Here is a 144179-nt window from a genome sequence, read left to right on the forward strand (position 1 = left end):
TTAATATAAAAGATGTCATTTTGTGATTGTATTTTAATTTTTGAATAAGATGGTTCTATTCTCTTTTGCTCTTTGCTTTGTGTATGCAGCTCACTAATTAGTAAGTGAAATTTGTTGCTCAACATGATCCTGTAGGTCACCCGGCCTAATCTGATAGTACAGAGAGAGGGGTAGCCAGTTCTCAATTTTGTATTTTCCCTTTAGTGTGTCTCCCGTTCCGAGAGACTGGCCCCCCAATAACAAAAAATTGTGGGAGATTACCTCTGTAGATATAACTTTCTTCAACTTCGACAAAGAAGTGCCATGGGTTGTGTTTATCCTTACGTTTCTTGTGTGTGTCAGTGTCGCCGGGGTGTACATCCCCATAAATTGGGCGCAAGCCGAACTTGTCGGGGCCGGGGACAGACGCGGAGCGGGAGCGCTCCCTAGAGAAGTCTACAACCTCTGATACGGAGGTAGTGTTATCACTGTCCTCGTCACATTCGCCGGCGGCGGCGGGTGAGGAATCAGCTCTAGATATAGTGTAGGCTGCCCATCTCTTGACCCTGCAGTCCTTTAAAGTCTTTGGGCGAAGAAGTTTACAGGCCGCACAGCCGTCCTCTTTGTGGTCGAGGGGTAAGCAGCGGTTACACCACTTATGCTGATCTTTCCATGTGAATTTGCCCTTACAGTGCGGGCAAAATCTAAAAGGGAGTCCTCTCCATAGCTGAGGATACAGTTAAAAGTGATAATGACCCCAAAGGAAAGGGGGGGGGGGTGAAAGAGAAAGTCATTCTTAGAAAGAAACAGAATTGTCCCACGACCCCCACTCTCCCTACTGTATAGGCCGGCGTGGCCAGGCCACGTGTTCGGCAGTGCCGAGGGTCACCTCCGTCGAAATCACCGCCGTCGAAGATCTTATTCGGTGGTGAAACAGCTTAGCCATTGAAGGTGGGATTAGGATTTAAAGTAATTATGAAATAAAAACGACCAAGGGTCGGATAAATGTTATTTAGCAATTTGTCTCTAATGAGCTCTGCATTAGTGCGACCAGATTCTGGGTGGAAAAAAACAATCTGAGGGACCTTGACGTGTGAGGAATTGTGGTTACACTGCACGTCACTATAGGGATAGTATTACAGACACGCCTATGTCGACGTCCCCTTTTCGACTACGAAAAACAAAATGCAATACTCTGCAGTGACCACTGGATGTCGGACTATGCACCACATGTGATTTTAAGCAGATTAACAAACATCAGAAATGTTAATACTGCCTGTCCCACCTGTGAGTATGCTTTAGAGTGTGTGTCAATGCAGTAATGCTGAGTGAATATATGTATGGAGCTCCAAGTAGCTGCCTTGCAAATTGGTATAAGTTAACATTTGCAATAAATGCCAGAGTATCTCCTGTACCCCTGGTAGAGTGGGCTTGTGGTGTAAAAGGTAGTCTTTTTTTCATAGAGAGAAGCATAGCTGTATGCACTTGACTATCCATATGGAGATGGTGTTTTCTGAAACGTGATCTCCTTCTCTGCCTGGTGCTATGGAAACAAAGTCGGTCTGCTTTCCTTACAGGTTTAGTTTGGTTTATGTTGTACAAGACCAACCTCTATACATCTAAAGTATGGAGGCTTCTTTCAGCAACAGAGCTAGATGGCTTTTGGAAAAAAGTAGGTAGTTCAATGGATTGAATAATATGGAATTTAGATATGAATTTAGGTGAGAATTTAGGGTGTGTTCTAAGAATCATCTTGTCTTTGTGGATGAAAATGAAAGGGTCTTGTACAGATAGTGCCTGTAGCTCACTGACTCATCTTATCAAGGTGATAACTGACAAGACTGCCTCTCTAGTAGTTAAGTGTTTTAGGCTGGCCTTGTGCAATGGCTCAAAAGGCGAATCTATGAGCTTTGCGAGTACAACGTTAAGGTCCCAACCTGGTGGAGGGTTTGAAATGGGAGGTTAAAGTCTCTTTAACCCTTCAATGAATGCTTTGATAAACAGGTACCTACCACCAAGACAACTTGTTTTGAGAAGTAGTGTCAGCGGACAGGGTGCTAGATGTACTTTGATGGAATTAAATACTAAACCAGAGTCTAGTAGGTAAAGCATAGAGTGGAGAATGTAAGATGGTGAACATTAAATTGGATTTAAGTTTTGTGATCTGCGCCCGATGACAAACCTTTTCCAATTTTTAAAGTAACCATGTCTGGTGTTGGGTTTCTGTGCTTCTTTGAGGATATCCATACACCTTTGAGGGAGGTTTAGGTGCCCAAACTATGATTTCAGGAGCCAAGGTGTCCCCTCATGTTTGGACAGCATGTTGCAAGGGCACAGAAGTTTGATTGGTTTGCACATTGCTAGTTTGAGTAGGTGTGGAAACCATGGTTGTCGTGCCCACATTGGGGCGATCAGGATCAGAGTGACTTGTTCCTGGTTCATCATGTGCACTATCCCGCTGAGGAGTGGTGTCAGTGGAAAAACGTAAAACAATTTCCCTGACCAACTCGTCCACAGGGAGTTCCTCTTGGACACTGGTTGGGGACACCTGGATGCGAAGTCCGGGCATTGTGGGTTTAGGTTTGTTGCGAACAAATCTAGAGGTGGATGACCCCACAGGGAGAAGACTTTGTTTACAATGTCTTTGTAGATTTGCTACTAGTGTTTCTCGGGTAGAAGACGTCTGTTCAAGAGCGTCTGCTCAAGAGCGTCTGCTAGAGCCCTGAGTTCGCCTGGAAAGTGGTGAGAGACTAGAAACCTGTTCCACTTGAGCGCCCAATTCCACATTTTTTGGGATAGTCTGGACAAACTAAGAGAACTACTCCAAACCAACCACTGGATTAAGAATATGTGAAACATGTCAATCAAAAACAGATCCACATGCTGAAAAATAGCCGGAAGATTATAAAACCAACATTAGTATCAAGAAAGAACAAATCTGGCTGGAGGCAAGAGTGAGAACAGCAACTGGGGTCAAGCCAGTGGTAGCCAGCTATCTAAACTACAGTCATGCACTTTGTTTCCCAACAACCCAATGGATGTAGACGTTTTGGTTACAGAGGAGACAGGACACAGCCATATTCAGGGCCACAGGTGCAGAATATCAAAGCAGTAGAGAAAACGCATTTAAAAGGAAAAACAAATCATTTTATAAATATGGCGACCACATTGTGGCCTCTGTCCCTTTAATCAGCTTTCACCTTTTTTCTTTTTTTAGCAGCAACAGAACAGGAAAAGAGTCTTGAGGTATTTTTTTTAAGAGTTTAAAAAAAATATAAAGTTATAAAAAGCAGTGAACTCTGCATCCGAATTTCTCTGTAATGGCACCTGGAGGCCCAGAACTGGCAAACACGGCCTCAAGTAGATCAGCGACACTGCGTGGATTGGCCAAAACTCAGATGGCATCAGTAACCCTGCACATATAGGCTTGGCCATGCCTCTGATGATATCAGTAAGGCTGCATTGATTGGCCAACACTCAGGTGACATCAGTAATAAGCTTGTCCAAGCCTTCGATGGTTTGCATGGATCGTGCTGGACTCAGACACGCATCAGATTCCCCCAATAATGGTGTGGCGTGGCCAGGACTCCGACATGGCGTCAATGACATCAGTAATGCTGCAGGATTGGACTTGGGCTCAGACTCGCCTCCAATTTCCTCAGTACTTTGTGGATTGTCCATGATCCCAAAGACATTGCCAAAATCAGACTGGCCTGGATTCAGACACGCAGCCACAAAAGGCATAACAGGGCATAGCTAACCCTGGAGCCACCAACATGCCATCTGTAGCAGTGCATGACCTGTCCCACACTCACGGTCACCCGTAACAACACCTTTACAGTCCATGACCAGCGAACACCTTCATTAGTACATGACACATCGACGATGATGCCGTCTTGCTGCATAGAAGGCTCGTATCTGATGGACACTGTCATGGTGTGTGGAAGACCCAGGGCTCACGGACACCTGCGACAGTCGCTGTCATGTCCAGGACTCTCCAAACCACTTCTGACATTGTCAGCCATGTCATCCAGGAGGCCCAATGCTTGGGCACCCTTGCAATACTTATCCTAGTGCCATGAAGCCCAGGACTAGAACACTCCCAATAAGGTCAGCAGGCACTTTCTTGCTAATGCGCTTTTGACTAAGAGGAAAAGAGAACAAAAAAAAGAATTAGTCCATACCATTTGCATTTGCTAAAGTGTTTTAACAGTTTCTCAATTGAAATGTCACTGAAGGATTAGAAGCATTCGGTAAACTGTAATCTGTAATTAACGGTGCTAGTTATTCAAGATGTGGGGGAGCAATAGGATGCGTGGGTAGGAACAGTCAAAGCTGAGTTAAGAGGTCTGGCTGGTCTCTAATAGCCCCAATACAATCAGATGCAGCAAAAGATAGATATCTGGCAGCAATCTGCACTCATGCCACAGCACAAAACCCATACCAAACATCCTGCTTACCTACCCACTAATATCTGATGCACTGCCACTCCAAAATCACAAGCCCCATTTGTGACATCCTGTTTCCCCCAACTACCCAGTCACAACATAACACAAGCCTGTCCTAAGCTATGTTATGCACTTGTGGATTTTGTATATATCCTCACTGTATAAATGTTGTATAGTTTTATATCTACTATTGTACATATGATTGTTTCACTCAATGTAACCTGTACAATTTCTGCAACTATGTTGTACCTTAAGAAATGCGCCCAAATACCCTTCAGTTTGGTGCACTATACAAGCAAATAAAACAAACAAAACAAACCCATCACCAGGCACTCTGCCGCCTAACCCCTCAACACAAAACCAATATCTGTCCGCCCACCTTTCCAACAACACCCATATGTCGGGTCCTGCCACCCTCTCCATCCACACCAACACCGAACCCATAAGGGTCTTCCTGCCCCCCAACATGTTGGGGGACAGCACAGAACCACTACCTGGCATCTCAATTTTGGCAGACGCCAAACAATGTGATAAGATGAGATGCCCAAGTTCAAACAGCTATGAGGTGAAACCAGGACACAGCACAATCTGCACTCCAAGTGCTTGAACACATATCCTCTCAGATTGAAATGATACAGGTGTGTTAATGTATGGTTTTCAAGAGCTAAAATAAAGCGCAGTTATGGCAAGGACTTGAAAGGTACATAATTTAAACTATAAAGCAAGTTAAGACATATCCTTATGTTAAGTAAAATGTATAACTATCTTTATTTTCCCACCTTTATGTTGCATTCTAGTATTTGTGGTGTGGCATTAATGGCAGCTGGGGAGGGTCAGACGAAGGAGACAGACTAGACTATCATCTTCACCACAGTTTTGGTTTAAATGCTAAAAACAAATGCCTCACTTTCTCTAAGCTATGGGTTTCCCTATAACATAATTAAGTAGGAAGCTCGTCGTCAGTTGTGAAGTCCAAAGTAAAGTCTGTCATCTGTCCAAAACTGACCTACGCTGACCCTACCACTAGTACAAAACAACTAAAGTGCAGGCGAATGGCTCCCTTCTGCTGGGACAGCTTTCTCAGCCATTTATGTTGGTATAGAATCTTCAGGTTCTTGGCTATCAATCGTATTGATCAATTCCGTTCACTTGGGGGACTTTTCCAGCCTCCTGGCTTCTGCCTTTCTTGATCTTGTAAGATCATTGAAGGTCTCTCTTTCTCCGATGCCCAACTTATCTCTTGAGGTTTATAAACAAACACTCTTTATTGTCAGAGTCCTCAATTTGTTTATCACTTTGCTTTTCACTGGGAGGAGTATGATGAGCCCAGCAATGATTCTCACTCTTATGATCACCTGGTCTCTCACTGGGACGAGTATGATGAGGCCAGTAATGATTCTCACTCTTATGATCACCTGGTCTCTCACTGGGAGGAGTATGATGAGCCCAGCAACGATTCTCACTGGGATGAGTATGATGAACCCTGCAACGAGTCTCACTGGGAAGAGTATGATGAACCCGGCAAGGATTCTCACTGGGAGGAGTATGATGAACCCTGCAAGGATTCTCACTGGGAAGAGTATGATGAACCCTGCAAGGATTCTCACTGGGAAGAGTATGATGAACCCTGCAAGGATTCTTACTGGGAAGAGTATGATGAACCCTGCAAGGATTCTCACTAGGACGAGCATGATGAACCCAGCAAGGATTCTCACTGGGACGAGCATGATGAACCCAGCAAGGATTCTCACTGGGACGAGCATGATGAACCCAGCAAGGGTTCACACTCCGATGATCACCTGGTCTCTCACTGGGATGAATAGGATTAGCTCAGCAATGATTCTCACTCTTATGATCACCTGGTCTCTCACTGGGATGAGCAGGATGAACCCAGCAATGATTCTCATTCTTATGATCACCTGGTCTCTCACCAGGAGAAGTATGAAGAGCCCAGCAATGATTCTCACTCGAATTATCACCTGGTCTCTCAGTGGGATGAATAGGATTAGCTCAGTAATGATTCTCACTCTTATGATCACCTGGTCTCTCACTGGGACGAGTATGATGAACCCAGCAATGATTCTCACTCTTATGATCATCTGGTTTCTCACTGGGATGAGTATAGTACTGCAAATCATTATATTAGTGCAGATTATTTATACGCATGTGAGTATGTCACTCGTTAATTTTGTCTTTTCACTTTGATGAGGAAGAATACACTAGTCTTTATATTCGTTGCTTTTCATTGTACAAATCTGACTGTGCCATGAATTACATGCGCCTTTCTCCCTGGGTCTCTCGCTCCCCAGAATAGAGTATCAAAGAACATACATCACCACAATGCTCACACCACTGGCAAAACAATATTGCCCATCACACCGCGTCAGTGGCCCTGAATCCACTACAATCTACACAGGATCCTCCTCATTCCAGTTAACCAAGCCTTGGAACTCCCTGCCCAGACAGCTCTACATAGAGGAAGATCAGGCAGACCTCATATTCATCATGGGATTCCAAGATGGCCGTCGGGGCAGAGAGTCGTGGTTAAGCCTCGCTCCTGCCTGGCCGCACCGAAGCACATTTAGCACCAGATCTGAGAATTAAAAGCACCTTCGACGGCTGCCATCTCCCCCCTCCCCTTCCCTCCCCCCAAGGACCCATTGCTGCAACGAGAAGGGGGAATCGTTGCGGGGGAGAGAGCGAGCAGAGGCAGCGCCGCTGGCAGAGCCACCCCTCCCCCGCCCCCTCCAAGAGCACAGCGCGCCATACGCGACCGGTGAGAAGGAGAAGCCGGGACGGGGCCCGTCTGTGGACGACAAGGCAGGGCACACTTGCACACCGGCATACATCCACCACGCGGTGGGGACTCTACAGCGCAGTAAACGCCCGGAACGAAGGCACAGGAGGCCGTGGGTGTACATCAAGAGGCCCGCCCCTCCCCCTCCAAGCAACCGCGCTCCGCGCCGGGGTCCCGGACACCAACAGACGCGGAGGAACCGGAGGCCGTGCCCCGGCCGCGTTGCGTATCAGCAACTGGGGGCAACTTCTCTGGGAAGAGGAGTCCCCGCTTGGGCTCAGGAGCCGTGGCTGGGCTCTGGTACGTGTGGGGAAACTCGAGCGGAGAAGGAACGCACTGCACTGCCTTTGGACCTGTGGAGTTGCAGCGACGAACGAACTGTACAGGTGAGAGGAGCTCCCCTCCATCCCCCCTCGCATGGAGATCTCTGGAGGCCACATTCTAGGCGGGAGCCAACCCCCTCCTCGTTGAGCATCCCCCGCAAGGACAAGCAAGATACTCTGCACCAAGGGGGCAAAGTCCCCACACACCATTGCTGGCATACTCTGAGCTTGCGGAGACAGGGAGGTTATAAAGGGAAGACGGGAAGAGACCAGCAGAGAACCAAGGACTCAACCCCCAGATTTAACATCAGCACTAGGGGTAACTGAGCAAGCAGTCTCCGGTGGCTGGAGGGCTAATAAGCTCCCCTAAAGAGATAAGGCAGTAGGACCTGGGGGCTCACCTCCTAGCAAGCTCACCCCGCCAATTCTAGAACGCTACGCAGAGGCACCAGAGGCACAGCACAGTTCACAAGGAGTAAATACACCCTGAGAGTACTGCACAAAGCAAGGGCAATGTCCAAGGCAAAGGGTAAAAGGGCCGCGACGCAACCGAATCTGCAATCGGCTATGCAAGACGCAAGCATACTCCAAATGTGGGCGTCCGATATCCCTATAACCACCAAGGGTAGGTCGCAGGATGACCCACTAATGGACTCCATCCCCCCCCCCCCCCCCCAAGGCATGCAACCAACCCCCGTCAAGAGATGACATGCACATCTGGTTCGTGGAGCCCCAAGACAAATTCATGTCAACGGTTCAAGACCAATTTGCCACAATGAGAAACGATATGAAACAGGTAGTTCAGGACTTCAAGCACGATGTAGCCAAACTGGAAGAAAGGACTGACACCTTAGAGAAAATTGTGCAAAACGCGGAAGAAGAAGCACAACAAAACAACAAAACCCAGGAACACTTGGTGCGATTAACCCACAATTTAGAAATCCAATGCGAGGACCTAGAAAATAGGTCCCGCAGATCTAATATCCGCATTAAAAACATGCCTGAGACAGTGCTGGATAAGGATCTCAAAAAAGTGGTACAGGAAGTGTTCAGGGACTGAATTGAAATACAAGATGCGGACGTCATAGGGATGGTCATAATACACAAAGTGGGCCCAAAAAGAACAGGCGCCCCAGGGGAAAGAGCTAGAGATGTTCTGGCAGCCCTCACATCATATCCACAGAAAGAACATATACTGAGGAGAGCGAGGCTGGTAGACCATATTAGGATGAATGGGGCAGACATACAGCTTTACCAAGATCTTGCATCAGTGACGTTACTAAAAAGGAGAGAAATGGCACCACTGATAAAAGAGCTGAACGCAAAAGAAATAAGGTACAAATGGACTTTCCCGTTCAGCCTACTATTCGAGTGGGAAGGCAAACAAAGGAGAGTGACAACTTGGGAAGAAGGGCTGCATATAATGGACATACAAACAGAGGAGGAAGGAAACAGGATCATCAAAGCAATAGGGGACAGGCAAAAAAGGCCGAGAGGTTGGGAAGTGGTTCGGCAGAAAAAGAAACCATCTGGTAAGGGGAACTCCTAACCGTCATCTGTGAAGGAGGGGAGCTCCCATGCAGGATGAAGACCGGGGGCGTCCCCAGCCTACGGAATCTGGAGAGGTAATCTATGAAGGAACTCAGAAAAAGTAATTTCCAGCGGCCCGGCTGGGGGATCAGGTACGGACACGTAGGAGGTCAGAGGAATATACAGGGTTTAGGACTCCCCGCACAATTTAACCCGAGTCAACAGAGGGCAGGGAGCGATAGGCGCAACCCCCTAGCATCCATAGGTACCCGGGCCCTCCTCGGGATCAAAGTTGGTTGTGTTGTTTATAATGGGGGGGGCGGAGTTGGGAAGTTGGGGGGAGAGGGAGGGAGGGTTACTCCGGAAGACAGCAAGGATCACAACACTCAGGCTCTTGTGACATCTAATCAGGGTCCTTTGGTGTGGGGAAAATCAGAATTTTAACATTAAACGTTAGGGGCCTGAACTCCCCAGTGAAGAGGAAGAAAATAGAGAATATGCTCAAGAGGGAGATGGCGGACATTCTGTTATTCCAGGAAACACATAAGAGCAAAAGATAAAAGTAAGGTTTATCTCAGGGGGTACACTGTGGTGGCACAATCAAACGCAACTGGAAAAAGAGCAGGTGTTCTAATAGCCACACGGAGGGGAAGAGATGCAACACTAATAGATAAGCAGACAAGACAGGGAGGGGCGGGTCGTGTTCGCCAATGTTTTTCTAGAGGGCTCTAGGCTCACCCTGGCATTAATAAACGCACCAAACACGGGCCAAGATGGATTCTTGCACGATACGATGGGGAAGTTGGAGGGGTTCGCGAAGGGAGAGATAATACTGGGGGGTGACTAACATGGCATGGCAGCCGCAATTCGATAAGAGTGCGGGGGGGGGGCACAAAACCAAGGGGCCCCCTCAAAGCATCTAAAGCATCAAATGGATCAGAGGGCGCTATGTGATGCATGGAGAGAACTGAAGGGTCTAAACAAAGGCTACACATATTGTTCGCATGTCCACAATACGATGTCGCAAATAGATTATTTCTGGGTGTCGGTGGGAGTGCTGGGCAATGTTCATGGGATGGAATTAGGCCTAATTGCACTCTCGGACCATGCCCCACTCTGGCTGGACGTACAGACCCCGGGGAAGGGTGGGGGGCTGTGGCGATGGGGACTCCCGCATGATCTGCTGTTAGACCCGGTGACAGGAGAAGCAATCAGGGACAAGATAGCAGAATACTTCGAACAAAGCGACACTGGGGAGGTCCCTTTGGGTACAGTTTGGGAAGCATTCAAAGCAGTTACCCGGGGACACATGATAGCTCTGAAGGCCACCAAGGACAAACAAAGGCACGGGTGGGAAAGAGAACTTTAAAAGAAACTCACTGATATACGTGAAGAGCTATTGACACGCCCTACCAGAAGCCTTAGGAAAGCACTGAGACACGCGCAGGGGCAACTGGAAATGCTTCGCAACAAAAAGGCAGAGACATCCCTCCTCTATCTCAAGCAGAGATACTTTATTAAAGCCAATAAGGCAGATCGGTTCTTAGCGAGACAACTCTCCGCTAAAGAAAAATCATTAACCATTCTAAACATCAAAGACGCACAGGGTGAGATGCATACACGCACTAAGGACATGGGGGAGGTTTTCAAATCATTCTATCAAAATGCATACGCAACAGAGCACCCAGAAGAGGGCGATCAAAACAAATTCCTCCAATCTCTCCCCATCCCAAAGATTTCGGAAGAATAGAAAATAGCTTTGGAAACCCAAATCACGGAGGAAGAGGTGAAGAAGGCAATAGCAGGACTCCCATATAACAAGGCTCTAGGTCCAGATGGTTTCACTGCCCCCTTCTATAAAAAAATATGCGGATATCCTTACCCCATTCCTAACAAAATTATTAAAGAACTTCAAAGAAAGCGGAAACGTAACCCCGTCCATGAATGAGGCCAAAGTTTTAGTATTCCACAAACCAGGCAAAGATCCCCCCTCCCTGGCTCCTACCGCCAGATAGCATTGATAAACTTAGACTCAAATATATATACAAAGATCTTAGCCGCCAGGCTGTCTCTGCTACTGTCCTCTTTAATAAGCCCAGATCAATCAGGCTTTATCCCTGGCAGGCAAACCCATGACAATATTAGAAGACTGACACACTTAATAGAAAAAGTAGGCATCACACACACACGCCAGCCATACTATTATCACTCGACGCCGAAAAGGCTTTTGACCGGGTGGAATGGTCCATGCTCTTCAAAACATTGGAGCGAATGGGGTTTGATGAGCAATATATAAAGATGGTCAAAGCCAACTATGTCTCCCCATCAATAAGAGTAGCGATCAACGGGATAGTCACAGACAGGGTAGAGATTACCAGGGGGACAAAACAAGGATGCTCATTATCTCCCCTCCTATATGCCATATTCCTGGAGCCGATGCTGATTAAGATTAGGGAAACTGGCAAAATAAAAGGGGTTGAGATGGCAGGCAGGCAGCACAAGATCATAGCATATTCAGATGATATGCTACTAGCCCTAGAGGACCCCGGGAAGTCATGATCACGTACGCTGCAGGAACTGGAGGTATTTGGGGAGATATCAGGCCTAAAAATCAATAGGAACAAATCCGAAATACTACCATTAGCGGGGGATAATGAGGCACAGGAGAGGGTGGCGGGATCACTAGGTCTAAAAATCGCGAAAGAAGGAATCAGGTACTTGGGAATAACACTCACGCACAGGGTGGACCTACTGTACAAAAGGAAATTACCCCTCACTACTGGCCAGAGTGAAAAAGAACTTGGAGCGATGGTGCCTGCTAAGGATTTCATGGTGGGGTAGAATCCAATCGATAAAAATGAACATTCTACCTAAGATGCTGTACCACTTCCACACCTTCCCGATCTCACTTCCAAACTCTTTCTTCAAAACTCTGTCAAAGACAATTTCATCATATATCTGGAATAAGAAACCACCAAGGGTTGCAAGATCGGTCCTCACGACATGTTAAAGAAGGGGGATTGTCATTGCCACACTTCAGGAAACTTTTATTTGCCATTTACTGCAGTTAATGTCAAATACATTGGACTGTGCATGGCTGGCCTTTGGGTAGCAGCATTGCACCAAATATGAAGTGGGCGTATGGCAACATACACCATTTTACAGAGAACACTGGTAACTATTTTGAAACCAGTCAGGAAGGGGAAAGTGCATTTCGCTTAAATTGAGTATGTAAACTAAGGAACTCGAATTGCAAGTCGAGTGGGAGTTTTAAGAATTTTCAAAGGCCAAAACACTTGAAACAAGGACACATATTTGGAGATCCAAACTCTCCATAATTAGACTTAACTCTCAAACAACACCCCATAAACATAATGGAATCGAATCAGGACCAATAGCATGACAGAACACCTGCTGCGCTTAAAGGAATCGGAATAAGGATTGGATTAGCAGGAGCTACAAGCAGCATAATCCAGTGAACAGGAACTACCTGTAAGGAATCAGGAGTCATTATATAGTGTGTTATATGACAATGCATTACTTACCGTAAAAGCATTTCTGATGGTTGTATCTGCTTAGATTCACATGCTGTGCATAGGTCCGACATCCAGTGGTCACTGCGGAGTATTGCATTTTGTTTTTCGTAGTCGAAAAGGGGACGTCGACAAGGCGTGTCTGTAACACTATCCCTATAGTGACGTGCGTTGTACCCACAATCCCTCACGCGTCGAGGTCCCTCTGTTTGTATTTTTCTGCCCTGAGGGAGCCTTCTAGACGTGAGTGAGTACAGAAAAGAGAGAAATATAGAAAGATGTCTATGTTCCTTCCATCCAAGCGGGGAGGAAGGGTGGGCGCATGTGAATCTAAGCAGATACAACCATCAGAAATGCTTTTACGGTAAGTAATGCATTGTCTTCTGATGTTTGTTAATCTGCTTAGAATCACATGCTGTGCATAGACTAGCGAGCAGTACCCGGAGTTGGCGGTGGGTTATGAGAAGGAAAAGTAGAGAAAAGATGTCTTAATACTGCCTGCCCAACCTGGGAATCAGATCTAGAGTGTGCATCTAGACAGTAGTGTTTTGTAAATGTGTGCACAGAACTCCAGGTTGCCGCTTTGCAGATGGACTCAAGGGGAACATTTGCAATGAATGCTATGGAAGCCCCCGTGCCTCGAGTGGAATGTGCTCTTGGCTTGGAGGGTAGTTCTCTCTTAGCAAGAGTGTAACAGAGAGTGATGCATTGTACAATCCATCTAGATATAGTGGACTTAGAGACTGCATCTCCTTCTCTTCCTGCTGCCACCGAGACAAAGAACTGATTAGTCTTTCTCAGTGATCTGGTTCTTTCCATGTAGAACATGACAGCTCTGCGTACATCTAGTGTATGCAGACCTTTTTCTCCCAAGCTGGAAGGGTTTTGAAAGAACGTTGGTAGTTCTATAGATTGGTTTACATGAAATTTTGAGATGAATTTTGGTGCAAACCTTGGGTGTGTGCGAAGAACCACCTTATCTTTGTGAACTGATACGAAGGGGTCTAGTACAGAAAGAGCCTGTAGTTCACTTACTCTCCTAATGGATGTGATAGCTATTAGGAAAGCAGTTTTAAGAGTGAGGTATTTAAGAGTTGCCTTGTGCATGGGTTCGAAAGGAGTGCCCATGAGTCTAGAAAGTACCACGTTTAAGTCCCATCCGGGAGCTGGGTTAGCTATCGGGGGGTGTATTCTTTTTACCCCTTCCATAAAGGCTTTGATAACTGGTATCTTCCACCACGACACTTTAAGTTGGGATGTGGTGTATGCAGAAAGTGCCGCTAGGTGGACTTTAATGGAATTAAACACTAGACCTGAATCCAGTAAATGGGTCAAGTACAGAATAATGTCAGTGGCAGAGCAGTCAACCGGGTTGATGTTCTTACTTCTACACCAGATGACAAATCTTTTCCACTTGCTAGAATAGCAGTGGCGAGTATTAGGTTTTCTGGCTTCCCTGAGGATGTCCATACATCTCTGTGGGAGTTGTAAATGTCCAAATTCTATGATCTCAGGAGCCAGGCTGCTAAGTTCATGGTCTGAGGGCATGGATGCAGTGTTCTGCCCTTGTCTTGTGACAGCATGTTGTACGGGCAGGGAAGTTTCACTGGGGGAGATAGGGACATCTCCATCAAGTGAGCGAACCATGGCTGCCGGGCCCACATTGGGGCCACTAGTATCATTGTAACCTGCTCCTGGTGCATCTTGTGCACCACTTTGTTGAGAAGGGGAGTCGGGGGAAAGGCGTAAACAAATTTCCCTGACCATTGAATCAACAGACCGTTCCCCTTGGACTGGTTCTGGGGGTACCTGGAGGCGTAACTTTGGCATTGTGAGTTCTCCAGGGTTGCGAACAGGTCTATTTCCGGGAATCCCCATTGCGTGAAGACGTCTAAGACGATGTCTTCGTGCAATTGCCATTCGTACTCTTCGGGCAGTGGGAAGTCTCTGCTGAGTTTGTCTGCTAGCAGATCGAGTTCCCCTGGTACATGTTGTGATAGTAGGAACATGTTGTGTTTGAGAGCCCACTTCCATATATTCTGGGACAGCTTGGACAGTCCTGGAGAGTGAGTGCCCCCTTGCTTGTTGAGGTAGTACATGGCTGTGGTGCTGTCTGTGAGGACCATCACTGTCTTTCCTTGTAAGTGCTCCTGAAAGGCTTTCAGTGCTTTGAACACCGCTAGTAGTTCCAGCAGGTTTATATGCTTGGATGATAAACTCTGAGTCCACACTCCGTGGGCCGTCTGATGGGATAGGTGAGCCCCCCATCCTGTAAGGGATGCGTCTGTGGTTAGAGTGGCTTCCACTGCGGGTGTGGCAAAAGTTTTCCCTAATAACAGGTTTTCTTTTGTCCACCACCGTAGCGAGAGAACCAAGGCCTGCGAGACCACCACTAGATCGTCCCATTGTCCGCTGGCCTGACACCACTGGCTGTAGAGCCACTCTTGCATTGGGCGCATGCGCAGGCGCGCGTGAGGTACCAAATAAATACATGACGCCATCATCCCTAGCAAGCGCATTGCTTTGCGTACCGTCACCTCTCGGCCTACTACATAATGGGGAATTTGAAACAGCATGTTTTGGACCCTCTCGTTGGAGGGGAATACGAGGCCGTCCTTTGTTCGAATTAGAGCCCCTAGGAATTGTTTGGTTTGGCTGGGGTCTAAGCTAGACTTCTTTTCGTTGATGGAGAAGCCCAGTTGGGACAAAAGGTCTACGGTCTTTTGGGTATTGGAGAAGCATGTTTCGTAAGAATCCCCTGTTATGAGCCAGTCGTCGAGGTAAGGGTATACCGGGATGGATAATCTGCGCAGGTGGGCCGCTGCCACTGCCAGTACTTTCGTGAATACCCTTGGTGCAGATGCTATCCCGAAGGGTAGTACTCTGAACTGGTAGTGTTTGTCCTCTATTTTGAACCTGAGGTATTTTCTGTGCGATGCCAACATTAAAATATGAAAGTATGCATCTTTCATGTCCAGTGTTGTCATGTAATCCCCTTGTGATAATAGTGGGATTACCTCCTGTAAGGTCACCATACAAAACTTTTGGGGTTTGACAAATATGTTCGCTGGGCGCCGATCTAATACAGGGCGCATGGTTAAGTCCTTTTTGGGTACAAGGAAGTACACTGAATAAATACCTTCTGTTACCTGTGATAGAGGGACGGGCTCTATAGCTTCCTTCTTCAGTAGTTCTTCCACCTCTTGAAGAAGAATGGAGAGGTGTTGCGGTGTCATGCGTCAGTTCCATGGGGGTTTGTACTTCGGGGAACCGTTGAACTCGATGCAGTATCCGTGGGCTATGGTGGATAATACCCAACGGTCTGACGTGATTCCCTCCCATGCTGAAAGGAACGATGTTAGCCGGCCCCCGACCGGTGATGCATGGGAGGGGACCCGAATTTTCGGGTCATTTGCTGGTATTGGGCGTGGAACCTCTGGGGCTGGAGCCACGACCTCTTCCTTTGCCACGGCGTTGGCCTCTTTGACTGAACTGGGTGTTACCCTGGTTAGTGGGCCAGTTGGAGGCAGAGTAATATTGTTGTTGTTGGTTCTGCTGCTGTCTTTGGCCACGAAAGGAGCGTTTATTACCATAGCCTCGCCTGTTAGGGGGCCTTGAAATTTGATCAAGAGTCTTGATGGTATCAAACTCTTTTTTAGCATGTTCTAGGGCCTCATCTACTGCTTTCCCAAACAGATGCGTCTGTTCAATGGGTTTATTTATGAGGGAGGCTTGGGTTTTGGGCTTAAAACCTGAATTGCGTAGCCAAACGTGGCGCTTGAGAAGTATTCCCTGCACTAGGGAGCGGCCAGCCGTCTCAGCGGCATCTAGGGAGTTCTTAACGATGCCCTGGTTTACCAGTGTGCCCTCTGATATTATAGCTAGCAGCCGAGAACGCAGAGGTTCAGGTGCTTCCTCTGCTTCGCTGCGCAGCTTGTTCCACTGTGCATCTGCGTAGCTAGCTAAAAGTGAGTTGTTATTAGCAATTCTAGTAGAGAAGGCGGCGGAGGTCGTGATTCTCTTCCCCAGTGCGTAGAGTTTTTTGCCTTCTTTGTCTGGAGGTGCTTCACTAGTGGATAGTGGCACCCCTGCTCTTTTTCTTGTGTTGGTAACCACAAGGGAGTCCGGAATAGAGTGTCCTCTGATGTATAAAGGGTCAGAGGATGAAGGGCTGAAGAGCTTTTCTATTCTAGGGTTGACCCCTCTTACTAAAGCTGGGTTTGTAAGGGAAGGAGAAATTCTTCTTTTAATAGAAGCCAGGAGTGGAATAGATTGGCTAACAGGGGCTTTTTCTTTGATGACTTTTTCTACAAAGTCAATGTCTGGAAGAGTTTCCCCTGTATCAATCTCAAAATGCGCTGCTGCCTTGCGCAATAGTGCATTGAGGGAAGGTTGGTCATCTATGGGAGAGGAGTTCCCATGTGAATCCTTGAGAGGAGAAGGTAGAAAGGCATCAGGGTCTGAATGTACTGATGGGGATTGCCAAGGCTGCACTGACGGTGAATGCCAGGGCTGCGAGGTAGCTGTATCCTCTTCAAACCCTGTAGCAGTGGTGTAAGGATCTTCTTCGAACCCCTCTTCCTCAAGTTCTACCTCTTCTTCTCCCCCCAAACACTCCTCATCTTCTTGGAGGTATTGCTCCTCCTCAGTGAGGTCAACCAGCCTAGGAATCTTGACTCTAGGGTCATCCTGTGCCCATTCTCTTTGTCTTTTGTGAGTGGGTGGGTCTTGGTTTCCTAGAAACCTTTCCATTTTCTCCATGCAAGAATGGAGTCTTTCAAGGGTCTCATGGGGTACCCCTGAATAGTCTAGAGGGGGGAAATTAGTGTTTTCGCCTTCGAATCGTTTCGAACGCTCCCACAACGTCGGCGAGAGGTTCCCGTCTCCTTCTGAAAAGCCTTCAGGTAGTTCGGAAGCGTCCTTTGGAGAAAGGGGTAGTTCCTGGCTACTTTTATGTTTTTTCGACGCGGTATTCGACGTTTGTTTCGTCGTCCGCGTACGCTTGTCTTCGGCGACAATTCTCGCTAGGCTCTCGACCATGATTTTGTCCGTCGAGGGCTCTGTTGTCGACGTTGTGTGCGTTGCGTGTTGTACCTCGACGGTCGCTCTATGGAGCGCTGCGTCGGATGTTTTTGGGGTAGCGCCCGTGTTAGATGGAAGCCCAATCGCTGGTCGCGGCTGCGTTTGCGGGTGGGGCTTGTGACCTTTACGGTCTGCGGTAGACGCCGGAGTGCCCTGCGTCCCCTTCGGCTCTGATGGATCCTTCGTTCTCGACGAAGAAGAGCCGTGGGTAGTGTGTTTAGCCTTATGGGGTTTGTGTGCGTCCTTGTCGCCGGGGTGTTCATCCCCATAAGCAGGGCATGAGCCGAGCCCGTCGGGGCCGGGGACGGACGACGAGGAGCGGGAGCGCTCCTTCTGGGGGTTCATGACTTCCGTAACGGACGTCGAGTTATCGCACTCCTCGTCACTTTCAGTAACAGCGGCAGCGGGTGAGGAAACTGACTTCGACATCGCGTAGTCCGCCCACCTCTTAACCCTACGTTCTTTAAGAGTCCTGGGTTTTAAGAGCTTGCAGGCTGCGCAGCTGTTCTCTATGTGATCGAGGGGTAAGCAACGATTACAGAGCTTGTGCTTATCTTTCCAAGTATATTTGCCCCTGCAGCGTGGGCAAAACTTAAATGGTGTCCTCTCCATAGCTGAGGCAATAATAGCTGGCGATAACAACCCCAAGTGAAAGAAAGGGGAGAAAGAAAGACATTCTCAAAGAGAAGAGACAAAGTTTTAACCCCCACTCTCCCTACTGTAAGTTGGCCGTCGAGGCCAGGCCACGTGTTCGGCAGCGCCGAAGGATCTCATCCGCTCTTCCTCTCCGTCGAAAATCAGTTCGGCGGAGAAGCAGCTTCACAGCTAACGTCGAGGGGGAGGGATCGTTATCAATATATTATCAGTATATTAAGTTATGACAAAAAGGACCGAGGTCCGTGGCAAGTATAGCAATGTCTCTCTAGGAGCTCCGCGAAAGGCGACCAGAAACTGGGCGGAAAAAAACAATCTGAGGGACCTCGACGCGTGAGGGATTGTGGGTACAACGCACGTCACTATAGGGATAGTGTTACAGACACGCCTTGTCGACGTCCCCTTTTCGACTACGAAAAACAAAATGCAATACTCCGCAGTGACCACTGGATGTCGGACCTATGCACAGCATGTGATTCTAAGCAGATTAACAAACATCAGAAATATATATATATATATATATATATATAGTGTGCTGCAGCTGTAACCCCCACAGGAGATGCAAACTAGAACTCTTTGTCAATTATATATGACCCAGTACGCTTTTAATGTCTCCTGGATGCGTCCTACTCCTCATTTATAACATTCCTGAATGCACATGGTTAATGTCATATGCATATATCTATATGACACCAGTTGGCCGGGGGAGCCAAATAAAGCCCCTGTTAGCTGTTAAGGTGTCCCCAAAAACACCACCTTCCCATTCCACACCTAACCACCTCACCTCACAGCTCCCTTACACTAAAAACACCAGGCAAACAAACATAATACAGCTTTATGCGTAATCGCACCACTGCCTTCATTAAACTCAGCAGAGCCACTAAAAAGCTCATTGAATGGCCCACCATAGCTTTACCTATTACATACACGACCTGACCCCCACCACAGCAAGGACTATCTCAATGTACCAGTGTGGTTACCTCATACATCTTCGGTTCTCTCCTCCAGATAAAGCACACAATTGTCACTTATGCAAATCACACAGAACTATACTGTTATCCAGGACATGTGTATGTCTTCCCTGCAGTCATCAACGTTCCAGGTTTTGCCTCCAACCCACTAATGCCTTTCACCCAACCCCCACCCTTTTTCTTGCAGCACCATGTGCAACAAGGCAAACCAAAAATATTGGTGTGCTATACAAGACCACATTCCATTACTACAAAGACAGCCTTCAATGCGCAAGTGCACAGCTGCCAGGGAATTATCACCTTTAAAGTGTTCCGCTTCTCCTCAAACCCCAGCGAAGTACCCGGCTTCTTCCGCCGGGCTGTGCAGCTATCATCCGAGGGAGAAGGATGCTTCGGCTTCACTGACCGGCAGTACGTTGCCAGGTTTTTGCGCTTTTTTGCCTCCTCTTCGGAAATGCAATTCGGTGGTAAAGTTTTTGAGCTGTTCAGGGGGGACCCCCGGTTTTCCAGCGGTAAACTTTTTACTTGCTGGTGAGGAGGTCCCCGAGGGTCCAAATGGGCCACCTTTTTCATCTTACTGCCAGGTGAGAGCGCTCCGTTGACAAGAGAATCAGAGGAAGGCTTAGTCTGTGAAGGGTAGGACGAGGGCGATGGAGCAGGTGAGAGCGACGACGAGGCTCGTATACTGGAAGGCTTAACCTTCCCAAGGTCAAGAATGCAGTTTCTTTTGTGGGACGACGGGCTATGGGTGGGGTCGGAAGACAGTTTGCGTTTTCGAGAGAGGGCCTCAGCATCCTGGCTACTCCCCTCCTTCACCTTTGGGGAGCGGCCAGACTTGTTGGATGGAAGTCTGCTGAAGGAAGGGGAGGGAGTGTTGGCCGGCAATGGAGAAGTGATTGAGTGGCTGCTGCCTCCAGTACAATCCGACTGGCTGCATGCTGCAGCAGCGTGAGGAGAGGCAGCTGCATAGCCGAGCGAAGGGTGAGGCCGGATCTCCTTTGTACAAGTGGCCGAAGTCACAGAGGAAGAGGCGGTCCTGGGAGGAATTCCATGGGAAGGTCCAAGTAGAACAGCGCTAGAGTTCGGAGAGGGACGCGCTGCTGACGATGTCTGAATGGGAGATGCCTCCGTTGCGGGTATCGGAAGGTCTGTTGCTGGAGGGATTTTCCTAGTTTTAATAGAAAATACAAAGCAGTTATAATTTACTCAAAAACAACTCAGTTGCCATCAAGATGAGAAACTATTGAAGGATGATAAAAGGAAATGTACATGCTCTTGTTTGCCAGCGTTCGATTCCTCTCATGCTGCTCTATTCACTAATTAAAAGACACCAGGTTTATCAGTTACATCAGCATGGGAATCTCTGCAACATTAAATTCTGAAAAAACAGATGCTCCCCATTTTCATCAATGAGACTGCCCGCTTAACTCCTATCCCACAGGCGGACGTCTGAATATTCAGAAGACAGGAAGTCACTTTGAGCCCACGAAGCACAATGGAGGCAGACAGGTGTGTGCAAGTTCATTTCAGAGTGTGTGACCATATCACATGCTGAGGACGAAGAGATGGGATCTCGGGTGCCTGGAGGGAGGCGTGGGTCACCGTTCTGTGATGCAGATGCCACAGGATATATAGGGTGCATCGCCCAGGCTCTCTGATCAAAGCCTAACCGTGTACGTTTACTCAGCTGGGTTCTCCTCTATCCTGATTTATAGCAAATGAATAAGTTGGGCAGAGGAGCCTATAGTCTGCACAGTCACTAAAGGATGTCCACAAATCCCAGAGTATAGAGGGGGAGCCCCCATCCCCTGAAAAGAAAAGGCTCACAAGCGCATTTCATCCAGCGGTCTGTGAACCTAATGAACTCCAGTAAACCTGGACACGCAAGAAATCTCAACCCTTCTGTCCCTCAGTAGCAACGCTAGCTATCATCAGCCAACTGGGAAACGGATCCCAGATAGGATCATGTTGGCAGGCGGACTGTTAAGCAATCACTAACACTTATGAAATGTGTATTCCAGCCAGGTACAATCCATCGCCAAGTACGTTCAACCGACAACCGCACCTGAGCGCACGTAGCCAAACGAGCACCCTGGGGCCAATCCCATGCAGGAATAAGAGGGCACCAGGGCTCTCGGGAGGTGTTGTAGTGACAGAGGGCGGTGGTGAAGACGAGAGGCATGTGGCGGGTCAGGTGAAGGCCGAGGACTCTTGCAAGACATTTCAAATGTGCAGTATTAAAGAAAAGGAAACAGGTCTACCTTTCCCTACTTCTATGGGGTGTTCCCTCCCTAGCAAGACTAGCTACGCTGCTCGTCATCTGCCCACCGTCCAAACCAACCCTAACTGACCCTAGCACTATTTTACCAACTAAAGACTCGCTTCTCCAGGGTTTTGCTTTTAGCAAACCATTGTTCAATAGCTGGAAGGAGAGGGTAGACCAGATTCCTAAGCGCTCTGGATTAGTAAATTAGGGGAAAAGGGTTTCTCCTAATTTATAATGAACAGTTAATCAATTTGAATACAACACGTTTCAAAAACCTGAGTGAGACACAAAATGGTCTACATTTATTTTGCAACCCACAAACGTAACCATAATCACAATTCATAATACATACAACTTAAATTATCTAAATAAAAAACAGAAACCCTAATCGCAAAACCATAATTTGAAACTGATCCAACAATAACTCATTGAACAGCACGTGCTAATGTTTCGCCGTACTTGGCTTCTTCCAGGTGATCAAAACTTGTATACATTCTCTCAAAATAGAGTCTCTGTTGATCCAAATATTTGTATTGCTATCATCAGAATCAATGTTCCTTCATTGGGTCTGTTTGATTCACAAAGGGTGTCCTCATAGGTTTAGCCAAGGAACTGTGGACTGGACACGTCCTTCCGTTTAATCTTTAGGCCTCTCGGTATGTGCCCCGTTTCAAAAGGGTGTCCTCATTGGGATCACTATTAGTCTATTGAGACCGTCTCAAAATATATGAGCAGATTCGTGGTTGGTGAAATATTTCAGTCTTGTCCTGATTAGGATCACTCTTATGTCAAGTTTCCTGCAGTCACAAAGGCTTGTGGTCTCAGCATCGTTATAAGGACCTCCGGTCCACCGTGGTTCCTTTGTGATCAAGCCACCACTTCTAACTGCTCTCCCTTCCCACTTTATCAGGCATGCTATGTTCAGATCTTCAGCTCCTGCTTGCCAGCTGGTTTCAAATTCACAGGCTTCCTGGATATCACTGTCTCCTCCCTCTTCAGTTCTGAGATAGCCTTGGGCCTTCACAGTGGTGGTCGGGGTCGGTCGCTCTCTCCCCCTCTCCCTCTCTCTCAAACGAGAGTCCCTCCAGTTGAGGTCCCACTTGACTGTACCCAAGGAAGGGTGTTGCAGAGCGGGTCTCCCCCTTGGGGAGAAGGGACTCATTCCCTATATTCGTCACTGAAAGCAAAGTGGAGGTGATGGTGGAAAAGAGAACTATAGAGGGGAGGAGGTGGTGAGAAGTGGCAGCTGAACCATGGAGCAGCAACAGATGAAGCAATTAACAGAGCAGCTGGTGGAGCGAGAGATGGGGCAGAGAGGTAGAAAAGAAAACATTGGGAGGAGGGAATGAGTGAAGAATTAAGGAAAAGCAGGACAATTAGAGACCTTAGCAAAGTCGAAAGGCAGAAACAGGAGAGTTGAGGAAGAAAAGAAGAATAGAGGGATGAAGAGGAATAGAACAAGTAGAGCAGGCAATGAAGAAAGACGAAGGAATGGGAACAGGGACAAGAAAAAGAATCCATAGACATTTCATCAGCACAAAATGGCAGTAGTGTAGAGGCCTTCCGTCACACTATAGGTCCTGGGAAATCTACACATTAAAAAGGTCCACCACTGTCAAGAGGGTAAATGGGGGAAGCCTTTCTACCCAGTGCGCAAGTCGGGAGCCTGACCCCTGTCAAGACACCAAAAAGCACCAGGGCTAGTGGTGCTAGCGATTCCAGAAGTCAGAGGGGACCTACATGGTATCCTAATGTGCCCAACAGAAGCCACAAAAGCAGCACAAGGCACTTTAAAGCCCAGACTGAGTGGCTGATGCCAATAAAGCAGAAATATTGGGGAGCGAGGGAAGGACTGAGAACCACAATCCTAAAAGAAACCAGAACATGGCGTCACTGCGGATACCTCTCAATCCACATGACTCAGATAATCCCCATCTCAGGTTTTCCGTTATACCAAACTAAGAGAAAAGACCTTTATATTTTGGCTTCAAGGGGCCACTTGATACCACTAACATGGCAATGGCGGTTCTTGGCTTCAACAGCCCACAAGTATGTCTAAAGTAATTGATTTTCCTTGATATCTTCTGAAGCCAAATCTGTCCTAAGAAACTGAATTCTGTGCCAAGGACAACGTAGGAACTTTGCACCACCAATTACTGCCGCCCTTCAGCTCATCCGACTCTGAATACTCAACCTGGAATCACCAAATCGTTACTCGCAAAGGTGTTGGACTCTCTCCCTGCACCAGTGTGCCATCACCTCTGAAACCTGCCATTCTCCTGCACCAGAACTGCCTTTTCTGGCATAGCGTATTGCTCTCCTGACTCGCTAGTGCTGCTGGCAGGCCTTTTCTTAGTTCATTTTTCTCATCCCTGGACCTACTCTTCTTTATCAAGGGTCTCCTGTAGCTTGCCCCCGACCCACCAGAACTACAGGAAGTGCAGAAGGGAATGATTTCCGACCCAGGACCGCCCTCTTTACACACTTCGTCTCTCTCCCTGGCCTCTATGTGCTGCCCTAGATAGGAATATTGATTAAATGTCCGTTACTGCATTCTCTCTTCTAGGAAAGACTACTAGACTAACACCTCTGAAGCGGCCTCTACTTACCGGATACAATGCGCCATCTTTTACTACCTTTACCTGCATGCACGTCGAGTGATTTTTCTGTTTTGCTTTTCCTTGCATAAAGAGTATATTTTGATACAAATAAAGTGTGTGGGAATTCTCTCATTTGGTATTAATGAACAGTGTGCACTGTATGTGGTAACCACCTGTGAGACGGGCATGGTAATAAGAGACGCCACCGACAAATGAAACAGTTTGAAAACCTTTATTTTCAATGCTCAGTGTGGTGCGACACCCAACTTGCCCTAACACTAAGATGGAAATGATCCCTAATGGAAAGAAAACGGAGGAAATACAAGTGTCAGTCCAAAACAAAATGCTGTCTGTGTCAAAACCTATACTTGTCCTCAATTCTTCAGAATAATAGCGTGAATGGGATTGGGCCAACTCAATAGCGTTCAAAGTAAAGTTAATGTCACAACGGAGCCTTTCTGCAGCTCCCTTCCCCAGGTTTAAGGCACTCAGGATTATAACGTTCCATAAGTCTCTCAGGCTCCACTTGGCAAAGATAAGTTCACTTGGCACAATGTTCACTTGGCAATTGGTAAAAAAGTTCACTGTACCTTTTCTTGGCAAGTTCTTTAGGCTTCTCCGGGTCTCCTTTCCATTAACCGAGAAGCCCTTTAGATCATGCAGCTTGTTGCTTTTAATTGGGCTCCCCTGGTCGTGGAGCAGTTGTCAGTCTGCACGGCTCACCCTTTACAGGTCACGCAACCAGGACCCTTATCCTTAATAGAGTTCTCTTTTCCTACCTTGTGGTCACCCCAATGCTTATTCTGGGTTCTCTACGGCCAGCCTGGATCAATCTCCCACCTTGTGGTCACCCCAATGCTTATTCTGGGTTCTCTACGGCCAGCCTGGGTCAATCTCCTGCCTGTTGGCCACCCCAGTGCTTTTCCAACACACTTTGTTTTCAACGCGTTTCAGTCAGTCTTGGGGATTTTGCTCTCACTTCATTTCTCGCATAGCTCCCCCTTACAGGATCTCTATTTCGCTCACTTTTCCTGTCCGCGACGGCTCCCCTCTTTGCAGACACTTCCTTTCTTTACACAGTCATTCGAGAATGTGTAATCATACGTGTGACCATTCTGCCACCATGCATATTCGTAATTACATTTGTCAATTTCACCCGATCAGTCTTACGCGTTCAGGCTGCAATGTTGTATCTTGCTTGCTTTTACCAATGTAACGAGGGATCAACACACCACACGACTCCCTTCTTTGGACTGCTCTTCTTTGCTGGAAACATGGGACGTTGGCCATGCTTCTCCCGGATGCTTCCTCACACAGACCCTCGGCGTCCCTGTTTCATCCAGCTCGCAACCACAGCTCCTCAGCTCTCCTCCCAACTTGCTCTCTTTGCGGATTGCTAGTGTTCCTTTTATACTTCTCTGAAGACTTGATAGGCTGCAGGTGGGAATGGTTGATTTCAATTAGTGACCCTGCGTGGTCTTTTTAGTGGGACATGGCCCATGAAGATGTTGATGTGCCTTTATCTGTATCTTCTTCGTCCCAGTGCCATAGTGGGGTTTCTCATAAGAAATCTGTACTCCTCTGGATTTCCTGATTTCCTCTTCTTCGTCACAGTACTTGAGAAATAGTCGCGAAAAAGAAGATTGTGTGTCTTAATAAATCCTATGAAGGTTGAAGGGGCGGGGGAGTTGGGGGGGGGAAGAGTACCATGTCTCTGGTCCAGGGGTGTTCTTAGGATAGGAAAATGGCATTGGTTCTTTCACTCTGCTACCCTCAGTAAATGAGGTTAACATGAAAGGAAAATATTGGTTCTCACAGTAGTTTATGATATTAGAGGGATGGGAGGAGAAGTCTGGGTTATAGTTAGAAAAAGGGGTTTTCTATTTTCTTGCTTTCCTCTGAGTGGGAGGGTTCAACAGAAGATCTTGTGGTAGGGTCGAACATGCGTGATGATATCCTATGACAGTAGAGAGGAGGTAGGATAAATCGGGATTAGGAAAAGGGGATGCCAGTTGCCAGATCCCGAACAAGCCTGTACTCCCGAGACGGGAAATATATGAACATCCCAGGTCTCCAAAGTTACCACCACAACAGGCTTGGTGTGTGCATCCTTGGTTTAAGTTTGAAACCCTGCTCTTCGGCTGGGGAGAGGCAAAAGAACCCCTTGTGTGTCGGGTGCACCATTGTCTTGTACTGAATGCACTGTGGCACTGTGTGCCCTTTCTCAGATGCTATGTCCGCCGCAGTTCTCTATCCCTTTCGGGTACCAGAATCTAGAGCAAATGCCTCCTCCCTCTTACCTGTTTGGTCAGCAGGAACATCAAGCACCATTTTCTACGATTTCAGAACCAAGGTTCTGCATTTCACGCCGCAGATTCGAAAACTATTAATTGGGGTGTGTCATTCACGTGCTCCTAGTCTCAGAGTGCTCAGCAATTCTGTAGTAGACTCAATGAATGTCATCACAGTTGACTCCCCCACACCCCATCGCCCATCTTCACCTTCACCTTCCCCGTCAACACCATGACCAGTTTGGTACTATGGGATAAACACTTCTCACTACAACAGAGCAGCGCCTTCGGTTTGATCCTTCAACAGGCTCAGCAGTTTACAGCGTTAACTAGTTAGGTAGAAAGCAGTTGCACGCAACATGGCAAGCACACATTTAGAAAATGCTGTGAAACAGTGCGTGAATCCACAACATTGGAAATAAAAGATTAAATATTTTATTGGAACTAGACTCTGGCAGGAGTGTTTGAAATTCAGTAGGTGGATGTAGGGCACTTTGTGGATTCTCTGGCTCACAGAATGAGCTTGAGATGCAGAATTGCCAGCCAGAGCAACGTTGGAAGATGGCACAGAGAAGGCACAGTGTGCCAGGTAGCAACATCAACAGGAATCAGGTTTCAGGACCACCGACTAGAAGGCTACCACAGCCCACCTCGGACAGTACAAAAATAAAGCTACTACCCAGTGATAAAAGAAAGTCACCTACCACCTCAATCTTACTCGAACGCAGCACACTATCGCTAATTTACCAAAAGACAATTATCACTAGCCAATGATTAGTGACGAGCGCAAATACAAGAAAGAATGGGTGTGGTGGCCATAGAACACATGCCTCCTCTAAAGAAAAGGCTTACACACAGCAAAAAACACTTACTTCCACATGTGAGAGGTGAGATGTTTCTCCAGCATAGAGCTGAGTGCAGAGCAGAAACGATCCAGCCGTCTATTAAACAGGTAACACCCGGGACTCACTGTGCGGCTACCAAAGGAACAGACCTATGAGAAAAATCAAAACAGGATGTGAACCTTGCTACTGTGTGCTCTTGGAAATGGGGGACACATCAGGACGCAATGGACAATCTCTAACTTAGTCAGGAACACAATCACGTGTGCATACAAACTGCAAACATCCCACAGACTGGAAACAAACACTTGTAAACAAAAAAAGAACCCCCTAAGCCCCCATCAAGAACACAAACACAGTCCACACCTGCACATATCCACACTCAGAAGGGATGGAGTAATATTACAAGCGCAATAGACATACATGCAAATATACAATAAAACACATCAACCCTCAGCCAAGAACCCACAGATCAGAGAACAATGTTAATGCAAGCGCATGGACTATGCCCGACAGTGCATCAACATACACACATAGTACAATCAGCACTTTCGTCAACACACACCTTATGTGCACATACACCAACACATAACAATTAGAACACTTAGCATACTACTTGCATTCCAGCAGCTTTTCCTCAGGTGTCCTTTGGCAAATAGAGCACTGGAGACCAATTGTAAGCGCTTTATGATCTGTATGTCTACAGACGGAGCAAGGGAAGGGATTTCAGGAGCCTACATCCCTGATGTAGAGGAGCGCAAATTACTATCCGCAGTTACTGCGATCATTGCTCCATAGCCCGAAACAGGGATCATTTACCCTCACCATGCGGCCACGCAGGCATGGCTCTTGGAGGACGTGACTTTCCTATTCTTCCCATACCCTCTATCTTCTGTGTTCCCGGCATTCACCTGCACCCGTGAAACGCTTGTTCCAGGCCCTTTTGTCAGTAGGATCAGTACTTGCATATTATGTCAAGGGCTGGGGGAGGAGGGGTAGCAGGCATATTTAAAACTATCTGCGGTGGAGACTCCACACTTCCAGGGCATGCTTGAGTACATCTTAAGGCCTCCCACAAACATGTGTTTAGTACAGTGCAACACTGTACTAGAAAAAGTCTTCACAGAAAATGCTCAGTATTGTGGTCAGGCTTTATTCCCACTTTGCATGCTCTCAGCGCACACAATGTACTATCCTGCCAGCTGATCATGTACGGCTCCTACATGATGAGGAGACTCCTTCTCGAAGGTGGTGACCGTGGGCGCAACGCGCATGCCCGTCGCTCCCATGGCAACCACGGACAGTGCAGAATCGGGCAGCACGTCAATCCGACGGCGTCCACATTTCTGCATTAAGTGTAAATTAATGAGATAAGAGGACACAACAGTAACTTTGATCGTGACTAACGATAGAGCTAAATATAAGTTTTATCTCTAGCTGACTGGCTAACAATCTAATCAGTCCCACACAAAGATGGTTACCATGGGCGTGACGCACGTGCGCGCCGTTCCCATGGAAACCACTAACAGCAGAGTCGGGCGGCACGTTCAGTTGCCGGGCGGCTCGATTCCTGCATTGAGCAAGAACCTTGAAGTGAGTGTTGTAGAGGGACACAACGTTCGTGCCTGCGGTCTTATATACAAGACGTGAACCCCGTGAGTGGGATCCAGATGTATCGTTAAATAATGTGTACATACGATGACTTGAGATCGATACAACGTACGTAACATAAGTGCGCTTTAGCACTCTCTGTGTGGCATTATGTCCGGGGGGAGCACTTAGAACAGGCGCCACCGCGATTTTTATTACATTACTGAACAGCGGCAAGATACGCTACCATCATGCAGGACTAGTCTCTGATTTTTGTTTAAGTTACACTTAGAGACAATGAGGCACATTTTAAGATCATTCCAGTCACTTTTTTTTCTCTATTCCCTGGTTCCCACAGTGGGAGAGCAACCGCTCTGCATCACGCTAATACCCGGGGCTAGGAGTTGGTCTTCTGACCGGGTGTGTAGGGACACTAGTACATTCAGTATTCTGCTCTTAATGCACAATTGTAAGGCATATCGTGCTGACTGACTCTCAGTAATGACAATATTATTTGTTTAGAATGCAGGTAGGAGCCTGTATCCTCTATTTCACCGAACATAAGGTTAGTATTTTGTGTATTGGACCCCCAGTTTTTGCCTTCTCAGCAATTTCAAGGACCTAATTAACCTACTTTCATCTTTTTAGGATACAAATTAAGAATTACCCAGAACGCAATACGAAACTTAACACTTCCTGCCCTGAAGATGGATTCTGTGTAATCCGAAACTCGTTGGCACTCATGATCTAATAGGAGTGTTTAGGATGATTGAAATTGTGCTGTTCATATTTGCTATGTATATTTGCTTATGCATTTTTGTTTGTAACATGAATGAAGATGGTTTAATTCTTTGGTTTATTTGAGCTATTCATCAGCTCGGACAAGACACTGTTCTCCTAATTGTCTATGAATGTTCTTTTGAATTACTAATTGCTTTTTGCACTGCAGCTGTACAGTTTGCGGTCTTTTAACTTTGACATAGACAAAAATATCTTGCTTACCCATTCTTTTTGAATTCAGTCTTGTGGTTCTTGACTATGTTAAATGGAGAGCACAGGATCTTAGATGCTTGGATGTGCAGCATTAGATTAATTTAAGTGAAACTATTACCAAGAATTATCGAACTGAAAATATTGATTACATTGACCCATAGGGAAAGCTATCTCCTATTGGAGGCCCTTGATCTCGCCAGGTCACAAATTGCTTTGGGATTATAGCCCTCCAGGAGTGCAGCACGGGGTTACCGGCTGGCGACATCTGGTGTATGTTCTTTGTGTTATTTGCTAGATCTAGAGTGGCCTTGAGATTTACCCAGCTGCACCTGACGTTGGACTGACTTGTTATCAAAATTTAGAATAATGAGCTCATTGCTCAACATACAATCTGAAGAACGTTGTTCAATTTAATTTTGTTGTGCCTCCCACCCACCTATCTTTTTGCCGCTCCCCGATAGTCACCCTGGGGGTGGTACTCGGTGGGTGGATCTCATGGGGAGGGAAGTGCCCTATGGGATTAGTGATGGCCTGGGGAGAACATGCTATGCCCACAGCCAACCTTAACCTAGCCCACATTCCCCCCCAACAGTAACACCATTGCTTCTGTTCGTATGTGTTTTTCTGATACTTCCAGAATAGGAAGTACTGGAACAAGGAGTCGGGACAACCCAAACAGAATTCCCCTTCCCAATACCAAGATAAAGAAGGGTTCTATTCATTCCTGGGAGATTGAGCCATTTGTTACTTAGACGAGGAAGAGGCGCGGAGTACTAAGAGTACCCAGCGGAACCAAAGTGAGCAGTCTAGTCAATATGCACTTGATCGGTGTAGAAACACCGAGGAAGGACTCAGACCAATATCGAGCCCTCCTTGGAGGAACCAGGAGTCCAGACAAGAAAGCAGTGGAGAGAAGGCAGACGACCACAAGGAAAGTCTGGTGTGGAAGGACTGCTCCACGAAGGCGGAATACGCAGCTCCTGGTGGCCCATTGGAACGCCAAATGTGCAGAGCAGGAAGCACAATCACCGAAAGGAAATTTCCATCACGGAGCTGCCGCAAGCCACGGGGAAACGCTGACTGACCAGGAAGCACTGAGGCAGATCAAAAGTATCACAGACTCCCTAAGATCACTTCGAACCAGAGACAGGTATGCGTGTGTGGAGGGAGGTGAAAGGGACCCAAGGCACTGATGTAGAAGCTGGGAACCAGGAGGGAAACAAGAGGCATGTTGCTGGGACCCAGGGCCTAAGAATATAAGAAGTTGTGAAAGCATCCAAGTTAATCATCATAGGCTCAGTACCTGGCAGGCTAGTAAATCAGGTGGACTGAACGTGGAAAGAAGAAAGTTTGAGTCTTGGACCCACACCCATAAAGGCAATCAAGGACTCCAGAACAATAATCATAGTCACAGTGCCTGGCAGGAGAGTACACAAGGTGTATTGTGTTGCGAGTCTGGGTCCAGCACCCATTGAAGTATACTCATCAATCTTTAATAGTCACAGTGCCTGACAGCAAACAGAGTTATGTTGACTGAGCCCAAGAGCAACACAAGGGAAAGGAAGCGCTACACTTGACACAGTTTTGGGAGCATTGTAATAGCAATACCAGGCTAAGTGAAAAAACAGGTTGGCGGTGAAACAAATTCTAGGTGAGACCAGGGGAAGGGAGTCATATCCCCTGGTGTTCTATGACCATTCTGTGACATCCAAAAGAAGTAAGTAATTTTCTTGGCATTCTAAGAAAGACCTAGGGGAGGGAAACATTCCCCCAGGAGCCTTCAACATTGTTAAGATAGAAGACTTTATTTTCTTTGTACCTGGGTGGAGAGTCCGTCCAAGAAACCTCTACCTCTGAGACTTTGGTTTGATGCTCTGCCCTTGATGAAGAACATTTAATTTTCCTTATAAGTAAAGGCGAGGGAATCGTCCAGGGAGAGAGAGAGATCCTTCTAAAATGAGAAGCTCATCTTTTTTCTTTAGTTGATTCAGAGTGTAAGGGAAGGAAATCGGTTTCTGATACGAAGGTGGGCCATTTACTTTTGACAAGACCACCTGGCAGAATCCTTAGTTTATTTGAGACAGGGAACCCCGTTTTAGAGATGGGGATAGTTCGAGTTTTCCTTTTGATTTTAAATAAAAATCTATAACCAGCAACATGCCAGCCGTGTGTCAGTCTCCTGCTTCTGCGCCCTTACACACCTTTAAACTTTTCAGAGGATAAGAACTGTGAAGAAAGGGTCAATCTGTGTTATTGCCATCACGAAATGGAAAACCTCCTTTTAAACTCCCATTAAACTGCAATGAAAAAGGAGGAGATATGGGGAAGAGGAGAAGCCACCAGAGAAAGAGAAAAAGGAAGAAAGTTTTTCACAGGGGATGTAGGGGAGAATTCCCAAATCTGTGTTAATTCCCTTCTACCTTAGAGACCCCCAGCTCTTTTGCTGAACTTTAGGACTTTTAATTCCCATTCTGGTGAGGGGGGGGCCTTTTTCTCCCTCTCTCGTGTATTTTGTTCTGATTTGGACACGGTTTCTTTTTGGTTGTAGAACTCCATCGGCATCACCTTTTGTATTGTGACACACAGCACGTGTTGCGTTGAGGATGTGGTTTGCTTGGTGAGTTAGTATTTATTGAATAGCCAAGTTTTTAGTTGCTTCTTGAATTTGTGGAAGGAGGGCTCGTTAGTGAGGTGGGTGGGGAGTTGTGTTCCAAATGCACGGTGCTGCTATAGGGAAGCTGGACTTGCCTGCTCTGGTGGTGGTGAAGCGTGGGATGTGGAGGTGTGTGTTGTTGCTGGATCTGAGTTCTTCCAGTGGCTTTGCAGGATATGGTTTGATTTAGGTAAGTTGGTGCCATGTAAGAAATGCATTTATGCGTTGTGGCGAGTGCTTTGTGGAGGATTCTTGCTTCTATATGTAGCCAGTGGGCGTCTCTTCTGTGTTGGGAGATGTATTCTCTTCTGTTGATGCCTAAGGCAGCTCTAAGGGCTTTGTTTTGCAATAGTTGTAGTTTGGTTACATTTTTATTGAAGCGCCTAGCAGTAAAATATTGCAATAGTCTAGTTTTGTAAGGATTAGGGCTCTAGCGACCGTTAGGCAGTTTTGGGTGGAGAGGAAGCATTTGCTATTTTTATTTTCCCCATCCTATCACGTAGGATATTCCAAAACACCGCCCCCGCCCCCACTTTTCCGACACAAACAATTTCACACAACACAGAAGACGACGGGCTAACACCCGAGCCGTTCACCTGACATGTCCCAATGCAAGGGTCAGGCAAAGTCAGGCAATTGAGCACAACCACACACACCTGACGGCCCTTTCCTTTCCACAGAGGGATAAAAGGTGGAGCACAAGACGAGCAAAGCAGACTATATGGCGTGAGAGCTACCTCAGCACAGCAGTTCAAGGAGGAGGAGAAAAACAGTGCCAATCGATAGGCTGACAAGGAGAGACCAAGACCTGTGAAACCTCTGCAGATGGAAACCTAAAACCGCGAACAATAGCCAACGTGTGTTGCAGCAGATGTCAACGGTACACAAGACCCTCCTCTGCTGATAACCAGGCCGGGGAAAGACTCTGGTCTCGGTGGTACCAACCTTGACTCCAAGGATATAAGAAAGGCAAGCGGTTCATCACAGCCAGTGAGTCGATGGGAGAATCGATAAGAAACCAGACTGTGTTGAACGAAAAGTAGCCAACAGTTAATTTGAACTTTTGAGAAGCTTAAAGAATTAAAGTTATAAGCAGTTGATGAAAGCGGGGGAAACCACAGCAACGGAGGAGGCCGGTACCACATGGGTGCTCAGGCAGGAAACTCTGGGCTATTACCCGATGGCAGAAATAACCAGAACAAAAATCCCTTGGGAAGAGGCGAAAATAGGTCAAAGTGGTCATACAGAGGTCTTGTAAAATCCTCTGTAATGTCGAAAGTCTGTCCCTACAGATGATTGCGAAACTAAGGGAAATGAATCCCGCTTGGTGAGAGGAGCATATGAACAGTGGGTTAAAGTTGGCAAGAGTGAACCCGGCGGAGGGATGCTAACAAAAAGGGGCAAAGTCCAAAGTCCCGAAGTACAGTGAACTGTTTGTGGAACTTGGCAAAAGTGAACCCGGAAGAGGGAACCCGACAATCTGGAACAAAGCCTGAAGTACTGCTTAAAAAGACATTAAGACTCGTGAATGTAACAGGTATTGGACGACCAGGGGAAGTGAACTGTCCACCTTGTCAAGTGGGTCCGAGCCTGGTCTAGGAAGATCCATGGGGTGAAAAGCTATCTCCCAAATTGAATTGAGAAAGGAACTGTTCAATTGATTATTTTAATACGATACGCGAGAGGTTGGAACCCGGAAGAGGGGGGCCCAGGGGTGAAACCATCACCCAACGCCAACTGTGGAAAATAACTTTGTTTGTTGTGGAATACATCAGGCCTCAAAGGCAAGAAACTGCTTTATGAAAAGAGACTACCATTGAAGAACCCGATAGCTGGAACGGAACTGTCGGCTCGTGCTAAGAAAGCCATAGTGTGCACAGTGCTCCGAGGTCCCACCTTGTCCCGTGCTGAAATGTGGGCAAAGGAGACTCATGGCAATCACATCCTGACTTATGGCTTCAGAACACCTTTCTTTATTGACCCCTTATCCCACACACTTTCTGTAATTAGTTGCAAGGACTTGGCAATAGGTGTTTATTAGTATAGGCTCTTTTATTTTGACACAACGCCACTAAGACTGCCTTATGCACACAATCACACATGTGGTCTACTAATAAGAGGTGCACATATTTCTAGTGCAACCACTGCCACTGAACATATGTTATGGCTTATAAAGAACGCACATCTGCTAACCAGGTCTACTAATCAAGCATGGATTCTGCATAGTGCCCCACTGTATAGACGTGCGAGTAGTTAAGGTAAGTGGGTGTCTCAAACATGTCTAACCTCCAAAGAGCATACACAAAGTAACCAAAATCCTGCAAAGCACAACAAACACATCCATTGTTAGCACATCAAAATACACAGTTCACTCACACATACTTAACTCTAACCACAAGAGAAAAGCACACCTTACTCACACCAAACCTTACTCACATATTCACTAACACTTACCTCTGACCACAAGAGGAAAACATACATTACATTACCCGTAACACTAACAAGTTCACCATTACATGCTCAGACATACGCTTTGATTGCACATGTATCAATAGCACATAAAACTCCACCTAGAGCACATGTACACACTGTTTACTAAGGTTACAGTTCTGACCCTGTCACAGGGGGCCCGGGACCCCACTCGACCTCGGACAGGTGGCTTAAGTCAGAGCTAGCCCTGTCCTAGAGGTGGGGAGGGAGAACTAGGGGTGCAGTCCTTGACCCCTTGCCATGAATGCCAATGACGGTACCACCCTCTAGACCGAGACTAGCGGAGTGGGGGAGGGGAGAGGGTGAGAGTAGCAGATTGAGGGGAGATTTAGAAGAGCAAGAATAAGAGAGAGTGAGAGTGCGTAACATCAAAAAGGGACAGGAGAGAAAGATGGCAAGTGAGAGAGAGAACTGAGTGGGTGTCTGATACCGGTGTGAGAAACCTGAGGGTTTTCTCATTCCTATTCCCCCATGGATCCTCTGCGTAAGTGGCTAGGGAAAGGCCATCGCTTTTGGATCCTGACCCTGGGAGTGGACAAGCGAGGGAGGATCACCTGGGTGGAAGGTCCTTGGAGACTGGGGGGCCCTTGGGCAAGATATGGTATCCCCCTTTTCCTAACAACCCACCCAATATTTCTCCAACCAGTATGGGATATTGTATTTTTTTGTATTTATTTTATTTGTATAGCACACCTTGCCCTAGGATTGTAAACCAGCCTCCCTTATTTTGTCTCGGTCATGCCATTCTACTACTCGGGTGAGGAAGAGATGACAAGGAGGCATCCACAGCAACATAAAACCACACCTCACTGGTACTGAGACTAAGAAGAGAGCCTCAGAGGAATACCACTACAAAGATCAGGCAGGTAAATAATAGGTTATTTAGAACACGCTTAATACCCAGAGGTTTCTTAGTACGGGCCCGGGGATCAAAACTATTTTGCTCCATGTCGTTGTGATTCCAAGGCGAGCACGTTGCCCTTGAGCTATCCTCCAGAGGTCACACTAATAGGCCTAACTATAGTCAGGCAATTGAAACAGAGAACACGCACATGCAGCTCATTCACACACCAGAGGTGCATAAAAGGTGGGAAGCCAAAAGAGCACAGAGAGGAGAAAGAGAAAGGCGAGACACTGCTGGGAGCCGTTGGATGCAGAGCTGCTGTGTGATGAGGGTCGGAATAACAGGGACTGCAGAGGCTGGCAGTCCGAACGGGGATGGCGTGAGAACAGGATCTCTCTGGCGTAACTACAAGGCAACAGAAGACGGCATGCTGAGGGGCCAGCCTTCTGATGAAGAGACAGAGTGCTTGTTCACCCGTGGCGCTGTCAGAGCACAGGAGTGTCTCAGGGGCAAAAGAGTGAACCCTGGATGAAACAGAGTTGAAGCAAATCCAGCGCGGTAACAGAGAAGCCTGCAAAGAAAGCCAGTGAGTTTCAGAGACCAGAAAACCCGCTGTGAAGCAACCAGTGATTGCGCAAGTATACAATGTAGAGGAGTGGTCACGTGGGTCGGATGGAAGCGGAACAAGTTCCCAAAAGTCTGTCTGAACCATTTAATGAATTAATAATCAGGTGAAGTTTAAAAGGGACCGCACACCTTGACAGTCCTGAAAGGTCCAAACCTGTGAAACAGACATTTAAATGGTAAAAATGAAAAGAAATATTTACTCGCTCAACCTTAAAACTAAAAACCTATTAACATGGAACTGAATTAAAATGAAGGCTCTTTTTTCCAAATAATGGATTGAATACAGGTCACCCACCAGAAGATGAAACAAGAAATTGGGAATCTTTTGGGCTTCTTAAAACTGAATTATTCTGAACTTGGGGAAGGAAACCCCAGTGTGTCAACTGTGAACTATTTTGAACTTGGGAAAGTGAACCCTAGTGCCTCTACTGTGAACTGTTTTGAACTTGGGGAAGGAAACCCCGGTGTGTCTACTCTGAACGGTTTTGAACTTGGGGAAGTGAACCCTAGTGCCTCTACTATGAACTGTTTTGAACTTGGGGAAGGGAACCCCGGTGCTTCTGTTCTGAACTGCCTTTAACCTGGGGAAGGAACCTTGGGTCGTGATTCAAACTATTTACCCTTTTATATACAAAGGATCATATTAAACCCCGTTTCTACAAAGCTACTTTACGCTTGGCGAAGGGGCAGTACTTTGTATAAAATAACTTGTGAGGGCAAGTAAAGGTTTTGGACACAGACAGAACCATTTAACTCATACGTTTCTTAGTTTTCTTTAGATAGGTTAATCCCACTTTAAGTTAGGGCAATTTAGGCCTTTTTCCTTCCTTGCATTTAAGTTAATAAAAGTGTTTCTTTTGAGGTTTGAATCTGCTGTCTGTCTCCTTCTGCATGAGGCCCTCACACCGGTACAAGCATAATATCGTTTGCCTTCTGGAGAAGGTTAGGGAACCCCTTACGAAGTCCCGGAGGGAGGTCCTGAAGAATAGCTTTCAGATAGCAGGAATTACTGATCTCTAGTTGGAAATCAAACTGGGAATTCCGGAAGCCTGGGCTAAGGTGGAGGGAACCCACTGGAGGATTAGAGAGCAAGAGAGATGGCCCTTAGGTTGACGCTGTTGGAAACTCAATAAAAACACTAACTTTCAGTGGAGCTCCGAGTTATCTATGAGAACACATACACAGGGTAGGGGAAATACTTAGCTCCTGGTTATAGCATGAAACCAACCGCTACCAGGAGCTACATTTGACTCCTCAGGCAAGTGATGCCAAGCAAACATAGCTATGTGATAGTAACTGTGCAGGTTTAGGAACATGTTTAAAGGAGAATAGAGAACCCGCCTAAGGAACGTTTAATGCATATTGTAGAAAGTTCCATGGTCAATACATTTAGAGTTTGCATCTTGTGCTCACGATAGATATGCTGCGCGTATGTAGTAGCTCCTGCGTCGCCAAAGGTAGCTCCTGCATAGCGGGTAAAGCCCGATACCTAAGCGCTGCTTTTTGCTCATGATGAAGAAATCCTAATTTCAACCCCTACGTGCGCGTCACACACACACTAGATGCAAATATACCAATAAATACACATGCCACTCCTAGGAAGGTGGGAACACACATATACCATAAAGACATTGAATGTTCATGGCGTGCATAGAAACTCCTCCAATACACACACGTCACCTTTTACAAGCACTAGGTAAACGTCCACCATCATTGTCAACGAGTAAACACACACACTTTGCCTAAGCATTAGCCACCAACTGTATCCCCTGTGTAGGAATCCAAGGAATTACAGGAGCACGGAGCCCACACTCACCGCTTGAGGCCTTGGCGGGTGAGCCGCATAGGGACAGTCGGGTCTCTCTGAATCTTCTGGCTTTTCTTCCTCACTCTCCTCACTTGACACCCTGTTGTTGCCTCTGGCCATAGAGAAGGGGTAATAGAGGCCTGCCTCAGCATTACCAAAAGGTGGCGGTATATCCTCCGGTTCACTCTCGGATGAAAGACGCGACCTAGAGACAGAATTTGCTAGTAAGATGGTAGAACACACAAACTGTTTTTCTTTTATTCCACCGCAATCCGGCATAGACAATCCATGTCCAGGCCCCCTGAAGTTCTCAAATACAAGACTTTAGATGCTGCGACTTACCTTTTCTCTCATTTTGGGCACTTTCCAACTAAGCAGCACTAGATTTTTCCTTTCTGTGTATACAAAAAGGTCTTTCTGCTGAGCTAGTATTGTACTCTTCAGGTACAAGAGGGGGAACTGGGAATGCAATGCACAATCTTCCCAAAAAATAGGTTAGGGTGGCCGTGGAGAAGAGTATACACACGACTCGCAGGAACAAATGTCAGACTTAGTGGTTATAGCAAGGAACATTTTCAAGAACTACAGATTATCCAGAATGACACTATTGGGATAAAATACATTTCTAAGAAAGAACACCTCACTAAATTCCAGAAAGAGCTCCACTGATTGCCTGTGGAAAAAAGGATTACATTTAAAACCTTAACTCACAAGTGAGTATATGGTAATGGCCCTGACTATCTCAAGCACGCTCTGACACGACATAAACCTTAGTAGGACTTTGCGATCGGGCTCAGCACATCATCTTACCATTCCATGTGCAAAACTAGCCGAGGAAAGGGTAACTGCCAGTGCATGGAACACCCTCCCCGCGAATATGCGCTCTGAAGAAAAACGTACCGCTTTCCATAAAAAATTTTAAACGCTACTCTTCGAATGAATTCCCATGCGTACCTTCTCTCTGTCATGTCTCGAGCTGTAATGCACTTGTGTATTTGTGCGCCCCGATGACTGCAGGCTATGGCGTGTTAGAAATCAATAAATAAAACCGAGCAGGTTTGACTTAATTTGAAAGTCTTGTATATAACACTTGTACTATGAACTATGGTAACACTTGTAATCAAAGTATAGACTTGCTTTGTTTTATTCTGAAATATTATATTTCTGTATATATGTATTTACTTTTTTGTAAAGGTTTTTTATGAACCATAAACAAATAAAAAAATAAAGTCTTCTTGGAAAATGAAAGCATGTAAGGGCAGACAAATTTCCAATCCAGAAAGGGGGTTATCCATGATTTAGTAAGCGTAGTTGTGACAGGGTCAATAGGGTGACCCCGTCAGGAGAGGTTGGGACCCCCCTCAGCCTGGGGTAGTTGGTTTAGCTGGCAGGGCCCCAGTACTTGTCCGGGCATATGTGTGAGTAGTATCACTGTTGGATCACCCCGCACCGCTTAGACAAGATATTGGTCGGTCTCTTTCTTCTTATTAAACATGAACCAGCCGCCCTGGCGGATCACACAGCGAGAAGCCTCCCGCCAGCAGATTCTTAGCAGCACCAGAGGGAGAGCCGGGGCACAACAGAAACGCTAAGCAGTTGAGCCATAGACTACTACACACCTACTGCCAACAAGGACTCATTCACTTCAGTGTTTGCAATGCACAGCAAAAAACGAAAGTGGACAGGATCTACATTACCTCAAGAAATATGCGCAAGCTTACTGATGAATCTCTGGTGCCCCATTTTTTTTACATCAGTTACCAACAAATAAATATTGATTAAATAATCAAAAGTGCTGCAAATGATAATTGAATATAGTACTTATTCTATGATTGCATAGTTGTATGCTCAAAAGGGTGCACAGAGCCTAGGTCATTTTTGCTAAAGTGATCACCAAAATTGTTTCATGTACATTAGATTTTGTAGGCCAGAATCCGACTCGGTCAGCACCTAAAAGTTGAGAGTAACAGTTTTGAAAATCAAGTACCATAACGTAAAAGCCCATATAAACAAGGTGTGCTCCTCTACATCACTGCTATCATTGTTACCACTGTTACAGGCTACTCCTACTCTAGACAGAGCACCCACCACTAACCATCACCAGAGAAGATATGTCTTTTTCTAAAATTGAATCACTAACCAGAAACAGAGCAAAGACATTGGGCTTTTCAGCAGAAGAAGCGACAAAAATTCTAGGACTAATCAAAGAAACACAAACAGACCTCAGTAGTACGGACAATCCTGAAGAATTGATACATCAACTAGAACGTCTAATAAGAAGAGAAATTAGTCAGAAATTACATTCAACTACATTGGCTCAATATTATAAAGCACAACGAATACCGTGAGGGTTAGGAATAGATCTTGAACCAACCTTATGTAAAGAAAATCCTGAGTTTGTCAAAAGGTGGAGGTACATTCTGAACAAGTGCTCCCTGGACTTGATTTTATTAACGATTGAGGAATTAACCAAAATCACTAACCCCCATAGAATCAGATCTTGATAAATTGAAAACTTCACTATCCAAACTAATTACGAAAGAAGAACTGGCAACACTACTAGAGGAAACCAACAATAAATTGCATACATATAAAAAAGGAATAGAAGCTAAGAAAACCAGAAAATTCCAAAGGGATACTTTGGATTACAAGCTGGATATTGTTGATTCATGGAAGGAATACTACCAACAGAAAGATAATTCAAAAAAGTGGAAGAACACCCCACAACAGAAGAACCCCGACTACTGCAAGTGCCTCCTCTGAGGCATCTAGTGGAGATTCGGAAACACCTGAGCAGGAACAACAAAGATCCACTCCAAGAGACGAATCAATACCAACAACATCAAAGGGAACACAATTGCCACCTGAGAACATTGCATCTTTTTTAGACCGGGCAAAACATGAAGAGGCAAGAAGAAAAAATCCAAGTCGGAAAGTGAACTTCCTACAGAAGAGAAATTAGTCATTAACATCTCAGACTATAGACTGACCAAATTTGAGGAAAAAAACTTTACAAAAGGGCATTTCATTTGTTCCCAGTCACAGCAGTTCACTCTTAAAAGAGATCATTTATTTCTTCAAATTGACCCGCAAGATGAAACTCAAATTATTCTTTGACACGTGCGAATGGGGAATTCCCAAAGAAGATTGTAAGTTTTTAGAAATGAAATCTAAAAGCACATTTATGCCACCAATACAAAATCCTATGGTTGAAGTATTCCAAAAACGGGTACTGAAAGATCTGGAAAAATTGAATTATCAAAAACTAAGTCAAACGAACTTTACAAAAAGGGAACAACAAGTGCTGACAAATGTGTGGCAAAATCCAACCTTAATACTGAAACCAGCAGCAGATAAGGGAGGCGCCTTAGCAGTGATGAACTCCAAACAATACAAAATGGAAATAAAAGACAGACAATTCGCAGATGTCACTTACCTTGAAATCTTTGAAAATCCAACGGAAAAGGTTCAGAAACCCATCAAAACCGTACTAGATGAAGCCAAAAATGATGAACTAATCAACCACCGGACAAAAAACTTCTTGACCAACATTCATCCATCGATGCCTATAATATACACGTTACCAAAAATACACAAAGAACTGAGAAACCCGCCAGGAAGACCAATCATAGCTGCCAACAATAGCCTACTTCAGCCCTTGGCACAATACATAGATCGGGCAATTCAACCTCTAATTCATAAATTCAAGACCTACATCAAAGATACGAACGATTTCTTGAATACATTAAAAAATATTGAAATAAACGAAGAACACAACATCTTATTCACGATGGACATGGTGAGCCTCTACACTAACATCACCCATGAGGGTGGATTGGAAGCCATGGAATGGCTACTATTAAAATCAGACACGGACTGCAAAGCAGACAAATTATGCATCCTAAAACTGCTAAAAAATTGTGCTACAGAATAACTTCATGTTTGAGGAGAAGTTCTTCATACAAACATCTGGAACATTGATGGGGGCCACTATGGCTCCCAGCTATGCCAACACATACATGGCATACCTAGAACACACCAATATATTCAATGAAGAAAGATGGACAAAGCAAAAATGCATTTACTGCTTCATAGATGACATATATATTCGGCACCTGGAACGGTCCTTTAGAAGAATTAGAGATATTCTTTCAGCATTTGAACAGCATGGCACCAAGGATAAATCTAACAATGAAGACTAGTAGAGAAACAATTGAATTCTTAGACGTACAAATATACAAGAAAAGAGGCAAACTAGAAACTACAATCTACACAAAACTAACAGCCAGAAACAGTCTGCTACACGCACACAGTTTTCATCCCCAAAGAACAATAGAAAGCATACCATTTAGCCAATTTTTGAGATAGACGGATTATCTCAGAAGAAGATGAATACAAAAATAAGATTGAAGTCCTTAAAAGCAAATTTGAAAAAAAGAGGTCATCAACCAACAAACATTAATACGATTGTTGATAAAGTAAGCAGGATCAGTAGAGAAGAAGCGTTGAAACAAAAAGAAAAATCAGAAGTGGATAAATTGGTATATGTTACCACTTACTCCCAACAGAGTCCGAAAATAAAGAAAATCATCAAGAAGAATTGGACAACTCTCACATTTGATCCGGTTCTGAAGAGACTCTTTCCAGAACCACCACTTTTTGCTTATAATAAAAGCAAGTCAATCAGAGAACATTTGGTCAAGGCGGATTTCTCCGCTGAAAGACAGACTCAAGAAAAATTCAAAGGTACAACACCGTGTCATAACTGCAATAATCTGATTACATGGAATACCATCACTCATCCTCATAAAGGGTACAAGATTAATCTCCATCACTCGTCTACATGCAACTCCAGGAATGTAATATATGGCATAAAATGCCCCTGTGGCATATATTATGTGGGAATGACAACAAGGAAAGTAAAAACAATATGGTCAGAACACAAATCCAATATAAGAACATGCGCCATCAAATCTCCAGTAATACAACACTTCCAAAAAGAAAGACACAACATTGCCCAAATAAGATTCATTATTTTGGAACAAATAAAAATACCAAGGAGAGGAGGAAACCTCAATAAGATTTTATTACAAAAAGAAACACATTGGAGGATTGAGAAACTGAATTCCATGCAGCCGAATGGCATTAATGCAGATTGGGACTCAAGTTGTTTCTTTTAACATACATTGAAGCCTGATTGAAATCACTACATCACGAGCCAAGATGGCCAAAATACACACATCATCAACTGAAGCGTGAGCGCTTCACTGTGCATCCTATTAAATACACTGAGGAAAGCAAGACATAAATATACCACGAGTCATTCCAACTATGTCTGTTATTTGAAACCATCAGTTTCTGTGATTACAAAAAAACACATGAACGGAATCAAAAGACAAATGTAATATCTATCTTTATGAACAACTAAACAAATATCAAGTGACAGAACCCTGTAAATTATCAGTATATCATTCAAAGATATACATCACGAAAATATCTGTATCATCCAACACAGCGACGGGCCATCAGTAGTTACTACAAGATGGCGCGTGGGGAGAACCATAGAAACGGATACTCGCGACCGTATGGAAAGAGAAGTAGGACCAATCTGAACATGGTTGCCATCACAACCAATAAAACTACAGAGACGCGATAAGCAAAGTTGAACAACACGAAGATTCTACCTTCTGCTGCCAGGAACGCCACAGAAAGACGAATGAATGGAGGAGTGAGCGAACACCATCGAACTGGAGGCAAGAACGCTATACAAACTGGCGAAAACGAAACAAAGCCAACCGGTGAAAACGATCGAACAGAGGTGAGCTGGGTAAACCACACGGACATAGGAAATGTAAACACTTGAGAAATCCATGAATCAGGGTTTTGCGACTGGGGCACAGCGCTATGACTTAGCGACTGTTCCCAGCACAAAACCCAACTATTGACAGCCTCAATAAAAAGGAATACCTTTTGTTTTTTATTTTCAGACCGTAATCTTTACTGGTACTTCAAGGAAGAGCAATCAGAGAGCCGTATTTAACTGCGCAAGCAGTACTGACACGTTTTTGAGACGTTTCTCAAGATGATAAAATCTTCAGCATTAAAGGTACTTGAGGTCTTAAATTAACACTGCCAAACGAATGAGAATAGTAATTATGAGGTTAACATTTACTGAATAAACATCATCAAAGGAACTGAATAGAAATATATGTTATGTGTAATTTTCAAAACTCTAATTATTGAAACGAGGTACAGATCCGCACCCGGTGAAGGGCGTACAGAGCCCAGAACGCGTACTGCAATAGAGAAACCCCGAAAAGAACTATTGGCTTGTCAGCCAACTAGAAGTCTTGAAACATGGACTAAAAAAAGTTTCTCACAGAATAATAGGGAATGTACCTACAGGTTGAGAAAGTGTTAAAGTTTGTTGTGTGAATTGTGACTAATATGGAAATGTTTTAAGCATTCTTCACTTTGTTATACTGTAAAGCATGAAGTAATGTGGAAAAATGTGTTTAAGAATTGAAGTTTGGAGCATTGAACAAATTAGCCAAAGAATGGGGTACAACAGTTACCAACAAATAAATATTGTTTAAATAATCAAAAGTGCTGCAAATGATAATTGAATATAGTACTTATTCTATGATTGCATAGTTGTATGCTCAAAAGTGTGCACAGAGCCTAGGTCATTTTTGCTAAAGTGTTCCCAAAATTGTTTCATGCCCCATTTAAAAACAACATTGGACAACTTGGCCTAGTTTGAGTCAACAGCTCAACTTGCTGAGCTATGTCAGGGCATGATGCTTAATGCAGTCAGCATAGTGGCCCCAGAAAAAAAAAACAGGATGGTAGGAAAAAACACAGTTTGATATTCCCCTGAAATTCATGAAATTAAGATTACCAAACGCAAAGCCTTTTAAATATGGAAATAGCTAATACTCATGAAAATAGAAATAGATATAATATTGATGCCAAGAAACATAAGATATTATTGTAGCAAACAAAAATGACTTACAATATCAGGATTCAAAATGCAAGCTCCAATACAAAAGAACGTTTTAAAGAGCTTGAAGATCTGTGCCAATCGGCACCTGCAGTCAATAAAGACTTCATGGCTAATGAGTTAAAACAATTCAGGAGGGTATCGCTAAAAAGCGAGCCGTGCTTGGTGTCGCAGTCAAGCTCATAACTGACTAGATCCGATAGTAACATCCCTGCGTTTGAGTTTAGCCAGGTCACGGAACAAGAAGTGTCAGCCATACTGCAACAATTAAAACTCTCTCACTGGAAGAGAGATGCATATCCCACTTTGATTGTAAACGCATGTGCCGAACAGCGTAATCCCCTGACATTAAAATAACTCACACCTCATCCAGAGAAAGCGCTGTTCCGCCATGCATTAAGAAGGAATGGATTTCGCCTTTACTTAAGAAACCATCTCTTGATCCCAATATACCATTAATTTATAGGCCCATTACCAATTCCTCGTTCCTGTTAAAAATCTTGGATTGAGCTGCCTATATTCACGTGCATGATTTTCTGTCCAAGTATAACATCTTAGGTCAGCGGCAGTCTAGCTTTCGCAGTGCCCATGGAACAGAATCAGCCCGCTTGATTTGAACGCACGCATCCTTCAGGTATTTGAGAAAGGCGGAACAGCTCTCCTAATGCTCCTGGACTTAGTTGACCATGCTCAGCTGACTACTAGGCTATTAGACTCTGCCTCGTTTTCGCCTGCTGCGGCCAGGTAGGTCGAATGTTTCCTAGCTGAACGTTCAGCTAGTGTTCAGTGGTAATGTCATGGCTGAGGACTTTTTGATGACATGCAGAGTTCCTCATGGAGCACGTTTGTCCCAAGTTGTTTAACATCTTTACCAAGCCTTTTTTCAAACTGCTAGATGAGAATGAGGTATTTTACACAAATTACGCTGATAATACCCAGAGTCTCATACCTCTCTCTGGGGACTACGCCAACAATTCTGAAAGCATCAATGCAGTTTACGCTCTCATCCAGATTTGGATGATGGAACGACCTAAACAGAGCTTATAACAAATGGGCATGGATTCTCTGCGGAGAAAGTTCTGCACATTTCAAATTGCTGGATGCTCCATAGCCACGCTCTTAAGACTCTTGGGATTATACTGGACCAAAAACTAAAAATGAAGGCACATGTTAATAGTCTGGTTTCATCCAACTCTTAACACCTTAAACGGTCAGCCCAGCTCAGAGCTGTTCTAAACCACAGTAATTGCACCATCATTGCAAGAGCTATAATTGGCGCTAAGCTGGACCATTGTTGCAGCATGTTGAAAGGCATTGGCAAAGGAGAGCTGCCCACTTACAGACTGCGCAAAACAATGCAGTCTGACTGTGTAGGGCCTACACAGGAAAGATAAAATCTTGGAGACTAGGAAAGCATTGCACTGGTTACCGGTGGCTGCCATAATTACGTTCTGCTTGCTTTCTATCACTCACAACTGCCTCTACGGCACAAGCCCAGTATACTTATCCAATAGGCTTGCATAGTTTAAAGACAGTGCAATTTCACCAATTCCTTCTCCTCTGAATGGTTCCTGCCCTTCCTATGGTGCCATTGGTTGTCATGTCAACGCTCCTATACCTATAGTTCTTGTCTCAGCGATATACAAATAAAAAAATCTGCAGCACAGAGCGGCTTCCTGATATGAACTTGTATCTGTTAAAACGCAAACTACTTACCTTAGGTTTAGGCACGTAAAGCCTCCCTAACACAATGTCATTATTCTAATAACATCATTACTGGGGCGTGCGGCTCGTGAGGCAGAAAGGGCAGGGCTTAGTCATCCTTTTAAACATTTCCTATTCCGCTCCAGGAGCTGAAGAACAAAAAACATTGGCCATAGGAACCAGCAGGGGAAGGCCAATAGAAGGGAGGGAATGAAGCCGGGAAAAGGAAACCGGCATTTGTGGGTGGTTCGAGTCAAAGAGGAGGAGGAAGGGCGGTGGAAAGGAGTGTGGAGGCGATTTGTACAAAAGGTGAGGCATTGGTTAGTGAACGTGGTACTGTGTTGTGATAGTGTGTGAGTGAAAGGGTTCGTGAGAGAGTAGGAGGTGAATGAGGGAGTGTAAAAGGGGTGACTGAAGACGGTGGGAGGAGGGGTAGTAGCGTGGAGGGGGTGGTAGTAGTAGTGTGGAGGGTGGAAGGAGTAGTAGTAATAAGGAAGTAGTAGAGGTAGTGTGGAGGAGGGAGTAGTACTGTAGAGTGGAGGATGGAGTGAGTAGTAGTGTGGAGGAGGGAGTAGAGGTAGTGTGGAGGAGGGAGTAGGAGCAGTGCGGAGGAGGGAGTAGGAGCAGTGCGGAGGAGGGAGTAGGAGCAGTGCGGAGGAGTGCAGAGGAGGGAGTAGGAGCAGTGCGGAGGAGGGAGTAGGAGCAGTGCGGAGGAGGGAGTAGGAGCAGTGCAGAGGAGGGAGTAGAAGTAGTGTGGAGGAAGGAGTAGAGGTAGTGTGGAGGAAGGAGTAGTGCGGAGGAGGATGTAGGAGCAGTGTGGAGGAGGGAGTAGGAGCAGTGCAGAGGAGGGAGTAGGAGCAGTGCAGAGGAGGGAGTAGAAGTAGTGTGGAGGAGGGAGTAGAAGTAGTGTGGAGGAGGGAGTAGAAGTAGTGTGGAGGAGGGAGTAGGAGCAGTGCAGAGGAGGGAGTAGGAGCAGTGCAGAGGAGGGAGTAGGAGCAGTGCAGAGGAGGGAGTAGAAGTAGTGTGGAGGAGTAGTGCGGAGGAGGGAGTAGGAGCAGTGCAGAGGAAGGACTAGGAGCAGTGCAGAGGAAGGAGTAGAAGTAGTGTGGAGGAAGGAGTAGAGGTAGTGTGGAGGAGTAGTGCGGAGGAGGGAGTAGGAGCAGTGCAGAGGAGCAGTGCAGAGGAGGGAGTAGGAGCAGTGCAGAGGAGGGAGTAGGAGCCGTGCGGAGGAGGGAGTAGGAGCCGTGCAGAGGAGGGAGTAGGAGCCGTGCAGAGGAGGGAGTAGGAGCCGTGCAGAGGAGGGAGTAGGAGCCGTGCAGAGGAGGGAGTAGGAGCCGTGCAGAGGAGGGAGTAGGAGCCGTGCAGAGGAGGGAGTAGGAGCCGTGCAGAGGAGGGAGTAGGAGCCGTGCAGAGGAGGGAGTAGGAGCCGTGCGGAGGAGGGAGTAGGGGTAGTGTGGAGGAGTAGTGCGGAGGAGGGAGTAGGAGCAGTGCAGAGGAAGGAGTAGGAGCAGTGAAGAGGAAGGAGTAGGAGCTGTGCGGAGGAAGGAGTAGGAGCTGTGCGGAGGAAGGAGTAGGAGCCGTGCGGAGGAAGGAGTAGGAGCCGTACGGAGGAAGGAGTAGGAGCCGTACGGAGGAAGGAGTAGGAGCCGTGCGGAGGAAGGAGTAGGAGCCGTGCGGAGGAAGGAGTAGGAGCCGTGGGGAGGAAGGAGTAGAGGTAGTGTGGAGGAGGGAGTAGTAGCGTGGAGGAGGGAGTAGTAGCGTGCAGGAGGGAGGAGTAGTAGTGTGGAGGAAGGAATAGTAGTGTGGAGGAAGGAGGAGTAGTAGTTAGGTGGAGAGAGTAGTTTTCGATGTGCGCCCAGCTAGACCGACATTTTTCATAGGTTGTCGCTGTAAACTAATGGCAGAGATGTTGAGGTATGCCAGGGGTTTCAGTGTGGACGGGTATGCGAGCTGCTAGACTGGAATTGCATAGCCATAGCTGTATTCTAAAGTGCATGGATGGGTGGCCGTGCCTCCAGCCTGTGTCCACAGATGTGGTGCAAGGTATACATACCTTAAACTCGAATGGAGTTATCTTCAATGTCGGTTTTCTAGATCCAATGCGATTGGCTGGTCTTGTCAGTTGTGGTCCAACTAGAATGAAAGCCTGAGCAGCGGGAGAGGAGCTTGGAGGAACGGGGGAGTGATGTACGATCGTCTGAGGGTGAGGGGGTTGGCAAATTTATCACAGTGGGCCAGAGGTTTTGGTGGATAGGTGCGTTGTCGGGTTTGGGTCAGTGCTTCCGTGCGCTTATCAACAGTATAGTGTGTAAGAAGGTTTCAAGAGGAGGAAGGAAAGAGCCAGGTTAGGGCCTTTCTGAATGCCAAGTGGTTATCAAGGTTGCAGATGTGGCGGGGCAGCGAGTTCCAGATGATTGGAGCTTGGACGGAGAAGGAGGATCCGCCCAGTCTGGTGCAGCTGTAGTGTCGGGCAACTAGGAGAGATGCTGTGCCAGATCAGACTGTCCTCGAGGGGTGGTATTGAGTGAGTTCGTCTTGGGAGGAATTCCTGGCCGGTGTTGTGGTCTTATAGGACACCCTTCTGCCTTTAATACGTGCCTCGTTGCACATCGTGCTATAACGTATTCTTAAGCAACACCTTGTGGACTGCCTCGTTGGCTGCTGTTAGGTAAGATTTTCATATCTATGATAAATCTTCCTGACCAGTGTCAACCCCAGAACTTTTTTGCTTTGACTAAGTAACTAGTTTACCTTTTCCCCCCCCCCCAGGTGAAGGGAAATATTTTTCCACTCTCACCTAGTATTTTACTCTTTTTATGGTTGACCTTTTCATGTCCCTGCATATTGTATGGTTGAAGTTGTTTCCTACAACTTTTGGGCTTAGGCTGGGTTCCCCTATGGGCTCTCCTGTTGATTCTCTTTCATGTGCTTGGGTGAACTACAGTTCCCAAGTAGTCAAGAGGGATTTTCATCCCCTTTACATTTTATATAGTGAGCGAGCACACCCCACCATATGTGGAGTGTTAGGCAAAGTGTGAAGGCAGTACCCTCTGGGAAAACTACAGACAACTAGGACTACAGGTATTGACAACCCAACCTTTGGTATAAGCTTGTACTACAGTTTTGGTAGTGTGCTGAGCAACCAGGCTTATCTCAAGAGAGGAAATGTGAGCTGTAGTGGAGTTACACAAAGATTCAAAGGGTTCTTGCATAAACACTAATTTATTTAGCAGTCAGTTAAAAGGCCTTCTTCAGAACACAAATATACTTCAATACTGTACACTTCGAGTCTCTGGATCAGACAAAGCCCTTTTGGGATGGCCCACTGACACGACCTACATCCACAGTTGACTACAGTAACAACGGTGCTGGGGACATTAATACCTTACTGTTGCCATTCAGAATACTCAGGTTATTAGAACACAAGAGACCACAAATATTCTTAAGCAATGCAGATACATCTAGAGTTCACTAGAAGAGTCATTCAATTACATAGGTTAAGCCAAAGTCAATGGGCAAAAGTCTTGGATAGGATAAAGCACTTCTGGTAAGTAAATGGAAAGTCTTTGCAGTAAGTTCTTAGGAGTCTTTGATGAAAAGAAGAATCAAATGTAGGGTCACGGGCTGATTAGACTTGTGGAAGTTACAAGAACTTCTACAGTAAGAGGTAAGTTCTCTTAGACTTGTTTTACAGTACGTTGGAAAAGAAGAAAAGATGCAGCTGATGACTTCTGCTCCTGTGCAGCTCTGCAGAACTCACTGTTCCTGGGCCTCAGTCGTGGGGACAAGAGGGAGGACATCTGGGGACTCCTGCTCTGCACTGGGACTGTCAAAACCCACAACCGGCAAACTTCATTTCCAGTGGCTGTTTCACGTTTCAGCTCCATGCGGTTCCAGCAAATAGTAAGAAGCGCGATTCCTGGCTGTCAAGGTGAACTGTCCTTGCTTCTGGGGTCTCGCACTCTGCTAAGGGGGCTCAGGCTTGGTCAGTCCTGCTTCGTGGGAGTCCAGAGGATCTTCAAAAAGCTTTAGGCCAGCTTAAAATCTAAAAGACTTCTCTGTGCCACTGCACTGAAGGTGCTGTGTGACAAATTTAAAAGATGATGCCTATGGAGTTTGTTAGACTCCATAACCAAAAAGAAACAAATGCAGTAAACACACTGAATTGAAAATTTCAAAGTCCCAAAGTGTAGCAAAAGAGCTGTAGGTCTTTAAGGTGGGAGGAATTAGCACATTTCTGAGAATTCTCCCTAACATGGAGTGCTGGGGAGGATACAATGTATCCCCTTGCTTACTTAACTGTAACATTTGTGTTACACTTGCAGGTTTGCTTAAATGGCTGGTGGCAGTGGTTTTTCCTTTATGACTTTCCATCATTTTTACTCGCAGGCTGTCAATTCAGCCTCAGTGATGCACTGAAATGGCGGGATCCTTCTTTTCTCACCATTTCTTGCTGCCATTCTAGGTGGGAACGACCTCAGTGGAAGTTTTGTCTACGGCGGGAATCCTTTGTATTCCCCGCCAAGCTCCAGAGTGTCTGAGGAGGGAGGAGTTCAAACCTCTGCAACCCTTAGTCTTTCACCTTGCCTAAAAGGAGCCCAGTCTCAATGCATGGGCTGGCTGGCCTAATCCAGCAGGACAGAGCGGAAGACTAAACGCATGGCAGGATGCTGTCACAAGCAAACAATTGAGTTTGGGAGGATACACACAGCACAGGACAGAGAATTCAACAGGGGACCATCTGGCAAAACATATGGGGACTGTGTACCTTTGGCAAAATCACTCTGAGCTGCCTGGCACCAATTTAGGGTAGTTTTGAAGAAAAACCTTGCACAGATGTAAAGGGATACACCTGCAAGATACAAATTGCTTTCCAATTAAAGAAGAATTATTCTCACTGATGTGACCAGAATAGTACTGCATGGAGATACTCCAATTGAAGTTAGTACAATACAATGTGCGATACAGTTGCACGAAGTACATCCGAAAGATAATGGTGGCTTCCTCAGTAACACAATTGACCTACAGAAGCATGAGACTCTGTAAATTGGAAGAAATCACACATTGAACTTTGGACAACATTTAACATTTGGACACCAACTTGAATCACTGCAAAAAGAATTGTTTTGTTTTTTCTAAAATGTATATGTCCTGACGAGGTACTCTAGACGGAAATTGTACAGGTCTGTCCGGTAGCCCGAAACTCGAGTAGACATTACCATAGGGCCCACTCCTCCCAGAGCTGGCTCTAACTTGGGTTTACACAAAAGAATGTGGTAATTTAGAACATGTTCAAAAATGATCAATTTGGAACATTTACCCTATGTTTGACTTTCAAAACACTGTCAACTATGCACTTTTAGTAGATAGTGAATTAACCCAATTAGATGGGGGCTCTGATTACAGAACAGAATCACTAAATTTGCAGTTTTTGCACTACAAAAGGTTGTTTGTATGAATGGGGATGAAAGAGTATGTGAGAAATGATGTGTGAGATGAGATCACTGTTTGGCGTGATATGTGTGTATTTAAAATTGGTTTTTAATAGATGTGATGTCAATGCATTTCATGTGTGTTTTTGTAAAATGTTTTTCTATGATGATATGTGATTGATGAATAAAATTAATGAATTTCAACATATACATTGTCTCTTGTCTAGAATACATACCCTTTAAGTAGGGTTGGCTCCTTTTGAAGGGATTATGTGGCGTTTTACGCATGAATTGTATTATTAATGATTGGAAGGTTTGCACTTATCTATGGATAATTGCAGTTTTGTATGGCCTAAAAAAGGACAGCCAGACCACCCCTGTCTGTAAAATGCATGGAGAGATTGCAGAAGTTGTGCTGTAGTTGCTGTTAAATACTCCGAACCTGGAAGCTGCTGAGAAGTCGATCACTGGAGCTGAAACCAAAGATGAAATATGGCTCTAGCGATTTCCAGCGACTCGAGAGCCTGCTGTGTAACCGGAGCCTGCTGCTATTCTTCCTTCCAATCGACCTGGGGACTCCGAAAACGACGACCCCAACCAAGAGCCTGGTGTTATCCACTAGAGTCAAGAAGACCTTCATTTTGAGCCATCCACGTCATGCTGTGACCTTGCAGGGCTGCAATACCGCAATTCCCTGGGAGCTCGAGCCATTGTGCGGTGCATGGTCTTTCAAATTCCGAACGAGTTGAAACTTTGGGGGCCTCCTCTTGGCTCTCCAGAGACACACATTTAAGTCCTTGAATTCCCCTCACCAGAGTGCTTTACCAGATTAGAGACGAGGATCCGACCAACGATATTCAGTCTTCTTCTGGTTCCTGAAAAGGGCACCAGAACCACAGAGCCACATCCAGCCACAAAGTAACTCTTGCCTGGAGCCTTCCCTATTGATCCCGGCTGCAAAATCCCTTCCAAAGTCCTGGGTTCTGTCTCCATGACAAAGGAATCCATCAACCGGGTTCTTGGCTGCGGATACTCAAGTCTCCCCGCTGCAAACTCTTCTTCTGTGTTAGCTGGGGTATTTACTTACCTTAAGCCTGTTTTCTGTATAGCTTTGGGGTGTTTCTTGTGATTCGGAGTCCTCTCATCCAGTTCACCCAGGCCCACTGCAGAATCCTCTCAGGGTGTCTTCACAGAAGTCCCTGGACCCCAACTAACTCTTAAGTGAAATACTTACTTGTTCGAAGAGACCTCCTAAGTCACAGAAGCAATACTTCCTCAGGAACTCAGACGTTCCCTGCAACTGAGCCCTATTTTACCCTGCCTACGGCTGGCTCCTAGACCAGTAGGGTCACTTCTGCCTCTGAGAGAACTCATGCAATAGACTTGGGAAGTACTGCATAAGAAAAGGTTTCTGCCCTGAAAAGTATAACAAGTGTTTAAAAGTTACTTACTTGTGAAAGAGTTGGTTGGTAACTGCTCCTCTGAGAGTGAGCAGTAGCAAAAAAGTTCTTACTTACCTTGAATCTGTTTTGCCATTCTGAAAAGTATATTTAAGGTTATTTTACTCGCCTGTGAATTGATTGAGTCGCTTCCCAAAAGTAATGCTGTTGCTTTCACTTTACGATTTCTTTTATAATATAAATGTAAAAGTAAACCAACTGGGTCTTGCTTCCGCTAACCTACCGCATAGCCTGTCTAGAATAAGTCTGCCTTACCTTCTACATACCTTGAATAGGTGTGTGCCATCCTACAATAAGTTAAAGAGTTATTGCTTACCATAGTCTGTGTTCCACTGATCTGAAAAGCAACTGTAAATTACACCATAAGGTCTTACTCACCTGGTATAACTGTGCGTTATCCTGAATGTAGTTCCTGGTTTATACAGCTCTATGAATTTGTGTTCCCACTGTTCAGAACAGTATCCTGGTAATAGGGTTGTTTTACTAAGTGATTCCTTAACTGAGAGTCACTGTCAGTCATGCAGAGTCTACTACCTTTGACTTACTGTAATCTAAATGCAACTTGTGGTTTTACTCCCCACGAATAGATGTGGCATTTACGAAATGTGTATAAGGTCCGACTTCCCTAGAATTACTGTTAGTTATTCTGAAGGTTTATGCTTTTGCCCGTGTACTCAGTTCAAGGGTGTTTATGCACAATATAAATGCCTAATCTAAGATGGGAGCAAGCTACGACAATCAAATAATAATACAGTCCTAGTGGAGTTTAGTCAAGTAAAAAGGGCCTATACTAAAAAACCTTTGCCAATCCTTACCGCTATGCTACAAAATAGTGTGGGGGTAATTTTTCAGAAGAAAAGAAAGAAGTGTTCACCAAATGATAAATCAGGATGTTATGGCCGGCATCTCCCTTCCGCAAGTTCTTAGCACGGGACAAGGCGGGACTCTTGAGCACAGCACGCTCCTGGGCTTCTCTGGCGCGACCTCACAGTTCCTTTCCTCTATATTAGGATCTTCTGTGCCCAAGTCTCTTCTCAAGCAAAGTCTCTTGCTTTAGAGGGCCTGACTTGCCAAAACAAAACAAAAGTCCCTTCTGTTAATCTTCACGTCTGGCGATTACTCTTCACCCTTGGGTCCCCCTCAGCCGAGCTCCGATCCTCTTCTTAGTGGTTAGCCTCCCTCATCGGGTTCAGACCAACCATTCACTGTGGACATCCCTCAGTCGTATTCGTACTTGTCACAATGTTGTTCAGTTAGCTCCTCCACACTTTTCTCTTGACGTCCCTCAGTCAGGTTCATTATTGCCTTTCAATCAAGACCCTTATTTGTAATATTCAAGTCTCAATGGGCCTCCTCACGAGTTGGGCGGTAGCCCTTAATGTGGCGGTAATGCTATTACCGCCACATTTAGGGGTCCCCCCAATCACGTCTGGCAGCATTTATCCTCAGTTCTAAGCTAGAGGCAAATACACCAATTTAACGCCCATTTTTGGGCGCAATTAGCGTGTGCGAATTGCACCAAAAATGCCCCATTGGGTACAGTGGACCCAAAGGGGAATACCCATTATCGCCCAACCCTTGAGCTGGTGCTAATAGTGCCGGAGCGGGTGGCAGTAACGCTAGTATCCCATGCGGTATCCCGTCGGTAAACTCGTGATGAGGCCCAATGTCTTTTAAAACAACCACCTTTTTGTTAGGTCCCCCTCATTTGGGCTCAGACCTTCGACAGTACTTGTCACCTTTAAACAAAGACTACCAAAGGGAGAACAGGTCTCGCTGGGTCACTTTGTTAGCCTATTGCAAGGGCGTGTTTATTTACAATAACCTGTTTGCACATTGTTCGCCAGCACAAACGCCTGTCTCTCAAATCCCTTGGTCGGTATCCCACTTTCCACAGCTCACAATTAAACAACGTGTCAAGGTCTTTTGATTGTACAAGGGGTTTGGCTTGACACCTTACGCCGGCCTTCTCTATGGCCTCCTGGTATCACTATTTTTCCGTACAATACTTTGTTCAGGATGGGGGTACCAGCCAGAGACCTTCGACTGAGCGTCCACGTGGCGCCGGACCCCTCTATCTCTGGTACCAAGTTCGTTCTTAAAGACTCCCGTCTCTTGATTTTCTTAATGTCGCCACTGCAACTTTGAGTCTAACACAGTCTGGCCCACTATCAGGTCCTTCCGACTCACCGGCTGTGCCAAATCTGTTGGCATTTCTTTTTCCGCAGGATTCAAGGACGGTACCACGATGGCAACTGCATCTTCTCGCCCTGGCTATCAGTGCGGGAGGGTTCCATGTACCGCTGACATTAGTCACACCATTCGCCAGCTGTGATTCCCGGGCTTATGTTTCCTTTGTCAGAGGCTTCGCGGGTCTGAGTTGAAAAGGGCAAGGGAAGCTCCCTCCTCGACATCCTTTCAGGTCTCGCCGCCTTTCTCCACCATTTGAACTGCCGTCCTGGAAAGCTGCTTCCTCGTGCATTCAGCCGTGCACAGAGTGTGCTCTTGTGCTCTGCCTTTTATCCCAGTGGGGAAGGGAAAGGGCAGTCAGGTGTGTGTAGTGGTCATCCATTGCCAGACTCTGCCTTCCCCTTGTGTTGGGACATGTCATGTAAAAGGCTCTGATGTCAGTCCTTTGTCGCTCACAGGATGGGAAAGTGTTTCTGTTGGAAAAGGTGGTGGCGGGGTACAGTTTGTAAGTATCCTACTGGACAGGATGGGGTAAAGGTGTTAAAAGGAAGGGGGTACCGCATCTCGGCATTCGGTATCCCACTGCCACTTACCCACGACCCAGCTTCCAGGTGATCCCCTGCACCGGTACACCCCCGGAAACTGGATCCAATAGCGATGGCCGTGTCCTGGCCACCTGCATGACAGATCTCCGGGGACTAGTAAGTGAGACACCTTCAGGTTTCTCACAGTACCTTCAGAATTGTGTTGTGTTTATGATTCTATGACAAAGTACTTACCCCAAGACTTAACTTGGCCCAACCATATTTATAATACACCTAGATTTTTTAAATAATACTTCTGGTTGTAAGTTTTTCTGTTAAACCCTTGGTATACTACAAGTGCTTTGCACCTTCCTACAGCCCTCTCTCCCCCCTAAGACTAGCCTGGTTGCTCTGTCTATGCTACCATATACTCAGGTGGTACAGCCTTATACTAAGAGGGGAGTTTTGTACTGTGTCAGTTATATTGTTTTACTAAGTCCATAATTGACTTAAGAAAAACTGTCCTAACAGCTGTTCCACCTACTAAGAACACATCCGGCCCGGGAGGCGGCAGGCAACGCCGGCCCCTTCAAAGTGCTGCCTTTAAGACAGGCATTCCCTGTATGGCCCTGTCACAGGCCACCTCGGCCTGCACCTGCTTAATGTCTGGCCATCTCGCTACTGCGACTTACGATCAGCAAGCCTCACTGAGCGGGTAAGACTTCCCATGGCCCTCCAACCATCCTCATCACTGTGCGCGCTCCTTTCAGGACCTCACCGTTGTTCGCCCCGGACTTCCTCTTCAATGTGTCCCCTGATGCGCTCTCATCTGCCCTACGCTCCACCTCCAAATTACTGGATGTTAGGCAAGAATTGATGTAATAACCCTGTGGGAGGCTACACAACCCTTGTCCTCTTGGTATTAGGTAACCCACCTTTTGGTATAGGCCTGTAATACACAAGTTGGTAGTGTGACTGAGCAGCCAGGCTTATCTCATGAGGGGTAAATGTGAGCCGTAGAGCTGTAGCGATGAAATCCACCAATACAAGTAGCCAAATATCACTTGTACTCCAGGTTTTTGTTATAAATAATTATTCAAACAGTAGTTTTTCAATAATCATTCTTTAAAAAGGGCAATATATGTAACAATCAAATATACTTTAAAATACTTTTCCAGAATCAGCACAGAGCAAGTAGATCCTCTTTAGAGATGCATCTCAAACACTTCCTATGCCCGGAGGTGACTTCACCAACTAGGACAGGAATGGCATTTATATATCACTAGTACACTTTGTAGATTCTGAGGTTTCGCAGAAAGGAAAGGTTAAAGGAAGGAAATAGGTTAAAAAGGTTCTCAGAGCATGTGAGCACTTAAATCTTCAATGAAGTTTCTGAGCAATAATAGTTAAAAAACAAGTTATCACCTATGAGGGACAGTAAGTATCAAAGTCAAATGGACTAGAAGAGTCTGCCGGAAGCCAGGACAGCCAACGTCAATTGGAGCACAGTCCATGGAGCTGAGGCACTTCTTAGACAGCAAAGTCTTGAACAAAGTTAGAGAGTTTGTTGAAGATAAAATCACTGTAGGGTCACAAGCTGTTACACTTGTGAAAGGTAGAGCTGAAATCAACTCTAGCAAAGTAGCTACTACAAGTCTCAAATGAGAGGTGCGAACCCAACGACCATGAGGTAAGTACCCCAAGTCAAAACAGTGCCTTTGGTTAGAAGAGTGGTCCAGCTGACTTCCGTCTGGTTGCAGCAATGCAGATCCTGGGTCTCAGTCGTGGGGACAAGAGGGAGGACGTCTGGAGTGCGGCAGCAATTCAGAGGTCGGTGGTAGCTACGGGCTCTTTTCAGGTCAGCAGCACTTTGCGGTTTCAGCGCGCGGTAAACAGCACCACCGATGGATCTTGGATACCGGTTGGGCTTCCTTCACTCCCCGAGTCCTGCACTCGGGTGAGGGGACTCGAGCTCTGGCTGTCCTGCTTCTGGAGGGTCCTGGGGAGACCCCTGGAGCTTCTGGCCAGATCACAGACGTTACACTGGACTACGGATTTCTCAAACCAATACACTCGGTCCCTGCAGCAGCAAAGAAGTACAGCCAGTCAGGGGAAGATGGTCCAGTGGAGTTAGTCTTGGGGTTTGTTGGTCCCACTAACACAAGGGAAGAAGTCGTCCCTTCCGGAGCTTCTCTTGTCGATTAGAAGAGAAAAAAAAAAAAAGTTTCAGCACAGCAACAGGGCTTAACCAGGAAATTCAAAGGTCCAGGAGGATGTAGCAAGTTTCGTTCACAGTTTCTTTGTCAGGTTGTTCTTCCCAGTTGTCGACTGTCCTCAGTCCCAAAACCTTTGCCTTTTAAGCAGGTTCCGACCATTCATGCACAGCATAGCTGTCACTCAAACAGCAGGGTGGCAGTCCTGACAGCCAGCCAATCAGGGCTGGGTGCATTCAGGCATTCCTAAAGAGAAAGGACAGGGGAGTTTCGGGAACCTCCCTCACTTCCCGCCCTTCCAGACACAATGGAGCCAGAGGCGGGTTTCAGTACTAAAGCCCGCCAAAGGCAAAACGAACAAAGGGCTCAAACCAGGCTTGGCGCGCAGAGTAAACCCCAAGAAAGACCTCACAAACAGAAAATGGCAAAAAAAGGAGACTGGGGCCATCTTGACTAAAACGGTCATCCATGAGTGCTGTACTGCAGCTGAGGATTCAGCCTGCGGTAGAAAAGCACAATGGTAGGAAAACTAAACCACTGCCACCAGCCATTTAAAGTTGTGAGGGTAAAAATACATTTAGGTAGGATAAGGGGCTACTAAGTAACCCCTCAGCACTCCACATTCTATTCTAATAGGTTTTAGTAAAGGGCCAACTCGCCCGCAGGCCTCAGAGCGCCCACTGGTGTGTGCCGGACCTACAAAGAGAAAAAGGTAAGTAAAGTCAATTTCACTTTACTATTCTTAGGAACAGTAGCTCACCCAAGAAAAGGTATTTAAACTTACGACAAATTTAAAGGATTACTCTGTGACACTGCACTGTAATGTTGTACACAAGGACTTCCACCTTGTTTTGAAGCCAGATCTATATGCCGTGTAATTTCGGCTTGCTATATATCTAGACCTCCTCTACCTCCATTTGAATGTCTAATCTGGGTCTCTCATACCTGTAGATATGCTTAAAAGCAAACCTTTTAGCTTACCTAAGAAGTCTCATCTATGCCTTTTTTCCCCCTCACCTGTTGAAAAGTCGAATCTGCCATTCTATTAATAGCTGGTTGTGTTTTAAAAAGTATACTCTATGTTAACTGTTGTCATGTCACTTACCTGGGATTCGGGGCGCATCTGCAGGTCCCGGCGCTTCCCGTCCTGGCGCATTTACCCTCGATACAGGTTGGGGGAACCTCGGTCATCTGCGGCTCATGCCGCTTCCGGGTTTTCCCGTTCACGTGGTTTGCGCAGACACGGAAGGCCGTGTTTCGCCCTCCGCGCATGCGCCGTCCACAGAGCGCTCGGGAAGTTGCAAGCTTGCTTTCCAAGCCTCGTTTTGGGCGCGTCAGCACCTGGGGACAGCACTGATTGCGTTCCAAGCCTCCCGGGTGCTGCCTGCCCTATATTAAGGGCCAGTTTGCTTGAACAAACCGCATCTTAACGCGGTTTGTTCCCTGATCGCGTCCTCGCCTGCGATACTCTTGAGAAGCACCTTGTCAGCCTTCCCAGCCTTTTGTTTCCTTGTCCTTCCCTGCTTGTGTTTCCTTTCCTTGTCTGCTTCAGCGAATTCTTGCCTCTTTCATTCTTGCCAGTAGGTTCCCTGGGCCTTACTTTCCAGTTCCCTTCCTTGATCTGCCCCAGGGTTCCTAGTCCTTCCTGCCTCCTTGCCTGTTGGTTCTGTGCCTTGCCTCCTGCCTTCTCTGGAGTTCCCTTTCCACTATCCAACCTCAGAACCTGCCTCTTCATTCGGACTACTGCAACTTCTGGAGCCTTGCTGTTGTATCCTGCTGTGGATTATCCATCCAGTCAAGACCCGCCTTCCCTGTCAGTGCTTGCACTGTCCCGACGCCACGCAAATCAGGGAAGTGCGCATCCGTGGCGTTGGAAGCTTGTTCACCACTGACTCTGTTCTAATTCAGGGTGGGTGTTGTGCTGGTTTCTCACGTTACATATTCAGCAGCAACCATCAGTCGGACAGCCTGGCTACTTTACCACGACCATCGACTGGAGGTTCAGGTACTCAGCGCCCACGAGACGCCTCTTACAGATTGAGACACCTACCTTCTGATTCCGAGATGGATGAAACCCAGGAACTTCGGGAAGAGATGCGGGCCCTTCGAGCCGAGATGTCTGCGCTCCATCAAGAGAACATTGGTCTAAGACAGATGGTGGCACAAGGTACCGGGGTTACACCTCAGGGCGAAGGTGCAATGGCTCATAGCGCACCTATCAAATTCGATGGAGATTCAAGACGGGTGACTGAGTTTTGTAATCATTGTAGAATACACTTCCTCGTCAGGTCCTCCTATTTCAACTCAGACAAGGCCAAGATTGGGTATATTCTGGGTAATTTGACTGGGAACGCACTTGCCTGGGCAGCGCCTTTGGTGGCTGCCAATAGTCCCATTCTCAACGACTTTGCAGCATTCGAAAAAGCGTTCCTAGAGGTTTTTCAATCACCCAATCTGGCTTCTGTGGCACAGAATCAATTTATGGACCTCAAGCAAGGAGCCTTGGACATAATAGCCTATATTGGTCGCTTCCGACAATTGGCCACCGATTCCCAGTGGCCTGAAGTAACCCAAAAGACTCCCTTTCGTCAGGGATTGAGAGAAGAATATAAGGATGAATTATTACACATTCCTGAGCCCGACACCCTTCAGCAACTCGTGGAACAAGTCTTACGGATTGATCACAGACTGGCAGAACGAAGAGGAGAGAGACGTCGAGCTGAGAGGCTACTTCCCAGACCCGCAAACACGCCTACCGGAATCCCTGGGTCTTCGGACTCCGGTCCAGAACCCATGCAGTTGGGTGCTGTGAGGGGTCCGTTATCAGAAGCGGAACTGAAACGCCGAAGAAGTCTAAGATTATGTTTGTACTGTGGAGCCGCCGGGCATTACTTGGGTACCTGTCCTTTACGCCCCCAAAGGAAGTCGGAAAACTAGAAAACCTGTCGTTTATAGGAAAGGCAACGACAGGTCTCCCTTCACTTTGTCCTTTCCGGCCCCTGCTCCTTGTTCCTTGTTTCAGCCCATGCAACCTGCTGTTTTGTTAGTTATGGAGATCAAACTGACATGGTTAGACAAAGTGGTGGAAGTTCTTGGCCTATTGGACTGTGAAGCTTCTGGTAATTATATCGATGAAACCTTCGCAGCACGGCATGGTATACCTTTGTTTTCCCGGAAGAGTGTTCTGCCCGTGGAGGCGATTGATGGGACTCCTTTACCCTCGGGGCCAATACGTCAACATACCATGGGTCTATTTATGCAGATCAAGGAACATGGTGAAAGAATCACACTGGATGTCATCAAATCACCTACACATTCAGTAGTTTTGGGTTTACCGTGGCTGCAATGCCACAATCCCACTATTGATTGGGAAGCACGCACTTTGTTTTTTTCTTCCGCTCATTGCCTCCGGAATTGTTGCTTGCCTGGCAGGTCTCAGAATATCGTCATCTCCACACCTCTTGCAAGAAGCAATAGTCCACCTGGTCTTTGCTCATTGTTCCCAATCCCTCAAGAGTACGACGATTTTCGGATGGTCTTTTCCGAGCCAGGGGAAATACCTCTACCACCTCACAGAACATTTGATTGTTCCATTGATTTGATACCAGGTTCGGTGATTCCTCATGGGAAGGTGTACGCCTTGTCCTTAACCGAGAAACAAGTCTTACAGGAATATCTGGATGACTGCATCAAGAAGGGATACATAGCACCTTCGAAATCCCCTGCTGGTTTTCCTTTATTCTTTGTGAAGAAAAAGGTACTTTACGTCCTTGTATAGATTACCGCCAATTGAACGACATCACGCAAAAAGACAGATATCCACTGCCCTTGATCCGGAATATCATGGAATCACTTCGAACAGCCCAAGTCTTCACCAAGTTAGACCTCCGTGGAGCCTATCATCTGATCCGGATAAAGGAAGTCGATTAATGGAAGACGGCCTTCAAGACCCCATTTGGGCACTACGAATATCGGGTAATGCCATTCGGTTTGTGTAACGCCCCGGCCGTCTTCCAGCGCTTTATGGACTACATCTTTAGTGACCTGATTGGCATCTCAGTTTGGGTGTATCTGGATGAGATCCTCATTTTCTCTGTTACCCAGGAAAAACATGTGGAACATGTCCGAGAGGTGCTTCGACGGTTGTCCCAGAATCAACTGTACGCAAAAGCTGAGAAGTGCTCTTTTCACAAGGAAAGTATGGAGTTTTTGGGCTATGTGATCAGTGGATCAGGCATCTTCATGGATCCCGCTAAGGTACAAGCCATTTAGGACTGGAACCAACCTCTCGATCTGAAGTCCCTGCAACGGTTTTTAGGGTTCGCCAATTTCTATCGGCGGTTCATACCCCATTTTTCACAGTTAACGACTCCTTTAACTCGACTAACCAGCAGCAAGGTACCTTTTCTCTGGGATTCGCAGGCTACCATGGCCTTTGACACCTCGATAAAAGCCTACAGCACAGCACCCATTCTGTGCCACCCCAATGACGAAATACCATACATCGTAGAAGCAGACGCTTCCGACGTCGCTGCTGGTGCTGTTCTCCTGCAGAAGCAATCCGAATCCGGCATGGAACATCCAGTGGCTTATTTCTCCCGCAAACTCACTCCTAGTGAACGGAACTATGCCGTGATTGAGAAGGAGCGGTTGGCCATAAAAGCAGCATTTGAAGAATGGAGGCATCATCTCCTCGCGGGACGGCATTCGGTGGAAGTTCGTACTGACCATCGCAATTTACAGTATTTACGTTCCCTCCAGTGTCGTACTTCTCGCCAGGCCCGATGGGCCTTCTTTTTCTCTCACTACGAATTCCACATAACTTACATTCCCTGTGCTCAGAACTTGAAGGCTGATGCCTTATCCCGTTCTTTGGAAGGAGACGTTAAGAGCGACTGTAGTGACAAGCCACTGATCTCTCCAAAGCATTTTCTACTTACGCTCTCACCTCATCTCCAGACGATTGTACAGGACACCATAACAGATCCAGCTCGAGCAAGCATCCTGAAAAGACCACAGATCACTGAACGCAATGGGTTGCTTTTTTATCGGAACAGGTTATATTTACCCATTGTCTCTCTTCGGACTCTTGTACTTCACGGGTTCCATGATTCCCGAGTTGGTGGACATCGTGGCATAAAGGCCACTCAAGAACTAATATCCAGGCAATTCTGGTGGCCAGGTTGGGCCGAACAAGTTGAGCGATATGTCAAGAGCTGTCCTGTGTGCGCCCAGACCAAGATTCCAAGGAAAAAACCATTGGGGTTCCTTCATCCTACAGAGATACCTCCCTACCCATGGCATACCATTGCCGCAGATTTCATCGTTGACCTTCCTCCTTCTGATGGATGTACCTGCATCATGGTGGTTGTAGACTGTTTCACCAAGACTGCCCATTTTGTCCCATTTCCCAGAATACCCACGGCAACCCAGATGGCTTTGGCGTTCTTTCAGGAAATTTACAGGTTACATGGATTACCAGAAAAGATCATATCCGATCGTGGGTCCCAGTTTCTGACCTCTTTCTGGCGTCAGTTGTGCAATCATCTAGGCATTCACAGAGCCCTAAGTTCGGGTTATCATCCACACACTAACGGCCACACAGAGGACTAACCAAACTTTGGAGCATTACCTTCGGTGTTTTGCTAATGCCACTCAGACCAATTGGAAGACACATCTGGTTCTTGCTGAAGCCTCTTATAACAATGCAGAACATTCCGCTACCGGACTCAGTCCGTTTTTCTGTTCCTTTGGTCAACATCCTAAATTGGTGCCTTTTCATCCTGTTCCACCCAGTGCAGTTCCATCTGCTGATCATCTGGTCGTCACCATCCAAAAGCAACATACGTTGGCACGCAGAACTCTTGCAGAGGCACAGGAGCACATGAAACAACAGGCTGATAAAGGACGCACTCTTGAACCGATTTTCCATGTGGGGGATTTAGTCTGGTTGTCTTCTAAGAATCTGCCAATGCGTAATCTACCAACCAAGCTAGCTCCCCGTTATTTTGGCCCCTTCAAGGTTACTCAGCGTTTATCCTCTGTAGCATATCGTCTACAGTTGCCACAGTCCTGGCAGGTTCATCCTGTTTTCCATGTCTCCCTTTTGAAGCCTTACGTGGTTGACACATTCCAACGATCTTTTTCCCGTCCTGCCTCAGTTGATGTCCGCGGAGCACCCGAATTTGAAGTCCAGGAGATATGTGATTTGCGCATACGACGGGGGGTACTTCAGTACTTGGTGGACCGGAAGGGTTACCCTGCCTGTGATCGCACTTGGGAAACATGCAGTTATGTACACGCTCCCCGCCTTGTCCGCAATTTCTACCTCCGATTCCCTTGGAAACCTGGGGCACCTGGCCTTTCTGGGAGGGGACATAGTATCATGCCACTTACCTGGGGTTCGGGGCGCATCTGCAGGTCCCGGCGCTTCCCGTCCTGGCGCATTTACCCTCGATACAGGTTGGGGGAACCTCGGTCATCTGCGGCTCATGCCGCTTCCGGGGTTTCCCGTTCACGTGGTTCGCGCAGACACGGAAGGCCGTGTTTCGCCCTCCGCGCATGCGCCGTCCACAGAGCGCTTGGGAAGTTGCAAGCTTGCTTTCCAAGCCTCGTTTTGGGCGCGTCAGCACCTGGGGACAGCACTGATTGCGTTCCAAGCCTCCCGGGTGCTGCCTGCCCTATATTAAAGGCCAATTTGCTTGAACAAACCGTGTCTCAACGCGGTTTGTTCCCTGATCGCGTCCTCGCCTGTGATACTCTTGAGTAGCACCTTGTCAGCCTTCCCAGCCTTTTGTTTCCTTGTCCTTCCCTGCTTGTTTCCTTTCCTTGTCTGCTTCAGCGAATTCTTGCCTCTTTCATTCTTGCCAGTAGGTTCCCTGGGCCTTACTTTCCAGTTCCCTTCCTTCCTTCTAGTTCTTCCCTTGATCTGGCCCAGGGTTCCTAGTCCTTCCTGCCTCTTTGCCGGTTGGTTCTGTGCCTTGCCTCCTGCCTTCTCTGGAGTTCCCTTTCCACTATCCAACCTCAGAACCTGCCTCTTCATTCGGACTACTGCAACTTCTGGAGCCTTGCTGTTGTATCCTGCTGTGGATTATCCATCCAGTCAAGACCCGCCTTCCCTGTCAGTGCTTGCACTGTCCCGACGTCACGCAAATCAGGGAAGTGCGCATCCGTGGCGTTGGGAGCTGGTTCACCACTGACCCTGTTCTAATTCAGGGTGGGTGTTGCGCTGGTTTCTCGCGTTACATATTCAGCAGCAACCATCAGTCGGACAGCCTGGCTACTTTACCACGACCATCGACTGGAAGTTCAGGTACTCAGCGCCCACGAGACGCCTTTCTTAACAACTGCCATAGTTGTGTGCCCTCACATTTGCTCCTGCTTCTTAGACCCCCCGCCCAACACTCTCTCCCGTCTCTCTGTTCCTGCTGTTGCGCCTCCAATGATCGTGCACCTCTGCTATGTGATCAAGCACATCTGCTATATGTGTAATCCCTGCTTCGTCCTTTCACTCTTTGCATTTCCTTGCGGTCAGTGGGCCGTGCTCTTCAGTTCACCCTCTCTCCACCCCCTCCCTCCCTCTCCCCCAATCTCCACTATGGTGCTCTCAATCTCCCCCATTTTCTACAACTGCTTCCCGATCACCTATCCAACCCCTCCGTCATAGATGAAGTCTCCAACCCTGGTCTGCCCATTGCTGACACCTCTATCAATGCTTCTTCCAGGCAGGCCCTCACCAATATCCTCTTTCATTCCCTCCCCATCCCTTTGGGTTCCCCTCATGGTCTCTGTACACGCCCCTTTCTCTTCCTCTCCTATTAATGGTGGGACCCATTGGAAGGTACTCCGACATCCTTCCTTTCCTCCAGGGTCCTCCTTAATGTCCATCAGAATGGCACTATCATGGCCCAGGGCTCTCAGCCCAAATCAACTCTGTCTAGATAGGCGTCTCCCGTCCCTCACCAACTCCCTCCTCCCTTCTCCCCTCTTCCCTCCCCCTCTCCCCTGCCTCTTGCTGTCATCACTCTGGCTCCTCTGCCATCTCCGACGGGTGTACCACACTCCTGTACCACTCCTCGGAAGACCTTCAAAAGTGGCAACCTGCAGCTACCGTCAACTCTCGATCTGCTGTCAAACACTCCTCTGACATCTGCCACCTCCTTGAGGATCTCGACCTTGATGTTCTCACTCTCACCAAGACATGGTTCATGGACAGCTCTGTCGCACGTTTTGACACGCTCCTCCCTGAGGGTTACAAGATCCGCTCTAAACCCAGACTTAACCAGCCTGGTGGCCCTCATCCCCCCCACCCCCTGAGTAGGTCCCTGCTACTCTCATACCCACTCAGTCCTATTCCCCGTTCAAATCCCCTTTCTGCAGGATTGGCATCTCATCTGGCCTCTCTCTGACTCTGGCCACCATCTACAGGCCCCCTGGCCAGGTGTCCCACTTCCACTTTGAATGAGCTGACCTCACCTCTTCTCTCGTGGCCTCCTCCTCCAAGATTCTCTTCCTTGGAGACTTCAATATTCACCTTGACTCCCATGATGCTGTCAATGGGTCTTTCTGCCACCTCTGTGACTCTTTCCCTCTCCATTCTTCCCTCTGGTCCGACGCACTCTGCCGGACACACCCTGGATGCGCTCAACCTCCCCATCTACAACCCTCTATTTACTCCTCTCGGATCATGCCCTCCTTTCCTCTCATCTGGACCTTCTTGGTCCCCCGGCTAAGCCTTCACCCGCACTGTTCGCCTCATCCCCCTTCATTCCACCAATGAAGCGAGTGTCAGTTGCGTCTTTTGTCGCCACCTTCACCCCCCCCTCCACTGACTCACTCCGATACAGCCCTCTCTAACCTTAAACTCTGCATCTCCAACACTCTAGATATTCTTGCCCCCGCCATGAGGATCTGCCTGAAGCCTGACACCAAGTGCAACTCCTGGTATGACTCTGACCTGGCTGCTCTGAAACGCAAGTGCAGAGTTGCTGAGCGGAATTGGCAGGCTTCAAGCACCTCCCCTGACAAACTGGGTTGCCACCTGCTCCAAAGGCAATACAGACTAGGGCCTATATCCAAGCCTGAATCTATGCGGCCACTAACACAGCTGAACTTTTCAAAATCTGCAAGGAACGCACCAACCCTACTGCAGTCTCCCCTTCTCCTCTGCTCTCCCTGGCATTCTGCACTTCTTTGGCCTCTCACTTCATCTCCAAAACTCGGGACATCTTCTCGTCGCTCTACTCTACTCCACATCCATCTCCCTCCTCTTCTTCTGTGCCTCCCTTGGCCCCCATTTCTCCCCCCTTCTATTCCCCTCTTTCTCCCATACCACCTGATGAGCTTTCCAGACAAGCCCGCTCTATGAAAGTCTCTTCCAAACAGCTGCTCCCATGCTCCTCCAGAACTTTCAAGGACAACATTGTCTCCCTTGCTCCAGCCTTGGCCCATTTCTGCAATCACTCCTTTTTCACTGGATCCTTCTCCTCTCTCCTCAAGCACTCCCGTGTGCACCCTCTTCACAAAAAATCGTCAGCTGAGCCCTCCTATCCGGCAAACTACCGCCCTATCACCACTACCCCCTTCTTGGGCAAACTCTTGGAGTATCTGGCCATTTCCCAGCTTGTCCACCACATAGATTCTGTTGATCGCCTCCATGACCACCAGTCTGGCTTTAGAGCTGCCAGAGACATAGAAACTGCTCCCCTGAACACCCGTGAAGACTTGCTCTCTAATCTTGATTCCAGCTCTCCTCCTGTTCTCATCCTTCTTGACCTCTTCTCTGCCATGGACACGGCCAATCAACCCATCCTGATAAAGCATGAATCCTTCGACACCACAGACCTGGCTCTGGACTGGTTGACCTCCTTCCTCTCAGACCGACTCTGCGGGTTCTATTGGGCCCTTTCCTCTTCAGCATCTCACTCTCCACCTGTGGTGTCCCTCAGGGCTCTATCATCTCACCCTGGCTATTCAATATCTACCTGGCCACCCTAGCCCATCTGATCTCCTCCTTCTCTCCACATTTGCAGTGTTATTCTTTCAAGCTACCCTCCTCTACTCCTTCCGCTCTCATTCGTAATTGCCTATCTTCTATTCAGGCATGGTTTACTACTAATGATATGTGTTTTAATGCCAGTAACACAGAGATCCTTCTCATTGGGACCCCTGCTCCCTCCTTCCCTTCCACACTCTGGCCACCCCCCACCTGAACTCCCGCCTCACCCTTGTGTGAACCTTGGTGTCATCTTTGCCTCTTCCCTCAACTTCTCTCCTCACATCATGGATCTGGCCAAGAAGGTCCACTTTCAGCTACACCTCAGCAAAGGCATTCTCCCCTTCCTCACCCTCCCCCAGAAACTAATGTCTCTAGAGGACCTGTTCTCCCTAGGCTGGACTACTGCAACAGCCTCTTCCTCAATCTTCCTAAATCTTCCCTTTGCCCCCTTCAACTAATCCAGAATAGGACTGCAAGACTTATCCTTGGCCTTAAGCCCAGGGGCTGCATCTCTCCAGCCCTCAAATCTCTCCACTGGCTCCCGGTTGCCACAAGGCTTCCTGGGCGTGGGCCCACGCTATATTCAACTCTCTCTCCCTAAATACCCTTCCCTCGTCTAGCTCCAACTCTCTGCAAATCAGATGTTTTTCCAAGCAGAAAAAGGGGGGGTGGTAAATCTCTCTCTTCCATAGGTGCCTCCCTCTGGAATGGCCTTGCTGCCCATCTCAGACTTAACCCGGATGTCCTTAAGTTCCAGAAGCTCCTCAAGACCCTCCTTTTCTCTTCTTCCTTACCTCTCCGCCTCCCCTGCTAATGCCCATCTGCCAGAGATTGGTGGCCTGGTTCCTTCAGAGTCTTACAGGTCGCCAGGCCCTCCCCTGCCCAGTCTACCTCTGCACTTATTCCCCTCCTCCTGCAATTGCCCTCATGGGCCCACCGCTTATACCTAGCTGGTTGGCTTTCACCCCTTGTAGCTTCCAGACCCCTTCAATTGCACTTAGTTGTGGATCACCCAGCCCCTCCCTTTTCTTCCCCCTGGCCTTGTCCACATGGCCGCCCAGGCAATCTCCTTCCCATGGGCCCTTCCTCCCAGTTCCTCCACTTCCCCACCTCCCTTCCCCCATACACTTCTCGCTACCGCACATGCACAATCTGAATGTCGCAAAGCCTATAAGGATTGCTACTTTCCTCCTTCCCCTTTCCCCCCTCCTGCCTTGCTGTGCCTCGAAACACTTGCGTATAGCCGCATTACAAATGAACAATAAATAAATTAACAAACCAAGGAGGGGTTGATGGGTTAGTCGATCGCGGGAAGGAAGATGCAGACCCCTTTGGTGAAATCACATCTTGCAGACTGGGAGCTCAAGAAAAGTCGCCCATAAACCCAAATTAAAATGAGTATCCGCACATAACACACATGGCAAACAAAGTTCACACGTGACTACCATCTAAAATGATTGCGTTTCCTTATTGCCACTGCTAAATGTCACTTACTCTTTGTGGGCTTCACACAATAGAATCTCCTATATTTAATTTCGGTGTCTCCTCAGAAATGTCTCATTTGTAGCAGTTACCAGTAATGTCTCCCTTTTAACACAACTGTAATCTGTTCTAGTTAAACTAGAAATGAACACGAATTTGCTTTGACAAAACATTTATACTCTGACTTCAAATAAAAGGACTTCCAAAAGGCGCAAAAGCTGCTTTGAGGTCTTCAGCTGAAATGTCAGGACTCATGTCATCAACAAAGACATGGAAGTGATCTTGTGAACACAGCGCGCCGTCAATGGTACTACTGCGTGTGTCTTGGGTGGAGGAAGTAGTAGAGGAGAAAGTAACAGTGGTGCCAAGGTGGGGAGAGTAGTAGTAGGAAAAGGAAAAGATGTAGGAGGAAGAGGTAAGATCAGGGGTAGGTGAGTGAACCATTGCAGGAAGTATCAGGAGAAGCGAGAAAGTTGGGCGGAGTCGGAGGAAGGACAGTAGGAGAAGAACGACAGAGGGACATAAGTAGAAAGGGAGAGGAATATCTGGATGCAAGAGAAAAGACTGACTTCATAGAGTGAAAAAAGACCGACTTCTCATACAGTGGGTGTGTTTTCAGACATCCAAACGGAATTAGCAAATACAGTCCTGACGAAGTGCCCCTTTGGGGCATGAAACACGTACAAACTACTGTTAATTTATAAATAACCTTTGCAGATTGGAAATATGATTTAACTTATAATAACTACATCTACCAAACATCACTGCCATAAATATGAATTTCCGTGCAGCCTGTGTACATTTTCTCCATTTACATGCAGAGTGGATTTGCTTCCAACAGAACATGCTGCTTGAAACTTTAACCCACTTTCCAACTGACACCTACAACCCTCTTAGCCTCAAGCTGTCAATGTCAGGAGAAGTCGCTAGATAAATTACAGAAAATCTGCTAAAGGTTGGGGCGGCATCGACTCACTAACACTATGCATTTGTATCATCCTCAGGCTTCTCCCTTTTTAATCTGGGCATGTGTCACTGAGAAGGCAGACTGTACACAAAGTCCCACTAAGGCAAACACTTCTCTAAGAAAGGCGTATGGGTGCGAGCAAAGAGTCCATGAGAGCTGCATTCAAACACCACTGTCCGCCGCTCACAGTTCAGCTTCTGCACAGGACACTGGCACCCACCTTAAGGTTCCCAACCTAATTCTAAGAGACTTTTTTTCCAAGTGGGGAAGATTCAAGCCTTCCCAATCCATTTTCTGATATTTACTAGTTTTTCTTCACCCAACATGTGAATATCCCAAATACACTCCTGATAAACTTAGTTCGTGTCGTATCCTTTGGGGACACCATGTTGCTTTGTAACAAGAGGCATGGAAAATAAATAGAAATATTTTGTATACAGCCCTCTTAACAAGTAGGAGTGTTGAGGACAGAGGATCGGGATACAGGAGCGAGTGAGAATGATGTGTGTATGTGGGCGGGGGGGGCGAGGGTGGTACTCTGAAGACAATAGGCATTTTACTAGCTTAGCATTTTTAGGTTTGCCTACAAGGGATTTTGATACTGCTTCCTCTCACCAGTCAGAACGAGATGTCAGTTCAGAGAACACTTACCTGGGTAGTGGACAGTGAGGTGGCTTCACTGCACCGGGAGATGAGCTGGAAGGCTTTGTTCTGCAAGGAGAAATAGTGGAAAGTTTCCCTCGGCAGGTGGGCGTGATTCCCAATTTCCCACGACTTGTCGGGGTGGTTGGTAGTTTCCCTCGGCTAGGGGGTGTAGTCGGTGGTTTCCCTCGGCTAGGGGGTGTAGTTGGCGGTTTCCCTCGGTTGGGGGGTGTAGTTGGCGGTTTCCCTCGGCTGGGGGGTGTAGTTGGCGGTTTCCCTCGGTTTGGGGATGGGATGAGGAGGCTTGTTGCAGTGGGCGACAGGAGGGTGGCGTCTTGGTGGTCAGAGCCCAGATCCTTCTGGACAGGACTCTTCTCCTTGGGGGACTCCCGGGTCTTTGCTGTAGCCTTCAGCTCTGCCACAAGCACATCAAAGTCTTTAGCCCGACCCTGAACCTCGCGTCTCTGATGCACAGAATGGATCTGTATGGTAAACATACGACAGGCACTGAAAAACCCACACTGCAGGAATCCAATCACATAAGAGTACAGGAAACACCAAGAAAAGCATGTGATACAGAAAACACTGTCACAGATAATGCACCGTAAGACACAGTGCATCTCGCTGCACACCAGGGAAATCTGCATGTGCCACAAGAAGCATGCCACACAAGCAAAACCTTCACACAGAATGCACCATAAGATGAACAGTGCAGCCCATCGCACACCAATGAAATATGCATGGGCCACAAGAATCACAGAACAAAGGAGATCACACTGTGGTTGCACTAATTGGACTCAAGAAGTATAGCCAGCGCCAAATCTCTGCACACATGCAACTATGCATCTACCCCGAGAAGCACACAACACACAATGATCTGGAGGGCTTCCTTCTGTAAAGCTGCCTTTCTAGAAAAGACTGGCCCTGGGGCAGCATGTGGTTGAAAGTCGCAATAGTGCGTATTAACAGACTTAACTGAAAAAAAGAGGGGGCAGAGAAGCAAAACGTATTCTCCAATAGTCCAGAGGGGGTCGCCATGGATGTTGACAGTCTTACCTTGCAAGTGAGTAAGCGGGTGCATATTTTTTTGGTTTCGGGGTTCTGGACTCCACACTGTCTGTTCAGGTCACACTCTTTGCCCGCTAGGAGAGAGAGAAGGAACATTACACAACATCTAACACAGTAAGCAGAGGGGACCGCAAAGATCTAGACAAAATGAGGCTCTTGGGATTCAATGGACTAGGGTTATAAACCAAAGACACTAGATTGGGCTCTGCAAAGGCGTACTTGGGAAAGGAAATTAGGTCTCAAAGTTTCGGACCCTAGTTGTGCAAGAAGAACAAAGGTTTGGTGTGTATCGAAAGCCTCCTATGGCAGAACGTGAGGATAAAGGAAGACAGAAGACTCAGAGGGGGAGTTGATGTTCACCAATAGCATTCCAGGGCGGTGGGCAATCGTTGTTCACCAATAGCAAGTAGTGGAAAGAGCAAAGAAACAAAGAAAGATGGAAGACTCAGGGGTACAATGTTCACCATTAACATGCTGGGGCGGGGGTGAAGATAAAACCACCTGCACTGACAGTCTGCAATGAAACCCAGAGATGCAAATAGGGAATGGGCCTGTCCAATTTACATGCTTTGTGGTGCACCCAGTAGAGCATGATGTGGAAACAAACAGCGGCTTTGTGGTTCAGTGAACGAAAGACGATGGGCCTGCCATGAAAACCAGCCTTAAAGCAAAAGACAGACAAACAGACAGGACACAAAGCCACAACCAGAGTCATACAAGATAATTAAAATGTGAATCTAACGTTTAACAATTTGAAGTCCAGAAACCAGTAGAAGTATCATTGTTTTCAAGAAGATATATGCCAAAGAAATCCCCACAGATCTCCCTCCACCGATGCAATCTTTGCTCCCATGTCGGACACACTGCTTGAATGCCGCTGCCTATAAACAAGGACACCACAACCTCTTGTTCAGACTAACCGCAACCACCCTCACTGTGCAACTCAATCATCAATTGCATCCACCCTCTCAACAAGTAGAAGATAGCCCAAGGAATAACGGTAAACAATGCCAGTGCCTTCCCACTCCACAAAGAGCCGAGGAGGACGCAGACTCTCGGAGGACACTTGCAAGGTGTATTTATTAAATAATATGAAGGCCTTATTACTCCCATCGCTATGGGGCATTCCGTACCTATATTAATAAGTAAGGTGCTTGTCAGTCATCTGTGAATGCCCAACAGAAAGAAGTCCACTGTCCAAAAGCTAATGCTAACTAACCCCACAACTAACTTAACAAACTAAGGTCAGGAGAAGGACTCCCTTCTGCTGATGTGTGCTTTACACACACTTCTTAGTCTTTAGACTTTTTGTTAATATGCAGTTCTTTTAAATAGTCTTTTGTGACTTTTCTTATAAGATTGTGTAGCTCACCCATTGATTGATAGGTTATTTATAATGTGACTATACAAAACGCAAAGACCCATGAGATTATTGACTTGTTTTTCTCTTTAGAAATGGCCTTCTGTGACTCTTGTCAAATCCTTGGATCAATCTTATTGTGTCAACAAAAAGTGGAATCAGTTCTTTTGTATGCACTGGATATGTGTCTGTTTAATCTAAACCCATATCTTAACATCCTACAGGGGCGCTTATTAAAATCTGCCCTTCATCTTGTTGCTTCAATCCCGAATTGTATAATTCGCCACGAGTTGGGTTTAATATCTCTTTCATGTAGATGGGACTCGAGACAATTGTCTAATTATAATAGAATTCTAGTTCCATCTGGGAACTCACTCTATCAAGATTTGTATCTAATGACATTAGGGAGTAGTTCTCATTCCTTTAGGACTTATCATGCAAGGATGAATGCATTAATGGATGGAATAGGGATGGAATCAAAATGACCTAGGCCTGCGTGCTGGATATGTAAAAAAAATAAAAAAAAACTTTTCGAACAAGACTGGGCTACAGTAGAGGAACTCAGCAAGTATAGTACCTACAAAGAATATGCCAGGTACCCTCGGAAAAGGCAAGGATGTTGTCCCTACCTAGCTATTTTCCACTGTAATATCACACGTATTTACTTTATGCGTTACAGAATTAATCAATTTCATACTCTTGCAAGGACAAGGAATTGGGGATCACAGAAAGGCAAAAGAAATTGAATGACCTGTAGATTTCCAAATTGCATGGAACCAGAAGAAACACTCAACATCTCATATTGGAATGTCCACATTTTAGAGTTCTGAGAACAATTTTTTTTAATAAGATTAACCAACATTGAATGGGTGGACTGTGTAGATTCACTGTGGAATAGAATGATGTTGGGGAATGAAAAATCTTTGATCTAGTAGAACTGTTGAAAAGATTGAAATCGCAATAAGGGCTCTGTTAATTAATTGAGTCCGCTAGTGGCGCATTCATCATTTGTTGTTTCTTATAATCTTTTGTAAAGGTTTTGTTTTAACCAAAAACACATTTTTTTAAAAAATGTGCTTAACATGAACTGGCGAAGTAGCGTTTCCTGTAGGATTCTTGTGTCCTCGTCACCTTATTCTTTCTTTGTTATATTCCACTCTTCGGCTCTTGACACAGGGTTAACTTTCCCCTCTTCCAAGGGTAGTGGTGTCCCAGTCTATTGATCTCTCCCTCGGGATGTCTATTATCCTCTTTGTTTCATTAAGACAGTAAGTTTCAAAACTTTCGTTCTAAGCTTTTCTCATTTCTACTGGGATGAGTTTCACAGAGCATATAATGAGTCCCTTTTGGCCTCCTGTGTTCTCCGTTACCTTCTGTATTGTTTGGGAACGTCTGCTGGATTCTTACTTCTCCCGTTTGGTTATTTCTTGCCATACATATCTTGCTCTTTCTCCCAGCTTCTCTGCAACTCGACAGGAGCTGTCCGTTTGCTGTGGCTCCCACGGCGTTGCGACGTTGCATGGGCCGCCTGCCTACCATGGCAAGCTTGTGATCACATCATTACCGAATCTCTGACTCCATTCATCTCAACTTTCAGTCTCTCACTCATGCCGGGCATCCAGCGTTTCCCATCCTGGTCCCAGGCAACTCTGGATCTCGCGGTTCCCAGTGGCGGTGCCTCCTGCCGGTGTTACGCTATCAGGAGACCTCCCCTGCTTCAGTATGCATTTCTTTCTACTCCCGGTCTCGTTTAACAAGTAGTCCTCCTTTAATCTACTCATTGCAGTGGATTTAAAGAGACAACTTCTCTTTCTGCCTGATGAAGCAGTCAAGTGTTTGTACTTGGAAGTATGTGTGTATGATAGATACTCCCATGTATGCCATCAAGTGAATTGGCTTAGGGAGATCCTCACAGGAACGGGGAGTCTCTGCCAGCGAGGTTCCACTTGCCTGTACACCCAGGGAAGGTGTTGCTGAGAGGGCTCATCACCTCCCTAGCCTCATATATGGGGCGGGGGGTAGAATTCACTCAATCTGTTACAGGACTCAATCACACATACCCATGACAAACAAAAACGTTCACTCACCTTAAGCTGATCATTACTCATTCAGTCCCAAAGACCCCAAAGCCACCAGCATCACTTCTTGCAACATGCACTGAGAATCAGGCATACCAACTACAACAAAACCTTCCTACAAAAATGTACTTGTAGAAAAAAACGGGAGTAATATGGGGTTCTGATGTGCCACTTAGCAACTCAGATATGGTAATGTACCCCCATCTAGGTAATGTAATAAACCTAAAGGTGTCTCACTTACTAGTCCCCAGGGATCTGTCATCCAAGTGGCAAGGACACGGCCATCGCTAGTGCATCCATTTCCAGGGGGTGAACGAGTGCGGGATGATCACCTTGATCGGGGAGGAGGGCTTCTGGCAGTGGGACACCCAAGGGTGAGACGCAGTATAACCTTCCTTTTGACACCTTTACCCCATTCTGTCCAGTAGGATATTTAGAAACTCTACCTCCGATCACTTTTCCGACACAAGCACCTTCTCACCCTGTGAGCGAAAACGGACTAATATCAGAGCAGGTCACCTGACATGCCCCAACACAAGGGTCAGGCAGAGTCAGGCAATTGCAGACAACTACACACACCTAACTGCCCTTTCCCTTCCCCCACTGGGATAAAAGGCGGAGCACAAGAGCACACAGGGAACAAGGCCAAATGCACAAGGAAGCAGCTATTCCAGGACGGAAGTTCAAGAGGAATAGAAAGGCGGCGAGACCTAAAAGGATGTCGAGGAGTGAGTTGCCCCTTCCCTTTTCAACCCAGACCTGCAAAGCCGCAGACAAAAGAAACATAAGACTGGGAATCGCAGCTGGTGAATGGTGCGGCGGATGTCAGCGGTACATGCAACCCTCCTGCACCGATAGCCAGGGCGGGGATACGCAGTTGCCATCGTGGTACCGTCCTTGATTCCTGCTGCAAAAGAAACGCCAATGAGTTCAGCACAGCCGGTGAGTGGAAGAACCCGATAGTGGGCCGGACTGTGTCAGACTCACGGGTGCAGTGGCAAAATTAAGAAGATGAAGAGAGAGAGGACCAGCGCCACATGGGCGCTTTTTCGAAGGTCTCTGGCTGGTACCCCTCTCCAGAACAAGGAAAGTACTGAACGGAAAAATTGTGAAACTACAAGTAGTAAGAGGCAATAGCGAAGGCCGGCGTGAAGTGTCAAGCCAAACAATTTGTATAATCGAATGCTCTTGACACATTGTAGAAATTGAGAACTGTAAAAAGTGGGAACCCGACTGAGGGAATTGTGAAACTGGCGTTTGTTGCCCGGCGGAGGGGTACGCCATGCAAACTGTTATTGTGAAAGCACGCACTTGCCATAGAATAACAAAGTGACCAAGCGAGACGTGATCGCCCTTCGGATGTCTTTGTTTAAAGGTGGTAAGTGCCGTCGAAGGTCTGAGCCTGGATGAGGGAGACCTAACAAAAAGGAGAACCATCTTCGGTTCCGGAAGCACCTTCAAAGCAAAGAGACCTTTCTCTTTGCTTCCGCCATCTCTCTTCCTCTCCCCTGCTGATCTCTGTGTCTTCTGCACTGGGCATCTGGCTACCCTCCGATTTTGGGTCCAGACCACTGCCCGCCCTGCTGCATACCCGCACTGCCTGCTGGCAACCCCTGCACTTGGGTCTGTATCTGCATCCCTACAGTCCCCCTACCTGCACTTATTGACACCTGTTGTCTGCGCGTAATTCTGGCACTTGCCACCTGCTGGCTGCCCTACCGGCTGTTGCTTCGATCACTTGTTCAGCACTCTCCACTCGTCCCCTGCCCCTTGCACATTTCCCCTTCCCTCTACCCTGTAATGTCACTGGGCCTAGTAATATCGCTGTTTTTGTCCTCCCTTGCCTCGGCGCGTCTTTAAACACTTGTGTATAGGCGCAATATAAATAAAATATATCATAAAGGTGGTTGTTTAAAAAGACATTGAGACTTTTGAATATTACAAATAAGGAACTTGATTGAAAGACAATAGTGAATCCGACTGAGGGACGTCAACAGAAAAGTGTGAAGGAGCTAACTGAACAACATTGTGACGACAAGTATGAACCCGACTGAGGGAGGCTAACCACTAAGAAGAGGATCGGAGCCTGGCTGAGGGGGAATCCAAGGGTGAAGAGAAATTACCGTACGTGAACTTTAACAGAAGAAACTTTTGTTTTGTTGTTTTGGTAAATCAAGCCCTCTAAAGCAAGAGACTTTGCATGAGAAGAGACTTGGGCACAGAAGGCCCCGATATAGAGGAAAGAACTGTGAGGTCGCACCAGAGAAGCCCAGGAGTGTGCTGTGCTCAAGAGTCCCGCCTTGTCCCGTGCTAAAAATATGAGGATGGGGGACCCTGGCCATTACATCCTGGCTTATCATTTGGTGGACACTTCTTACTTTTCATGTGAAACATTACCCCCACACTATTTTGTAGCATAGCTGTAAGGATTGGCAAAGGTTTTTGTTAGTATAGGCCCTTTTTACTTGACTAGACTCCACTAGGACTGTATTATTATTATTATTTGATGGTTGTAGCTTGCTCCTATCTTAGATTTAGGGTTACATTAGGTGTTTATCGCACCTATGTTACAGTTTAATAAACACCCTTAGACTGTGATCACTTGTGTCGGTCTTGCTTGGATACCATGCCCTCCTTACAGTAGCAGCCCTAGCCATCGTCAAACCATTCCTCAAAAATGTGCAGCTGAGGTAAGAAGTGACCCTTTGAGATTGTGGTGATGGGAATCTACTGCCACAAAGGCAGGGGGTACATTTTCAAGTTGAAAGCTACTAGCCAGGCATATAAAGTCGCTGGCCAACTCAATTCTACTCATACACACAGCACATCATGTCTTACTTGCCACAAGTCAATCATCACTAGCCAGTGGTTAGTAGCGAGTGCCCGTTTTGTGCCCTGCCGCATAACTTCATGCAACACTCACTCACCCCCATAATCCACCACCATCCCAACATGAAGGCACTTAACCAACATTAGACATTCCAAACATAGTACTAACAGAGAGATCCTAAGATTCCAACACAGACCGTGGACCTACAAACACAGTGAGACACTCGCCTTCATCTCCTAACCTAACTTTCCAATGAAAGCCGCATGCAAATGACTATTGCTGCAGCAGAGCAGGTCAACCAGAAATGACACCATTTCCTTCAGGTTTTATAGCCGAGGCAGTATCCAGATAGCATTTTATTGCACAGGAACCAACGCAACACAAGAGACACAAACTCACAAGTCAGACGTTATGGCATAAACGTACCTGAAGGAAAAAGCAAAGACCGGGTGCTGCACAAACATGACTGAATGCATCACGAACAAAGATAGAAAGTCAAAGCCTGCTCAGAAGCCCACACCTATCAAACTCTCACCCCACACACAAAGCAGGACTCGAAACTGAGGGGAGAAGGGAGCTATTTAGCTCCTGATAGTACCCTAGAAGTGCCTGGTAAGCTTGAAACCAGCAGCTACTTTCGGCGCCCCAGGCTAACTAATGCCAAACCAACACACCCATGTTACATTAACTCTGTGCATTTCTGACTATCTATAAACTAGCATTAGGAAGCATCTGTACAACATAAGCATAAGGGGGTCATACAGAATATTAAGTTTGCGAACTCTGCTTATAGCTCCATGCTCCCCAGTGGTAGCTCCTGCTCACTGGTTAATGGCGACACCCAGGAGCTGCTTTTGGGTGCCTGCTTATGCAATCTTAACTTCAATCCCTGCAATTCACTACAAAGTCCAAATCAGACTGTCTCAAATTGGCAAAAATGACAGCTGCATTGCCATCATTCAAAGCAATTAATATTCTGCCAACCAGACGTCCAAAATCATTCCTCCCTTGAAGAAACCCAGTAACAACAGGCCAGGAGGTGGAGTAGCCTTGATCTTTCCCAAGTGGATCCCCGTTTGCATTATTCCCACTCGGGTCTACTCCTCTTTTGAGAGCCTGATCTGCAGTCTCTCTCTGCCTGGTCGCCTCTTTTACTCGGGCCACCTTCTATCGGCCGCAGGGCCAGTCCACCCTCTTACACCTGGAATGGCCTGACCTGGCCTCTTCTCTCCTCCTCTTCCCAACTCCTCCTGCTGGGGGATCTTAACATCCATCTCGACTCTTCCGCAACCTGTGTGACTTCCTTTCTCTTTGCATGCTACCCGCTGGTCCAACGCACACTGCTGGCCACAATATGGATACCCTCACCTCCACAGACATCCCACTCTCTATTCCTCTCACTACCTCACTGTCCTGGACTGATCATTCTCTTCTCTGTTCTCCTTTAGCACTGGCACACCCTACACCACCTCCTGCCTTCAAGGTCATCTGACCCATAAAACCAGTGTGTCAGTGGCTGCCTTCGCCTCCACCTACTCTCCTCCTTCTACTCCTGCGGCTGACTCCCACCCCGATACAGCCCTCTCCAACTTCCAATGTTCCATCTCCAACACTCTTGACATTCTTGCCCCTGTCATGAGGGTCGCCTGAAGCCTACCAAAAAGAGCAACTACTGGTACACTCCGATCTGGCTGCCCTTAAACCGAAGTGCAGGGAAGCGGAACGGAAATGGGGATCTTCAGGTGCACCCTCTGACAAACTGGTCTGCCGCCTTCTTCAAAGGCAATATAGACTCTGCACCCGCTCCAAGTAAAGTCTACATTCAAGCCTGCATGTTCGCAGCATCTAACAACACAGGCACAGAGAAACTTTTAAAGTCTGTAAGGAACTGGCCAATCCTACCACAGCCTCATACTCTATTGCACCCACCCAGGCCCTTGGCTCGGCACATTTCACCACCAAAACACAGGACAACCTGCCCTCTCTCTCTCGTTTCCACTCCCCCTCCTGCACCAACATCTCTTGCGCCTGCTTTGGCCACCATCTCCCCAGCCCTTATCTCTCCTCCCTCTCCTCTGTCACAACTGATGAGGTGCACGTCACACCTGATGAGGTCTCTAGACTAGTCCGGTCTATGAAAACCTCCTCCAAACAGGTGGACCCGACCCTCCAAAACCATCAAGGACAATATTGACACTCTCGCTCCAGACTTGGCCAACCTCCGCAACTTTCTCTTGTGCACCCTCTGCTCAAAAAACCCTCCGCCAACCCGTCTATTCCGTCAAACTATCGCATGATCTCCCTCACCCCCTTCCTGGGGAAACTCGCGGAGAAGCTGGCTATCACCCAACTTACCGTCTACACTGAATCCGTGTTGTCTTCGGTCTGGCTTAAGAGCATCCAGAGGCATGGAAACCGCTCTTCTAAACACCTGTGAAGATCTGCTCTGAAATCTTGACTGTCTGCCCTCATTCTTCTTGACCTCTCTTCTCCTTTCGATACAGTAAACCACAACATCCGGATCACCCGTCTCTGTGATAGCCTGGGTATCACAAATCAGGCCCTGGCGTGCCTCGCCTCCTTTCTCTCTGACCAGCCCTCCCAGGTGGAACTTGGGTCCTTTCACTCCTCTATCACTCTGTCTACTTGTGGTGTCCCCCAGGGATCTAACCTGACCCCCTGGTTCTTCAATATCTACATGGCCCCCTTGGCCCACAGGATCTCTACATTTACCTCTACCTTTAGTGTTATGCAGACGAAACGCAGCTTTCTTTCTAGCTAACCTCAGCGGTCTCCTCCTCCTCGCTCATCCCTGACTGTATATCCGCAATTCAGTCTTGGTGTGCTGCTAATGATCTCTGCCTTAATGCCAGTAAGACAGATTGTCCTCATTGGGACCCCTGATTCCAGTTTCACATGGGCCTGCCTCTCTTGGCCCTGCGCCCTCACCGCCTACCAATGAGGCAAAAAATATTTTGGTCATCTTCGACTCCACTCTCTCCTTCTCTTCTCACATCTCAGACATCTGCAAAAAGTCCCACTACCAACTGAATCTCCTCAGAGGTATTCTACCTTGTCTCACTTTCCCCCATAGGCTCACCACCTCGAGACCCCTGGTTCTCTCCAGGCTGGATTATTGGAACAGCCTCTTTCTCAACCTACCTACTTCTAATCTCCGTCCTCAACAACTCATTCAGAACCACAAGACTCATCCTTGGTCTCAAGCCCAGGAACCGCATCTCTCTGGTGCTGAAATCCCTCCACTGGCTCCCTGTGGCTGCAAGGATCAAGTTGAAGACCCTCTGCATAATCCACAAGGCTTTCTGGGGCCAAGGCCCGCACTATCTACAATGCTTTCTTCCTAAATACTCTCCCTCTAGAGTGCTCCCCTCGTCCTCCTCCAACTCTCCGCCGGTGAGCCGCTTTCACAAGCAGAGATTTGTGGGTCGATCTTTATCCTCTGCGGGTGCTTCCCTCTGGAACAGCCCCCCTGCCTCTCTCAGTCTTGAGCCGGAGCACCTTAAGTTCCAGTAACTCCTCAAGGCCTTCCTTTTCTCTTCCTCCTGCTCTCCCCTGCTAACCTCAGTTCTTTTTCTCTCCATGCTCCTTCCTCCTTCTCCTCCCTAACTCTATTCAGTTTTTGCTGACTGGAGGCCTGATTCACCTCCAGAGCCTTAAAGGTCCCAGGGTCCCCCAGAAGTCTTTGCACTTGCCTCCGGACCTCTGCACTATGTTCACCATTACTGCACTTTCAACGTACGCTCCATGAGTGAGGCAACCTCTCTGCACTTAACCCAGGGTCTTGGACTGGACATGTTTGTTCCCACCCGCCCTCCTCTTCTCCGCACCTCTGTCTGTATGCATGCATGACCTAAATGTACTAGGACTAGAAATGTTAGCCTACCCCCTTTTTTTTCTTCTGCCCCCTCGCTAGCTTGGTCAAACTGTAACACTTCATGCACTTGCACGAGGATAAATGCCTTTAGGCCTAGTATGCTAGTGTTTCTCCTTATTCATTCGGAAACTTCAAGTCCTAAGAATGATAACTATATTCCCTTGTTCCCTCTTGCTTTGAAGCAGTCACCTTCACAAGCGCCACCTTGAAAACAAACACTCAAGCCCTAAACTTCCATGGATCAGACTCCTACTAGAACCGGTCCGCTTCAGAACCAAGTAGAAAAGAACATAACACAAGGGTGGTGGAAGGGTAGACCAACACAGGTAATGGTAAACACTTCAGCATCAAACAAACCTTGTGCCTCCATCATAGGACCTGCTTCACAACTTTTGCAGGGCCAATTCACTAAGCAACAGAACTAAACCTCCAAAGCGAACTTCAACCAAGCCGGCATCAAAAGTGGACTACTACCACTGGTCGCCGGCCTAAACACTAGATCCATCTCCCTTAAACTGTTTATTCAACCCATATGCCCGTAGAGTGAATGGCAGAACCTCCAACAACCACGCCAGTGAACTGCGTGTGTTCCCTTCCGAAAGAAACCCAGCACTTGTCTTCTGAAGAAGCCTCAGCAGAATACCAGCGCCTATAATACCGTAATTAAAGAAATTAAGCCAGAAACTTACGAGAAACCTTCTTGCTGGGTTTTGATAGGTTTTTGACTCCATTTGCATCCTTCTGGTCTTTTTCTTGTGGTAGCGGAGAAGACTCAATTTTTCGACTTGGGAGATCCAGTGCAGGGCTGGCATTGGCAACAAGCTTTGTAGGTAATGGTAGCTCCACAATAGCCTCAACAGCCGCTTTAAGAAGCACAGTGGGTTCTTTCGGGGATGGTGTTGGGGTCAACTTCAATGGAGGAGTAACCTTTAGGGCGGGTGTCTCCTTGAAGCACAATGGTGAAGGAACAGCAGCAGCAGTCTTGGGGTTCACTTTAAAGCCTTGACCATCAGACTTCGGGATGCTGGGGATCTTCTCCAAGTTCACGACTGGCATCAGTAAACTAGAGAGAGAGAGAGAGAGAGAGAGAGAGAGAGAAAGAGAGAGAAAAGAGGGGAGAGAGGTTAGAGCGAATCAAAAGGAAAAGGGGGGGGAAATAGGCCACACTACACGCAAGAAGCACAAACAGGCTGCACGTTGAGACGCACAAGCAGGCCGCTCAATGAGACGCACAAGCAGGCCACTCAATGAGACGCACAAGCAGGCCGCTCAATGAGAAGGAAAAGCAGCTGCCCGCTCAGTCGTGAAAGCAGGCCACGCGCTGTGATGCATAAGCAGCCCAGCAGAGAAGATAGCAGCCAGAGGGGGTGTGAGCAGGACGCAGCAACCGCTAAGAGAGAAGTGCAAGCAATGGTGGGTAACAAGTGGACATCAACAAGCTTCAAGGAGAAAACATAGGGGGTTAGAAAACGCAGGATTTATATATCCAAAGGCAAGCTGACTGCTAGGACAAAAGGCATAAACAAGCCATGCAGTGAAAACAGAGAAGCAAGAGGGTATGCGCAGGTTAAAAAAAACATGGATATGTCAAGGTCACAGAGATAGACGAGAGTGGCATGCTCCAGTGCTTAGAGAGATTACACCACATTAAGAGGTGTGAGAAAGCCATTGCAAGAAACCAAAGAGTAGGTTATTATCAGAATGAAGAGGGATAGTAACCTCAGTAAATAAAAAAAGTAGGTGTAAGTGAGTGAGTTCAAAAACAAGGGAGGACCAAGCAGGAAACTGAAGGAGAGGGGAGCAAGCGAGGAATAAAACAGCCACACAAATTAGGAATGAAGAAGAGATAATACTGGGACAGCATTTTCTTTCTGAGTGGCTCCCTTAGGGTGTTCTTCCCTCCTCCACATTAACAGGGACGGGCCTTCTATGTCTCTTACCACATGCTGTCTTTCGGCACGGTTTCAGGCTTCTCCTCTTGATGGTTCTTAACCCGTGAACTCTGAGACTTGTCTCGTGAGGACTTGGATGTTCCGCCGGGCACGGCTTGCCCATTTACAGTGTGGTGCTTTTGTGAGCGTGAAGATGACAGCGTCCGGCCGTACAGCTTGCTCAAAGAGCCGTGGCGTCTCTCTATATAACAAAAAGCTCCAGGTTATAATTCACGTGACATACCATGAAAACGGGTGGGGGGGGGCTTAACCGATCTGGAGGAAAGTAAATACTGTGAACAAAAGGCTGCACACATACCCCACCTTCGCACATACAGCAGCTGTCCATGCGCTGCTCAGTCAGCTAACATATGCTGGTCATACATACCTTGACACGAATGCTAGGCTTTTCCATGGTTAGTTAAGAACCATGCATACATCCCTGCAGGCTGCCTTGCAGATCAAGCTGTACAAGCACGTTAACAGCCTGTAAAGAGTCGTCCATGATTTTCCAAAAGAAGCATCACACAAGCATGAAATGTTCTCATCTCAGACAATTGAACAGGCCTGTTCTGACTACAAGCACACGATAACATATGCGTACGCATTTTGTCTGTATAAAGCCGTTGGCATATTCTGCCTGTAAACAAGTGGATTCATGTTGCCCACACGTTATCCCCTGTTGAAGTCCAGAGACCTGAAACCCCCACCACACACACAAGCATGAACACTGAAAAAGGATCCATAAAATATCTCAAATGCCCCCATACACAACGGGCGACTTACCACAATGCTTCTGAAAGGCCTGAGGTTTGACTACTTGGCCACAGTGATTACAGACCACCAGATAGAAATCATCGTGTGCTGGGCAGTGGCCAAAGATGGACATGTCTGCAATGGCAAAGGGACACAAACAAAGCGCTGGTTATGAAGTGCGACTGTGCAGGGACCAGGCAGAGACCTACACTGCAACGACTGCATCCAGGTACACAGAGCCTCCAACACCAATGCTCAAAGGTTCCCAGTACTATACCATAACCCCGAGAATCCGCCCCATCACTCTTACGCCTACAGTGCCATCCCAGCAGGACGCCATCATTGTGTGCAATGTTCAGCGCAGATCCCAGAAAGGACAGTGAGCGGACTGCGAAACAGTACTGCAACCTCGCCAAATGTACAGACCAAGCATGGGAATGAGGAGTCTGGTGAAAGCTACAGCATGGGCAAAGTAAGAGCTTACAACTATGGAACAGGCAAAAGAAGATAGGACAACACTTTCACTCCAAGCAAGCCCAAAGCAAGGAAAACAGATGCCATCCAGCTAAAACTCCTAGAACAGTGCCAAAGCAAGCAAGATAGCAGCAGCAGCCAGCCAATTTAAAAGCCACAGAGTATATCCAACAAAAGCTAGGCCTCACCTTAGATGGAAGACGAGACAGAATCATTCACGCCAAATCCCCAAAACAGGCTCACCTCAAGCAAGACCACATTCAAACCAAAATATCCACAACAGATCAGATGGGGACCTATTCTCTCACCCTCATGAGTAGGTTTAATGCAAGAGAGGCAGCATTTAGGCCAGAATTCCAGAAAAGGACCAGCCTGAGAATCGCCTGCATCGCAGGACTAAATGCAAACAAGAAACCAGCTAAGACAAAACTAGAGAATGGAGGAGACATCCAGCTAAAAGACCCCAAGAAGGGCAAAGTAAGGCACCTGCCGGGATAGATTTCCAGAATGGATGAGATCCGGCAAGCCAAACCCCCAGTCCATAACGAATGACAAGAGGGAAGGCAAAGCTTTCAGCCAACAATGAAGAATGTATAAAAAGCACAGCTTTCAATTCAAATATTCAGGTCAGGAAACACTACACAGAATATGTAGGTGGGAAGAATGCGCCCTTCAGCTGCAGGTGGTGCATGGCCACCACCACTACTACCTAAACCAAGTGAGCCTCAATGAGCTGTGATAATTCACGGTCTCAGTGGACCTGTGCATGACCCACCACCAAACACACACACACATCGCGCTAAGCCTTCTGACAGTTCTGGCAGAATTTTAAACTTCTACTGCAAAGACAGACACAATTGTGGGCAATCAAGTTGCCATCTTACCTTCCTTAATCAGGGTCATGGCATCCATCCTTTTGCCATTCTTCCCACAGTCGTCAAGATCCAAGCCTGCAATAAACAGAATACAGCACAGTTACCAATGTCCTGGGGTATAGCCCCTGCCATGAATATTAACTCAAGGCACCAAACCCGATCACCCATGCACTGCCTGCCATCTAAATGTACTAGTTTACCCACCAGCATCATAGCTGTCACTCAATCCCAGCATTCATATATGCGCCACCCATAGGCCCGTTCCCCATACTCAGGGATAAAAATAAAAAGAGGAGCTAAAAGCAGCTCCCCGAGTATCAGGCATCACCCAGGAAGCGGAGCTATCGTCGGGTGAACCAGAAGCTTAGAGCCGCTCCTTGGTATTTGACATCCCCAGGCATTGAAGTTAAGATTGTATAAACAGGAAATAAAAGCTGTGCCTGGGTATCCTTTGTTTACCAGTGAGCAGGAGCTAACACTGGGGAACAAGGAGCTAGGGGTTCTGCAAATATAACTTTGACATCAGATGTAAACTCATTTTTTGGCCATTCTGTATGCCCCCTTATGCTTTAAATGTTGTATAGATGCGTCCTAATGCTAGTTTACAGATCATACAAAATGCACAGGGTTAATGTAACATAGGTTTGTTTGTTTGGCACCAGTTGACCTGGGGAGCCCAACGTAGCTCCTGGTAACTGCTGGAGTCAAGCTAACCAGGCATTTCAAGGGTACAAGCAGGAGCTAAATAGCCCCCAGCCTCCCTCAATTGCGAACCCTGCATCCTGCAAGAATCTGGTGCTGCCTTCAGGGAACCAGAAGCTAAATGCAGCTCCGGAGCTCGGCATCGCCTAGTGGGTAGGAGCTTCCATCGGGGAACCAGAAGCTTAAAGTAGCTCCTTGGTATATGACATCCCCCAGGAACCAGGAGCTAAATGCAGCTCCAGAGATCGGCATTGCCTAGTGGGTAGAGCTTCCATCGGGGAACCAGAAGCTTAAAGTAGCTCCTTGGTATATGACATCCCCCAGGAAACAGGAGCTAAAAGTAGCTCCTGGTAGTTGTTGGTGTCAAGCTAACCAGGCACTTCTAGGGTACAAGCAGGAGCTACATAGCTCCCAGCACCCGCCAATTTCGAACCCTGCATGCCCGATCACCCACCCCTCAAAGGCAGCAGGAGCTACCTTCTGGGAACCAGGAACTAAAAGCAGCTACCGAGTATCAGGCATCACTCAGGAAGCAGGAACTATTTTTATTTTTTTTTATTTAACTTTGTATTTAATTGCATGAGCAATTTTTACAAAACTCTTGATGCTCGCCTCTAAAGAGCCACATAATAGAAAATGCCGAAGCAACAGGCGCTGTTTTCACACAGTAATCGGCGAGAGTTGGCAAGGAGCGGTGTGTCACTGCCAGTCTCTTGTCAGGGTAACCCACTCATGCCTTGGTCTTTAGAATTGATCACCAAAGAGGATCGTAAGGTAATCATTTCAAAAGCACTTTCCAAGATTTCTACAGACGCTATAGTCCACTTTGTTTTCTCCCCTGACATCAACCTATTCCACCAAGTTGAGTCTTCATCTTCAAGCAGTTCTAAATGGTTTGTGCGAAGGTTGTGTAGATATGTGGCTCTTACTTTTGTCAACTCTGAACAATGCAGCAAGAGATGCTTTATTGTTTCTGATTTGGATAATTCCTTACAGAGACGACAAGCTTTGTCGTTGGATTGCATCCGGATCGCCATGATTTCACGTGTCGGAAGAAGATTGAATCGTGCTCACATGTACATTTTCCTTAGACGTTTGTTTGGAAATTTCGTACAGTATGCCACCAGCTCCTTCAGTCTGTTAAAGTTAGGTGGAAGATCTCTCGTCAGTTTGTTTGCATGCGCTTTCTCCAGGGTCATTATACAGTCTTGGGCCTGGAGTTTGGATTTCACTCTTACTGGATTTGTTTTCAAGTCTTCTTCTGTGCATGCGATCTCGGAAAGCTTTTCTTTGAGACTGTCCATTTATTGAGATTGATTAAGTGGCGATTTGTTATTTCTGCTGCTATGATCTTGTATATAGGTGGACTATCTGCCATTAGAGTATTCCTGAAGAGTTGCATTGCGCTTTGGGTCACTGTCGCTTCCAGAGAGAGTAGACCCAGCTCTCTTCTGATGAGATCCATTGAAACTGCGTTTGGGAGTTCTAAGACCGTCTTCCAGATAGAACTCTCTAGCTTCCGCCAGATGTCATTCGGAATTGCTCAGTGTTGCCCCCATGCCATACGTCAGTGTTGGGACAATTTTCCCTTTGTAGAATGCTATCACCGGACTTAATGAAAATTTGCCATATTTTCTGTCGATTACTTTCCTTTGAACAGCAAGATTTTTTGCTTTTCCCCAAAGGATGGTTTGCATGGATGCTTCTTTAGCTGAGTGGTCTATCTGAACTCCTAGATATTTGAAACTATGGACCACTTCGATTTCAGCTTTGTCCAACGCCCATTTGTACCCTGGTCGGGTCATCTTGGCACTTTTCCCCCCCAAGATCACTATTTTCGTTTTATTTATTTTCAGATTGTTCTGCTCCATGTATTGCGCCAGATTTGTAAGTTGGCGCTGTAAGCCAATTTGGGTTTTGATCTAATAATATCAGATCGTCTGCGTAGAGAAGACGCAATATATTTACCTTACCTAATTTGGGAGGGAACGCTTTAGTTAGTGTTTCTGAATCTTTTATATCTCCCAAAAAGGCAATAAATAGTGCCGGGGCCAGAGGGCAGCCCTGTTTGACTCCTCTCTCCGCTGTTATCTCTCTAGACAGAAGGCATTGGTTGTTTAAACGTACTATTAGTGTCGTGTTGGTGTGCAGAGCCATCACAGGGTCCAATATTTCCATTGGGCAGTTCCATTTTTTAAGTTTGCTCCACAGCAACCGCCTGTCAACTTTATCAAAGGCCTGTGATAAATCCACAAACGCAAGGAAAACCATAGGTGACCCTTGCTTTACCTTGGCTTTTATAAGATTGAGGATTAGAATGATGACTGACGTACTCCCTTTCTTTAGGAATCCCATTTGGAAAGAGTCATATGCCAGAGAGGTTCTAGCCCAAGTTTGGAAATGGTTCAGGAGAAGAGTCGCAAAGATTTTACCTATTATATCCAATAGGGCAATGGGTCTATAATTACCTGGCTTTTCTCTGTTACCTCGTTTGAAAATCGGCACCACCACCGTCGTAACCCAAGACGCCGGAAGAGATCTTGTCTGTCTGCATTGGGTGAAAATAGAGCTGATGAGAATAGCCCATTTTTCGGGATTTTGTTTTAGCTCGATGTTACATAGCCCGTCTGGACCAGGGGCTCTGGAATTCTTTAAGTTGAGAATTGCACTTTTTATGTCGTCTATCGATGAAATATCGATCCATGGTGTTGTAGCTGGTCTTTCGACCACCAGTGGGAGATGTTCCGGTGCCATAAACAGGTTTCCCAAAAAATGTACCCACGCGCTTTCACTCACTGCGTTTACAATCTGATTGTCCACCTTCTTATCTGGTTTCTTGGTAAGTGCCCAGAAGTCACCAGTTTTTTTGGTGCTTAACGTGCGAAGCATGTCCTCTGAATCTTTTTGATACATTACGTATCTGTGACCTCGGATCCAGGCTTTGTATTTTAAGTTTTCTTCTTTCCATTTGTTCCATGCTGTAAGTGAGTTATCCTTTTTTGTTTGTCTTTTCAATTTTCTCAGGGATCTTTTTCTTTCCGCGATCAGGTTGTCAAATATATGTTTGTTTTGTTTTGCCTTTTGCATTTTCCCTGACATCTTCAATCTATATTGGAGTAGAAGTGGAAGATAGTCTGGTCTTTGGGTCTTTTCCCCTTGCTCGTGGATGCCAGTTTTTTTATTTTTTAGTAATGGACTCGATGTTAGCCGCAGTCAGACATACTCGGTTTTGTTGATTATTCGACTCAATCTGGTTGTTGTAGTAGCTGTTCACAGGTCGTAGTGCTTTCCACTTTATAGCCAACAGATTGTGATCACTCTCTTGGGTTTTTATCAATGAGTAGTCTTCTATGCATGCCACTAGGCTGTTGGAGATGAAGAAATAGTCAATGTTTGCGCTAGAATTCCCCCTTTCCCATGTGGCAATATTTATATTCCAGGATTTCAGAGAGGCCACATTGTGGAGATTTCTCGATTTCACTCTTCCATATTTGTCCTCTGTGTTCCCCTGAAGATTTTATCTTTTTCACCCTATTTTCATTTTCATTGCTGCAGTTAGCGTTTAGATCTCCACACATTATTATGTGCGTTTGTGGATCTTCAACAATAATGTCGTCAATTGTTCCTGCTATTTGATTACAAAAGTCTGATGTTGATTTTTCCGGGTTCCAGTATGTTGTTATCAAAGCTAATTTCTCTTTTTCACATACCTTTTCCCTATCGTCGACTTGGGCCCATGTTGTAGAGACTGCCAGTATACCATACGACTCAAACATCGTTTTTATGATGGAAATTCCTGACCCCGCCTTTATTGCTAACAGGAGTCCAGCAGACGGGCGGCCCAGCGGGCCTTTTATGGCCGGAAAGAAGGCTATCTCAAAGCGTCTAAAGATGGTTTTTCTGTTAGCCAGTGCTCTTGGAGACATAGGATGTCGAAAGCCCCCATATCTTGATTTTCAGGGTTCGTCAAATGTCTATGGCCTCTCGTATTCCATGAGGCCATCGAGATCAATTTCTGAGGTATCGTTACTTGGTAGTAGGTTGGAGGCGGTATGCTTCTGGGCCCACCTCCTGGTGGTTGCTATTTATCATGTTGAGGGTTTAACGTTTTTTTTCAACCAATTCCATGGTCCCTTTGGTTGTCTGAGTTCTTGGTTCTCTACCATTTTCATTTCTCGATCTTTTCCCGTTCTACACTCCTCTTCCGACATTTCACTCCTCGTCCTGGCCATTTTCAACTGAGCCACAGTTTCAGCTCTGTATCGTTCCCTTCTTTCCTGGGGTTGACCCCCATACCTGGATCGTTCTTTTCGTTCTTCCCTATGGTCGGGATCTGTTCATCTGTATCTTTCATTTCTCATCCCCCTTTTTCCCCACTCGTAATGCCGATGGCTTTCTTGTTCCATACGGTCCAAGGGGGCTTGTCTTTTTCCGTTGTAGAGTTCTTTTGTTCTGGATGTATAGTGCCATTTAGGGCTCTCCCTCTCCTTTGGGGACTGCGCCTTTAGGTCTGTTTTTGGCGTACATATTTCCGTCAAGATAAATCCGGCTTGTTCTAAGTCCTTATAGGCTTCCTCCGGCACTCCTTTTAGTGCCTTGGTTACAATGTGTAGATAGGACTTTGCCTTTTGATCACGGTGGTAGGGTTCTATTAATAGAAAGTCTTCGGACTTCAGATGTTATAAGCAGTGTATCTTACTTAATAAGTACAATACCGTTTTCCTGTTGAGCACGATGTATCTGCTTTTGCAAGACATCTGCTCTAGTTTGAAGACTCTAGACTCTTTTTCGGCGTTGTTCGAGTTCTTATTTTTTTTTCCTGAGTGGTATTTATGTGCAATTTCTCTGCTCTCCCTGTCACCCCTTTTACTTGTTTCTTCTTCATAGCATCGGTGTGATCTTTTATTTAAGGGGGATAATCCATGGCTAGAGCTAGTCTCGTTATCTGTTTGTTTTTTTCCCTTTACAGGTTTTGACATTGAACTGACTGGGACTTCGTCGCTATTTGTTTCCCTCCTACTGTCAGGAACAGATTTGCTTTCTTTTGCTGGTCCCTCTGGACTTGTGTGCTCTTCACCCTGCACATCTGTTTCGAGATGTAATGATAAGTCCATCAGTGCACTTACACTCATGAATTCATTCACCGTTCTTGATTATTTTTCTGTCGGTTTCAGGTTTTTTGTCGCCGCCGCCGCGATTTCATGACATGGAGTTTTGGGGCTTTGGGTTAAGTTGCTTATTTTATCTTCCTTTTTGGACTCGGATGACGCTATTTTTATTTTGTTTGATTGACCTGTGATGGTTTCACTTGTCAAACACAGAGCCACTTTTTTCTTTTGATTTGTCATTGCTGGTGCTATTTTTGCGGCCCGAATCATATTCTGAGTTTGTAGTTCTGGCAGATCATTCGCATTTTTTGATTTTTGCTTATTGAAGATTGGTTCCAACTCTCTCCTATCCGACTTCGCCGCTGTTTGACAGGCTCTATCCATAAAACATTTTTGCAATTTTTTTGCAGCTAGTGCTTCTTTTCTTTCAAATCTCTAGATTAGCCCATTTCTCCTCCCAACTTGACTCCTGCTTGCTGTTTTTGATCTCTGTGGCTGTAATGTAACCCTCCAGAAACTCTAGCTTAGATTGCATCTTGCACAATAGTGTAGTGTTGTCTTTTGCCGCGTCACTGATTGTTTCATATAATTTGCAAAATGGTGCAAGTGCAATCGTAAGCGCCGCCATGATTGTGGTCATATCAGGTTTTTCATTTGGGGATGGTTTTTGAGAATCGATCATAATTTCACTGTGCCTTCGGTGTTTGGCAGGCGTGTTCAAACTTTCCCTGCCCGGGCCAGTTTCGGCTTGGGTAGCTGAGATGTCCAATATCGAGGTATCAGCTGTTATGATAGATACTTCAGAACAGTCCGAGTATGTTTTAGAGGTAATTGGATTTATTATTCCTCCTTCTTTAGCTTGCCTGGTTAATTTTACTCCTCTTTCTGTATGCTGGGGGTGGATTTTTGTCCAGGATTGGTCGCTCATTTGCGGTCTTGGGCCTAGAGCGCCTTCTTGGTATCTCCATGTCTCATTATTTGTTTTCTTTCTCGCCTGCATTTCGGGTCTCAGATTTGTTTTTGGACTTTCATGTAGTACTTGCAGCTCCCTCTGCTCTTTTCTTGGGATCTCGCCTGGTGCTAAATCATGGGGGTTCTGGGTTTTTAATTGAGCCCACATCTCTTCCTGTTCAGTCCATTCTTGGGGCCCGGTTTGTGACGTTATTTTCAACATTGGCAGTGTGTCTATGCCATGGGTCGGAGGCTCAATGGAGATTGATTTTCTCCTCGAATTAGTGCTCGGCCCCGATTTAGTTTCTTCAGGCCCCAACTGCGGGATAAGATGGCTTTCGCTAATTTTTGGGGGGACCTTTGAAAGGTCAGCCACCTTCCTTGGGGTGTCTGATACAGTGTTTGCTTCCCTAGCAACTTTATTTAGGTTTGTCGGTTCAGTAAGCAGGTCTTTTACCGTGATCATCTTTTGAGTCTGCGTATTCTTTTCTTTTGTGATAGACTGATTTGCCTGTTTTATTTCCTCTGTATTTGTTTTCTTTTGTTCAGTCTCATTTAGGCAATTTTTTTCTTTTGGACTACACTGGATTGCCTGATTTAATTCCTCTACATTTGCTTCCTTTTGTTCCGTTTTATTTGGACTGACCCCTGGCTGATCCGCTACTCTTGATCTCCTTTCACCATCTCCGATTTTGCTCTCACTGTCTGTAATATCTGTATCCATTTTCCTCCCTTTTGTCGCAGGGAATGACCCCTCTATCACTTCTAGAATTTCCACATCAGTGATTTCAACCTCTGTTTCTAATTTGTGTTTCTTCTGTTTAGTCTTGAAGAAGGTAAACAGGGCATTTGGGATACAGGGTTTTTGGTATGTTCCAGGCCCTGCTGCTGGTTTTTTCACTGCCGCACGTTTTACTTTGTTTACCCCAGTAGTGCTGAGGTTTTTCTGATGATGCGTGGATACTTTATTATCTTGGTGGCTTTGGTTTGAAGATGCACTTGCGGTTATTTTTTTCCCCTTTTGGCGCTTAATATAGTGGCGCTTGCTGCCATTGGAATTATTGCACTTTTTTGGGTCTATCATATTCGTATGTACTGGGGACCCAAGATCGACCCAGTCTCCTGTGTCAGGATTCAATTCTTTGGTTGTGCAGTCAATCGGCGCTGCCCTGATCTCCAAACTCACGTTTTCCTCCTCTATCCTTATTGGATGGCTGTTTGGGTGGTTGATCACAGTGTGTGTGGGGCTAGGTGCACCAATGCTATCATTTAGATCTCTGTTCCCATCTGCCGCCATCTGTATGTCTTTAGTACTGCGAATTAGGGGTCTAGTTACAGTGACCGGTCTTTCAATCGGCAGTGTCTGTACTGGGTCCCTTACATTCCTCTCTGGGGACTTGTAGTTGTTTAGCAGCTCAGTCCTCCTCCCCCTCGCCTGCTAGCGCCCAGGGCCAGAGCAGGGTCCCAGTCTGATCACCCTCCGGTAGTCAGGACTGATGAACCACTCGCCGAAGCGGTGCTCTGGTCCTGCGCTGTCTTCGCCGCCTTGCTGATGTCCATGGGGCTTTGCGGGGGCGGCAAACATCCGTGAGGACGTTGTTGCAATTTCAAGGGACTCTTTGTTCATTTCAATATTGCGGGGTGTGTCCGCTCCCCTTCTACCAACTCCTAAAGACTGGAGTTGGGTGGCGGTGGGTGTCAACTCTTTGAGAGTTTTCAAGTCTAATGCGGGGTGCACGGGATTCTTACCTTTTTCCCCGGCGACCTCCGCTCTCCTTTGGAAAGAGTCTTGGTGTTACTCCGCAGGATTTGATGCGATTCCAGCGAGCCCGGCAGCTCCGCCAGTTCCACCGGAGCTCCCGCCACCTCCGGATGTTGCTTTGCGGCGTCCTCCAGCTGGTCATGGCCCGGCGCTCCTGCCCCCTGCATTGTTCTTCCGATCTGCAGGGGCTCCAGGCTGGCTCTTTACGTCGCTGAGTTGCACTTTACTTCCACAGAGCGGGGCGCTCCCAGATCTCCCCAGGCCCACCCGGAACACTGGAAACACTCTGTCCACTCCGCTCAGCTTCGTTGAGCGAGGGGTTTTTGAGAACTGGCTCCTCCTTCACAATGGGAATGGCAAACAGACTGCCAAACACTGAAAACACTCTGTCCACTCTGCTCCGCTCCGTTGAGCGAGGGGTTTTTGAAAACTGGCTCCTCCTTCACAATGGGAATGGCAAACAGACTGCCAAACACTGGAAACACTGTCCACTCCGCTCCGGAACTATCTCCGTTGAACAAGGTGCAAGAACATAGTGTCCAAGACACCTTACTTTCAGTGACATGAAAACTATAACTTTTTGTTCATTATATATGACCCTTTATGCTTTAAATATCTTCTGAGCGCAGGGTTCGAAATTGAGGAGAGCAGGAAGCTATTTACCTCCTTGTGTAGCCTAGAAGAGCACCAACAGCTACCAGGAGCTACCTTTGGCTCCCCAGACCATCTGATGCCAAACAAACACGCCTATGTGAATTTAATTCTGTGCACTTAAGACAATACACAAATAAGCATTAGGACACATCTATATGACATTTAAAGCATAAGACATATGATTTTGTGGCTGTTTCTTTCAATGTGCCAAATGAAGAGAATAATTTGAACAAAATAACAAGTTGTGTGCAATTTCCATTCAAGTTTTTAATGATCTGTTGGTCAAATCAACATTTGCCAAGGACAAATGATTGTCTAATTGATTGATCTATTAGTTGTAAAATAATAGCCCAATTATAATCATTGGATCCTCTTGTGCGTCTCTTAATAATATTGATACCTCATATCTCTGCAGGTGTTTGACCACCTTTTGTGGCGGATCTTCAAGAGGTTTTTAAAGTCTTACAAATGTTGCATCTATTCTAAGAAAATGGTTCCTCATGATTTCTTGATTATATTCATTCCCAAAATACAGAACAGTTCCCTTGTCTGTGTGGGCTACCCTTATCTTAACTAGTGCAAAGGTCTGGATATAGTAGACCAGTTTGCTGTTTCATGCGGTGTTAAAGCATAAGGGTTCAAAGAAAATAAGCAAAGCGTTCAGTTTGCATTTTATGGTGAAGTCATACTTGCGGAACGCTATGTACTAGCTCCTGGATCCCCAGTGGAAGTCATACTTGCGGAACACTATGTACTAGCTCCTGGATCCCCAGTGGAAGTCATACTTGCGGAACACTATGTACTAGCTCCTGGATCCCCAGTGGTTAATGCCGGATCCCCAGGAGCAGCTTTATGCTACTGCTCATCTAATCTTAATTTCGACCCCTGTGAACGTGTGCCAATGCTGCTTTATATACATTCCTAAGCATACGGTTACGGTCCCACAGGCATATGTGTGTAGCAGGTGCTGTGAAACTAGCCAGGGACTTGCAAGTTGCCAGCAGCAGATGAACAGCTCCCAGAAATGTCCACCCAGGAATGCTTCTTTGCATCAACAATAACGCACAGCATCCGCACTTATGCGACATGCAAGGTCCAACTCTGCCACTAATGACTCGGAAGACCACTACCACTGCCCATGGCACCATCACGCGTATGGATGTACACATCAGATGAGGTCAGTCTCACTCATATAGTTCCCAGCACCAGAGTATGGCAAGTCACTCATGGCTCGACCCACCAGAGGATGGCACACTCACTCATGTGGCTGCTCACACTTGAGAATGGCATCCCCACTCATATGGCTCTACCCACCAGGAGATGGCAGCCTCATTCATGCTTCTCCTCACACTTGAGAATGTCTCCCCACTCCAAACAAAAGCACCCCCACTCACATGGCTCTAACCACCAGAGGATGGTACCCCCCACTCATATCACTCCTAAGTCCAGAGGATGGCAGCCTCGCACATGTGGTTCGTCATACTGGAGAATGGTAACCTCACTCATCTAACGTCTCAGATCTGGGCCGGACAACAACACATTGTATGTTCTAACATGGACCGTCTCATACGTCATGTTGCCCTTCACCTTTGACTGTTGCACATTCACCCAACATGTAACTCTTCAAACCACTGCCAAGTGACCAACCCCGCCTCACCACTGGGTCCTAGCCTTTAACGTGACATTTTATCAGGAGCCACTGCTTAACTTTGACCACGGCATCTTCACCTTAGGGTGACCCTTCTCACCCAGGGATATAGTTGTGTTGTCCAGGGACCCGTGTCGATTCCTTCCGAGACCATGATATGTGACCAAACCCTTCCCCATGTCCCCTGATGCACACGAGGATGTGGGGGGGGGGTTCCCCCCCTACGCTTCGTTCTGAAACCAATTTTGGCTTCATTTCCACTCACACGTTTACCTCCGTTACCAACACTACACCCCACCTGATTTATGCCATTTCAACAGTGCCCAAATCTTCCCAATGTTATCTGGCTCTCATGAAATGTGTCAATCATACACTCTTCGGAATGGGAGGCAATCCTCAAGGGTCAACTCCATGGGGACATTCATTAATCACGGAGTCAATATTTCAACATTAATCACAACACCAGCTTCATGCAGCCATTGAGAAGAATCAGCAAGTTTCTAACTTTATCATGAAGCTGCTTTTGGGACAGAGTTCTGCACAAAAGAATGCAGGTAAAAACTACAAAGAAGAAGAGAGGCTTGCGCATCCGCTTGAAACAATGGCAACGTGTGCAGCGCAACCTAGTTTGGGTTAGGTGGGGGAAGAGGCATTCAAGCAAAGTACTAGGACTTCCGATAGGCAGTGCCGGCTGTCCTCTAAAGCTAGGACTTCTGAACGAATGTGCCTGCTGTGCTCTAGAGCTACAGCTTCTGATAGGCGGCAGCCCCTCATTTCTAGGTTTGAGTTACCTTCCTCCTTGACTTGACTCTCAATATGTTCCAAGTCGTCCCATGCCAGATCTAGTATGCTATTTTTATACAGGAATCGGAGGCTGATGAAGAGGAAAGGACTTTATGATGAGGTGTTTAGTTAGACGGGATGCCAGAAAGGACAGGGAAGTGTAGAGGAGTATGGTTGTGGTTGTCGATTATTTGGCAAGCTTTGTAGGATTTGGGTATTGCTTATCAGAATGCATGCATAACTAGGATGATGGCCCAGAGCAATCTTGCCACGCTAACAAGTCACAACTGCTCTAGACATGCCTTGATTCCATTTCACCTTGGTCATTCTTGAACATCTTCAAAGTGTCTGTCCCACTGCTGGTACCACCCAAACCCCCTTATGTGCGTCTCTGCAGAACCTCTTCTTTTAACCAATTCCCTAATTCCTCCTTCATCTCCCCGTAAAGCCCTTGCTTCGTAAACCGCCATGCACTACACCCTCGACCCATATATGCCAACCTCTTTTGCCTAGACTAGACTCTTTGAGACTAAATCCCACTCCCAGGTGATCAAAAGTGTTGGCTTGTATTGTCCCCTTTACCAGTACCCTCACATTCATGTGCGAACCTCCTCTTTGCATGCATTCCCCTTTCTCATCTTGCAACAAGGTTTCCCTTGAGTCCCTGCTTGAAACTATCCCTGAGCCGCCCTTGCTCCTCCTTTCATTGTCTCCACCTCCCTCTGAACTATCCCTGAGCCGCCCTTGCTCCTCTTTTCATTGTCTACACCTCCCTCTGAACTATCCCTGAGCCGCCTTTGCTCCTCCTTTCATTGTCTACACCTCCCTCTGAACTATCCCCGAGCCGCCCTTGCTCCCTCTGAACTATCCCTGAGCTGCCCTTGCTCCTTTTATTGTCTCCACCTCCCTCTGAACTATCCCTGAGCCGCCCTTGCTCCACTTGAAACGATCCCTGAGCCGCCCTTGCGCCTCCTTTCATTGTCTCCACCTCCCTCTGAACTATCCCTGAGCCGCCCTATCTCTGAGCCGCCCTTGTTCCCGCTGAACTACCCCTGAGCCGCCCTATCTCTGAGCCGCCCTTGTTCCCTCTGAACTATCCCTGAGCCGCCCTTGCTCCCTCTGAACTATCCCTGAACCGCCCTTGCTCCCTCTGAACTATCCCTGAGCCGCCCTTGCTCCACTTGAAACGATCCCTGAGCCGCCCTTGCGCCTCCTTTCATTGTCTCCACCTCCCTCTGAACTATCCCTGAGCCGCCCTATCTCTGAGCCGCCCTTGCTCCCTCTGAACTACCCCTGAGCCGCCCTATCTCTGAGCCGCCCTTGTTCCCTCTGAACTATCCCTGAGCCGCCCTTGCTCCCTCTGAACTATCCCTGAGCCGCCCTTGCTCCCTCTGAACTATCCCTGAGCCGCCCTTGCTCCCTCTGAACTATCCCTGAGCTGCCCTTGCTCCCTCTGAACTATCCCTGAGCCGCCCTTGCTCCCTCTGAACTATCCCTGAGCCGCCCTTGCTCCTCCTTTCATTGTCTCCACCTCCCTCTGAACTATCCCTGAGCCGCCCTTGCTCCCTCTGAACTATCCCTGAGCCGCCCTTGCTCCTCCTTTCATTGTCTCCCCCTCCCTCTTAACTATCCCTGAGCCGCCCTTGCTCCTCCTTTCATTGTCTCCACCATCCTCTGAACTATCCCTGAGCCACCCTTGCTCATCCTTTCATTGTCTCCACCTCCCTTTGAACTATCCCTGAGCCGCGCTTGCTCCCCCTGAACCATCCCTGATCTGCCCTTGCTCCTCCTTTTATTGTCTCCATCTCCCTCTGAACTATCCCTGAGCTGCCCTTGCTCCTCCTTTTATTGTCTCCACCTCCCTCTGAACTATCCCTGAGCCGCCCTTGCTCCACTTGAAACGATCCCTGAGCCGCCCTTGCGCCTCCTTTCATTGTCTCCACCTCCCTCTGAACTATCCCTGAGCCGCCCTATCTCTGAGCCGCCCTTGCTCCCTCTGAACTACCCCTGAGCCGCCCTATCTCTGAGCCGCCCTTGTTCCCTCTGAACTATCCCTGAGCCGCCCTTGCTCCCTCTGAACTATCCCTGAGCCGCCCTTGCTCCCTCTGAACTATCCCTGAGCCGCCCTTGCTCCCTCTGAACTATCCCTGAGCCGCCCTTGCTCCCTCTGAACTATCCCTGAGCCGCCCTTGCTCCCTCTGAACTATCCCTGAGCCGCCCTTGCTCCTCCTTTCATTGTCTCCACCTCCCTCTGAACTATCCCTGAGCCGCCCTTGCTCCCTCTGAACTATCCCTGAGCCGCCCTTGCTCCCTCTGAACTATCCCTGAGCCGCCCTTGCTCCTCCTTTCATTGTCTCCACCATCCTCTGAACTATCCCCGAGCCACCCTTGCTCCTCCTTTCATTGTCTCCACCTCCCTCTGAACTATCCCTGAGCCGCGCTTGCTCCCCCTGAACTATCCCTGATCTGCCCTTGCTCCTCCTTTCATTGTCTCCCCCTCCCTCTTAACTATCCCTGAGCCGCCCTTGCTCCTCCTTTCATTGTCTCCACCATCCTCTGAACTATCCCTGAGCCACCCTTGCTCATCCTTTCATTGTCTCCACCTCCCTTTGAACTATCCCTGAGCCGCGCTTGCTCCCCCTGAACCATCCCTGATCTGCCCTTGCTCCTCCTTTCATTGTCTCCACCATCCTCTGAACTATCCCTGAGCCACCCTTGCTCATCCTTTCATTGTCTCCCCCTCCCTCTGAACTATCCCTGAGCCGCACTTACTCCTCCTTTCACTGTCTCCACCTCCCTCTGAACTATCCCTGAGGCGCCCTTGCTCCCTCTGAACTATCCGAGCCGCCCTTGCTCCCTCTGAACTATCCCTGAGCTGCCCTTGCTCCTCCTTTTATTGTCTCCACCTCCCTCTGAACTATCCCTGAGCTGCCCTTGTTCCTCCTTTCACTGTCTCCACCTCCCTCTGAACTATCCCTGAGCCGCCCTTGCTCCCTCTGAACTATCCGAGCCGCCCTTGCTCCCTCTGAACTATCCGAGCCGCCCTTGCTCCCTCTGAACTATCCCTGAGCTGCCCTTGTTCCTCGTTTCAGTGTCTCCACCTCCCTCTGAACTATCCCTGAGCGGCCCTTGCTCCCTCTGAACTATCCCTGAGCCGCCCTTGCTCCCTCTGAACTATCCCTGAGCCACCCTTGCTCCCTCTGAACTATCCCTGAGCTGCCCTTGCTCCTCCTTTTATTGTCTCCACCTCCCTCTGAACTATCCCTGAGCTGCCCTTGTTCCTCCTTTCACTGTCTCCACCTCCCTCTGAACTATCCCTAAACCGCCCTTGCTCCCTCTGAACTATCCGAGCCGCCCTTGCTCCCTCTGAACTATCCCTGAGCCGCCCTTGTTCCTCCTTTCACTGTCTCCAACTCCCTCTGAACTATCCCTGAGCCGCCTGTTGGGATTGGTTTCTTATTACTGTGCAGAGTGTCATATTTACTGTAGGTTAACATTATACTATGTAATGACTTTATGATGTAACCTCACTTCATCTGGAATTTATGTATGTGTTGGTTCCATTTAGAATGTTTGCAATGTTTTCTTTTGTTACCAAAGGGCAGTTGGAGCCAGCCTCTCAGGAGGGCGCCTGCTGTGTCTTGCGGTCTTTTACTTTAATAATAAATATGCAACCAGAAGTTGCGTCCGCTTCATAACTTAACATTGGCGACGAGACCAAGGTACACCGAAGACCCGCGCGTGTTTGGATCGCTCCTGTGTTCCGTTTTGGCTAGCTTTAGCCTTCCGACGCTTCCCTTTCTTCGACACAGCAGGCGAGAGGCAGGCGAAGGGAGCGGCTCACCGGGGAAGGTCGGAGTGAGTACTGTGCCCGCGTTTCCCTCGATCTTTATTTAGGGTGGGTGAGGGACATCGCAACGTCACCGCTACGAGGCTCGAGACTTCCTCGTTCACTGAGGCTCGCGCTGAAGCTACGCGCGCCTCGCCAGAGCCGGAAAAAGGGTTCGCTGCCTGGACACACCCACCGCTCGGCGTAGCAACTCGCCAGCCTCTATTGTTGCGTCACGCCTGACAGATTGCTGCCATTGGCTGGGACTCGACACATTGTGCACTCCGGATCTCCCTTGTGACATTTTGCATTTGTAAAACACATCAAGCCTTTTCAAGGGGATTACATTTACCAGGCTGTTTATTTTGTTGGCCAAGCACCAGCACAATAATGGGGATCGCCTAATCCATATTCACTTCTAAAAAAGGGAACACAAGAAGTTTTAAGGCAATTCAAGTGGAAAAAAAAAAAAAAATGTTTTAAATTGTCGTGGCACCACAGTCAAGCACACACATTCCAGCTCCTGGATTTTACTTGGGAATATAGTGTTTCTGTCTCCTGAACAAACATGACCTCTATACCACCTCCTCTTCCTTTTGTCAGCGAACCAGGCCGTCCTGCCATTCCATGGGATCGGTGGAAAGATATATTTGAGAATTACTTGGTGGCCATGGGTGGAGACAGATTTCCTGCTGCACGGAAGAAAGCTCTCCTTCTTCATAATCTAGGCACCGAAGGGCGCAGGATTTATGATGGACTTCCTAGAAATCGTGACCTGGGAGCTGGTGATATGGATGAGTACTCCTTTGCCCTCAAGCAACTTCGAGACCACTTTGAGCCAAAGAAGAATGTCAGTTTTGAGCGGCACAAGTTCTTTCAGAGAGTTCAGGAGAAATCAGAATCTGTTGAATCATATGTTGCCTGTCTCAGATCATTAAGTTATACGTGTGAGTTTGAGCAATTAGCAGATTCGCTCATCAGAGACCAGCTGGTCAGATGCACAAACAATCCTAGAATTCAGGAGAAGCTACTGGCAAATGATATGGTCCTTCAAGAGGCGATTGAAATGGCGAGAAGTATTGAACAAACCTCTGAATACGTGAAGGAACTCAAGATTGACAAATCAAATGCTGATCAATCCTCGGTGTGTGTGGTGGATCAAAAGAGGAGGGGTAATTACTCCACAATGAAGAGAGGAGCTTGGAATGTAAAAGGGATGTGTTCTTGTTGTGGCAGCCTCAGACATGGAATGAGTTTTCCCTCGTGCCCGGCCAAGAATGCGGACTGCTTCAAATGTAAAGGCAAGGGTCATTTTGCAAATGTTTGCAAAAATAAGTCAATCAACTGTGTGGAACCCAAAATGGAGAATAATGAGGAGTTTGACAGTAAGACAGGATACTATGTTCGTCAAACTGCTGCCATTCAAGAGATGACCCCTAAACATGTGTTTCAGATATCGGAAGTGTCCACTAATACTAAAGACCCTGTCTACACATTCCGAATTGATGGTGTTGAACTTTCAATGAAGGTAGACTCTTGTTCACCTTGGTCCATCATATCCAGAGAGACTTTGAGAAATGTTCTCAAAATGAATGATGCCGTTATTCTTCCCACCAGTATTAGAGTATGTGGATATGCCAACTCTGACATAAATATTGTCGGCCAATTCTCTTCGGAAGTGTGCTACAAGGGAAGAATCTGTCAAGCCACTTTCCTCGTGGCAGAGAAGGGAACCTCCCTACTGGGTTGGGAGGAACAGAAGAAATAGTACAAGCTAGAGCACCTGTTCCAGTTTCAATTGCCAAAGTGGGAGATTGCTGGACCAAGGAATTTCCTGAAGTGTTTACTGAGGGTCTTGGCAAACTCAAAGATTTTGAGCATCACATTAGATTGAGAAATAATGCTCAACCTGTTGTGCATAAGGTTCGTCAAGTTCCATTGAAGATGAGGGCGCAACTCAAGGAAGAACTTGACAGTCTGATGGCCAAAGGGGTTATTGAACCAGTAGCAGCTACAGAATGGTTGTCCCCCATCGTTTTAGTTACCAAGGCTAATGGTAAAATGAGGTTGTGTGTAGACTTACGCAGTCTGAATAGGAACATTGTGGTTGAGAGACATCCCTTGCCTAATATTTCGGAAATTCTGTCCACTCTAGGAGAGCCTAAACTATTTTCCATTATTGATCTGTCTTCTGCGTACCATCAGGTGCCGTTGTCTGTGGAATGTCAACAATTAACAGCATTTATTACTCCAGAAGGTGTTTTTATGTATAAGCGCATGCCCTTTGGTTTGGCCTCAGCGGCATCTGTTTTTCAGAGAGTGATGGAAACAGTTCTCAAAGGGCTTAGCAACGTAACTGTGTTTCAAGATGACATTCTTATTTTTGCCAAGAATGATGTTGAACATGACAATGTTTTAAGATCTGTTTTGATTAGGCTTAAGGATGCTGGTTTAACGGTACAAAGAGAAAAATGCAGAATTGCCATGACAGAGGTTGATTATTTGGGACACAGGATTTCTTGCAATGGAATCTCTCCTAGAAAGTCTTTGGTGGACAGCATTGTGAGTGCTCCACAACCCTGTGATAAGGAACAATTACGATCTTTCATGGGGTTGGCGGAATATTATCATAAATTTGTTGATGGGTTCTCTAATATATCGTCTCCTTTGAGAGATTTATTGAAGAAGGGATCCAGATGTGTGTGGTCGGATGAATGCCAGAAAGCCTTTGTTAAAATTAAAGAAGGCATAGTTGAGGCTCCTTCCTTGGGGGGGTTTGTATCTGGAAGGAAGACTGTGCTAGCTGTAGATGCGAGCATGTTAGGGCTTGGAGCCGCCCTTTTTCAGTATGAAGGGAGCATTGAACATGTTATAGCTTTTGCCTCCCGGCCACTGAAGGGGGCGGAGAACAACTACTCCGTAGTGGAGAGAGAAGCGTTAGCTGTCTCGTGGGCAGTAAGTCATTTTAAATTTTTCCTATGGGGCCAATCATTTCTTGTAAAAACTGATCACAAACCTTTGGTTCAGTTGTTGGGCAGTGCCGACTGGACTAAGGGTTCGCCCAGGATATCCCGGTGGATGATTGATTTGTTGGCATATGATTTCAGGATGGTGTATGTTCCTGGTGATGAGAATGTCATTGCTGACTGTCTTTCCAGGCTACCTATCCAGACCAAAGATTTCAATAATGTGAATGTGGAGTCTTCTGTCAGTATTTGTGAAATGGTGCAGAATGCAATAAGTGAAGAAGAATGGGTGTCTGCTGACAATCTTGATGAAATGTTAGGCCAAGTGAAAGTGTGGGTCAAAACAGGTTGGCCTAGAAAGGATCTGGTGGAGAGGTAATTTGATGCGTTCTATAATATCAAGGAGGAATTGAATTTGTCGGAGAATGGGTCTGAACTTAGGAAGGGGATGAGGATCATACCTCCCTCTGAAGTTAGACCTACACTTGTGGAAATAGCTCACCAGGGTCACCTGGGGATGGGGGGCACCAAAAGACACATAAGGCAATCGTTCTGGTGGCCAGGAATAGATAGTGAAGTGGAAAGAGTTGTCAGGAAATGTAAGGAATGTGAAAGGAGTGATAAAACTAAAATTGTTAGAGATACACCTTTAAGGCCGGTTAGTGTCCCAGCAGAGCCTTGGAGGAAGTTAGCAGTGGATTTGATGGGACCCATTCAGGAGTTGGGTGAAGATTTCAAATATCTCATTGTGCTTGTAGATTATCACTCAAAATGGGTCGAGTGGAAACCTATAAGGGAGGCAACCACTTCTCAAATGATCACTTTCTTTGAGGAAGTGTTCTACAGGGAGGGGTTTCCCTCGGACCTTGTCTCAGACAACGGAGTCCAATTTTGTTCGGACATTACAGGACAGCGTTGTACCAACCCAGAGCGAATGGCTTAGTGGAAAGAATGAATAGGTTTCTTAAGGGTGGTCGGCAGTTGGCCATGGCATCGGGATTGAAGTGGCAAACAGTTCTGAGAGAAATGGTCTGGAGTTACTGTGTGACTCCACACTCCATTACTGTTGTTTCACCTTTCTCATCTCTCAAGGGTAGACATCCGGGGACAAAACTATGTCCGGGTTGGTTGAATCTAGCGAGGAGTGTGAATATTGACAGAAAAAAAATTATGGATCTAGTTAGGGAGACTCAGAATGAGTACAAAGTTCGTTTTGATAACAAGAAGTCTGTTCGAGGAGTGAGTTGGTCTGTTGGGGACTGGGTGTACATCAAAAATCCTAGAGTATCTCCTAAATGCATCACTAGTAAATGTATTGGTCCCAAAAGAATTGCAGTTATAAGGGGAAATGTTGTTATTATGGAGGGTGGTGAATGTTGGGCAATGTCTAGACTAGCCAAAAGTAACAAGGTTGCTGCTGAAGGTAGTGAAGAGTGGGACCAGGAGTTGTCTCACGAGACAGAAGAAGCTCCAGTGTTTGGACCACATGCAGATAGAGTAGTGAATGCTGAGTGTGACTGTAATAGTAGCACTGAGAGTGGTCTGAAAGCATGCAGAGTCAGGATCAGACCAACCAAGTTCAATGATTATTATGTGGGTTAAATCTTCTTACTAAAGGAAGGAGATGTGTTGGGATTGGTTTCTTATTACTGTGCAGAGTGTCATATTTACTGTAGGTTAACATTATACTATGTAATGACTTTATGATGTAACCTCACTTCATCTGGAATTTATGTATGTGTTGGTTCCATTTAGAATGTTTGCAATGTTTTCTTTTGTTACCAAAGGGCAGTTGGAGCCAGCCTCTCAGGAGGGCGCCTGCTGTGTCTTGCGGTCTTTTACTTTAATAATAAATATGCAACCAGAAGATGCGTCCGCTTCATAACTTAACACCGCCCTTGCTCCCTCTGAACTATCTGAGCCGCCCTTGCTCCCTCTGAACTATCCCTGAGCTGCCCTTGCTCCTCCTTTTATTGTCTCCACCTCCCTCTGAACTATCCCTGAGGCGCCCTTGCTCCCTCTGAACTATCTGAGCCGCCCTTGCTCCCTCTGAACTATCCCTGAGCTGCCCTTGCTCCTCCTTTTATTGTCTCCACCTCCCTCTGAACTATCCCTGAGCTGCCCTTGCTCCTCCTTTCACTGTCTCCACCTCCCTCTGAACTATCCCTTAGCCGCCCTTGCTCCCTCTGAACTATCCCTGAGCCGCCCTTGTTCCTCCTTTCACTGTCTCCACCTCCCTCTGAACTATCCCTGAGCCGCCCTTGCTCCCTCTGAACTATCCCTGAGCTGCCCTTGCTCCTCCTTTTATTGTCTCCATCTCCCTCTGAACTATCCCTGAGCTGCCCTTGCTCCTCCTTTTATTGTCTCCACCTCCCTCTGAACTATCCCTGAGCTGCCCTTGCTCCTCCTTTCACTGTCTCCACCTCCCTCTGAACTATCCCTGAGCTGCCCTTGTTCCTCCTTTCACTGTCTCCACCTCCCTCTGAACTATCCCTGAGCTGCCCTTGTTCCTCCTTTCACTGTCTCCACCTCCCTCTGAACTATCCCTTAGCCGCCCTTGCTCCCTCTGAACTATCCCTGAGCCGCCCTTGTTCCTCCTTTCACTGTCTCCACCTCCCTCTGAACTATCCCTGAGCCGCCCTTGCTCCCTCTGAACTATCCCTGAGCCGCCCTTGTTCCTCCTTTCACTGTCTCCACCTACCTCTGAACTATCCCTGAGCCGCCCTTGCTCCCTCTGAACTATCCCTGAGCCGCCCTTGCTCCTCCTTTCACTGTCTCCACCTACCTCTGAACTATCCCTGAGCCGCCCTTGCTCCCTCTGAACTATCCCTGAGCCGCCCTTGTTCCTCCTTTCACTGTCTCCACCTACCTCTGAACTATCCCTGAGCCGCCCTTGCTCCCTCTGAACTATCCCTGAGCCGCCCTTGTTCCTCCTTTCACTGTCTCCACCTACCTCTGAACTATCCCTGAGCCGCCCTTGCTCCCTCTGAACTATCCCTGAGCCGCCCTTGCTCCTCCTTTCACTGTCTCCACCTACCTCTGAACTATCCCTGAGCCGCCCTTGCTCCCTCTGAACTATCCCTGAGCCGCCCTTGCTCCTCCTTTCATTGTCTCCACCACCTCCCTTCTCCACGTGCCTCCATTCTGCCGCACGCCCATCCCGAGGGCGGGAACACCTTCAGTTTCCGGATATCCGGGCGCCATTGCGGGCTGGCGACGCTGTGCGCATGCGCAGCGAAGGGCGACGGGCTCGCGAAGGCGCAGGCGCGGTATGAGGGAACGCGTCGGCGTTAGGACCCAGGGGCGCCTTTGTTTAGGGCGGACAGTCGCCGGACGGGCAGCTCTCGGGCGGGGGAGCGGCGCCCCCGGTGGGATCCGAGGGGCCTGCGCGGGGCTCTGAGGGGAGGGGCCCTTTACTCACCCTCGGCCAGCGGCGCGGCGGCGCTCTGAACCCAGGAGCTCCAGCTCTGCCCGGCGAAGTCGTCGGGACTCGGAAGCCGCCGATCCAGAGCGGCCATTACTGCCGCTGCGCGTGCACGCACCGCCATCGCCGCCCGGGCGCGCGCGCTCCTGCACGTCACTTGGGGCGCGGCGCGCGCACCTCAGGGCGCGGCGAGCCGGCGCATGTGTGTGAGCTGGGCGGGCCCCATGCGCTGCCGGGAAATGTAGTGCCCACGGACTCCTCCCGCCAGGTGTCTCCTTCCGGGGCCTGGAGAGGAAGCGCGGGCTTTCGGCTATTGGTGTTGGGGCGGGGAGGTATCAGTCTAGAGGTGTCCTAGGAAAAGCAGACGGACGCAGTCTCCAGAATGAAACGCGCACGCCACAACCATGCATTCCATTCGCGAGACGAACAGTTGCCAACACGATCCATTCCGTGGCTGCTTATCCAGGCCTGGTTTTTCTTTGCATTCTTTCTGGGACTTGTAGTTCCATGTTCATGATCTTTCAATAAAACAAATAGCTGTTTTTTAGATTTTTTTTTAATTGTATATTTGGTTTACAAAAACCTTTATACATTTCAAAGGAAATGAAAACAAAATCATTACATAATTATTTCACTCTACAAATCAAGCTACATTTAATTTATTTTCCCCCTAAAAACTTATAACTCTAATAAGGACGTGGTTAGCAGCCATGGAGTAGGTCAACTCGGTTGTCAGCTCCCGCCTGATTTTGCATAATCCGTCAGAAAAGCAAGATTAGCTGTGGTTTCAATGCCCAGAAAAGAAGCGAACCTGTAGCTGATACGTCAAGCGTGCCCAGCGGAATGGAGGAGTGCAGAGCTGTTACTATTTGTGCACTGTAAGGCTTGTAAGAGTGGAACTGCCATCGGCGTCTGAAATTAAGATGGTGGCCGCAGTGTTAGGAAGGTAGCTGCAGGCCGAGCAAGGCTCTGGGAACAGAAGCCTTGCTCGTCCTGCTCGGAGCAGCCCTGCGGGGCAGAGGTGAAGCGGGGTGGGACGACGTTGCTGCACATACAGCTGAGCAGTGTATGCAGAGGAGGAAGAGTGCGCTGGTACGGGAGGGACCAGACGCGAGAAACTGTGTGGGGAATAAAGTGCTGCAGACTAATGTCAGAGCACGCAAAGGCAGCTGGCAGAGCCCAGACCAAGCGGCAATGGGAAGGCAAGTGATACATTGCCCCCCCTCCCCCAAAATATAGGAATGAAGTGTGGGAAGTGGCAGCAAATGCTGGTGAGCCCGGGTCGGCGGTGCCACTTGGAGGCTGCATCCCTGTGACCCACAGAGGAGCCGGCTAGGCTCGGCAGCTTCTAGCCCCTGCCCCTGAGGCGTCCAGTGGAAATGCAGGAAACCGGCGGCCTGCATGAAGCAAACTGGGCTGAGCGGTGACTTTAAGGAAGTACCCTGGGACCTTGAAGCTCCAAAAAGAGCCGGAATAACATAACAGGCTGGCCAAGGCTATCCCCCGTAACTGGGAGGCCCCAGGGGGAGGATCCTAGCATAAATTGCCTAGGGCTGTGCTGGAACCCAAATACCCAAAATTATTTCAGCAGCTGGAGAAAGCGGAGTCAGTGTGTTTATCTTTCCCTACTCAAAATCAGCCCCCACCTGGCCCAGTAAGTAAAGGTACATTGGCACTGCCTTTGGGACAGTTCAAGCTACAGGGATTTAGAAACAAAGGACACACAGAGGGGGGCTGAACAGAAGAAGGGAGTGGGCAACAGTAACAGCCCCCCGGATATGGGTAACTGCCCAGCATGAAAGACCCAAACTTGAAGCTTGTGCAACCTGAAAGCCTTGACTGCAGCCATTAAAACTGAGCTTAGGTGCTTTATAGCAGAGCTCTAGGCCAACAATTAACAATTAAGTGACTTGCTACCTAAGAAGTAGACAGACTGGATGCCTCCCAAATTGGCCAAAACAAAAGCAGGCCAGTTGACACTGGATAGTTACACCAAGGCCATGCAACAGGCTCCTGGGGGTAACATGGACTGGCGCAGGCAAAAGGGGGTGAAGCCCTGGAACTACATAACCAGGTGATGCAAGCCATAGCGTATTTAAAGGCCTCATTGGGGACACAGATTGCAGGAGTGCAGATAGATGTTGGACTGCTGCGCCAAGATGTGCGTAGCCTGGCAGAGCGCACTACTACACTGGAAACCCAGGTGAAGGAGAACACTGGGGAGATCTGTGAGTTGCATGCTAACATCCATATCTTGCAGCAGAAGGTCAGCTTGCTAGAAAACAGGGTTGAGGAAGCAGCGGGACTGGCCGGCAGAAACACCATCCGCATAGTAGGCCTGCCGGAAGGGGAGGAAGGCATGGAACCTACAGTTTATATAGAGAACATGCTACTTTAGGAAATTGGGCCCGGGAACCTCACGTAGAGCTTCACAATTGAGAGGGCCCACAGGGCACTGGCCAGGCACCCGCCCCTGTGGCGCCTCTTAGACAGATAATTGCAAAGGTCCTGAACTATTAAGGACAGTGAGAAAATACTAGCCTTCTCCAGACAGGGAGGGGTACTGAAGAGAGATGTGTCCCACCTTGCCGTTTACCCTGATTACGCCTTCAGGTACAAAAGAACCACACACAATTCTTTGCGGCTAAAGCTAGACTACGGTTAGCGGGTCTGAAATACATTCTGGTCTACACAGCCCGTCTGAAAATTATTCATAGGAACAAGACCCTATTCTTTGACCTCCCAGAGGAGGCGCAGGCAAGGATGGACACGGAAAAGATAGGCCCTAGCAAAGTGGACAGAGCCGATGATCATGAGAGGCACAAGGGAAGTTCGCCATACCGGGAGTCCAGAAAGGTTTGAGGATCCACAGGCTGGACACGTGGCTCTGCTCATTGATATGACATCTTTGGAAGACGGATAGGCACCATAAGACAAAAGGGTCCCTGCAAAGGGGATGGTTCCTTCTTAGAGGAGATACGAAGAATTTAAGCATTATTTAAATGGCAGGATACTAATGGTCAACGCCTAACATCACAAGAGGGAGGCCAGACCTATGCCTGAGGGTTCCATGCCCTCAGAGTTCCATTTCTTGGGAGCACTGTTTTTGTGCCCATCCGCTGTGCACCAGCTCCCGGTACGCTTACTGGAAGCGAATGCGAGAAGCGGATATGCCCGAGTGAGGATAACGATGCTGGGCAGTTATTGTTGTTTTTCGTTGGGGAAGTTAAGGGGGGATGGGGTTTTGCCTGTAAGCATATCACAGAGGAATAATAGCACTGTAATTTTGACTGGATCACCACATTTGGAGAAAGGAGAAGCATCTGCTGTGTTAGACGCAATGCAGATGGTCTCGTAGACAGGGACACATGCTTTTGGCTGGAACTATAAATATACTTACCAGAAATGTACGGGTCTGAATGCTTAAGTTAAGAGAAATAGGCTCTATTCATACCTGAAAGGTGTAAAGTGGATATTGCGTTGTTGCAGGAAACTCATGTTATGGCTGAAAAACACACTGATAGCAAATAGAGGGGGCAAATATTTGGTTCCCTGTATTCTGCTTACGCCAGGTTAAAACTGATAACAAGGATAGGATGTTGATGGTGCAGGGCCGCCACGAGCAAGTAGAAGTTTGCCTGATCAACACGTATGCTCCCATTCACAACGCTGCTATGTTTTTCCGTTCACTATACCACCGGCTTGGCCCATATAGGGATGGCAACATATGGGGTGGCTTTAATTGTACTTTAAACCCATCCTTATATAGATCTGATACTAAATACCTTAGCCCTGCCCCACCAGCCAGGACATTACAGACGCTTTTAGACTAATTTGCTTTAGTGGATGCTTGGAGAGTACTCCACCCAGATACTAGACACTATTCGCATTATTTAGCGCCGCTCAAAGTGTACACACAAATAGATTACTTCTTTGTGGGAGGGGAGTTGGCACACCTCATCACGAGCGCACAGTATAAAAGAAGGGTCCTGTCTGATTGTAAGTTCATAAAATATTATACTATGGAAACAAAATAAGATCACAACAGACACACAGATAGATAGTAAACGAAAAAGTGTATTATGCATGGCAGCAGGGGAAGTCAACTGTTCACTAACAAGCCAAGCACTCAGCTGTCGCACTAGCACTAGCAATGAGAGCCCTCTCTAGCACAGGAGAAATCCACACCCTCTAGCAATGGGAGCTGCAGCACACACTACCCCACTCCCTCCTCCTGAGAGCTCACTCGCTCTTCTACTGAACAGAAATCCACCGTTTATACAAAGTGACATTGACATGCATTACATGCGTAAAAGCATTCCATGGAAACTGCATGCTTCTACTACGTGCATACATTTCAACTAAGCTGTGTACTGTGCTGGAACATGTTCTAAGAAAGCAAGGCATATGCCGGTCCAATAGCACAGCGAGTAGGAGTGCTCGCTTTGACATCCGTGCAGAGCCTGCTGACGCAGGTTCGAATCCCGGCAGGGCCAAACTCAGCCTTTCATCCTTCCGAGGTCGATAAATGAGCACCACATTCCGTGTGTAATAATAAGCAGCACTCATATACCTGAGGGTTCGTAGCGCTATATAAATGCTAAATTATTATAATATCGTGCAAACATTCTTGTCCATACAAGACATCCTAACTGCAGAAATGAAAACATGTATCATGCTATCTCTTCCTCCCGCAGTCAAGGCTATATTCTCTGTGCTAAAGGATAGCTGACAGTCTGCCAAGAGTCACAGTGTTATAAAAACATCTATTCACTGTGTTCATCTGCGTTCAGCATTAACACATTTCCTTTCGTACTCAGAAAAGCCTGATTCATAATGGACAAAAACAGACCACAATTAGTGCTTAGAAAACTAGAATGTGCGCTTTGCAAAATAACAAGTATATCTACATTGTATCTTTCTGCATGGCTCTCAGCAAATGTTGATCCATGATAGCTCAGAACAAACTATAGTGCTAAACCAATTTTACATTAATTAATGAATGGATTAGCTCATGCTAACTATAAAAATATGCATATTGACATGAGCACGCCCCTCCCAGCCTACAGTGGCAATATCTGCCCCCAAGAACCCCAAAACCGATGTGGAGACGCAGAAGCAAATCCCTGAAATATCCCCCATTCCGGGGCTGCTTAAAAGACATCATCACAGACTACGTCACACACAATGTAGAGAGTGTGCCCAGTGCAGGAATTATTTGGGAAACATTAAAGGTAGTAATCAGGGGAGCTGCCATGGCTGGGTCATGCAGCGTCCAAGCAACCATGAGCAAAGAACTGGCCTCTGTGAAGGAACGGCTGAGGAAATTGGAGCAGTCCATGGTGAAGCTACCAGGTGAGACCACAGGGATTATGGAGCTGAAGCAGAAATGCTTGGATCGCTGGGAGAGTTTGGGTAGGCATAGCTACGCAAAATACATTGAGAGGCGGCATAAATAAGAGGCAAACCAGGCGGACTGCTAGCATGGCAGCATTAAAAAGAGGAGAATGGGGCCCTATCCACTTGATATGCACGGGACATGGCGACGTATGCCACACCCAAACCAGGGTGAACGAGCCTTTCCAAGTTTTTTGCAAAAATCTCTATGAAGAGTGGCCCGACACCGGGGGCCTACCTGGAGGAGGTGTTAGGAGAGATGGCACTCCCCGGGCTGAGTCAGGAAGCGAGAGAAAGTCTTGAGGAGCCTATTACTCTGGAAGACATACAAAGCACGATCAAAGCATTGCTTTGATCCCTGGATCAGATGGTGAATTTTATAAGGAATATGCTCTGGAGCTCGCCTGTTACACTTCGCCATTCTCAACCCGTGCTGCGGGGCTCCTCCACACCTCTGGACGGGCAGACTCATCCCAGGATGAGGGCGCACAGAGCTATTGCCCTTCCTCGTGGTGTGCAGTGTTTCACTGCTCCGTTCTTTGCCCAGTGGAAGCTACAGTAGAGAACAAGGCGCTAGAATGGACTACACCTCCCATGCTGCTCCGTGTGTGTCAGGTGACCGCTCCCCAATTACCTCACTCTGATGCTCTTCCTGGTTATGGTCTTCCTTCTTCATAAGCGGCTGTGAATTTCAGTTTCTGCTTCTGTTTGATGTTACGAACCTGCTTTAGAAGTTCCGACTTCATTACTTTGGCCCTACTGTTAACGGATTCCCTGCCTGTCTCACGGATTGTGTTTGTATTTCGTTTTGCTTCGAACCTGCCAGCCCGTGTAACAGTACTCTTGCATTTCCCACAGACTGCTTTGCCTATCCTTGTACTCCTGATCCGCCAGCCAGTGTACCAGGTCTCTCCCGTTTCCCAGATTGCCTTTGCCTTTCATCCTTGTGCTGATTGTCAGTCTGTGTACCAGATCGATCTGCCTGTTTCTCGGATTCCTTGTCTTCAGATGTCTACCTGCTCTACACTGTGCCTCTCTGTCAGCCAGTGTGCAGCTCCTTTCTCCGAGTCACCCGCTGCTCAGCCTCACGCAGCGTACCTCTTGGCAACTCTTAAACATGGTGAGTTTGGCACGTAACTTTCTGTCCTTTTGGGATTGGCAGCCAACATCTGTTCCTCCATTTTCTGGGTTGGAACATTACCTGTGGTTGTTTCACTGCTGTATCCCACGCCCACACCAGCTCCTCTGAACCTAGCTACCTAGGACTGCATTTACTTCCTACCGTTACATATTGCTACCAACTACTGGGACTGAATATTAATTGATTTTCTCGTTATGCACAGAGGGACGCTACGCTGAGTGTGCACCAACCCGTAACAAGCGCGCTCCTCGTGCCACTCAGGATTAGAACCCTCACTAACCATCCTGTTTATTTTATACTGCCGTTGTCTCCCTTGAAGAAAAGCCAGTTTACTAAGTGGTAAGAATTGACTCCTTACTTCCTAATACTTCCTGGTTATCCGATTGATATAATAGATATACTTTGTATTGTAGGTAGGAGGGTTGTCTCTGCATTTCTAGTAGCAAGTCAGGAAGATAGCGCTTCAGGTATATTCTATACAGTCTTTAGGATTGTTGTTGGCATACCTGTCACCTGTTTCTCATTATCTCTTCTTTGTTTCAGCTGGTTCTGTGGCGGTGCATTCTCCCCGCTCTTTTAAGTGATCAGTCTCTTTTTAATGTTTGCATGCAGTAGAGAGTCATATCATTGAACAGAATTTATTCCCTCACAGAGAGGAGGCTCGGGTGGAGGCTCCAACCCGAGCTCTTCAATCAAAACCCTGAATAACACAGAAGTGGTCTCCTGCCTTGGTCATTTGCCGTCCGGTGAGTAACATCACCCCACACTTGCTTAATACTTTTACAGACTCTTATGAGGCAGGCATCCTCCCCCTTAGCTTGAGGGAATCAATTATTATACCAATAAAAGTAGAAAAGCTTCCCCCTCAGACACTTAGGGTTAGGGGACTGCTACTCTGTTGCGCAACCACATACACTTTTGCTCTAATGTTTAACCCAGGAACGTCGTAGCTGCAGGGTTTACCAGTCTAGACCAAGAGTCCCTAATGAGCCTAACAAATGGTATGACAATAGACAAGGTATTGGTTCAACCACTGCGCATATACCATTAGTCAGTCCTTTCCTTAATATACAGTCTTGTCAATAGGTATTGGTATTATTTCCAATTCTCGCCAATAAGGAGATTTCAATAGATTCTTCACGTTCAGATTTAGTTTCAATTGGTGATTGGTATGCTCCTGCCAACACGTGTTTTGACCTTACAAAAACGGGTCTTCCTCAGGGACAGTGTATCACCTTTCTTCTAAATTGGTATTCTAACCAAAATATAGAATGATGTCCATCAGCTCATATTGAATTTTACTGGCTGGACTAAAAGTTCTAGTCCCATTTGATTTTTTTAATCAGAGCAGACCACTGCAGGCAGTACTAACACGCTATTGGAAGCCTTATGTAGGTTAAGAAGTGCTTCTCCAATCCAAGGAGGGGATACAATATATACGCGTGCATTGGTAATTACATGGGGTGGCCACAATACGGGATTTATTGCACAAAACCTATTTTATACCCTTTGCAGAGCTGGCGGAACATACAGGATTGCATACTGTTCAATTTTTATTACATGGCACAATTAAAAGGGAGATTATACTTAGGTGGCCCGCATACAGCGAACTACAGGAGAAGCATTCCATAGTGGACACTCTCTATGATATATCGGAGGGAGGGCACACCATATCACGGATATATGACTTTCCAATGACTAACCGGCCCCCATCCCCTTTGGCGGCAAGGGGCAAATGGGAAGAAGACTTGGAGTACCCTTTACTGATACACATTGGGGGGTGATTCTGAGATACCATAAGAGAGTGTCACAGAATTTGAGATTGCAGCTTATTCAACTGCTGGTAACACACAGGGCATACATGATGCCACAGAGGATCTCTAAGTTTCCAGGCGCGAAAGTGCAGACATGCCCCAGGTGCAAGGCGGTAGATGCAGGGATATTACATATGTTTTGGGCATGCCCTGTAGTGGGGCAATATTGGCAGGAGTTGGTGGGCAGATTGTATAGAGGAGAGTTGTGACTAGACATTCTTTCTCAGGGGAATCCCTATTGGGCCACTTTCCACGCCCCAAGAGCAAAGCATATTAGGAAATTGAAGGATTTAGTGCACATTCTAGCCAAACGCAGAATTACCATGGCATGGAAATCCCCTAGGGGACCAGATGAAGCAAGGTGCTTTTATGCTGGCACTTCCTGGTCATGTGATCCCCGTGTGGGAATCACTTGAGCGTGAGGCTTAGAGCGGCCACGTGATTCCCTTTCCGTGGGCGTATGTTTTGGAACAAGAAGTCGAGAAGCGGGGCGGAGATTCCGTGACAGCAAGCGCCATGGCAACCCCCATGCACCCGAGTCCAACAGCACCAGGGGTGCTGCTGCGCGCGACCTCCGGCACCCGGGCGGACACGAGCGCCGTTAAATGAAGAACGCGGTCTATGCCGCCGCAGGGACGAGCCCCCAGGTTTCGGGTCTCCAGAACTCCTTGTGCAGGTTAAGTTATGTGGATGCATGTCAGAGTCCTCCCTCAAGGGCACACGTCCACGTGGGCTATGGGGATTGTTCTTGTGGAAACGGGATACCAGGAGTGGGGCATGCACCTCGCTAGCTGGTTCCCAAGATCTTTCCTCTGGGCCATATCCCACCCAGTCCACCAGGTAATAAAGGCGACCCCTGCTCACTCTGGACCCCAGAATATAATTGACTTCGTATTCTACAGAGGTGCCCTTCATCACCGGCGAAGGCGGTAGGAATACCCGCATTGAAGTAGGGCATGGCTTTAGGAGTGCAGTGTGAAAGACCGGGTGGATACGCCACGTGCCGGGTATGGAAAGCCGATAAGCCACAGGGTTTATGACTTTGGTTACTCGGTAAGGGCCTACGAAGCGGGGTAGTAGCTTTTTGCAGCCTGGGATCGGAAGATGTCTTGTTGAAATCCAGACTCTATCTCCTACAGTGTAGAGAGGGGTGGGCACCCATTTCCTATCGGCAGTCCGCTACATCGACTCTTATGATTCTCTGAGTTGTATAAGTGTCTGATTGTGAATGCCCTTCATTTCTCTTTTGCAAGAGGAAATGGTTGGCGAGAATGTGGGGGACAGGTCTGGGAAGGGTAGAGTGCGAGGTGCTGGCCGTATAAGGAATAGAAAGAGGAATAGGCTGTGGTGAGTGAGGAGCGTTGTTGTAAGCAAATTCTGCTATGTGTAGTACTCGGTACCAGGAATGTTGATGTTGCAGTGACAGGCAGCGGAGGTACTGTTCCATGGTCTGGTTTACCCACTCTGTGTCACGAGATCTGCGGTCCACGTGGATTAGTATACCTCCGTCCCCAAGCACCAGTCATAGAAATAGTAACCACTCGCTGACCAGTTATTGAGGCCACAGCTGGTGGCTGGAACAGAGAACACCGGATCCCGGATAGCTGCAAAGGAAAGCACGAGGTTAGGTTGCAAAGCACAAGGTTTCGTGACAATAGTGGAATATAAATGTTCCCCCTGTGGCTGATGGAAAAGGCAGAAGTAGAGGGGTGGAATTCCTCAATATACACAGGGTCCACCTAAGGCACCACTTGGGTCCAAACAAGAAGGGACAGAAGACTTGGTTCCTGGTATCAAAATCGTGAGGAAAGTGCAATCTGTGTACACAAAGTCCAAAGGTAGAATAGTTCCAAAAGGCAGTCCGATATCAACAAGTCCAAAAGGGTATTGTGATGCTGGAAATGCATCAGAGGGACAGGGCCTCTGAATCCTTGTCCTTTACTGCTTTTTATCGTGTGTTCTGTCATGTTTTCTGCCCAGGAGTCCATGTGGGACTCCTGGCAGTGCAGCTCTCTCTTTTGGTTTGGTGAACAGACCCATGGGATACCCTTATGGCACCCATGGGTAAGGGTACAACCCTGTACCCCTAGTGTATGTTTTTAGGCACCTGTGGGTGGCCCACAGAGCAGGGTATGGGCTGGTGGCAGCTCCATGCTGAATTTGACAGGTGCTCTGGGTGTCCTCCATTTTGGGATACCCAGGCCCTGCCATTGGGATCAGTTGACTCCTGATAGGAAACAAGATGGCCCCTGTGGCCTCTTGCTTTCTATTGCCTGTTACCTTGTTTCCCAAAGTCCTGGGAAGCCCTGACTCTGTCCCTTCCCCCTGACTGTCTGTTGGGTGGAAGTTCCCTATATGGTGTTGTTGTGAAGGCCTAGCTAGACTGACTGGAGCCTTCCCAGTGACTGTATGTTGTGGGTACCTCCTGTGGGTGGGACCTGAGTGAATGGAGTGTGTGACCAATATACACTCCTTGTTGTGGTTGTCTGGTTTCTGGCATGAGAGACAAAGACTGAGACAGCCCTGCCCGAAACTGGCCTGAATGCAGTGTGTAGTGTTGAATGGCTGGGTTCTTGTCCCAATCCACATTCCTTGTTGTGAGTGTCTGAAAGGGAGGAGTGTGGCCTGAATGCACTGTGTGCCTGATTGGCTGACTGACTGCATGAATGCCCTTCTGTATGATTGGCTGCTGAGTGTGTGCCAGCAGTGTGGATGAGAGACAGAATAGTATATCTGGGGACCGCTCACCACTGGTAATTGGTTCAGAAGCGTTCATAAGCTGAGTCTCCACTCTAAGAGTAACTGGAACTGCTGATCCTCGACGTCCAGCTGAAAGAAGAAGACTTGCTGTTGCATTTGCTTTGACCGATCCAAAGGCTGCCGAAATCGTCGAAGACTGACTCGAGAGAGGACCTGGTAAGGCGCCCTCTTCCCGTGCTCCGAGGGACCATCGAGCACCGCTCCATCTTTGCCGAAGCGTCCTGGAAGACAAACCCTCGAAAGGCTGCCGACCTGAGACGGGACCGCCGAGGAGATCGAAGTGAAGCACCCGGACATCGCCGCCGTCGAAGTCCATTGCCGTCGACCAGGGTTCGCAGGTTTGAGTAACCGCTGGAGGCCCGTCGAAGTTGTGTTGCCCAGCCGTGGGGACCACTTGACGCCGTGCCGCCGACGACCGGAGCCGTCCGCTCCTTTGCCTAAGAACATTCGAATCGAAGGACTCCCTCATCGCACCGTCGACCACTTTATCCTGCCGGAGAAAGTCGAGGACGACCAACGCGCCGAGGAGAAACCTGCCTGTGGGTTTCCCGCCACCCGAAGACCACAAAGACTCGAACGACTCGACGCCCTTGCTGGGCCCCCGTCTCCACAATCTTTGCGGTCCAGAACTATTGTCACCGAGGTGCCCCGCACGCCTCTGCCTTGCAGGACGCCGACGCTCTGACGCCGACGAGCACTGCTCGGACGAAGCTGCCGCCTCATCGACGCCGTTCTACCCTGTTTGTCGACGGACGTTCGATGCCCCGTGTCTCCCGCTTGAAAGGGAAGGCATTCAAGAAGGGCCGTCGAATCCCTGCCGCCGAACGCCGAGTTCCTCGACGCTTCTCGACGATCCATGACTCCCGCTTGAAAGGGGGTCGCTCAAGAAGGATCTGTCGACGCCTCTTCGAAGAACTCGACTCCACCAGGTACATTGGGGGGGTAAAAACATTATAGGAGGGAATAAGACTTGCGGAACAATATATGGACTGGGCTTGTGCTATATCTTTATTTTACAGGTTGCCCAGGTGGGGCTCAACAAGTGGAGCTCAAGAATAAGGAACTTGAACTCAAGAGCCAGGACACTGAATGTCAGAGAATCCAGCTAGAGAAAGCTAGAGTGGAGACTTCAGCTAAAACCAGTGAGAGTGTCAGGTCCCCAGCCACCAAGTATATGAAAGATTTGGTTGGTGTATTTGTGGAGGGTTCAGATATCCTCCAATGGATTGAAGCGTTTGAAATGGCTTGTGCGATTCATGATGTTGATAAAAGAGATTGGGCTAAGTGTTTGTTAAGCAGAGTGCCTCAAACTGGATATGACTGTATTCTGAAGCTGAGTGTGGAAGAAAGGGGTCAGTATGAGTGTATGAAGTCTGCTTTGATTGCCAAGTTTGGCAAGACACCTACCCAATACCTTAGAAGGTTCAGGGATTTTAAGAAAAGAGAGAATGTGTCTTGGGTTGACTGGGTGAGTGCTGCGCACATGAACATGAAGGGGTGGATTAATGGATACAAGGTTAAGACTTTTGTTGAATTGTCCCACCTCTTGTTTTTTGAGCATTTTTCTGAAGCCTGTTCACAAGAGCTGCGTCAGTATGTGGCTGACCAGAACATTTTGGACCCCTTTAAGCTGGCTAGGTTGGCTGACAAGTGGGTCTCCCGCCGGGTGTCCCCTAAGGACTCCAGTGGGAAGGACAAGAACAAAGAAAAGGGGGCCTCTCAGAAAGCTGAGGAGTCCCACAAGCAGTCACAGTCGGGTGAACCTAAACCTTCCTCTCCCAAGACCCAAAAATCTAGTGGGGATAAGTCATCTGTGGGTGGGAATAAGAGTAGTGGTCCACCTGCTGCAAAGCAGGCTCCCAGTGGTTCCAGTACCGTACCCCGCACTCCTGGCGCTTGTTGGGACTGTGGGGCTCTGGATCACAAAAGGGGTGACTCCAAGTGTAAAGGTAAGGCACTTGGAGTACAGGCTGTCAGCCTGTCCTACCCTTACCCCGTGTCTGAGGTGGAGGCCACTGTCCTCCCCTCCTCTACCGGGATCACATTTTGTGCTCCGGTAGAGATTTCCTTAGTGTCCCCTGGGGCCTGGGACCAGTATGCAGAAGTACTGGCGACTATCCCACAGAACACCCGTAGGTGTTTGAGAAGTGTCCTCTTGAATGGCCAGCCTTCTACTGGTTTGAGAGACACTGGGGCAAGCATGACAGTGGTGGACAGGACCCTGCTCAAGCCAGAGGACTATGTAGGTGCTCCTCTGAGAACCACCAGGTTAGCTGGTGGGCCTCCCAAATTATCGCCTGTAGCCTTAGTCACACTCATGATTGGAGACAAGACAGCAAAGCTTCCTGTCCTGGTTCAGGACAATGTCCCTGCTAACATTCTGTTAGGAAATGATCTAGTAGAGTTGGGGTTGATCTCGGATGGTCTTCCCATGACTGCTGCTGCAGTCACTAGGTCACAGGTGACACCGGGTCTGGCTGTGAGTCAGGTACCCGAGCCAAAGGCGAGGCCTAAGGCAAGAAGAAGGAAGACCAAGAAGGCCACCTCTGTGGAGGGAACACCTTCTCTTCCTGCTGTTCCGACAGCACCCATTGGGATCCATGCTCCGGACGGGCTGGGTCCAGTGGAAAACCCAAACTCAACTCCTGTGGGAGAAGAGACAGAAGACTCTCCTGTGGGAGAGGTTCTCAACCCGGAGGATCATCCCGATCTTCAATGCTTGTTAGCTGAAGGGGGACCCTCCCGGGCAGACTTCTGTAAGGGACAGAGAGAGTGCCACTCTCTCGAGGGACTGAGGAAACAGGCCCTGTCCCAGGCACAAGGAGAAGTGCCTAGGACATTCCGGATTTATTGGGAGGGTGAGCTCCTTGTTAGTGAGCCCACTAAGCCTGAACCTGGTGCCCTCAAGAGGTTGGTGGTACCCCAGGTTTACAGGCCCTTCCTACTGCAGTTGGCGCATGAGGTGCCCTTGGCTGGTCATCTTGGGACCAAGAAGACTAAGCAGAGGCTCTCTGCCCATTTCTACTGGCCACGGATGGGAGTAGAGGTGGAGTCCCACTGCAGGACCTGCCCAACTTGTCAGTTGTCTGGCAAGACTGGAGGCAGTGTCATTGCCCCACTGCAGCCATTGCCAGTGGTTGGCACACCATTTGAGAGGGTGGGCATCGACATCGTCGGTCCCCTTGACCCTCCCACTTCAGGTGGACATCGGTTCATCCTGGTCTTGGTAGATCATGCCACCAGGTACCCTGAGGCAATACCCCTTCAGACTGTTACTGCCAAGGTGGTTGCCAGGGCTCTCCTGGGCATTTTCACCCGTGTTGGATTCCCCAAGGAGGTTGTCTCTGACAGAGGATCCAACTTCATGTCTAGTTACATGAAAACCATGTGGAAAGAGTGCGGGGTAACCTACAAGTTCTCCACCTCTTACCACCCCAGACCAATGGTCTGGTTGAGAAATTTAATAAAACTCTCAAGGGCATGCTAGGGGCTTTGGAAGAACCCCTAAGGAGGAAATGGGATCTCCTCCTGCCATGCCTGCTGTTTGCTTACAGAGAGGTACCTCAAGAGGGTGTTGGTTTCAGCCCCTTTGAGTTACTCTTTGGACATCCCGTGAGGGGGCCCCTCGCCTTGATCAGAGAAGGCTTGGAAGCCACCCCTCCGGGTCCCGCCAAGCAAGTGGGGTACTATGTGTTAGGCCTCAGACGGAGGATGACACAGATGATGGGTCAGGCAACAGCAAATCTCAAGGCCAGCCAGGAATTGAATAAGTACTGGCATGACCTTAAAGCCTCGCAAGTGGATTGGACTCCGGGACAGGAAATCCTTGTGATGGAGCCTACCAAGCCTAGAGCTTTGGCAGACAAGTGGACTGGACCCTTCAGGATCATCTCCAAGATGGGCGAAGTCAATTATCTGGTTGACATGGGAGCCTCTGGGGTAGCCCCTCATTTATTCCATGTCAACAGACTCAAGCCTTTCCACCGGCGAGCAGATGTCTCATGTCTCTTGCTAGCTTCAGGGCAAGAAGAGGATGAGAGTGAGCCCCTTCCTGATTTGCTGCATAGCAACCCTCAGGATGGCTCAGTGGAGGGAGTACATCTCTCTCCGGATTTGACAACAGAGCAACAGAGGGCCTGCAGGGCTTTGCTCCAACAGTATGCCTCTCTGTTTTCACTGACGCCAGGCCTTACACCGTGGTGTAGGCATGAAATTGACACTGGTGACAGTGTGCATGTCAAAAGCAGGTGCTACCGTATGTCAGATACCGTCAAGAACCACATCCAGGCTGAGGTCGCCAAGATGTTGGATCTGGGTGTTATTGAACCCTCAACCAGTCCCTGGTCCAGTCCAGTGGTCCTTGTCCCCAAGGCAAGTTCCCAGGCGGTTACCAAGGATTGGAGGTTCTGTGTGGACTACCGAGGAGTCAATGCCGTCACCAAAACTGACGCGCACCCATTGCCCAGGGCTGATGAGCTCGTGGACACCATAGGTGCTGCCAAATTTGTGAGCACCTTTGACCTTACCTCAGGCTATTGGCAAATAGCTCTGATGGACCATGCCAAGGAAAAGACGGCCTTCTCAACACCTGAGGGACTCTACCAGTTTAGGGTCATGCCTTTTGGGTTGAAGAATGCCCCTGCCACCTTCCAGAGATTGGTCAACCATGCGCTCAGTGGGCTGGAAGCCTTTTGTGTGGCTTACTTAGACGACATTGCCGTCTACAGTTCCACCTGGGAAGAGCATTTGACACATCTGGATAAGGTGTTGCAGGCCTTGAAAAGGGCTAACCTCACTATCAAGGCCACCAAGTGCCAGATAGCTCAGGGGAAAGTTACCTATCTTGGTCATGAGGTAGGAGGGGGTCAAATCCAACCTCTCTCCAGTAAAGTACAGGATGTACAGAACTGGGAGACTCCCACTACTCAAACCCAGGTGAGAGCCTTTTTGGGCCTCACTGGGTACTATCGCAATTTCATGGCAGACTATGGAACCATAGCTGCACCCCTGACATCTCTAACTTCACCCAAACAGCCTAGGAAGGTTAATTGGACCGAAGACTGTCAGAGGGCCTTTAATGGCTTGAATGAAAGTCTGTGTAGGGCACCTGTGTTGTGTGCGCCTGACTACAGCCGACCCTTTATCGTCCAGACGGATGCCTGCGACACCGGAATTGGAGCTGTCTTGTCCCAGTTAGATGACAAAGGGAGAGAACATCCTATCATATTCATCAGTAGACAACTCAAGGGTAGAGAACTTAGGTGGGCTACTGTTGAAAAGGAGTGTTTTAGCATAGTTTGGAGCCTTAGGTGTTTTAGGCCCTACCTTACGGGGTCTACCTTCAAGGTCCAAACAGATCATAAGCCCCTGAAGTGGCTTATGCAGATGAAGGGTGAGAATCCGAAATTGCTCAGGTGGTCCATTAGCCTGCAAGGGCTAGACTTCACCATAGAGCACAGACCAGGGAAGAGTCACGATAATGCAGATGGCCTTTCCAGAAGGTATGTTGACCGTCTGGATGAGGGTGTCTATCCCGTGGGAGATTAGACACCCTCCACCTCAGTCTGGGGGGGCGACTGTGATGCTGGAAATGCATCAGAGGGACAGGGCCTCTGAATCCTTGTCCTTTACTGCTTTTTATCGTGTGTTCTGTCATGTTTTCTGCCCAGGAGTCCATGTGGGACTCCTGGCAGTGCAGCTCTCTCTTTTGGTTTGGTGAACAGACCCATGGGGTACCCTTATGGCACCCATGGGTAGGGGTACAACCCTGTACCCCTAGTGTATGTTTGTGGGCACCTGTGGGTGGCCCACAGAGCAGGGTATGGGCTGGTGGCAGCTCCATGCTGAATTTGACAGGTGGTCTGGGTGTCCTCCATTTTGGGATACCCAGGCCCTGCCAATGGGATCAGTTGATTCCTGATAGGAAACAAGATGGCCCCTGTGGCCTCTTGCTTTCTATTGCCTGTTACCTTGTTTCCCAAAGTCCTGGGAAGCCCTGACTCTGTCCCTTCCCCCTGACTGGCTGTTGGGTGGAAGTTCCATATATGGTGTTGTTGTGAAGGCCCAGCTAGACTGACTGGAGCCTTCCCAGTGACTGTATGTTGTGGGTACCTCCTGTGGGTGGGGCCTGGGTGAATGGAGTGTGTGACCAATATACACTCCTTGTTGTGGTTGTCTGGTTTCTGGCACGAGAGACAAAGACTGAGACAGCCCTGCCCGAAACTGGCCTGAATGCAGTGCGTAGTGTTGAATGGCTGGGTACTTGTCCCAATCCACATTCCTTGTTGTGAGTGTCTGAAAGGGAGGAGTGTGGCCTGAATGCACTGTGTGCCTGATTGGCTGACTGACTGCATGAATGCCCTTCTGTATGATTGGCTGCTGAGTGTGCGCCAGCAGTGTGGATGAGAGACAGAATAGTATATCTGGGGACCTCTCACCACTGGTAATTGGTTCAGAAGCGTTCAGAAGCTGAGTCTCCACTCTAAGAGTAACTGGAACTGCTGATCCTCGACGTCCAGCTGGAAGAAGAAGACTTGCTGTTGCATTTGCTTCGACCGATCCGAAGGCTGCCGAAATCGTCGAAGACTGACCCGAGAGAGGACCTGGTAAGGCGCCCTCTTCCCGTGCTCCGAGGGACCATCGAGCACCGCTCCATCTTCGCCGAAGCGCCCTGGAAGACAGGCCCTCAAAAGGCTGCCGACCCGAGACGGGACCGCCGAGGAGATCGAAGTGAAGCACCTGGACATCGCCGCCGTCGAAGTCCATTGCCGTCGACCAGGGTTCGCAGGTTTGTGTAACCGCTGGAGGCCCGTCGAAGTTGTGTTGTCCAGCCGTGGGGACCACTTGACGCTGTGCCGCCGACGACCGGAGCCGTCCGCTCCTTTGCCTAAGAACATTCAAATCGAAGGACTCCCTCATCCGCACTGTCGACCGCTTTATCCTGCCGGAGAAAGTCGAGGACGACCAACGCGCCGAGGAGAAACCTGCCGGTGGGTTTCCCGCCACCCGAAGACCACAAAGACTCGAATGACTCGACGCCCTTGCTGGGCCCCCTTTGCGGTCCAGAACTATTGTCACCGAGGTGCCCCGCACGCCTCTACCTTGCAGGACGCCGACGCTCCGATGCCGACGAGCACCGCTCGGACAAAGCTGCCGCCTCATCGACGCCGTTCTACCCTGTTTGTCGACGGACGTTCGATGCCCCGTGTCTCCCGCTTGAAAGGGAAGGCATTCAAGAAGGGCCGTCGATTCCCCGCCGCCGAATGCCGAGTTCCTCGACGCTTCTCGACGCCTCTCGACGATCTGTGACTCCCGCTTGAAAGGGGGTCGCTCAAGAAGGATCTGTCGACGCCTCTTTGAAGAACTCGACTCCACCAGGTACATTGGGGGGGTAAAAACATTATAGGAGGGAATAAGACTTGCAGAACAATATATGGACTGGGCTTGTGCTATATCTTTATTTTACAGGTTGCCCAGGTGGGGGGATCTCCACACAGAACTGTGTCTAGTGATAGGGGCCAGTATTCTGCCTATTGCTCAACCATCTTATTTTCTCTCCTCTCTCTATTGCTGATTTCACTCTATTGATCTGTGTGACATTGTTACAGTATTGTTGATGCACTTTAATGAGATCTAATACAAAGGGTGGTACCACTTTAGAATTGTATATATTTGCCATTGTTGATTTTCCTAAGTACAAAGTGAGTTATTATGATAAGTGTACATAACCTTGAATATTGATTATATAAAGACTGTGTTCTAACCAATACAGTGTGTGGACATTCCTTTGTGGGGGCTTGGGGACTACACTGTACTTAAGAACCAGCCTGCATCACCTCCTGAGAAGCTAGGCCTTGATTGCTCGCCCATTGCTACCGTAATAGAGAATCTTGGCTGGGGTCTTCTGTGCCTCTCTTCTACCATATAGAGAGCAGAAGTACAGACACCCCCTACCGGTCCTTTACATGTATCCAAAGACAATCCAAAGAAACAAGGTCCGAAAATCCAATGGTCAAAAAACAGGAAGGATCAGGATGCAGGAGTCGCTTAGCGCCGTCAGAACAGCTGAGAAGCAGTGAGTAAAGGATTCGGGCCTCTTTTATGCGTGACTTCCTGGTCACGTGATTGTTTTTTCGGGTCACGTGATCGGCCTACTTGCATCACGTGACTGACGCGTGAGCGCTTTCTACTCTATAGTATGCTGCGCGAAGGATCACGTGAGCGCCCGGAATGCCACCTTGACAATAAGCACCATGACTGCCCCCAGGATGCACGAGGACAGCAATGCCACGGACGCTGCCAAATGAGTGAACCCATGAAGCGCCGCAGAGGCGCAGTGAGTATGGGGAAGCGCGTACTGCAGGCAGACACGGGGTCCAATGGCAGTGTCTTCCGTGGCTGCCGGGCCAAATCCCCAGTAGGTCGCCGGACCACAGGAGAGGTAGGGGAATGCGTGACATGGTTTATGACAGTTTGCCCGTCTGTCTCAGGGTGGTAGAAGGATGAGAAATGGGTATCTATACCAAGTAAGCCTGTAAGGGACCGCCAGAAGCGTGACGTGAACTGAGAGCCCTGATCGGACACAATGACAGAGGGCAGCCCAAAGAGGCAAAAAAACATGGCGAAAAAACAGATCAGCCAATGCAGAAGCCATAGGTATGCCGGTACAAGGGACAAAACGTGCCATCTTGGTGAATGCATCAACCACTACCCAGATGGTGTCGAAGCCTTTCACCTTGGGCATATCTGTGACGAAATCTATGGTAATAGTATGCCACGGTCTCGTTGGGGAGGTAGCGGCTGTAGCAACCCCAGAGGTCAGCCCTTTCGGTTTTTGCATTGCGTACAGATAGAACAAGAAGACACGTAGGACATGGTATCGACATGGTATCCTTACACATGGACGGCCACCAACACCACCGTCGGAGAAGGGCTACCGTGCGTTGTTGGCCAGGGTGTCCGTTAATAATTGCATGATGGGTCACTCTAGGGCTATCCTACGGGCATCAGGAGTGGGTACATAGAGCCTGTTATGAATTAAGGGTAGACCATCATGTATAACGATCTCCCAATCTCAGAGTTGGTCAGGATGTGTGGCAGTCCAGTGACGGATTAAAGACAACATATCTGTGGGGGGTGTGCATAAACAAATCACATATTTGTTTTCCAACAGGGTTTCGGGAAAGACTGGGAGGGAGACTCCTCCTGGTATACAGGAAAGGGCATCAGCCTTACCATGTGTGGTGCCCTGTCGATGTTTTATCACAAAATCATAGGCCGAAAAAAACAAGTGCCAACGCACTTGTCGGCTGTTAGTGCATTTGAACGTAGCCAGGTCTTGGGGGTTGCGGTGGTCTGTATATACCGTAACCTGGTGTTTGGCCCCCAACAGGTGATGTCTCCAGACCTGGAAGGCATTTTTTACTGCCAGAAGTTCTTTTTCGGTAACGGTATAGTGGGATTCTGCCACAGTGAATTTACGTGACTGGAAGGCAACCGGGTGTAATAGACCACTGGACGGACAGGTTTGAGACAAAATAGCCCCTAAGGCGTAAGAGGACGCATCAGCTTCGAGGATAAAGGAAGATCAGGGTTAGGGTGCTGCAGAATCGTGGCAGTGGTGAAAGCTGTTTTTAGGGCCTCAAAAGCATCTTGTTGCAGGGGTGTCCATACAAATGGGGTGCGTAGGCTGGTGAGTTGTGTTAGTGGAGCGGCAATAGATGAAAACCCTGCTATGAACCGTCTATAGTAGGTGGCGAATCCCAGAAATGACTGGATCTCCTTGATGGATTGGGGAATAGGCCAATCGAGGACGGCTTGTACTTTAGTGGTGTTCATGGCTCGCCCTCTGGAAGTGACGTGGAAGCCTAAGAAATCTACTTCCTGTGCGTGAAACAGACATTTTTCTAGTTTTGCATATAATCTCTGGGAACGTAATCGAGTTAGTACTTCTCGGACATGAGCAATGTGTGCCTTTAGAGATTGTGAAAATACCAGAATGTCGTCCAGGTACACCACAATATAGTTGTCAATAATGTCATGGAAGATGTTATTCATGAACCTCTGGAATGTTGCGGGCGCGTTACAGAGCCCGAATGGCATAACTGTATACTCAAAGAGGCCGTACTTGGTACAGAAGGCCGTTTTCCACTCATCCCCCTTTCTAATGCGTATGAGATTGTACGCACCGCTGAGGCCCAATTTCGTAAAGATCGTGGCATGTGTCAATTGATCAAGTAAAGGTGTGATGAGTGGAATCGGGTATCTGTTCTTGACAGTAATGTGGTTGAGCCGGCGGTAATCTATACACGGGCGGAGGTCACCCTCTCTCTTTGGCACGAAGAAAATGGGGCTGGCAGTGGGGGATATGGATGGTTGGATATGTCCCAGCTGGAGGGAGTGACGTAGGTATTCTTTCAAAACCGTGTCTTCCGATGGAGACAAAGAATAAATACGACCGCATGGTATCTCAGCCCCCGTGACTAAGTCTATGGGACAAATGTATGGACAATGCAGGGGTAGTTGTTCTGCAGACCCCTTATTAAAGTTTTCTGCAAAATCACGGTAGTAAGGAGGGTATGTCAGTAACAACCAAACCCACCACGTGCCCTGGTGTATCGATTTCCATTTCTTGTGGGTCACATATAGACAACTGAGCAAGGGCCCCTAAAGCCTGTACTGGTGTGGTAATGTCTGGGACTGTGAGGCAATGTTCTTGACAAAACAGAGATTCAAAAACAACAGTCCCCTGGGTCCAGTCAATGGTGGGGTTATGTGTTCGTAACCATGGGATCCCCAGAATGAGACCATATTGGGGGCTAGTGATTAGGTCAAAGGTGATGGCCTCCTTATGTGACTCTTGTAGTGACATGGTTAAAGGAGCTGTTTGTTGCTTAATGGGGCCAGAGACCAAGGGTGACCCATCTACAGCCTGCACCAGTTTGGGGTGTATCTTGTTTTGCAGCGGTAGATTCAAGGAAGCAGGCAGGGAAATGTCAATATAATTCCCTGTGGCACCAGAATCAACCACTAGCTGTACCTTGTGTTGGATGTTGTCTGTGTAACACCAAAGGGCCTGTAGATAGAAGGACCTAATAGACTCGGGTATCGAGGAGGTCACAAAACAGTTCATAGACAGGCTTGTCCGCGCCCCCTGTAATAGGGAGGAGCCTTCTAAAAACCTGCTCCTGTTGGTTTGATTTTCGGTCTTCTGGGACATTCCTAGACATAGTGACCTGTGGTTCCACAATAAAAACATGCGTTAGCCTGTCTACGGCGTTCACGCTCCAAAGGTGATATGGGACTGCGGATACCCCCTATTTGCATGGGTTCGCTAGGTGACTCTGCAGTCGATGACCCTGGAGAAAACAGAGGTGTGGTCCTTCTGGTTTCTGTTTTTCGTTCAGTATGCCGGGCGTCTACCTGTAAGGCCAGATCCACTAAATCAAGATACTGGGAAGGCAATGTGGGAACTACAGCGAGAGAATCTATCATAGGGTCACTGAGCCCCCTGTAGAACACCACCGATTTCTTATCCTCTGGCCAAGCGGTCTCAACAGCTAGCTGATTGAACCGCGTAATGTACTCAATTAGTGGTGTTTTCCTTTGTCTCAATTCGAGTAGTTCTAGATCGCGGGTTTGTGCCTTATTGCGTGTATCAAATACTCTGGTCATTTCTGCCACTAGTTGATTGAAATCATACAGAACGGGGCTGTCCCCCTCCAACAATTGATTTGCCCAGGTAGCTGCAATACTGCTTAAATGGGATAGGGTAAAAGCGGCTTTAGTAGTGGAGTCAGGGAAAGCTTGTGGACGACATAGGAAAAGCAGTTTGCATTGATTAAAAAAAGTACGGAATTTGCAGGGGTCCCCTTGAAATTTCTCTGGTGCGGCCAAGGGAAACGGAGCGGTTACATGAACAGGAGCTGCAGCGGCCTGAGCCGGAGGGGAATTCGGTTGTATAGGTTGTGTAGCGGCATCCCCAAACTCTTCATCTGGGGGTAAGGCATGTCTCTCACTCTGTATGGCATCTAAACGCTGATGGATGACCGTAGTGGCGGCTGCCATGTCAGCCCTAAGGACCGTGATTGCTTGTACCAGAGCTGCCACCGGGTCCCCAGCAGAGGTATCCATAATCGAGTGGATAAGGCTTCTCAGTCTGTCACAACCTGAGTCCACGTGAATATGTATACCTCTGTCCCCAAGTACCAGTCAGAGAGGAGTAAAAAGAACTCGCTGACCAATTATTGGAGCCACAGGTGAATGGAACAGAGAACACCGGGTCCCGGATGGCGGCAATGGAAAATACAGTGTTGAGTATGCTAATATACCACTATCTATAATGCAATATGTATACCCAAGGAGGACTTACCCGGGGACTGGTCGATGTCAGCTCTTGACCTAGTTGTTCCCTCTGGTTGTTAAATGAGTGGAGAGCAGTAAAGGAGTTACTGCACACCAGAGTTCATCTGGGTTGAGTAATCAGAAGTACTGGGTGAGTATAGTACTTGCTGTTTGCTAAAGCCAAAGGGTAAGAAGAAAGCAGTCCAGAAAACAAGTCCTAGGTCAAAGCAATCCAAAAAGACAGTTCATAAAGAAAACATGCGACAAATCCAACAAGGGCAAATCCGAAGTTCAGAGGTTGCACAAATATGAAGTCCAAGGTCCAAAAATCCAAAGAAAACAAGGTTCATCAGAAGAAGGTAGCCCAACGCTGAAGAACAGCTGAGAAGCACCGGATGACTGAAGCAAGTTGCTTTTATGCCGGCACTTCCTGGTCACATGACCCCTGTGTGGGAATCACGTGAGCGTGAGGCTTAGAGCGGCCACGTGATCGCCTTTCGGTAGGCATACGTTTTGGAACAAGAAGTCGGGAAGCGGGGCGGAGATTCTGTAACGGCATGTGCCATGGCAACCACCATGGCGCGCGACCTCCGGCACTCGGGCGGACACAAGCGCTTTTAAATGAAGAACGGGGTCTATGCCGCTGCAGGGACCAGCCCCCAGGTTTCGGGTCTCCAGGACTCCTCGTGCAGGGTAAGTTATGTGGATATGTGGCAGAGAATACCAGCGTGAGTCTGAGTCTTCCAGGTAAGTAAGGATGTAGGATCCAGGAAGGCGCCACTATATGGATAAGGAAGTGGCAGGTCTGATCCGTGGATCACTGACAGAAGCAATCCTGAAAGAGTAGCCCATGAGAAAAGGAAAATTCCCAGCAAGATCTGGAGCGAGGAAAAGAGGAAAGGGGGAGAACCAAAGGAGGAAATGGAAATAGCAATGCGAGCAGGTGAAAGCGCCACAGGAGGTAATGGTACTGCGAGGCATAGCTAGCAATGAGGTGGCAGCCAGCAGCAACAAGAAACAGAGCAAGCAGAGAGAAAGCTGGCATTCCGGGGGTGCCAAACGCTGAGAGGAGAAAGCAACACAAGTCTGAAAATAGAGATGCATGCGTGCAGTAGGCGAAACTACGAGTGTCTTACCAACGAACGAGGGTTGCAACACTCTGAGTCACAAGTGACACACCAGGAAATACTAACAGTGTCCCTGTTGGATAAAGGCTAGACCGGTACTGAAATAAAGTGGATGAGTGTGACGGCACGCTCTAATGGAGACAGCAGTGCTGCCATACTTTGCAAGGACGGAGCATGACACTGTGTTGGGGAAGCTGGATAAAAAGGTTGGACTGATTTAAGAACAAAGACACCCCTCTTCCTTAAAGAAGTCGGGTCAGCTGGACAACAAGGACTATCGAATTAAATAATAGGCTATAGTTTTCAGAGCTCACTGGGAAGTGAGCTTTGTTAATTTAGAATTTTAACAAAATTCACCCCGTAGTGTTCTGCCGAATGGGGAATTAATTAAATTAATATTTCTGGTTACATAGGCTAAGGTTCTACACAGTTTTGTCCCCAACCACTATAAAGGGAAAGGATTCAAGGCAAGCAGACTCCTCCACCTTTTGGTTTCCCAGGGCCCAGGTTTCGGGTCTCCAGGACTCCTCGTGCAGGGTAAGTTATGTGGATATGTGGCAGAGAATACCAGCGTGAGTCTGAGTCTTCCAGGTAAGTAAGGATGTAGGATCCAGGAAGGCGCCACTATATGGATAAGGAAGTGGCAGGTCTGATCCGTGGATCACTGACAGAAGCAATCCTGAAAGAGTAGCCCATGAGAAAAGGAAAATTCCCAGCAAGATCTGGAGCGAGGAAAAGAGGAAAGGGGGAGAACCAAAGGAGGAAATGGAAATAGCAATGCGAGTAGATGAAAGCGCCACAGGAGGTAATGGTACTGCGAGGCATAGCTAGCAATGAGGTGGCAGCCAGCAGCAACAAGAAACAGAGCAAGCAGAGAGAAAGCTGGCATTCCGGGGGTGCCAAACGCTGAGAGGAGAAAGCAACACAAGTCTGAAAATAGAGATGCATGCGTGCAGTAGGCGAAACTACGAGTGTCTTACCAACGAACGAGGGTTGCAACACTCTGAGTCACAAGTGACACACCAGGAAATACTAACAGTGTCCCTGTTGGATAAAGGCTAGACCGGTACTGAAATAAAGTGGATGAGTGTGACGGCACGCTCTAATGGAGACAGCAGCGCTGCCATACTTTGCAAGGACGGAGCATGACACTGTGTTGGGGAAGCTGGATAAAAAGGTTGGACTGATTGTGACACCCCTCTTCCTTAAAGAAGTCGGGTCAGCTGGACAACAAGGACTATCGAATTAAATAATAGGCTATAGTTTTCAGAGCTCACTGGGAAGTGAGCTTTGTTAATTTAGAATTTTAACAAAATTCACCCCGTAGTGTTCTGCCGAATGGGGAATTAATTAAATTAATATTTCTGGTTACATAGGCTAAGGTTCTACACAGTTTTGTCCCCAACCACTATAAAGGGAAAGGATTCAAGGCAAGCAGACTCCTCCACCTTTTGGTTTCCCAGGGCTCAGTTCTACTTACATAGAAAGCCTCTGTTTAAGATTCAGGAAAGTCAGCTGCATCTTAAGACACTCTGGAAAGATAAGGCAGTGGTCTGGTCACTCCACTCTCAAAGATGGCCTCCCACTCTTCACCATGGGACCCAGTCAGCTTTGAAGCCTTCCTAGAGATAGACAGCTCCACCCAGATGCACTCTCAGCAATCTCCTCTGGTGTCTCCTTACATCTGTCAGATGGTAAGTTTCAGCAGCCTTCCTGATGGTCTGTCTCTTCTCTCTGTCATCCTGTCTTTCTCCCTTTTCTGTGTGTTCCCTATCCTAGTACAGCACCCCTTATATAGCAGCGATGACACCACCAACTTTACAACCTTGGGAAAGTACCCTGCAATAATCCCTGCCACCAGGATTGGACAGTGTTACGCTCACCTGATATACCCGGGGGCGTCTGGAAGGCTCTGAGATCTGGAACCCTGGATGCGTAGTTGCCCAGTGCTGAATAATGAAACTTAGTTATTTGTAGGGTGAGTTATCCATTCTGCGTTTCTTGTGCAGGGGCGCTTGACGTTTGTTGGCGAGCTGCCCGAGTTGCTTCACTGCTGCAGTACTCCTTCCTTGGGCCGAGGCCTGCTGTGACCCCGAATCTGCTGGTAGGCAGGTAGGTTTGTTAATTGTAAGTCTTTGTTCTGTTTATGGTGGGAATTCGTTAATGTCTTTATCTCCTTCTTTTCAGGTGCAAAGGTCTTCATGCTGGCGTGCCGGATGGAGAGGCACGTTTCTAGGTAAGAGAAAGCGTGAAGCGCAGCTCCTTTATTGTCTTTTAAAGCTAACCTTTGTTTTCTTCTTCTTCTCATCACAGGCCGCTGTGGTGCTGCGAGTGGATGAGAGCGCGATGAAAAACAGGCCCCTGGAATCCGTTAAGGTAAGTACAGTGCTGTGCGGTTGTTTAATATTGAAAGCGAACCTGAATATGTCGCTTTTCCTTTGCAGATGTTGCTGTGGTGCTCCGGAAGGAAGTGTGGCATAACGCGATGGAATTCAGGTAAGACTGATGGAATTCGATGTTTTGGAAGCGCGCGTTGTAATATTGTTTTTCCCTTTTTGTTATTGCAGGCCACAATGTTAGAACAGCAACTGTGGTAGCGGTTTGCCAGAAGTCCTTAAGCTAGTACTCACAGGTGAGTGATGTTTCTTCTTCTCTCGGTTTCCACAGATTGCAGCCCAGTTGAGATGCTGAGTGCTAGATGGTGTTTTCTCAGGTAAGACAGAATGATCTTGTTCTTGCAGGATTATAGGAAGATGCTGAAGACCAGGAGCTGGACACGGTGAGCGTCACGCTGCTGGTTGCAGAATAACCCGAAAGTGTTCTGCAGTCAGGGTGTGGTTTATATAGCCCAGGTAATGTAGTACCAGGGAAAGTAGTTCCAGGCCTGCCACACCCAAAACACGACTGCATGGCTTGGTTCTTAGAACTAGACTGTGTGGGAGCCTGCTTGTGGCACAACGTGTGCCCCCTCACAGTGGTCATGACAACAGTTACCCTTCTCTCTCCTCCCAAACCCAGCCTCCAAGACAGGATTGGTCTAGTGGTCTGGAGCAACATATGGCAATTCCCATTTGTCATCATCCTTTGTTCTCCTTTCAACATTTTGGCAAAAACTAGTTATGTATCACAACTTCATAACTGTAACAGCAACTGCCAGACTAAACATATTTTCAGTTTCGGCTACTCATGAGGTATTAGATAAGCCGACCACCAAATCCATACATGCCAACCCTCCAGATTTAGGTGGGAGACTCCCATATTTTTACGTGAAAAATATTGCTATTTTTCACGGTCTTCCGCCTAAAATAACTGTAGCTCCAATGCATACCTATGGGGAAATATGCATCTCCCTATTTCCCTTTAGAAATCTCCCTCCCCGGTGCATCTGAATGTTGGCATGTATGCAAATCTGTATTATGTAGCACGTCCATGTGGCATCTTTCTGCCATTTCCATAAAAAGCACAACAGTTATGAATATGTAAGTTATTAAGCATACCCCTAATTTCATTTTCCACCCACTCACTAACTCTCACATTTGGAACATGTTCAGATCAGCCAGTCACAGGAAGATGAATTGTATATCCCCAAAATCTCCTGGAAATTACACAAAATATGGTACAGAAAGGAAATCAATCCACCTTAGGATGGCTGAGAAAAGGCCTAAATGATAATAGTCCATTTAAATAAACTGTGAATCTTTATGTGGGACAAATGGTCCTGCCCCTGCTTCTGGCCATTTCTTTTCACTGGGCCAGCCTGTACCTTATCAATCTCCTTTGTGTTGGAAGCTTGCTCTTCGAAGTGGGTCCCCCCATTTTCACACATATTAGTCGTGCTCCAGCCAATGGTGACTTTTCTTGAAGTCCATGCTTTCAGAGCCTGCAGGTCTGGAGAACACTGAATAGTGACATCTTTAGCAGGACATTTTTATTGCAGTTGGTCATTAGATGGGAGATGTGAGATCAAGGCTGGAAGTGGGAGATGCCCTTGTGATGTTTTGCCCACAGCCAGCAAAAGGGACTGCTTTTGACTGTTTTTTTTTCACGAAGACAAAGTAGCTCTTGATATGTCAGTTAAGTTTTGTGGGTGAAACATAATATACATCGCGCTTTGTGAACCCACAGATCATGTATTTTTTTCCTGGCATTTTTCTGTGAGCAGTGATATTTTTTGCACTTTTACTTTTTTTTCAAACTGTTTTTATTTGCACATACATGTGGAAGCAGTTTTTGTTTTCAATGTTTAAAAATCCTGTTTTCCATGTGACAGGGATCTTTGATTCCTCCTTCTTTTGTAAATTAAAATGCTGCTTATCCATTGGTTATAACAGGTAGGCCCATTTCCACATGGCTCTTTAATTTTCCTTGAAAAACAAAGGCCAGGCCGTTTTTGTTTCAGTGTTTAAAATGCCTTCCATTCATGTGAAAGGGACTTCTGTTTGGGGCTTTTAAATTCACCCCACAACAGTAAATGAATTCTAAGCTGCCTTGTTTTGTGGCAGGACATAATTGTCTGCCTCTGTCAAGGAGTTCCCCCCTTCTCACCTGAGTCCAATCTTTGCTGGATTTCTTGGTCGATGCCTTCTTGCGGACGGATCAGGTCTTAAATAAGGCTGCACGAGTCTCTTCCGACTCTAGCGTGCGTTCAAAGTTCTGGGATGCAACGATCCAGGAATCCGGGAAATTAACAAAGTGCACTACTCAGCACACAAGTCCAGGAAGTAAGAAAGAAAGGAGAGGGACTAGGAATGGAGTTAGAAGGGACAGAATCAGGGAAGCAATACCACGAGCTACGGAGCACACGTCTGGTCGCTACTTCGCAATAGCATTGAGATGCGCGGAGCCACGGGTGGCGTGGTCTATTAATAGAACACGCTACGTCCAACTGTCATGAATCACCAATGTATCAATTGAAAAGGATACGGTAACCAAAAAAGGATACAATTGGTAGGGCTCTTCCGGATCCTTTTTCACACAACTTGATTGTAGTTAAGTCAAATTAGACCTTCCAAATGATACAACTCTCTGACTGATGAAACAGGCAGAGAGATGGATCAATGGAAAGGGCGTGGGTATTGTATCGGAAGTCAGCCTAGGATAGATAAAGTATCATAAGAAACTGTCCCAAACTCAACTCGCTATGATAGCACAGTATTAGCATTAATTCAAAACACTGACCTTATGGCAAAAACGGAAGTATTCAATGAAAGTCTCTTGAAGAAACCAGGAGTTGAACCAACGACAAAGGAGGGGAAGATTAGTAAGGGAGACTTATCCCGAATGGCACGAGGCTCACGCTAGATACCGGATTGGTGCACCACAGGATAGCATCCAAAGTACTGTGCACAATCACCTTCCACTAGTTCATGAAATACTTCCTTTCCCACGAAGAACAAAAATAGAAGTTCATCTGTTAACTATCACAGGTACCAAAGGTTCAAAGTAGTTCAGAAAACCACATGCAGGATTGCACGCGACAGCGTACACGCAGCCAGGACAGCCGCGCTTGGAGGCAGCGTTTCCGCGTGGAGATTTGGCACGCGAACAGGATACATGCAGCCCAGGACAGCCGCGCTTGGAGACAGCGTCCGCATGGAGATTTGGCACGCAAACAGGATACACGCAGCCCAGGACAGCCGCGCTTGGAGACAGCGTCCGCGTGGAGATTTGGCACACAAACAGGATACAAGGCTCCAGGAATTAGCGTGTGGAGGAAAACACGCTACAAAAGGCCAAAGAAGTTGCTGAAGGGAATGCGAGGACGCAGGTCCAGAGTTCAACTACAAAACGCCAAAAAATGAATTAATCAGAAGCAGCGATCGACGTTTCCACGCTGCTTATGTATGTACTGCCGTGACACACGTGACGGAACTAAGTCACGTGAATTTAACGACATGAAAAATGCAGACATCGTTTTCCTGGCAATGCATCGAACAACCTCCATTCCGAATAGAACGGTCTAGCAGTTCTATGGGCGTAACTCATTCTGTATGGAGAGGTTGTTCCTGGTCCAGAGATATGTCCAGCAGGCATGACAGTGCCACCCCCCAAAGGAGCAACCTCTCCTCTTTTCAAGTGGAATCGCCTTAATAAAGCAGGAGCATGAATGTTAGACGGAGGTTCCCAGGATCTATCCTCGGGACCATAGCCTTTCCAATCCACCAGATAATACTGCTTCCCAGACCGTAGCCTCATGTCCAGTATGTCCTGTACCTCATATTCGTCTGAACCTTTCACAGAAATAGCAACAGGCCGTATAGGCAATCTAGTAGCATCAGAGCACGGTTTGATGAGTGACACGTGGAATACAGGATGCACTGGCCAACATTGTGGCAATGCCAGATGAACAGTAGCCGGATTTATAACGTGGAGCACTTCATATCGCCTGATGTATTTAGGCAACAATTTCTTTTTACCGGGTATCCTCAAATTTTTAGTGGACAACCATACCTTCATACCTGCTTTGTAGACAGGTGCAGGGATTCTATGAGCATCGGCATAGGTCTTATCTCGTTTTTTAGCTTGCTTCAATTGCTGCTTAACTTTCGTCTGTAGACTCTTTAGATCTCTAATATTACATCCTGCTGCAGGAGTATCCAAAGACAAACTGGAATCCAAAGGAATGGATCGGGGTGTTGCGATATATAGAGCATAGAAAGGCGAAGTACCTATGGCACTATGGTAGGAATTATTATAGGCAAACTCTGCTGCCAGCAGAACATTGAGCCAATCTGACTGAAACTGCAGGCACAAACATTGCAGATATTGTTCCATAGTGCTTTTGACTCTCTCAGTCTGTCCATCTGTTTGAGGGTGATAAGCACTAGACAACCTGTCATCAATTAGTAATGCCGAATTTAGTGCTCTCCAAAAACGTGACGCAAATTGTGATCCCCTGACAGTGATTATCACTGAAGGTAGGCCAAAAAAACAGAATAAATGCCGGATGAATAAATCAGCCAGACCAGCAGCTGTTTGTAAACCAATACAGGGGATAAAAAGCGCCAATTTTGTAAAGTAGTCCACCACAACCCATATGGTATCGTAGCCATTATTTCTTGGAAGTTCTACCACAAAATCCATTGATATCATGTACCATGGTTTTTTAGGAACAGGTAGGGACTGGAGTAAACCCACTGGTTTGCCAGGAGTGTTCTTGCATTGAATGCATACAGAACATGTTGAAACATAATTTATAACATCTTGTGTTATGGACGGCCACCAACACCATCTTTTAAGCAACTCTAGGGTCTTCTTCTGTCCAGGATGGGCTGCAAACAAGGAATCATGACCCCAATTGAGGGCCTTATTCCGAGTGGTACCAGTTGGTAGATAGAGTACTCCTTGTTTGAAAGGCAAACCATTGTATATATCAAGATTCAATCCCTGAATCAATTGTGGATTTAGTTTCACCCACTCCTGTAACTCGTTTTTTAGGGAAGGTTGTGCAGAACAACTACATATCACGTGATCTGCCAACAATTTATTTTGCACCAATGGTTCTTCCTTCACCGCTTCACCGATGCGAGACAAAGCATCCGATTTGACATGCTGTCTGTCAGGGCGATATGTAATCTGGAAATTGTATTGAGCAAAAAAGACATGCCATCTGGCCTGTCTAGCTGTAAGACATTTCATAGTTTTGAATGCCTGAAGATTTCTATGATCCGAGTACACCAGCATCTGATGTTTGGCCCCAAGAAGATGATGTCGCCATTCTCGGAAAGCATCCTTGATTGCAAGTAATTCCCGCTCAGTGACAGTATAGTTCTGTTCGTATGAGGTAAGCTTACGTGAGAAGAAAGCAACTGGATGCTCCTCCTTGGTTTCTGCACACACTTGCAAAAGTACAGCTCCTGTAGCGACACTGGAAGCATCTGCTTCAACGATAAACTGACAATCCGGATCAGGATGTTGACGTACAGGTGCAGTGGTAAATGCTTCCCTTAACATCTCAAAAGATGCTTGGGCATTCTGGTTCCAACAGAATGGAACTTTGGAACTAGTTAAAGCTGTCAATGGGGCCACCGTTTTGGAGAAAGAACGAATAAATCTGTGATAAAAATTCGCAAAACCTAGGAATGACTGTAATGACTTGACATTGTGTGGAATGGACCAATTCAATATGGCCTTCACTTTGGAACGACTCATTCGAACACCTTGATTGGTAATGTCGTAACCCAGAAATTCCACTTCTTGTGTATGAAAGACACATTTCTCGGCTTTAACAAAAAGCTTGTTCTCTCTGAGTCTTTGTAAGACAGCTAACACGTGTTTAACATGTTCTGGAAAAGACGAATATATCAAACTGTCATCCAAGTAAATCACCATGAATTGGTCCATCATATCTCTGAAGATATCGTTCATGAAGAACTGAAATGTGGCGGGAGCGTTACAAAGACCAAAAGGCATCACTAAATATTCATAAAGGCCGTACCGCATCTTAAAAGCGGTCTTCCATTCATCTCCTTTACAAATGCGAACCAGATTGTAAGCACCGCGCAAGTCCAATTTAGAGAAGTACTTGGAAGTTCCTAATTGATCTAACAGAACATTTATCAGTGGTAAAGGGTACTGATTCTTTATGGTGATGTCATTAAGAGCCCTGTAATCAATGCAAGGCCTTAGATCTCCTTCTTTCTTCGGAACAAAGAATAAAGGAGAGGCAGCAGGTGATTGAGAGGGCCGTATAAATCCCATATCAAGAGCTTTATCGATGTATTCTTTCAAGACAACATCTTCTTTGGGAGTTAAAGAATAGACTCGACCAGTAGGGATTTTAGCTCCAGGAATTCGTTCAATTGGACAATCATACTGCCTATGTGGAGGCAGCTGTTCTGCCTGGCCTTTGTCAAACACATCAGCAAAATCTGTATATTCACTTGGTATATGTGTACCACTCTGATGTACCACACTAATAGGTGAAATTCCCTCCATAGAGGCCAAAATATGTGATTTATTTGACACCACCTGACTGGTAAAGCAATGTTCATTGCAAAAAACTGAAGGATATTGGATCAATCCCGTAACCCAGTCAATGGCGGGATTATGATGAGTCAACCAAGCAAGTCCAAGTAATATTTTGTACTGAGGAGCCGCAATGACATCGAAGACTATTTCCTCCGAATGACCATTTAATAAAGTCATCTGAATAGGTACAGTCTCCTGAGTTACCATACCGGAAATCAAGACCGATCCATCCACAGTATTAACAGTTTCAGGTTTGTTCTTGTCTACAAGGGGTATAGAACATTTCTTGGCATATGTGATATCGATGTAATTATTAGTGGCTCCAGAATCAACCATAACCTTGGAAACCAATTCTTGATCATCAAAACGTAAAGTCATCTCAACAGCTATAGGTGCATGCACTGGAAATGTAATGGAGTCCGATGTAACACTCGACACAGGGACTCCTGCTACTGTCGAGTTTTGGCGTTTCCCGAAGGCTTAACTGGTTTTTTAGGACATGCCGCCAGTAAATGCTCAGATGAACCGCAATACATACATAAATTGTTTTTTTCTTCGGTTCTCTCTTTCTGCTCTAGACAACCGGCCTCTCACCGCACCAATTTGCATTGGTTCAGGATCATTCGAAGAAGCTGCCGGTGTCTCAGAACAAACCGGTGCATGCAGGAAACGTTTTCTCTCTCCTTTGCGAGCATTTCTTCGGGCATCAATTTGTAGAATCAAATTAAGAAATTCTGAGAAACCTGTAGGAACCACTGGGACCGTAGACAAGGCATCTTTGAGTTCTTCTGAAAGACCCTTGTAGAAAACAGCCGTCTTCTTGTCTTCAGGCCATTGGGTTTCGGTTGTTAATTGGTTGAATCGGGCGATGTAAGCCAACAGAGGTTGACTGCCTTGTTGTAGATTCAGCAACTCCAGATCTGTGGCTTGAGTAGCGTAGCACATATCAAAGACTTTACTCATATCAGCCAGAAGATCATCGCAATCGTACAACAAGGGACTATTTGATTCCAATAAAGGATTAGCTCAAGCAGCAGCTGTACCCCCCAAATGGGAAAGCACAAATGCTGCTTTAGTTGTTAGGTCGGGAAACGAAGTAGGCCGGCAAAGAAAATGGAGTCGGCACTGATTAACAAAAGTTCTATAGGTTTTAGGATCACCTGTGAACCTTTCCGGGGGAGCCAAGGGAAACTGTTGGCATATCCACTTCAAGAGTTTCCTGTGATAATGATGGTGCCGTAGTCCCAGATCCAGATGCAGTGGCTACTGGAACCTGTGCTTCCTGAGGAGTGGCATACATGGCATCTTGCATAACATCCATTTGATGCCGTAGCATGTCCTGTGCCGTAATCATTTCATTTCTCAAGTCAGTGATTAACTGAGTCAAAACAGTTAAAGGATCCGTGCACTCCATGGCTTCTGATTCTGTCATGAATCACCAATGTATCAATTGAAAAGGATACGGTAACCAAAAAAGGATACAATTGGTAGGGCTCTTCCGGATCCTTTTTCACACAACTTGATTGTAGTTAAATCAAATTAGACCTTCCAAATGATACAATTCTCTGACTGATGAAACAGGCAGAGAGATGGATCACTG

The 144179-nt window shown here is 47.4% G+C and overlaps 1 protein-coding gene across 1 annotated transcript; it reads right to left on the reverse strand.

Moving 5' to 3' along the window:
- Positions 1–3125: 3125 nt before the first annotated feature.
- On the reverse strand, positions 3126–109240 carry ATXN7L2 (ataxin 7 like 2). The gene is made up of 11 exons (XM_069633003.1): positions 109026–109240; positions 87211–87276; positions 85883–85987; positions 85106–85298; positions 83855–84228; positions 72991–73076; positions 71944–72416; positions 38330–38525; positions 27347–27468; positions 19618–20485; positions 3126–4123 (listed from the first exon to the last, which is right to left on the reverse strand). The coding sequence occupies exons 1-11, from the start codon at positions 109150–109152 to the stop codon at positions 4109–4111; spliced, it is 2625 nt and encodes an 874-aa protein (XP_069489104.1). The 5' UTR covers positions 109153–109240; the 3' UTR covers positions 3126–4108.
- Between the last annotated feature and the right edge of the window lie 34939 nt (positions 109241–144179).

This window comes from Ambystoma mexicanum, chromosome 13 (assembly GCF_040938575.1).
Source record: "Ambystoma mexicanum isolate Mex_15411 chromosome 13, UKY_AmexF1_1, whole genome shotgun sequence".
Taxonomy (NCBI): domain Eukaryota; kingdom Metazoa; phylum Chordata; class Amphibia; order Caudata; family Ambystomatidae; genus Ambystoma; species Ambystoma mexicanum.

Bases quoted from the DNA above. Each gene is read 5' to 3' on its own strand.
- ATXN7L2 (XM_069633003.1), bottom strand. From the start codon at position 109,152: ATGGCGGTGCGTGCACGCGCAGCGGCAGTAATGGCCGCTCTGGATCGG. The intron at 85,299-85,882 runs GTAAGTCGCCCG...TTTGTTATATAG, and splicing joins GGCCTTTCAGAAGCATTGTG to AGAGACGCCACGGCTCTTTG. The intron at 27,469-38,329 runs GTGAGTGTGGGC...TTTTTCTCATAG, and splicing joins ACCCGCCAAGGCCTCAAGCG to GTCTGTTCCTTTGGTAGCCG.